A 144179-nucleotide genomic window follows, 5' to 3' on the forward strand; every position below is an offset into this window, starting at 1 on the left:
TTGAATTGATCCTCGCAAATAAAACAGAGTGTGGCGAGATAAAAGATTTGATAGAAGATTAATTAGTGTCGGAGCTTAACGCATCTAAATGTTTTGGCGACTGGGAACACAGGAGCCAAAACAGAAATGGCTTTCAGAGCCCATCCCTAGATGTGACCAAGGTCCAAAGTTGAATTAAACACTGAGGTTACATGATATAAATCTGCCATTGCTGCTCCAACAGGACACATCTGTCACATCTGCTTTCAGTTAGGTCAAAGTTGCATAATTTTACTGTAATGCAGATGCGAGTTCAAACTGATGTGGAAATGGCACTTTATTACCATGTAAAACATTCAAGTTGCTTATAGTAAATGTTGACATAATGTCTATTTCAGGGATTTTCCAATACAAGCAAGTGTCAAGTCTTCCAAAGTGTTTTATGGTGCAAAAGAAAAATGAATAAAAACAATTGTAACCTAAATCAAAACATTTTTAAAAATTATGCAAATTTTGTAATAAATGAGCTAAAACATGCAAAGACACTGGTTAGTCCTTAAATCCTTTGGGCTGCACAAGCAGAGTATTTTTCACTTGGTGTGATTCCGGACTGAATCGTTGCTTTGGCCAAAACCATGGACTACCACACACAGAAGTCCTTTCCATTGCCCTAGCCAGGACCAGTTGTTTGGTCCTTTAATCTTGCACCCAGAAGCAAAGGATGACATCTGTGGGGATAAAGATATAACCAGATAATAATAATAATAATAATCAGACGGGACAGGACCAAAAGAGCGAGGCCTCATATTCAAATTAAAGGGCCATGAAGCACAGACAGGCTCTCACCCTGCAAGCAGTTAGCTAGCCTGCAAGACTGGACCCCGGCACAGTTTCACATGCTTGAGTAATTGTTGCATACCAGACTTATGCAGAGGCACATATCGGATCTGTGGCTGGGAGAGGCCAGGCCCGAGCCAAATCCTGCCCAGTTTCCATGGAGCTGCTGCATAATATTATGCAGACATATGTTGTGGAGGCCTTGTATTGTTATGTTGTCCTTGTAAAAAAGAACTGCAAGCGAGTGGCCACAATATTTATTTTCAGCTTTGCCTGGCGGTGAGTGTGCGCTGTACAGGAGAGGAGGTACAACAATCACTGAAAAAGTGTATGTGTGTGTGTGTTCAAACACCAAATATTTAACAAGCCAGTATACTGCAAAAACACGGTGTTACATTTAAGTACAAACATCCTACAGCATATACATGTGCAGTTTTATACACAAGTTGATGCAACTAGACAAGAGTCGATAATCCAAACTGAAAAACTTTTTATATTACTTCAATTAGATGAATGTCATTCTTCTTTCTGCAGAGCTACATTAGCTGCCTGTAGAAAAATAAGGACCCATGACATTCTCCGACAGCAAGTTTCATGTACAAAGGCTCATGTAAAAACAGAGGTCTTTTGGAACACTTGCAGTGTATCTGCTAACGAGTGGGCTGTTTTGTGGTTCACTGTTTTCTCTTGTACCAAATGATGGTGACTTCGTAATGATTGTACTTTTTGAGCAATAACATAAACAGGTTTGGATCAATTCATGATGTTCTTGAGTTTCCACTAGATGTCAGTGCTGGATTTTGGCAAATACTGCACTTTTGAATGCCGTTTGAGCTCTAGAGTTCTAGATTTTTGAAAAAGGAGATTCCAATATCAGATTTATGTCTTTCCACGCCCGAATCATGCAACCAACCTTTGTTCAAGACATTCTGAAAGATAGCAAGTATGTCAGGCTGAATTTAGGGAAAATGGGTTCAAAATGAAGCACAATAATATTTCCAGCCATAAAAAAACGCCGTCTTGCTGTTTCACTCAGTCTAAGCTTCAACAATTCTCATTATTTAGTATGAGATACAGTGACATAGCGTCACTGTCAATTTTAAATTAATTTAAGGGGAAACAAAAGGGAAAGATTCATAATACATCGTTAAAATATGTAAAATGATGTGATTTATTTCAAATCACTTTTTGTAGAATTGTCCTAATTTTGATACAAGTGCTTTATTGTGTTGTGTTTCAGGGTACTGATGATTCCAAGAAAAATCTTGAAATAAGCACCGGGAAAGTTATGAGTTATGCCTTGTGGATAAACAATTTTTTGCAGTGTAAACAGAGTGCTCACCCTGCACAAAATAGTAAACACCTCTCCTCAGCGTGTCTGGCTCCTGAGTGATCCGCATTCACAAACTCTGGTGTCCCGTGCGTTTTGTTAAGACACACTTGAGGTGGAATTTCCCCAAAACCAGCTTCAGGTTACCACTGTACTTTTTTGCCAGCAGAAATCTTTCTCTGCAATCGTTAAACATTTTGGTCTCCTAAGTACGTAGCAATCTCATTTTTCATGAATCCACAGAGGATGTGTTTTTCCCGCAGTTGGGTCCTGTTGTCTTATCTTACTGTTCAGCTGCCAAAGAATTTGCAGATGCATCTCTGAATAAAAGCGCATGTCTTTGATTCTTGCAGAAATTAGAATGGTGCATAGTTACGCCACTTAGGAGTGGTTTTGAGCAGCAAGTGGGGCTCCTTGCTGTTGTGGTTCAGTTAGCCATCTGAGTCTGTGCTTCATTAAACTGAGGTCATGCTCAAAGGCAAGAAGGAGGAGGAGAAGGAAGTTCACTGTAAGAAGTGAGGCAGGGGGCAAAGTGAGGCCCAAATGAATCACAGAAGTAGGAAGAGGAGAGGAGGATATGGGGAAATCGTTCTTCAGTAAAGGGGTCTGGTGAGAATAACACAGCACTGAGCCAGTGAGGGACGGAACCAACTGGAAGTGAGTTAGTGGGCTCCTGGTCTTAGCTGGGCAGAAATGATCTGATGCTGCTTAATGGGCCCAGATCAAGAGAGTTGCTTGGGATCGATGCAGCCCCGCAGATACTTGTAGTGCCCCTTCACACCGGAGGTCCGCCTCAGCCACACACACACACAAGCAACTGCAGAAATGTACCTTCTCATGTCTGATTGGCTGATCGTGGATCAGAAAATACAGAGTCAACTGCTCTGTGGGTCGTTCTACTGCCCTCAGATTGGCTGATCTGATAGAACAAAACTGTATACAAAACTGATACAAGAGACTATGGCTCCTGTATCATTTGCAGCAGCTGTCACATGGCATAATGTCAAGCAGTCTCAATAGAAAAGGAGACCAGGCTTATTTAGGTGTGCTAGACATATTCTACATCGGGTTCCACTCCAGTTCTTTTGTAAAGTTGGTTTTCCCATTTGGGTTCAGCATGACCGTGGATCTAATTCTACCTCAGGTTTGTTCCATTAAGTTATGCGTGAAGCAGATTATGTCTTCCGCCTACCATCCTCAGTCTCAAGGTGCCACAGAGTATTACCATCAGACTCAAGAACATTATTAAAGCCTACACTTTGAATTGTCCAGGAGACTGGAATGTAGCCATGCCATTCCTGTTAATTACCAATACTGTTCCTGTGTGTTCAGTGGCTTTAGCAGAGTTTGAGGTTGAGGAAGACAGTGAAGGTGACGATGGAGTCCCTTGCGTAGACCTAGTTACAGCAAGACTTAGAAGCTCCATAGCTATGACAGGTCTCTGAGTACTTTCTCATCTTAATTTACTTTTTGATAAAGGGGGGCAGTGAGTGAAAACACAAGCAGCCAATTACTGTTCTTGTTGTCCCCACATGATATTTCCATCAATGCTGTAGCCCTGATGGGTGGTTACAGTTTTGAGGAGATATACGTCAGTTATGCCATAGCTTACGGCACAATGTCGGACTGCTACACATGGACCCTTAATGCAGAAGTATAAAACCAGCTCGACTCACGATGTAGATGCAGGGAATGCACATCCCATTAAACAGCACCCTTACAGGATTAATCCCAGTAAGTGGATTTAGGTTAAAAAAGGGTTGGCATATATGGAAGAGATAGGAGCCATTTTTGAGTGAGTGGACTTCACTGTTACTATTCAGACTCCTTCACTTTTTATGCACTTTATTGTGTTTTAGATTTAGTTGCAAATGGATAATATTGCCATTTTTGTCCATCAATTTACACTCAATAGCCTATAATGACAAAGGGAAAACATGTTTTTACAAATATTTGCAAGTTTAAAAATCAAAAACTAAAATCTCTCATTTACAAAAGTATTCAGACCCTTAATTCAGTACTTTGTAGAAGCCACTTTGGCAGCAATTACAGATTTGAGTTTTCTTTGGTATGTTTTTTCATGCTTTGCACACCTGCATTTGGACACTTTATCCCATTCTTCTCGGCAGATCATCGCAATTTCCATCCGATTGGATGGGAATTGTCTTTGAACTGCATTCATCAGGTGTTTCCACAGATGGCCTAGGGGCTTAAGTCTGGGCTTTGGCTGGGCCACTCATGGGAAGTCAGAGACTTGTTCCAATGCCACTCCAGCGTTGACTTGGCTGTATGCTTCAGGTCATTGTTGTGCTGAAAGGTGAACCATCGCCCCAGTCTAAGGTCACATCAACTCTGGAGCAGGTTTTCTTCAAGGGCCTCTCTGTATTTGGTTGCATTCATCCTCCCTTCAGTTCTGACCAGACTCCCTGTCCCTGCCCCCATAGCATGACACTGCCACCACCATGCCTTATCATAGGTATGGTATTAGCCAAGAGATGAGCAGTGCCTGGTATTTGCCAGACATTGTGCTATGCCAAACTCCAAGTGGGTTGTCATATGCCCTTTACTTATAGTGGCTTTTCATCTACTGACTCTACCATAAAGGCCTGACTGGTGGACTGCTGATGAAATGGTCATCCTTGGGCAGGTTCTCCAACTGAAGCTGTGTTAGAGTAACTGTTCTAGGTCACATCCCTGACCAAGGCCCCGTCTTGTCTGGTCACTCCGGATGGTTGTCAAATTTGAATGGTCAGCAAAGTGACAGAGCGCTTTAGACATGGTGAAAGCCATCTTATCCATTGAACCAGTGTTAGTTATGCCTCATTTCTCAGCCCCATTTAAGTCTGCACCAGATGCATATGACCTTGGAGTAGGAGGGATTTTGATGCAGACAGATGCTACTGGAATAGATAAGCCAGTGGCTTACTTCTCCAAGAAGTTGAATCTACATAAAGGTAGTACCCCACCATAGGGAAGAAAGGCCTAGATCTGGTCCTTGCAGTTCAGCACTTTGAGATCTACCGTATATGTGTAGTGCTGGAGGCAATTTGGAGGTTTATACGGACCACAGTCCCCTTACCCTTTTGTCCAAGTTGTGATTATCCAACCACAGAGTGTTCAGATGGAGTTTGACTCAAATCAGTGTTTTTTTAATATTTTTGTAAGTCTACATGATGTATAAACATGCATCAATCAGCCACAACATTAGAACCAGTCACCGGTTTTAATGTTTTGGCTGAATGGTATACACACACAGACACACACACACACACACATATATATATATATACATACATATATGTAGGGCATAAAATTAAAGATGACACATTTCTTTAATATTTTAAGCAAGATTTTTTTTTTATTTCCATCTTTTACAATTTCCAAATAAAAAAAAAGAAAAAGGGCCCAAAACAAACGTTTGACCCCCTGCATGGTCAGTACTTAGTAACACCCCATTTGGCAAGTATCACAGCCTGTAAACGCTTTTTGTAGCAGGTAAGAGTCTTTCAGTTCTTGTTGGGGAGATTTCTCCCGTTCTTCCTTGCATAAGGCTTCTAGTTCTGTGAGATTCTTGGGCCGTCTTGCGTGCACTGCTGTTTTGAAGTCTATCCACAGATTTTCAATGATGTTTAAGTCGAGGGACTTTGAGGGCAATGGCAAAATCTTCAGCTTGCTCCTCTTGAGATATTCCATTGTGAATTTGAGGAGTGTTTAGGACCCTTATCCTGTTGTAGAAGCCATCCTCTTTTCATCCTCAGCTCTTTTACAGACGGTTTGATGTTCGCTCCCAGAATTTGCTGATACTTAATTGAATCAATTCTTCCCTCCACCAGTGAAATGTTTCTTGTGCCATCGGCTGCAACACGAGCCCAAACATGATCGATCCACCCCTGTGCTAAACAATTGGAGAGGTGTTCTTGTCATGAAACTCTATACCATTTTCTCTCCAAACATATCTTTATTCATTGTGGCCACAAAGTTCTATTTTAACTTCATCAGTCTACTGGACTTGTTTCCAAAATGCATCAGACTTCTTTAAATGTTCCTTTGCAAACTCCTGAAGCTGAATTTTGTGGTGAGGACACAGGAAAGGTTTCCTTCCAATGATTCTTCCATGAAGGTCATATTTGTGCGGGTGTCGCTGCCCAGTAGAACAATGCACCACCACTCCAGAGTCTGATAGATCTACCTGAAGGTCTTTTGCAGTCAGACAGGTTCTGATTTGCCTTTCTAGCAATCCTACGAGCAGTTCTCTCGCAAAGTTTTCCAGACCTCAACTTGACCCTCATCATTCCTGTTTACTGCCATTTCTTAATTACAAACCAAGGAAGTTTGTTAACCGATGAAACAGCTATCTGAAAACACTTTGCTGTCTTCTTATAGCCTCTCCTGCTATGTGGACATCGATTACTATAATTTTTAGAGCGCTAGGCAGCTGCTTAGAGGAGCCAATGGCTGCTGATTGTTTGGTTTGAGGAGTCAGAGTATTTAAGCTTTGAAATTTGCATCACTTGGCCTTTCCTAATGATGATAGTGAACAAGCCATAGCCCTAACTAGCAATTTAAGGTCTGACACCTTAGTAAAAGTTGTAAGGTTCTTCGGTAACAGTGTAGTCCACAGTGGAATTTTTCACTAAGGAAGTGTTGGACTGAGATTAAGCCTAGACCTGTGTAACCCTTCATCTTTTTTTCTGAGAAATGTTAAGCCAACTATCTCCAGCATGGTTTCCCTTTTTGATAATCACCAACAACAAAACCTGAACAAGAATCTATTCTACAAAAACCCTTTGGGCTGGCTGCTAGTGGGGGGATACCTCGGCTTTAGTAAGCCGTTGCTGCTGACTTGAGGTGAACCCCCATAACCCCCACCAGCCAGCTTTCGGTTCCTTATATCAATACTTTTCTTACATGCACATGCACATTTTATGTCAAAGAGTGAGTGTATCCTTGACACTAAAAAAAGCCACCTGGCAGTCATGCTCATAACAGGGGCCACCGATGATAAAGATATTATGGCTACAAAATGAGGTTATACCATTTGGAAAAGTGCAGTTGAGAAGGACAGGGGATTCAGGTAGCAAGCATGTAACTACTCCATGAGAAAGGCAACAGGTGAAACTTAAACCACCTGCTAGGACCAAACCATATTGAGAAGAACTCATGAGGGGATCAAAAAAGCTTATGGTTGGGGGCAAAAAATCTATACAAAGTACATTTGAGGAATAGTTCATTAATAAAGTTAATCTAAAATTGGAGTTGTTAAGTGACTAAGATTTTACCATTCACTGTAAAAAGTCCTATCTAGAGTAGTTGTGAGGAAATAAAATAAAAATGACATTTAATTAAAGCATACAGCATGTAGGGTAGTGTTTTTTAAGAATGTACAGGTTCTTGTCACTGCATTGAGATAAATCTACAGATACACATTGAAATACACAAAGGCCCCATTGCACTTGTGTCTCTTATGGTCAGATCATTTGCATACTGATGCAGTTACACTATGTAAAGATGTGAGTAAAGATTACGCATGCGTCTTAGAGAGAAGGATGCATTTACACCTTTTCAACATCTGGCTAGAATGTGTCTCAAACCACATGTGTCTTGAATGCTTCTTGAATACCTTTAGCTGTAGCTTTTTTGAGATCTGACAGCTATCCAACCCAACCGAGAAGCATGAAGCGATGAAAAAGTAAATGGGCTCACACATTGACATAGTGTTCTTGTCCCAGTACCTGACGCACAAAGAGGAAGTTAAGAATTGAAATAAGTTAAAAGCAGCAAAAACAAAAGGTGGGCCTTTCTCAAACCAGACCCTCCCCACACCCACTTCATCACGGAGTGTAAGTCTGTTAGTAGTCGCACTCACAGCTGAATGAATCGCCCTTCAGTAAGGTGTAGGGTATAAATACAGCTACAAGCTTCGGTACAAACTTCCCTCTCTCCAGCGGAAACAGGAACAGTCGTAACTTTTCATAACCACGGTTTCGTGTCAGCGTATTATACACAGCACTAATAATAGGCTACATAAGTGACAGTGTGGGCAATGAGGTGGCAGCCTCATTACATCCACTCCACGGTAGGCCTAAGTCTAGTGAGACGAATAAAACGTACTCCCGAGCTTTTGTAAACATCTTCTTCTTTTATAACTTTGATGTTTATAAGCTGCTTAGTTTTCGCAACAGTAAGGCGTAAGGTGTTGTAAATATACAACACCTTACAATGAGATGAACAGGTCTGCTGTTTTCTAGACCACTGAAAGGTTTCTTTGATCCTAAATACAATGTAACATTTAAGTTGGTAACATCTGTATAATTAAATGTCTGTCTTAGTTTGAGCAGTTTATTGGTAAATGTTTGTACAGGTAGAAGCAGAGAGCTTACGCTTGTGCGGAGCGTCTTTCGTGACTAACACAACGCAGGCATTGCACGTGGTCAGTAATTCAGCATCGATTTTGACTGGCTTTTGGAGGGTTTTATAAACCACTTCCACTCCCCACTAATTGGTTTGGGATAGCACTCAATGTGGCGGACTCCCCATGTCAACGCGCAAACGGAGTGGAAGTGGGTAGGCAGAAGGTATACGGGGGTTGTTTGGGAAAGGGTCAATGATATCCTGTTGGTAAAGGTGGTGTATGAGTTCAATGATGTTGATTACCTAAACTGGTCACCTGCAAGATGCCCGTATATGACCATTAAGAGAACTATAAGTAAGCTATTATTAGCGGGATTTTGTGCGTTTCGCTCTGGCTCTCTGTTTACTCTAACACAAAGATCTCTGGAAAGACATTTTAAACTCAAACCAGCGCATACCTCAGATTCCACAAATCGTCCCACTAGTGTAGCCTCACTACTTTCACACACACACACACACACACACACACACACACACACACACACGCACACATGTTGCTGCCGCCCATATTGAGCAGAGACAGGTTACTATGGTCAGTTCTGACTGTGGAAACCAGAGATGAGAACATACACCCAGTTACAGGTTGTGTAGGAAGGAAACAGGGAGGAGACTCTTTCATGACACCTGAATCATAGCTTTAAACAGCTACTCCCAGTAATCACGCCGGATCCAGTTACTGCAGTGAAAAAAGATATTCTGACAGAAGGCACAGTATCGTATTCATTCATATTTATGTTCTACCAAGGAAACATCTGTCATGTTTCTGTCACAGTCCACGTTGTAGAAAGTAGTTCATATTAATCCTACTGACGGTGAGGTACCAATTGAAAGCTCTGAAGGCCTGTTAGAAGCTGTGAAATTATTTTATTCTAATTTCGGGATTTGTGCAGTTGGGGTATTCCAATTATTCGGCATAAATTTGGGAATTTTATTTAATATTTAACATTATAAAAATAAGTGGAAAATCTAGTAGAATTATTAGCATTTAAATTTAGTTTTAATGATATTACAAGGTAATTGGAGTACTTTGTTGGTTTTGGACAATATTAAAGCAAGAACAACAATCATGACTGTTTATTAAAATATAAATAGGGTCTATTACACACTAAAAGCATAAACCATACAGCCAATACTATTTGAGTATAACAAACACAAGAGTTACAATGGTAACTCTCAGATATGTGTGTGAGTGTGTGTGTGTGTGTGTGTGTGTGTGTGTGTGTGTGTGTGTGTGTGTGTGTGTGTGTGTGTGTGTGTGTGTGTGTGTGTGTGCGTGAGACAGAGAGATGAAGAGAGAAGCAGCGGGTGCCTATCCACATGAGGGAATGAGAGTGAGAGTGTGTGTATGAGAGCAAGACAAAGGGTTCTGAGCATGAAGTGGGAGATTTCTACGCAAATCTTTCTATGCGAACTTGCTACTAACACCAAGATCACAGTGTTGAAGTGTGGATTTATAACTTTGCCCAGATGTCAGCCTTACGTGGGGATCGCATTTGCAAGCAACCAGCTGTGTGTTTGACGGTCTTCTCCATCAAATAGCGTTGAGCAGATTCTGTGGCTGGTGGAGGTTTGCACTTCCATTTAGCTCGTCAGCGGGGTTGGGCCTTTGGCCTCTGGCTGGGTGAAATGTGCGTGTAACGATGGATGGATTCTACTGAGTCATCAATTTTCAGAAATAAAAGGAAATCAATTCGCTGCCATTTTTTTTGGAGCTGCATGGCTTACAGTAAAAATTAACTGGTTACCACAGCTAATTAGCAGAAGAACAAGACTTGGTTATCTCACAATAAAACCAGGGTCAGTGGTAATGTAAGAAAATGTGGTCTTTTGTTCTTTGTCCTTTGTTCTGCAGAAAAGGGGTATCTCTTTACCACTGATGTGAGGCACAGCAGGGAGAGAAGGAATTTTGTGTGACCGCAAGTGGAGGATTGTGGGAAACTGAGTCCATGTGGAAGCATGTAGAGCCCCTACAATTTTCTTTTTGCTTTTTAAGTGTTTATTGACTTTTTTTCAAGAGAAATGAAAACAAATGTAAAGTCTCTTTCTATGGGGTTAATCAGTCTCCATATATCCACCAAGCCAAGATCTTCCACTAGCTTGTGTATTGCCTGTTGATCCTTTGGAATTATGCTATAGGTTGATTTATCTAGCATGCCATCTTGAGCCTGATTAAAATCTAACCCCAGCACCATTTTCTCATCAGCAATATCACCTAGAAGTTTATTAAATTTGTAGAAGAACCCAGGATCCTCTATATTTGGGGCATTGATGTCACACAGGTTTACCTTGTTTCCATTGTTATCGTTGGTTTACCAATACAAAGTTTAGTTTCTTATGGATTAAAATCACAACTCAACATTTCTGACTAGTAAAAGAGCTGTAAACACCTGACCTACACAATGTCAGCAACCTTATCTATCAAATGTACTTCTTGAAGAAATGCTACTCTGAATTGGAGTGGTGTTAGGCACTAGCGCGTGCTCATGTTGTGAGAAATAAATGCTACTCCTAACTGTTGGAGACACTGCTGTTGTGGGTCCAAGCCCCTTTGGATTCGGGACTGCTCAAAGGGTTTGATTTGGTTTGAGTGATCCCATTTGTAAGCTCGTGTGTGGTTTGGTTTTGAGACCATAATGAGGTAAGCTACCGGTGAGTTTTCCCACTAGCTCAAAAGGGCCAGACTAACTTGGTAGGATCTTCCTGGATATTCCCACTCGTTTGAAAACTTGAAGTAAAGAACTTACTTTGTACTCATGTTCACGTTCCGATCTTTGCCACTGCTGCTGACATACTTCTTGAATATGCTGACAATGGTGCAATTGGTCCATTCAACATGGCCCGATGACTGAGCATGGTATGTAATGTGGAACGTGGCTTCCAGATCCAACAATTCCCACATTGCCTTCATCACAGCAGTAGTGAAATGAGTGCCTCTGTCTGAGTCAGTGGGTAGAGGTAGCACCTAGCAGCAGTTCGTCAGCAAGAGGGATGTTCTTTCTGCAATGCAATTGTTTGCCTGAAGGCACTCAACCCACTTTGTGAAGGCACACGTTTCAATGAGGCGGTATCTGTTACCTCATAAAGACTTGAGGACTGGTCTGTTCCAATCCACCTGAAGACTGGACCAAAGGAAAGTGAATCCCTTGAACTGCAATGGAACTCAATTGCAGTGGGCTGGGAAGGATGGAAATGACAGCAGACCAGACACCTTTTTACATATGTTGTGGTGTTCTTGATCATAAATGACCAGGATGCAACCTGTTGGAGGGTTTTATAGGTGGCTGTGGCACTCCTAAGACCTCCAGTGGGGACATCATGGGCATGTAACAACATCAACCCCCTATGATAAGTGGGAACGACGTAGCGAGATGTGCCCAGACCATAAGGGACACAGACCGACAGGCCTTGCAAGAGGGGCAGTACCTGATAGGGAGCTCTTAGGTCTTTCATTTTGAAGCGAGGGTGGTGAGATAGAATGTTTTTGAGGATCCATTACCACCTACCAGATTGTCTGGATTGCTGGTTTCACTCCTGCATGATGATTTGATCTGCATTACCAGGCTGTCAACCCATATTCAAGGTCTGTGGTAATGTTTGATGATTTTCTTGGTTCTCTCTTGCCTGCTGACGGGTAATGGCAATCATCACATGGGTTGTGATTTTTAGAGCCATTTGTCCTTGAGCTCCCACGGTAATCCATCTGCAGCACCTAGCTTAGCTAGCCAAGCAGCTTCATCATTGCCCTCTTTGTCAAGACCAAGAGTTTGCAAGTGACCTTTGACCTTCAGTCGCGAGTTTGTCATAAGCTTAGAAAGAGCTCTGAATACTTGACTTCTTTGCTCATCGCATTTCTCATGCCATATGCTTTCCACGCAGGGAAATCGGAGATGAAGCTGTGTCGGGCATAGCTGGAATCAGAGCAGACCATCAGTTGCATAATAGCCAACACTGAGGCTTGTTGCAGCACAATGAGTAGCCCTAACAATCCTACGAGCAGTTCTCTCGGAAAGTAGCCCTTTCGTCATACTGGCTAGTCTTTGTGCCAAATTGGTATTTGTTTGGGTCATCGGTGGTAGAGTTCACCCAAACAATGCCCACTCCTAGAATGGCTCTCTCGCAGTCAGAGAACTTTAGTTCTTCGCTGCTCAAGGGTCAGCTAGCATCCATCCAGCTTTTTTATGTGCATATTCAATTTGTGAATAAAAAGGTCAATGTAACTAAGTGCAACTGAAACAGATTCAGCGAATAAATTATAAAATACAAAAATCACATGACTTCATATCATGGCACACAGCTGGTTAACCATGTCTCTTGACATCCTGAAATGTTTTACCAAAAGTTGGTGGGTGAAATGCCTGTACACAACAACTTCCCAAAGTTGCTAAGTTCACCCCCGTTCCCAGATGTACAGAGGACGATTCGGTGGTTGGGGCCATTGCCATTTGTGCCATCACTGTATAGGCCACTGCAAGATCTCTTCGTTTTAACATGCTTATGTATGCACAAAGGGCTGTTACCAGAACTCTTCCACAAGCACATAGCTGTAATATTAGTTGTTCAAACTCATTCAGTGTGCTGTCCATCACCAAGGTTTCAAGCATGTTAATACATTCATGATTTTCCTTCATCTAAGGTTTGACTGATGCTCTTTTAATAATGTCATATCATTGCGCCCTCTTTTTCGACTTGACTGGAGAATTAGCGCCACCTACTGTTTATCTCAAAGAACCAAACCCTAATATTCACATAACAGACATGTCTAAATTTCCATTTTCTTTTGCCAACCAAACTCTTCCCACAGACAAGACCAATACTACACTATTACTGCATCCACTACATGGACAGTAATGATTGTACTTGTCACTTTAGCTCTACGTGCCTTACAATCCACCGCACTTTACGGAAAAAGCTACCAGTTATTTGTTTACAGTAATGGTTGCAGCTGCGAGTGAGCCAATCTGCTGCTGCTAATGTTAGTCACCACTCTAATACTTATGACTGGTTGGAGTTTGTCCATGTTAATTTAGTAATAAGTTCACAGTATTTAGTTTTAGTATACAGTTATTTAATTTTGGACCGATTTATTGTTCCGCATTCATCCTCTATATGTGTTTTGTGTTGCGCTTTGGTCCATGAGTAATGGCATTTCATTTTCCCGTATGTATGTCATGCAAAAGACTGGACTTGAACTTGAGTCTAATTGATGAGTATTTTTGTCATCTATTTGTGATGTGCAAAGAAACAAAGCTATTGAAGCAAACCCATGTAACCCAATTACAACTCAAAAACCTCATGTATAAAAGTCAAGAGAGCCAGGAAATATATGTGACTGGTTTTCATCTTAATAAATTTATCAGAAGTCCGAAGGGATTCATGGAACAAATCTTCAACACAAAACCAGTATTATATGAAGGAAAAAATAAAAATGGACTATAAATTTAGCCTAGTATCAAACAATACTAGGGTAAAAAACAATAATAATATAAAATATCCACAGCCTTACCCACTTGCATGAAGAAGACTCTTCAATTCAGTGATGTGTCCCTGTCTAGCCCACCAGCACAGTGCATTCAGTTAGAGCAATCAGAATCAATGTTTTCAAATCAAATTTGCATGTAATGGCTCAATAATACCACTACAATAAAGTATCCCATGGGAAGATTACTGTTGACAGCAACAGACCCATGGCAACGCCCCTGTCTCACAAGCTAACCAACAAAAAAAGAGAAAAGAACAGCAGGCCAAGTCCCTGTCATGCGAGCTGACCCTGCTCCCTTAGTCAAAACATACCACACCCTGGTCATGCAAGCTGACCATGCCATGCTGACGGCAACAAACCTTAATCTGACCAAAACCAACAGAAAAAAGAAAACAACACCAGACCATGTTCCCGTCAAAAGTTGTAAAAGTACAGTTACTAATGAAAGACGAAAAGAAAGACTGAAAGAAAGAAAGAAGCCTATCATTAGATTGCTGGGCTCTCTCTGTAGCCTCATCCAGACTTGACTAGTTCTCTCTTTTATTTATTCCTCATCCTTTCTTTTGACATTTACTGTAAAAAAAAATCAAATTTTGAAAGGACTGATTTTTCTGCGCGCCACATAACGATGTGTCACAGAAACAGAATTGGCTGCGTCTTTTTATTATCGCTCAACAGTGCACGTTTCACTCACCTACAGTTGCAGCTTTTATTTTGCATCTTAACAGAGAGCAGTACTAGAGTAAAATGTAAAATGTCATATGCAGTTAGTCTTTGATATAGTCAAGTTCAGCATTACGTGTTTCCTATTTTTTCTACTAATATGAGAATTTAAATGAAACATGCTGACTAAGGCTATTTACCTTTTAAGATGTTAAAATGATCCGTTTAATAATTCATTGGGCGATCTTCAGACCATGACTAATCTGAACTGTTTGTTTATACACAAACCTGTGCGAGTAAAACCAAATCATCTGCCTGCAAAACCAGAGTTTACCATGAGTGTGCGTGGGAAAGTGCATGAGAGTGCAGCACACAGCTGTCTCCCTCCCTTTAACCATTTACCAACAGTAATTAAAGTGTGTTTTTGATGTTCAACGGTGCACTGTTTGGGACAACTGCATGGAAAGAGCCCGCTCACAGTCTCCAATACGTTTCATTAGACAAATATAAAATGGAGTTTGGAGAAGCACACAAGGTCAGTATCCATGTGTCTGTCAAAAGATTTAAATATTTAACAAAGATATTCATGCTGCCAGCTGTGCGTAAAGTGCACGCCATTTCGGAGAGTTCTGAGGTCTGTCACCTTCTGCCAACGACTTGGTTTGAGAGGGAAACAGGTGAAAATAATTCATTGGAAACACTGTGGCCGCTTTTGCCTGCAGAAGAGGACGTCCCTCTGTCATCTCTGATTTATCGGTGCTCACTCATTTCAAATGTCAATGAAGCTGACTGCACAGCTATATTTGCATTTGAAAGGCCATAAATACAATAACATGTATTAATGCGGATTTTGTCAGAAGACTCGGGATTATAAATAATGATTTACAGCAGCATAGCAACAAGCAGTAAACTGTGGAAGTGATTCTGATAAATCTGTTCCTGATTAATTCTGTCTGGGCAGGAGTTTCCATTTTTACTTTTATTTATTTATACTTTGCTTCACCGCTTGTGCAGGCTAAGTAATCTACTGCAGTGCATTGAAATGTTTTAAACAAACGGCATTCTTTCTTCTATTTCCGATTGTTAAACATAAAGTGCTTAAAAATTTGCTGTGTATCATCTGTCAGCAGTTTAGCTTTTAAGTGTGGGTGCCTTAATTAATCACAGATTTAATGCACTACTCAGCAATTACACTATGTGACACTGGAGTCTGAGTGGACTGGTTATAGTTTGCATTGAGAGTGAACAAACAAAGAACTTGAACCTAGAGCAGATTGTGAAGGAATTTATGGTGCAAGTTCAGAGAAAAGATGCTCAGACGGGTGAATACAATTACTATTGTAATTCTCTGTCCAGAAAACCACTATACTGCCTAGCAACATAATGTGTGTGTGTGCACTACACTATGTGAAAAAAAAATGCTTTTTTTACATGTGTTTGTGGGCTGCAGCTGCTGTGGAGTATATATTTTTTACTCATCTCCATAGCTGCCTTAAGTGATGCTTTATTCTATTGTTAAATCTATAAAAACTTGTATTTGATTTGATTTATGTAGCGTAATTTGGCTAGATAAAGTCTATATACACCTGCTGCGTTGTTCATACTTGTTATGTATGCAGTGTATTTTTTTATGTACGTAGATTTGTGCTGGTGCATTAATTAAAACATGGTATGTTTGACTTGATCTCTTCAGTTTTTCTCTCTTTAGTTCATCTTTGTAACACTCTTCCTAGAGTCCAAAAAGAGAGGCCTTGAGTCTAGAGTACCTGAACCCTGAACAGGACAGGTAAGCCACACCAAGACATATGCCCACGTTAGTGTGTCCATTACCCAGTGGAACTACCAAGAAAGAGCCTTCCGAAATGACTGGATTTGAAATAGATAAACAGCTAATCAGTCTTCCTTGTGTTGTGTGCACTGGAAGTACACCATCAAGGTCCTAACTGGGCACAGAATAGACTTGAGCTCCTGGACCTCCTGCAATCTCTAGGGACAAGAGAGTGGCTGTAACTCAACTGACTGGGTCAGACAGAACCTCAGGCAGAAATGCCGGGTTTGGGTGAGGACTGCTGCAGTCACTGTGGACCCACAGTATTTGGAGCTCCCATATCCTTCTGGCGGAGGTTATGACCAACAGGAAGGCTGTTATAAGGCCACACCCTTTCATGTACCTAACCTGCCTTGTGTCAACAGTCCAGGCTGGTGGTGGTGGTGGGGAATGGTGTGGGGAATGTTTTCTTGGCTCACTTTGTGCCCCTTAATACCAACCAATCATGGTTTAAATGCCACAGCCTGTCTGAGCATTGTTGCTGACCATGTGCTTCCCTTTATGGCCACAGTTTACCATCTTCTAATGGCTACTTCCAGCAGGATAATGCTCCATGCCACAAAGCAAAAATCGTCTCAAACTGGTTTCATGAACATGAGAGTATGTTCAGTGGACTTCAGTGGCCTTCCTAGTCACCAGATGTGAATCCAGTAGGACACATTCAGGATGTGGTAGAACACGTGAAGGAAAAGTTGGTTTATCAGTTATTCACTTTGGGTGAAGCTCCTATATAAGTTTCAAGATCTCTCCAAGGGGCCTTAGACAAATGTTTTATGAGTTCATGGGGGCCTACCTATTGCAACAGCCTGTAGCCTTACCATATTGTAACTTACAATATATTTCAATTTAACCCTATAAGTGGTTTGTCTGCTTAATTGGGTTAAGAGTCCACAATTAACAGGAGATTGGCAGCATGAATGTGCAGCTGACAAATGATGTGATGCAGTCATGTCACCATGGACCAGAATCTCAGTGGAAAGTTTCCAACATCGTGGCATCTAGGAGAACTGAGGCTGTTTTGAGAGCAATGGGTGGCACTACTCAGTATTTGTATGGTGTTCCTAATAAAGTGCTCAGTGAGCATATATTAACTGATATTGGCCTGATTGCCACCATCATCATCCCTCACAGGGTAACTGCAGACTTCCCTGCCTCCATGTGGGTTTGAAGAAATGAAAGGATGTCATGGGCTGTAGCTTAGTAGGGCAACTGCCTGATGAGTAAACACTTTCCAACGGTATAAGAAGGCAGTCCTAGTAGATGGTGCCTGAAAATCTTTCATGTGGAGTGGTGTTTTGCTCAACGAAATATAAAAGCAGCACAAGAACATGTAACATATAAAACAAGTAACATATTGAACAAATGTGGCTACAAAATACCACTGAGATGAAAAAATGAAATAAAAACACTGAAGTATAGTTTCCACTACACAAGTAAAAAAAATAATAATACAGATAAAATACCAACAATTTAGCATAAAAAATTAAAACATAAAATAAAATTCTGCAGTGCAAGATTTTTGGCTCAGTTTTTTTAGTTTAAAATTCTGATTCCACTTGGAATAAAAGACTTCTTTGCAATATTTTTTGGTTGCAAAAGGCAACCCATGGTGCCTCCCAGACTGGGCTTCATCTAGGCCTGTAGTTCTTGTGACCAAACCAGGATATTCCATACTACAGGCTCTGGCAAGCCTAAAGCCAGCCCAACAGCCTGAGCCCCATCAGGATGGGATGGAACAAGATCATCCTTGTCTGAGACAGCAGGTCCCTCTGAAGCTGGAACTCCCATGATGCTTTGTCCAGAAGGGGCAAAACTGCTGAAAACCAGAGAGAAGACAGGAGGGAAGGCATAGAGCAGATCCTGAGGCTATGGGTGTGCCGGAGCATCCACCCCAGAGACAGAATGTCATTTTTCAGAGAGAAGAGCCAACGATTTGTTTTAATAACTTGCATGGGTTGGGTGAGCCTATATCCCCATCTGTTGATGTAGGTCCAGGATAGGACAAACACCCTGCTTGGAGACCAGGAAGTAGCAGGAGATAAATCCAGCCTGCTGATTCCCTTACTTGAAAACGGTGGCCCGCAGCACCTCTGCATGTTGTGACCGTGTTACAGGAGGCCTGAGAAAAAACAGTAGCCATGGGTCATGGTGAACCAAGCCATGCTGTTTTGTAGTGTACCATGCATATTTTGTGAGCTAACAGGGGTTGCTAGCTGGCCAGGTTTCGGAAATTGACAGGAGAGTGGAGGTTGCTTTGAGGACTTCAGAGCCTGGGTAGCTGGTATCCTCCTTTTTTTTCTCTTCCTGCTGGTAGTTTTGCATACGAAAAGCTTCCAGCTGGGGCCTAAGGTAATCTGGTCCCCATGCTCTGTTATTGGCTTATGTACAGATTTTTGGGAGAACAGAAAGTGCCCCACCCCTTCCAAGAGCCCCCTGTCAGGGGCTAACAACGCAGGTAAGAGAAAGGCTGACGGAGGTAGAGGGACATGATGTCCCCTGTATTAATCAGATGGGTCTATGTAGCCATATCTCTGTGCAGCTTAACAAGCCAGTCATCCTTAATACTGCAGGTCCTGCTATGGCAGATGGCCTTGCCAGGAATGGAACTGGAGAGAGAAACAAGCAAGGGGGCTTGACCAGCTAGAGGGATGACTACCAGCTAAGATGCAGACCACCTATGAATAAAATTGTTTGCACACCAGGTCTTTAAAACCAAGCAGGGTAGCCATCTGCTTTGGTGTCAGGCCCATCCTCGTCAAACCTAGAGGGCCCGGGTGTTGGCCTGGTTTTCCCGGCAGGTCAACATCCAGAGCCCTGACTGGCCTACTAATAACTTCTTCAAAATGGTGGGCTAATGAGTTACTACCTGCCATTTGGTGCCCGCAGGATATTTCATTGTCCTCAAAGGACAACACAGATTCCACATCCACATCCTCTCAATCTTCCTCCTCCTCCAACACTGATGTGGAAGGAGGAGGGGGACTAATATAAGGCTGGTCTGCTGCAGACATAAAAATAGGGGAAGACCTGTCAGGGCTTTTAACATTCCTCTTTTTCCTTTCTGGCTTCAGCAATTTTCCCAAGTTTTTTTCTTGGGCACTACAGGAAGAGAGGACTCCACTTTACTCCAAAAAAGCGGCAATGGGCCTCTCTGGTACGGGCAGGCATTATAAAACAATCCATGTCGGTCTGTGCGTTCTCCCTCGACAGTGTGGCACGTTAATGCCCCAAACACACTTATCATGGCCAAATTCTAAAGGCACTGAAACACCACAACCACCTAAAGTGTCCCTACTCTCTTGTCATACTTAGCTGCTCAGACCTATTGTACTAGAGCTTTTTAGAACTGTGAGGATTGACAGCACTCTCACTTCCATGTCTACTACCAGCAATGTGGGAATTAGCTGGGCCTGCTCGTACAACTAGCAGACAACTTAAGAAAGTTTTTCCAGGTTTCTACTGGCACTCTGCAAGCTGCACGTCTTTAATGGGAAAGACAGAAGGGACGTCCACTCTTAAGTCTGTCTGTGCTCCGCACACAGTACCGCTGAGCACATTTGTTGGTGACCACAAGAAATATGCTTCTAACAACCAGACAGAAGCCCACACTATTACTAGTAAGTGGTTTCAATCTTGTAACTGGCACACACATACATTTTCTCTCTCTGTCAATATCAACACACGGATTGTCACTCTGCATCCTGGTGGAGATCAAACAAAGGTCGTTTTTTTAGTACAATGCTTGCACAGGTGTTTTATAGGTAGACTGTAGGGCACGGCCAGGCAAGTCAGTGTGTGTCAAAGAAGTATTCACATACCTTGACCACAGGCAAATGATTCCCCGTTCCTATGTAATGGATTGCAGATTTCTGTTTTTCCAGACAACGCAGCTTCAGGATTCGTCTACATGGTATAAAATTAAAACTCACACCTCTGTGTTATGGATACCATACATTTTATTGTGCTGGATAAAACACAGTGAATACCTATAAAGACTTTGTTTAGCAAGCAAGCAAAATTTGTAGTGAATTCAAAGACAGTAATATTAGGTGGATAGGGAAAGCAATAAAAGTTAGACACTGTAGAAGACATTTGAAATGATACAAAAGGAGCAAGGCATAGGGAGAGCTGGGAAATCTCTCCAGATACCTCACAGCTAACTACGTAACATTGCATAATGTAAGAAAATTCCTTTTCAAAGGGTAAATGTCCAGTCTTACCTAATGGTGACTGAGAGGCAGAGAAAAACTGTCTTACAAAATGTATCCCCCACAAAAATAAACTATATATATATAAAATTTAAGATGTTCTCCATAAGCTCTCAGACACCTGAATTTTAAACAGTATTTAAGTTTGAAAATGAGGTAAAAGTAGGCCTTTCTGGAGGTAGTAATGTGTATTTGATTGTACTAGAACATGATATCATGAAGAGAAAAGATCAACTTCATTAAGACTCCTGGAGCTGAAAGCTCATCACCAGTGGCTTCTATGATCATCCTGCCCAACACTGAGGTAATGTCACCTCCAGAGAACATTGGCTTGTGTTTCATACTCGACTGAAATCAAGTCCACATCTCTGAAGGAAATGACAAACTTCAAAAGCTCAAAACTTACAGTTTGTTGAGCTCAGTGGTGTCAGTTAGAAGCCATTTACATCTGTTATCATCATGTGATCTGTATCTGGATACATTATCTGGGTCCGATTGCGTTCTGCGTGCATTAAAGAGGAACTACACACTAAATTATATTTTTTGTGCTGTACACATAATCACAAAAAGCCTGGTTGACATATGATGTTGATATAGGTGCTTTTTCCAACAAAGCACATCCTGTGTGTAAAAACTGATTTTTCTGCTCAAAATTAGCTTGTTTGTCTGCTCGGATTGAAAATAGAGTTCAGCTGAATTCTCTGGCCCCTTCCTAACCGTGACATAATAGGCAGGACTCTGAGGACGATGTCGTGCATTGACCCCACGCCAAGTATGAACAACGGTACCCTAGCCTCAGTTTGTGCCTCACACACCTACTGCAGCTGCAGGTAGTGTCATGACAAATGCAGGTGGAATGTACGGTGTATAAACAAGATTTTTTTTCCTCCTACAGTGGCAGTAAACGCCCACCGGTACCTTGGCAATATTCAGGGCTCTCAAAGGGCGATAACGTACCTCTAGAGCGTGTCAAAAAACCACCAGAGTCCCGCTTTTTCCGGCAGAGATGGAGAGTCTGGCAGTAGGTTCTCGTGGCCGGTTAGCTCTGACTACCAGCTCTACGTCACTGTCCATGCTACACTGAGTGGTGGTCAGTCAGTCTCCCCCGTGTCCCGTGACCCTCAGTGTCACCCACTACACATTCACGAGGTCAAGCTTCCGACGGTCATTGCTCCCTCGCTTCTCTGATGCATTTTTAAATTATGCATCAATAGAGGCTTCTAGCGGAATTTGAGGTGTGTTAGCCTTTAAAATGCTTTTTTTCCTTACCCAGATAGATACAGATCACATGATAAAACCATGTACTGAGGTCTGTCCGGCTGATGGATGGTGTGGTGTTTAATGATTCCTAAAACAATGAAGCCTGTCTGTTTCAAAGCCATTTGTTCAAAGCTATTGATCAGCCTGCTTCAACAGGTGCACACAGTAAATACGGTATTTCTTAGCTAGTTGATTTATGAGCAGCTTGTTTAGATTGGTTGGATTATTAGAAATAGCATCACCTGCACAGTGTTTGGATATGTTACTTATTGAAGGCAACACAAATCTCTCTTGTTATTGTCATTACTGTCGAAGATGTACTCCCTCCAGACTTTTTTACTCAAATTCAGTTTTTCAAGCCATATTTAGACTTAAATGATGACAAAACTGTCATTGCAAATCATACTGTTCAAAGTGGGTAACCGGCTGGTAAAATGACCAGTAGAGCATTTTACATTTAAATACACTTGTCTGATGTTTGTAAGATGAAATATGTTTCATCTCTGTTTGTCCAGTACAGAGATAGGTCCGAGTGTTTAGCCAGGCTTAAGCCTTGCAAGAAGACTGGTAGCAAATAGCCCTGCTTTGTCAAAGTGTGTGGGGGGGGGGGCCTTCTGACAACTCCAGTGTTGTTGCTGTATCTTCATTTCTAACGTATTGCATAATAGGAGCGCATATAACAGGCTTTTTCAGGGAATACTTTTTAACTTGTCATAGTAGAAAAAGCACACGTGTTACTAATAAAGTTAACAATGACTCAGTTCTGATCACATGTCCGAGTAAACCGCGACACCATACACACCCTACACTATACACAGTCACCATACACAATACCAGGACCGTGAAGCTATAGCTGATAAATGGAATTTATTATTCATTTTATATATAATTAACAGCTGTGCTTTTCCTAGGTCTTACATGGAAAAGGCCTGTTGTTATAGAAGCAGTAAGTTGGTGGTGCTACTGAGGTGTGTTCAGGCTGAATGTGCAGCGAGTGTGCAAGATTTATGAGTCAGCACGAACAAAACGGGATCAAATCACCCCGGGCGGTGTGACTTGAGGAAAAGACACGCCTGCACAAGTTAAAAATCAGTACAGGGCTAGAACAGTTATTCACGAAAGGGGTGAAGAATGAAAGAACTGGGGTTAGGTTGGAGGCTGATCTGTCAAACAAACACAGGCACACTCTGTACTTCCAGAGCTGCTGTATATGTTGCTAGCTAGGTACCAGTTCGCCTAAGATCCATACAGTTTTTATGCTGGATGTTTGTGATGAATAAACACAGACTGCACAAGCAGGGGTCAAAGTACAGGGGTCAAATTTTTGAATAAAGCAAGGACGAAAATTTGCTTTGCATTCAGATTGAAGGCACCTTTACGGTCCAAAACACTGTGCAGGTTGTTGGTTAGTGAGGGTTTACCGCAACCTCTGTTAAATTGGTAGCCGCCACTGTGCAGTACTGGTGTCGCTGGTGAAGGCAGGTTGACAGGATCAGTGTAGCTCCTCTGAGGTTCTACCCCTGGCCAAGTTCAAAATACCATGTTAACTTTTCAAAGGTTGCCATGATGACAGGTGAAAAATATAATCTATCACTAAGTGAAAAGCAATTCCATATACATCTGGTTTAACCATATAACAAGACAAGAAAATCACAGCTAATCAAGTATACTGATATCTACTAATTAAAAACAAGAAAAAACATATTCATGAATGCAATATACAAAATCCAAACATATCTGTTTCAAAACCTGAAAGTCACTTTGAAGATGAGAATCCAAATGTACTGAGATTGGAAGCTTGAATGATCTGATACAATACTTTGAGTAAGGAGCTCCTGTAGTCCTGATATAGGTCATATCATACGTCACTGTAACTCATACTGAAAGTAAACCGGCAAAATCATTCCTTTTCAAGACCGGAGGTAGGTATTTGTCAATTGATTAGTCCATTTTTATCAGCCTGTTTGAGGTACTGTACATATATAGGTAGCACATAATTCAGGAAAAACAACTATTCAAAGCCAAAAAACAAACAAAAAAAATCCATTTGTAGTTATATCAAATAGTGTCATACAAACACCTGATCCGTATTAAACCACTGTGTAAATCAGTACAAAATAAATTCAAGTTAACAGTTTGTCAAACAGAAGTCCCAGTTTGCAGATAATGAAAAATATGTTTCATTACAATGTTTAGATACAAATTAACATTGAGGTGAACAAGAAAACAGTACTTAATAGGTTAGCTGCTGTTGTGTTTTAAGTATAAAATAAACAGACTACTGGATCTAGCTTTTTTCCAAGAATATCTGAAGAAGGAAACGTCAGGTAAGTCAGCACCAGGTGCGCAGGTGTGGCTGGAGACAAACTCTAAAGACTGCATCTTAACTATAACTTCACTTGTGAATGTTGACTGGACTCATATTTAGGTATTACATTTATAATGTATTAAAAATATATTTGAGGATATGCCTCTGCTCAGCAACAGTAACATATATCACAGGTATTCTAATGAAATCAGCTCATTCATATTTACTAGGATTTTTTTGTATGGAAACAACCTATACTGAATCTGAAACTACAAAAAGTTCGAAAGTGAGTGTGACTGTAATACTTGAAGTATGGTCTTAAAACATGGACATATGGATATGGAAACTGAAAATATTGGACTGAGTGACTGCAGGCACTGGAGTCTGTCTCTTATTACAGGAAAATTCAAGGTTTTTTGTTTTTTTTCCAATCTGTGTCTTATTTTCACAGTTTTGACCATCGTGCCTGAAGGTTATGATGACATGATGACACAGCTTCAAAAAAGAGAGTTCTGGAGTCACCAGACAGGCAAGTAAACACATCCTCAGATTAACTGTTGGATCTAGAAAACACAGACAGACATTACAACATCTACAGGGTGGAGAACCAATGTCCTCGCATCAATATGTTTACCAGTGAAAATAAATCCCCAGTGTAAAGTTTTTCTACCCAAAGTGGCTGTTGTGATCCTTGTACGGCCAATTCTTGGCTCTGCTGCTCTGCTCAGCGCGTTGTTTAAAAATGCAATGGGCAGTTACAAAAGATATTTTGGGGTGTATTCACATTTTGTTTTCAATTTATAAAACGTCATTATGATAATGTGGTTAAAGCTGAAAGCCACAACTTATTTTTGTTTAAAATATTGTAATGTTATGTCTGTGCACTCCTTGTTACCTTGGAAAAGCACTTGTCTGACCCATCATGACTAACAGGAAAGATGGTCACAAGCGAAACACTATAAGGGCACTGTAGTAAAGAAAAAAACCTGAATTTGTTTTACTTTAACGTCGATGCACATGACTCTGTCTTATTTGACTTTTTCCTTCTTTGTGGATGATGTAGGGTTTACCTGACTGAATCAAACAAAACAGTTGCAGACAAATTGCCGTTCCCCCATGACAAGAACAAGCGGCATGACCTCGTTTTAATGTACAGTATAAAGTTACAACACATTATCAAATATCTGAACGCACTCTGCCATCCGGTGCATTGGTTTGTGTGTACTGAGCACCAGAGTTTATGAGCTGGTTGTGCTGAGTCAGAGGTAGTTTGAAATCATGAGAAGATATTGCATATCAGTGACCAGAAAGCGCTGGCATACTATCAGGTTTCCTTAAACGTAAGGCTCCCTGGAGTTACAGTGCGAGATGAGTCGTCCAATGTCACACTGCTACTAAATCCAGGTATCAAGTGTGTCAAGAGGTAATGTGTGGTTTGTTCTTGTGGTTTTTGTTCTTGAGGTTTTTTTGCAAGGCAGAGCAAGTCTGTGGATTTCTTTGCAGTGTGACATCAATGATGGAATCAAGGTTTTAAAGCTACTTTGCACAAAGAACAAACTGAATGATGCTGTGTACATAAGCTTGTTAATGTAAATCTGAACAAATGGTAGACAGTAGTCTGATGCAATGTCAAACAGCTTAGTTGTGGAGTACCAACAGGATGTAAAGAGGTTCTATCATTTTCTAGAGCAATAAAAGAGGTGTGTAAGTCCACCGAAGACAGGGAGAGCAAAGCAGAGCTCATGTAGTGCTCTGATGTTCCAGTCTATCAAGCTAAACTGAAACCATTCTGGGACAACTCGTGACCTCAGGCGTATCAAAATTAAGGCTTTGAATACATATTTGAGGAACTGCTGGACTAGATTATTTAATCTCTCAAACCATGGACACATCCCGGGCATCAAAGTTCGAGTCTAATTTTCAAAGCAATGCTTATCTTTCAAATAAGCAGTTTTGGGGGACATAACATGATTATCTGATGAAGGATGTGGAGGAATTCTGATGATCTAATTTCACGCTCATACAGTTTGGGCCAAGGATATGAGCAATTAACTTTGATTAATAATTTTTACTTCACTTTCAGGTCGATCAAGGTTAACCATCGCAATGATCGATTCTGTTTATGGGGCATTCAAAGTTGTGTCGCTTTTTTACAGGTACTGATTTAGATTGCTCACCGGACTGATTTCTCTCCTCGACTGCGACGGGTCAAGCAGGTGTAACAGCTGCAGTTCTACTGTGATTGGGATTTGACAGCCCTTTATTGAATTTGGACCCATTTATCGGATCTGGCTCCGTTCATACCCCTTATTATATCTATTTAGGTTCATCTTTTGAAATAACTAAAACTCAAAGAGTCAGTTCATATCTGTTATCAGGTTTTGTTATCTGAGATGCATCAATCACCCGATCATTTCATTAGAGGGGACGCGCCACCCTGCCGGTCGAGGAAAACTGCAAAAACATACCGTGGTGTCTCGAACAAATAATCTCTGGCTAAGTGCAGACACTGGTCTGCAGAGAGCATCCTTAACCAGACAAAAGCCAAATTTCATTTTAGGAAAGTTACTTACAGAGTGAATATAAATTAGCCACAGTTCATATAATCTCCCACCGGTAATGTTTGTCATTTTTGGTGGCTAATGTGACTGGTGGTAAGTGCCGGCTAAAAATGAGAAGCTGCTATCTAAATGATTCATATATAACTTTGTGCTGATTAAAAGGAGAGAAATAAAATACTTGATAAGATTGTAAAGATAAAAATAAAAATCATTTGCTGGCCTCAGAGTTTAGCAAATATGGGTATTTTTTTCAACTTTGAGCTTGATCCTAAAAAGAGGTGGCTATCACAACCCGACCCTAGATGTAATACATTAGTTAAAGCTGCACTATGTGGAATTTTAAAGTTGTCGTGTTTTTCAAAGAGCCAAAAAGGGAGAGAGTTAAAAATGGATTGATTGAAAAGTTACAAAGATTACTAGTTGACTGAACCATGTTATCATTTAAATTTAACAACTATCCTTTGAAATACTGCCCAGTGCTCTGACACGGTGGTAGACATTTTGGTCTAATGCCTATGAAATGTTACAGCCTGGACACAGCATAGCCTGTTGCATCAATATATCCATTCCTGTACATTAGTAGAATTTACCAGACAGAATTAGGATTTTTGGCCGTGGCTCCATGAGATTCATTTGCACTGTTAATTAAAATTTGCAGTTATTTCACAAAATGTCAAGAGACCAGACAGGTTCACCCAGTGATGAACTTTTGTATTAGGTGCTGGTTGGTCCCTGCATGTTCAGCAGAGAAAGAAGATACAGGAAGATGGCTTTCTTGTAAATGTAAAGATGATGTATGGGGAATCTATGAGGGATTCTAAAGCTAAATCTGAGCCAACAACTTCAGCAAACTTTTTTTTCTAAATGGCTTTAAGCAAACAGGATGGAAAAGCCACTGCCCTGAGGAAAGATCTCTGTGTCTCCCTGTCTTTGGTGATCTAGCACCAGTTTGGGATGGTCGGGGCGGTTCATTTGTTCCAGGGACAACACTGATATATTGGAACAGCAGACATTTGTTCTACATTTCTGTATGACAAAACCAGACTGTTCCAGTCTTTTCTACTGTCAACATCTGGAGAATCGGTCAGCACTGATGGGGTCTGTGTCTGTCTATGACAGAAGTCTAGAGTACTGCAGTTGTACTATGAGGGCATTCGATTTGCACGTCAGTACAAAGGTGCAGTCCTCAGAATGATGCACCTGCCGCTAATGCTCTCACTCATTTGAAGATGATGGTGTTCTGAGGTTCCTGAACTACAAATCCCAACAGCTGGGGTGTGGCCACATTAACTCATTATGGCTGTCAGTTTCTGTTTGTTTTTAGTTGGTTCTCATTGAGGAGTGTAGGTTTGTTGTGCAGGGCTGATGATACGTTTTTCTGTGCCTGATATGTGTCTGTTTTGAACTTTCTGCTAAACTCTGTTTTTGTGTTCAGCCAATAGGAGCTAGCAGCAGTACAATTACTAGAGGTTTCCTTTTGATGTTCCCCATGCTGCTGCATTCCAAATGGTCTTTGTAAAAAATGTAGAACGGAACATTTTTGCCTGTTCAGTGACAGATCAGTGAGGATGCACTCAAAGCCTGCAAACTGAAAGAAAAACTGGACATGGAAATTCTCTAACTGAAATTAAACCTGTAAGATAATGTTGGAAAAAGTCAAAAATAAGTGGTCAAGGCAGTCTTTTCCCTTTGAAAGACCTGACAGCTGAATGAGGTAGAGGTTTGACGGTTGGAAGCTTAGTCCTTCTCTGGGGACTCTCCAGCCTCTTCTTCTTGTTCTTCCTGTAAATAAAAACAAGATGATCTATGTCATTTTAAACTCTTTACATTCTGTTATAAAATGCCTATTTCACACCAGAGTGGCTCACGGTCTCACTGGAAGATGAGGATGAAAACAACCAGATCTGCTCACTCACTTGTTCACAGGGTTAATCAAGCAGCTAAATGCTACATGGTCCCAGAACGAATGGTTAATCTCTAACAGGAAATGGTCATGTGCATGACAAGACAGAGCCATCCCTGATGAAGAACCACCATACTACAAGGGTACTGATTCACAATTTAGGTCAAGGCCACATCTCAGTCAGTTAATGCTAAAACGGCTCGTAGTGGGATGAAAACACAAACTTCCTTTGTCCTCTGTTCTTTCTTCATCTTTGTATTCCCTTTACTTATAGACTTATTGCACATCAACTAAGTGTACTAGTTTGGGATGCCATAGATTCATATTTTCAGGAAAAGACAGGCTACTCAGAAATGCAGCAGTGTTAAAGATGGCTCCCTAATTTTCCCGCTTTTCCCAGAACAAATGCCACTGGGGTTTTTTTAAGTGCGCAATGACCAGTATAACACCTAGCAGAGATGTTCCTCCTTCCTCCACAGATGAAATGGACTTCATTTTCCACATCACTTCATTTTATTAGGGGAAGCTAACTGATACAATTTATAATCCACTTCCTTTCCCAGACCGTGGCGGTGCACCCATTCAGCAGAGGTCCACTGCCAAAGCCTGTCTGCATTCTGCAGCTCCCGCTCCATTCAGTAGTGCTCACACACTTCAGCCTTGAATGGGTCGCTAAATGCTATCATGTGTGACAAGAGCAAATGAGAGCAGGAGAGAAAAAGGTGGTGGTGATGGCGGTGTGATGGGGGGACAAATAAAAATCTAATCGTATCGACCCCCACCCATATCATTTCACACCATCATCCTACAAGGAAGAAGATATCCATTGATGAGGCACCAATTTATTCAACCTAGTGAAGGTGTTTACTACCAAAAGGGTCCATCAAAACATCATCAAGCTGTTATAAACTTTTAATCCATCTTTGGAACTGTCCTTTGAACCCATAGAGTACAGCAGTGACTTCTAATCTGACACCTCTGATAGCAGGACTGCATTGTTTGTCAGTGCACTTCCAAACCATTACCGATCACTGTTACAAAAAGATCCATATTAGCGTTTCCTGCCGCTTCACGGTCAAGGTCTGGTTAGGATTAAGGCCGTATGATGCTTGCATCAGTTCATTCATGTTTCATCTGACCACATCAGAGGACAACGGTGCTTGTACCTATTGCAAGCAGCCACACTCAAAGGTGAGAAGGGTGAAGAGCTACAATCATCGAGAGAGGCAAGTGGTGCACACTTTCAGCCAATCACTTCTCCAAGGCATTCATAGTGTTGCCATTTGTACATGTGAAAATAATGCAGCACATTTTGCATACTTTGTCACCTTACTATACCTATTAAATGCTTAAGAATAGGGACATGGTGATGTAACCAACTTTGAGTCTTGGTAGAACACATGAAATGAGCGACACACTTCTGTGGTTAATCAAACTTTCTTGCCCCATCCATCCCAACCTCCTCCAAACAAAATTTTGACGGCTGTTTCTGTTTTTTTCCTCCAGGTCCTCTCTTGTCTGTCTCCCTTCTCCTGTCTCTGTACACTCATTAAGTAGACTCACATAGACTCAACTTGCATCGCCTAGAGCCAATTGGCATCTGTTTGCCTCTATTTGCATCTTTCCATTGACTTTGTACCCATTCACAGCTGTAACTTTTACTTTAGCATTGAATAGGAATAACCTCCTCAATCATTCCCTGGCTGTCGACTGATTCATGGGCGATGACTTTGACCCCTTACTTATGACTCCATTGATACAGTCTTCCCTACAACTGTCACACATGATAGCTGTCTTAAGGTGCCATCATCCTAAGGAGTCGACTGGTTTGTGGTGGATGCTGACTCCTTGAGACTTGAAGACTTTTAACTTGTGTTTTAACTTGTTCCCGCCCTGACTTGTAGGTATACTCCAGGACTTGGTGACATCACTGTTGGCTGTAGTTACAGGTGCGAGAGAGCACATTTGAAACAGGTTTGAAATTTTCTACCAGAGAAGGCAGCAAAACTCTGCTTTTCAAGTTACTCCTGAAGTTGCGGTGCGTGAAACCATTAGAGCCGTTCCTACCTTCGCCTGTCAATGGACAGCTAGAGAAAGGAGACCGTCTTTTAATATAGAAAGGGTCATTGTCAGTTAGCAGATAGAATTCTTGACCCTTCAAACAATCTCTACTTTATACTCAACTGTTTATGTGAAAACAGGATGAGAAAGACACTGAGATGCCAAGTGATGTAAATGCAGAGAGTGATCATTAAACTTCATCCTGAAAACCACAGCAATAGCCGTGTCTCAACTGCATATTATATATATACTCATTCCGTTATGAGAATGTAGCGAGTTCACACAAGAAATTGACAGAATGAAGTACAGTGAAAATTAGCAGCCTTCCACAATCCCTCGCTCAACGTTATTGTTCAACAATGCAAGGGGCTGTACATATTTTAGGGAAAAATATTATATGTTCTTTGAAATTGGTTTTAGATTGGATTGCTGTCTGTCAGGAGTGCCTTGTATTATTTCTAATTAGGCAGGGCTAAAGTGGGGCTGCAACTGAATCAGAATTTTCCAACTCAGGTCTGAGTCGCCACTTTGGGCTAATTCTTCAAATATTCTTATGTGCTTGCTGCTTTTTCTGATCTAAATCTATTTTTTTCAGCTAAAAAAAAAACTCTCAACATTATTACCGTTGCTTTTTCTTAAATATGCTTTGCCTAGAATTATGAGAAGGACTGTGTTATTCATGTCCTCCGCCCAGTTATACTACGGTCTAGCGCACCTGTGCAGCTAACCCAGACTAAACTCCTGTAACAGCCTACATGTCGAGGCTCGTGGTTTAATTGTTGGATTCAAATTTTAGTGTTATTACTGTCATCTAACACGATCATCATTTATTATGTGAAAACGTAAGATTTGCACACAAAGAAACAGTGCGCATCATAGTTCAGTATAAAATTCTAATGCACTTCGGGGCATATTCCCCAGAACCAAGTCAGGAAAAAAGGCGACATTCCATGTTACAAGACGGCAAAAAGAATCACCTCATGTATTGATCTTCAGGATCAGTCCTCTCCTTTATAAAGGAAAAGCTCTCTGCTGTCATATATGCTCTGACGAAAGCTTTATGCCGAAAAGCATCAGCGAATTTGCCAGATTTGATTGGAAAAAGTTCACCTAAAAGATCAATACATGAGGTGATTCTTTTTGCTGTTCTTTTACTATTTTTTACACCTTTTTCCTGACTTGGTTCTGGAAAAGCTTTTTTTAAAGACAGAACACCCAGCTGAACTTCAGTGCAGGAGAAGCGCACCTGTTTCCTCTTGTGAGCACTTTGGAGCATCTCTACTGAGTGGATCCTGTGTTGGTCACTCTGGCACTCTGAGATCACCGGAGGAGCGAGCAGAAATGAAGAAGGGAGTGCTTTGTGCTGCTCTGCCCTCCGTCTCATCATCCCTCTCTCTTTCCATTTTATGAAAACATTTAGCCTGCAACGGTGTTTTTAAAAACTGCTTTGTGTAAAATGATACACACCCAAACATGTTGATTAGACTGACAACATTAGATTCATATCCAGGGCTTGGCGACTGATTCTGACAATCAACCTTTAGGGAGTAGCCATACTACGTAATGCTTAATTTTTTGGTTTATATTTCGAACTGGGACACCATCTCTCCAGGCACATGAAAGTGATACTATAATATACCATTGAAGATAATTAAGCGTTTTTCTATTGTGATGCATCTCAGTGTTGATAGTGAGCTTTTAAAAAAAATGTGAAAATATTCTCCAAGCGCCCATCTCTGCCACTCTCACTGTTCATTGTCCTTAGTTGGGCGTAGCCATTAATGAGGAGCGATACTGACATGGTTAAATGAAAATAGTATTTTAAAGCAAAAAAGATCAAGGCTTGGAAAAATAGGAGATCTGTTAGCTAGCAGTAGCTGAAACTTCATCAGGAGATCTGCTCTGTGCATGTGGAAGGTTGCAGCTTCCGGCTGGGTCATGCAACCACCCCACCCAACCCCGAGCACTGGAATGAAAGGGCTTTGAGGTTTTTGTACAGGGTGGTGGTGGTGGGGCTGAGATAAAGCAGCCTATCAAAGTGGGAGAGCTAAATGACATTTTTATGGCTTGCAGCTCCCAGGGCCTCACAGCACCTCCCAACTACCTCAGCACTGTTCCCACACAGCCACAAATCAGAGCCGAGTTATGCATTCACACCAAGAAGTGGCCCACACCAGGGAAAGGAGGGAGGCTGGTGGATTCCTGGAGTGTGAGAGAATGCTGGGGGTGGGGGTCCTGTGTCATGTTTCACTCACTTATTACCATTCTGCTTTCGTTGGCCCTCTGATGTGGGTGCTCACACCAGCAACACAAAACGACATCTAATTATCTGCTAAATGTGAACAGGGAGACATGGAAGAACTGCAGTTTACTTTGGAATTCTTCACAAAGAGCACCAGAAATAACTCATGTCTTGTTTCACCTCTTTTCTTGCAAAAGCCACTCCTGTATTTACAGATGTGACTTTTGCCACAGTTCTCATCTGGTGCAACATTTCATAAGTAATAACAGCATCTCTAGTGTGAGCTTTAGCCTCAAGCAAAGTTACTGTTGCGGCAGCTATACGAATGTCCCAAGTCTCTAAGGAGTTTGACAGGAACCATCAGTCCATCACCTACACTTACAAAAAAAACCTAAACAAGCCAGTATGTGAACACACCAGAGACCCAAAATGAGACCGTGGGAAAAAAAAAAAAAAAAACAGGAATAACATAAGGACCTTTGGTAGTTGAGTAAATTATGAGTCATCTGTCAGAAGCAACGCTGGATGTAGCATGATGTGGTTATTAGCAGTGTAAAACTTCTAATCGAGGAGCTTGGGATGGATGGACGGTCAACTAAGCATGGAACTCTGTCCCAGGAGACTGCTGGGGTTTTTCTGTTTCTGTTACCCACTGTTAGTTGTTCTCTAACCTCAACCAAGTAGTTTTCTAATCCCAACAATGATCTTACCTCAAGGCTGACCTAGTCGGTTTCAAGTCTAAACTTAACCAAACCTTAACCATAGCTTTGTAGATCAGAAACCACTAATTTTTGCAACAGTCCTTTGTAATGGTTCTGGAAGGTGCTGACAAACAATGTTAGTGTCATTCTGCCGAAGGCGGCTTAAGACCACAAAATCTAGTGTGTGTGATTTTGGGAGATGATGTGTTTTGTGCAGCAGTTCCCAGCCTAGCAAAAAATACACAGCGTCACAACAAGCTGCTCAGCTAAGGGGATCAAATGATACTTTTTGCTATGGAAACCATTCAGCATTATATCCACAGCAAGCTATGTTTGCATTTAATTAAAAACTCAATTTACCTTGGCTTAAAAACTATGCGCAAGCGAAGTGTAATAATGCTCATGTATGTAGCCTAAATTTAGCAAACACTATCACTAAAACGTAACAAGATTAGAGCAATGTATTGAAATACAGAATAACGTATAGTGTGATAAGTAATTTGCCCTGCAAGTGTGTGTTGCTTTGTGTGAATGTGTACATGCACGATCCTTAGGATCTCTTACCTGAGCAGGCTTTTTCTGGACGACTTGTTGTGGCTGCAAGAGAGCAGATGGCAGAGGTTAGTGATGTTTCTCCACTTGCCATTGTGAGCAAGAAGTTCTAGCATCTTATCTGTTGTTCACCAAAAATGTCACATGGTGGCTAGGCAGAACTCAGTACGATTCAAAAGAATTTAGGCCCGGCTGGTTATGATTCAACTGGAAAGGAAAGCAAGCCACAAAACAGAATTACACAGGGGTAATGTGGACTGCACAGCGTCTCTAGGCGCAGTCCAAAACAATTTATGGTCACTACATCTGCAACGATACGCTATTTGATAGTCATAATAGCGATTGATGAACACCTGAAATCTGACAGCAGCACAGTTATGTACAGTGAATGCACCCTTGCATAGGCCTTTTCGAACCGGGCCCATACCCTAGCCTTTAAGAGCTACCCCAACTGAACCCAACCAGTACTGCCAAATTTTAGAACCGGACCTGTTTTACCTGCTTTATTTCATCCATTACTGACTGTTAGCTCGCCAAGTTAATGCAATGTAATGGCTTCGCTTGTCCTCTCCCCACTGGACATCGTGCATGTACTTGCAATACATGACACATGGCGCAATCAAGCCAGGTTTTAAAACTGTCCTTCTCTGTAGCTTTGTTCATTTCTGTGACTCAAACTGTTAAATGCTCCCATCTGAAATGTAGCATAAGTTAGTTGGAGTTAAGAACGGCTCAAGCCTTCAGCTATTTTCCAGGTATTTGTTAGCTACAGCTAATGTAGCTACAGTTAACTGTAACATTGTGGATAATGAATTTGGGTCATTAGTTACAACTAAAGTAACTAAACCTAACTGTAACTAACACTGTGGGTAATCATTTCGAGTTGTTTCATTAGCGTCCGTGAAACGGAAACCATCCATCTTTTTGTTGGACAGTGAACATCTAAGAGGAGGATTAAGAAGACTACAATAACAGTGGCTTTAATTGACCGCCAGCGGCACTGGTTCCCCTACAGTTTTAAAAGTAATGTAAATAACCACGTAGATGCAAAAGAGCTGCTAAATAAAGAGCTATCATGTCGGTCATGTGGGCACACTTTGTCTTCAGTCAACGCGATACAGATCAAAACTAAGCTAAATGTAAATACTGTGGGGGAATAGTGGAGTGGTGCAGCTCCTCTGGGGAGCGTACAGTGTGGCCTGAGCGTGTGTGGTGATGAGTGAGAGAGAGACTGTGTCTGTGCAGACCATCGGAGGGGAGTCAGCGAATATTCAGTCGGACCAGTATGGTCAGAAAACACATGCTACAGCTCCTCGAGAGCCAAGCACGGCTCCCGAGCTTTCTTTACCAGAAGCCTAGTATAGTGAACGGGTTAGCTCCTGAGCTAGCTACAACTTCACCCCGGGAATTGAAAACAGTCTCGCCTGTGCTCCCCAACCACTGTCTGGAGGATGAAGCAAGGCATTTCAGACGCAGCAGCCTGCTGTTATTCAAGTGTCTAGAATAACGTCACCGTAATGTTCGAATACTCTCACTCCATAAAACATAGGGCAGGCGAAATGCAATAACAGAAGCTATAAAAGTGTAATTCAAATTTAAATAGAGCTCATTTTACTTTGTTTTTATAGTTTTAGCAAACAAATATTTACAAGTGTTCGTAACTACTGAATATGTAAAATAAAAGTTACTCAGAGCCCCACAAGAGCAGCACTGTGAGGACAGCGAATCTTGTGCACAGGTGTATAGATATGATTTCATTTCATGTATAGTTTCTGAGGTAAATGTGACAATTAATCATGATATCGATCTCAGGTGATATCAACCAGCCCTTTATACAAAAAACAATGTGACCTAATAATCCATGTAAAAGTAACTATACAAAGTATTTAGTCAGGTGCTAATTCATGCTCTGTGTTTTCCAGGTGATAGTCAGAGACCTGGAGACCAGCCAAAGCTTCAGCTGGTCTGAATTTGAAAAAGCCATGCCGATGGGAGTCAGGCTGTCAGGAATAAAAAAAGGTGTGTTGAAATGATACGACGCCTTGAGTGATACATTTTTTTCACTCCACAAAGAGTGAAGTCAGCGAAATATTTGTACAGTTCAGCTGGGATAAGCTTTACTTTGTACAAATCTTAACAGGAATTTTTGATGTAGCTAATAATTTAGATGACTGCTCATTTAGGTATAATGTTATACCTACTGTGTGACCTACTGACCTACAGGGTCAGTAGGAGTGCTTGCAATATTACTGTAGCGGTGCAATAGACACAGTTCAATTTGGTGCTCTAGAGTGTTGAGGTCACATACCCAGTCAAATTTGAGGTGCATTCAGCCTAGTCAGTAACAGTCACTAAACAGTGTAATCCTTTTAGGCAAAAAGCCAAACAGAAGCAGCAGCACACCACAGGGGCATTTAACTACAAGAGAGTCATGATGGATGACGTTTCATTGCAAATAAGGCTGCCTCTCACACTTCAAAATCACTGCACATCGTGACCGTATGGATGTCTTATTTGGATGACAATCATTCTCACCAAAGCCACATGTAAAAAATTATATAATAAGGTTGAATTAGCTGCGATATTATCCAACAAAATGTGGGACTGGACCAGTTTGCGCTGACATCTCTTGACATAAAAATATCGCAGACCACTGCTTGGATGCACTTCTGACTTGATCTAAGCAAGCAGGCAGAGCAAGCATACAAGATAAACCTTCTACTACAGCTCCCCTCCCACTTTGTCATAGTGGTGACTCACCAAATTACAAATGGAAACAGGTGAAAAAACACCAGCATGAAATAAGCAGCCCCGCTTGATGTTTCAGGGGCTTCTCCGCCACATTTGTGTGTGTGCGTGTGGGTTAAGGGAAAATTCTCGGTGTCAAAAAAAATGAGACAGGAAGAGACTGACAGATGCACAAATTAAGACCCATGTATGCGCAAATGAAGATTTGAGCTGACGATTCCAGTTTTGCATTTCAGTGTGAATTTGTGCACAGAAATGTGCAAGTGTGAATTTAGTTTGTTGTCCACAATTAATCAATTACGATTCCATTTTTTTTCACTACACAAAACCTTATTTGCATTTGTAAATGTTATAACACATGTGTAACCCATATTTGCATTATTTCCACTCCATACCTTCGCAGTAAAATCTTGTAACACCCTCTAAAGGTGCAGAACAACATGTAGATACAACCTGGATTTGCATTTGACTGAGGTCTTTTTTCATTTTGGCCTTTGACAGCACACACACAGGAAGTAGCCGTGGACCGGAGCTGAACAGCTGAGCACTCCGACAGCTCGGAGAATGTAAAAAGAAAATGTAGAGTCCCTGGTGCTTGTAAGCCCAGCCAGCTGCTGGCCTTAAGAAGAGAGTTCCATGTCCCTAACCCCACACACCCACCAGATCAGTTCAAACAGCTGGTGTTTTCTTTGCCAGCTCTGGCTGGAATGTCAGTAGGCTCAAACACAGTAATGGAGTCCATGTCAACACCGGATGGGCCCTGTATGAGGAATGCAAGAAGCAGTGAAGGAAAAATTTGGAAACTAGTGAGCACAGGCAGGAGGATGCTGACCCTCTGAACACTGTCGGGCTCCTTCTCTTCTAAAAAATACTATAAAAACTCTCCCCTCCTTTGTTGTTAGGATATTGGGCAGGTGGAGGCCTGATCACTTCTCCTTAGAACTCCCCATGTCCCCTGAATTTAATATTAATTTAATTTAATTTAATGTCAGTTGATAACAAGTTGAAGGTTGATCCACTAATAACATACATACATAATTTTTACTTAGGGTGTCATAATTATGAGATACTAACTAATAACTTTGTCACAATTACGATAATACTTCATCAAAGTAATCCTTGATCATCAAAGTTATGACTTTGACTTGCTTGTCACAGTTATCTGATAATCAGTTATTTCAAGCCTTCCCAACTTGACATTAATTTGTAATTTTCCAGCATCCTTGCATGTTTTAAGCAGCGGGGGAAACCATTGTGAAATCACTTTGTGAAAGCTAGTCTAGCTAAGGTAGACTAGCTCTAGGCTGCATTAAGTATGTTTACACCAAAGCCCACAATGGAAAGAAGGTTCAGGCTTATTAAGTTATCCTTGATATTTTTGTCAGTTGCTTGCAATTTAATGTCTTCTTTCCTTTAATTTCAAATATACTAATCTAAAAACCAAATTTTGTCTTTATCATTAATATCATGCTCACCTATGTACCACTAGATTGTAAAACAGAACAATCCCTGTTTGAAGCATTATGTAACATAACAAAACAAACATGAGATAGCAGTCTGACAGCAGCCCAGAGAGCGCTGGCTACAAAATAAGTAAGAAAGGGTTTAGATCAATACTTCCAAAGTAAGAACAGGTATACAATATGCTTTTAAGTGTCGAACGGAATTACCCCATTTCAGCTGAAAAACAATCTCTCCGTGGCTCCCAAAATGCAGCATTGCAGGCTCTCAGCTCTACAACTACCTAGCAGCCTCTTTCCAGAAGTCTTCCTCTGATCAGAGAGAAATGCCTCCACTCTGCCGAGCACCTTGTACAGGCCACCATTCACAAAAGCCCCACCTATCACGAGAGGTGGGTCCCTCACCCTGCTCCCTCGCCATCACCACAGTAGCTGTCCTTGATGCTTTCCACTCTGTCTGAAAGTGACTGATTTTACTCAAACTGGTCACAGTAATTCTGCAGTTATGTCATCACAGCTTCTCACAGAGCCAGGATCCGTTCACTTCAAAATTTGAAAGTATGGCTTCCACTTCACAAAGAACTGTGTGAGGGTCTTCCTCATCAAGGATTGGCACATTCAAAGTTCTCACTATGAAGCGTCTGAGTGCATTTATGAAGGAGTATGTATCCAGTGAAAGTACCACTTCAAGGTATATTGCTCAAATGGCCAGGCAGATAAAAATGACTCCCTGGTTTATCTGAAGTAACTCTTTCAGAAGGTAAGTCTGCCATCTGCTGGGACACTGGCTGAGCATTCAGTCTTCAAAAGCAGATCAAACACTTAGATAGAACTTTCCTCATAACTGCATAAGAGCCAGTGATCTAGCATCTCTACTCCAGTTTGGATAACATGTGGTTATGACCACCATGTCCCACTTCTTGATGGATGTGCCTCAGAAGAACGTCTGAGATAGCCTCCACATGCATAAATGACCTGCTGAGCTGACCACTGATTCTCAGAACACCATTTACTATCAGTGGGCAGAGTTTACAAATGTGGCTATACCCTTTCACACTTTTGCACTTTTTCTGCCCTTTTGTAGCCTAGAGAGTTCCTCTGGCAACCTCTTCCATAGGCAGAACCCGATAATCTCCAGTTCAGCATTCTTAAACTCCTCCACTGATAAACAACTTGGAACCATCTCCGTCTTGAAAGTGTCCATATCCACATCTAAGTCTGTCTTTGATCACAATCTTGAACTTAAAGGTATCAGACTGATTTCACCATTTCACATCAATTACTTCACCTGCAGGAAGCAGATCCTGGTCCATGTCCAAGCTTTTCATGTCCTTAGCTCTATGGCTTTTAGGTATAGCGGTCAGAACATCACTTCTGTTGCTTCTCCTCCTCGTAAGCAGGAATCCATCTTTAGCACAGATGTAAACAAGGTCATGATAAAGAGACACTGCTTCCTCCTCCGAAGCCACTGACACAAGACAGTCATCAATTTAGAAAAATGTTTCACTTTACCTGGTGAAACATGGATTCAACATCTGCCACTGGTTCTTTCCTGAATCTGGTCATCACTCTAATCAAGGAACTGGTAAGATCCAGTCCCTTTAGTAGCTGAAAATTAAAAGATGTTCCCTGGAAATTCGCTCCATAGTCAAAGACAACTCTGATCTTCTCTTTTGTAGGATGGTAAACGCCATGGCAAGGGATATACCAGACCTTGCCATCACTATGTTCCAATTCCCCCTCTGTCACCCTTTCTTCGTAACCTTTGCCAATAAGGCCATTCATTTAGGCAGTCTGCAAGAAATGAGTATTCCTTCTGAAGCCTTTTCTTAAGGTGTTCTTTCTTGTTATATGGCATGCTAACCTCCCTTTTCCTCAGCGGTAAGATGATCTGGTAATGGCCATTCTCTTACTTTTCTGAGTTTGTGGCTCATTCATTAACACTGCAAATCACCTGCAATGGTCTGTCCCTATCAACAGCTCAATCCCTGCATCGATCTGATGCAAATGGACAAATTAATCCATCCCCGAAGATCCCTTTGTCTTGGAATGTTTCCCCCTGTGAATAGGCATGCACTCCTGTGTATAAGCCTTGGGCACTTCTTTTTTTCTGCAGGTTCAACATTTTCAAACATCAAACCTTCTATACAGAATGCTGCTGTGCTTCCTTGGTCCAAGAAAGCATAGGCGATAACAACCTTGCTGCCCTTCTTGGACTCAACTTGCACTGGAACTATGTGAAGTTTACAGTCGTGAACACCAGCCACTAAGACCACTTGACACCAGAGTGCTATCCACTGATACCTCTGATTTCCTCTAGGCCTGGTCAGAGTCTTTTCCTTTTTCTTTTGGAGAAAAGTGTATGGTTGGATGATTGAGACCACACTTTTCACAGGAAATCCATTTTCTGCAGTCTTTGCTGATGTGTCCAATACACAGCCAAACAGACACCAATTTCCCCTCAAGAGGCCTATCTTCTCTTTGTGAGCTCTTTTCCACAAGTGTGTCATCCTCCACAGCAGAGCCAAATCTTCATTGCTTTTTGAATATGTTCTCCCCCTTTGATTCCATGCGTTTCGTTTTCCACAGGGAATACAGTGGTGGCAAAGCTAGTTCCTGTTATTCTAGAACAAGGCTATGGTTTGTGTTTGCTTACACCTTTATTTGTCATCAGTGATGGATCATCATGTATGTTTCAAAACATTGGGCCAGTTTAGATTTTCCCTTGTCTCACAATGAAATTGGTGATGTCAATTAATATAGCTCTCTGGCTGCACCTTTCCTGTATCTCGCAGGCTACAGTTCTCCAGTTGTCCCTGAGTTTGTAAGGCAATTACCTTACAATGGTGAGCATGCTGGCAGGCATGTCTACCTCATGCAGGTATTGCATCTCTTCCATGGCATTACAGCAGCCTCTGAGGAAAAGGTTGTCGTCTTGAAGGGCTTTTACATCTTCAGTTTTAATGGAAGACCATAAAAGAGCCCTTTCCATATATACAGATGTAACCTTCTGCTCACTTCCAAAGTGCTCCCTTAATCAAGCCTTAGCCTTGACATAACCCCTCTTCGGAGCAATGTGCTGGCAGTTTCTAACAAGTTCCTTTACATAGTGTGCTGTTCCAGGGAATAGATTCGATCACTGAGGCTCTCAGTGTTCCTTTCAACACCATTTTCAAAAGCCTTCACAAGTTTTTTTAATGGATCCATATCAAAGATTGGTACCTCTCTCTTTGGCAAAGACAAGAGGCATTTCTGTTGTATCAAGAGGGCAGTTATTTCATTCTGCTTTCTCATCATGCCAGTCATTTTGATCTTCATTTTCTGGCCCAAGATCTGCATTCAAGGCATCGCCATATTGCATTTGTGTGTTCTCTTGAAATACGCTGAATGCTGCTTGGGTTCATGGCATCTAAAGGACATACAGTGCATTTAGAAAGTATGCAGACCCCTTCACTTTTTTCACATTTTCATATTTTGCAGCCTTATGATAAAATCATTTAAATTCATTCTCTCTGCATAGGGCTTTTAATTTGAAATGACGGAAACAGGATGTGGAGACATGTGGCAACAGCCAGCCGAGGCGAGAGGGAGAGAGAGAAAGAAGAGAAAAACAAAGCGAAGAGAGAGAAAGGTAGATTTAACAAGCTAACTTTAAGTTAGATAGATTTTTATTACCTATTGATATTCACTCTGACTGCCTGCCTACTAAAGAAGAGCATCACCCAAGTACAAAACCCTTCATAGTCGGAGGTGCCATTGATCATACCAGGACAAATACTGGTGGACTGCTGCATCGGCGGGCTGGTGGGCCGTCAAAAAGTCCACACACTTTTTACCGGCCCTGTCAGTCTCTTCACGGACCATCCCTGTGTGTGCTGTCATTTGGGGTGCACATGAGAGCCTGAAGTGTTCCCGGACTGGGCTCACTTGAACTCTAGTACGAGCCAAACAACTGGCCCAGGACTGCTTGGGTCTCAGTAAGACATGCTGACAATCACCAGTATTTGATTTCCCCATGAGGATTCTGTATGCATGTAAACGGAACCCAAAGTCTATTTTCACACTTCAAGTCTATTTTCATTCCCTCTCATCCTCATAACTACAGTGATTGTATGCTGGATTCTGAGCGTTGCCAAAATGAGGATTTATGGTCCATTCTTGTTATTTGTGCTATCAGCTTATCTAAGCAATATGCGGTTATAGTAGTAGCTTCAAGACACATGATGTGATATCAATATAATTTTGGCTGGCAGCTACATGAAGCTGCTGCAACCACTTTCAACCTTAATTGCAGGGGATCAGACACAGTGCAACGCTGATGAAATGCAGTTGCATACCCACATGATGTAGACAATGTTGAATGTTTGATTGCAGCCTCAGATATCCAAAACTGTTATATTCATTCAAGTACTATACATTACAAAAATAAATGACAACACCTTTAGATTTACTACAGCTGTGCATTCTATTTTGCAAATGTTCATGTTATTGTGCCTACTCCTATGTCTTAATGTGATATGCATGTATAGTGTTGCACATATAGCATTAAGTGTACCTGACTGTACTGTATAGACATCATGTAGGTGTTCCTGCTCTGCTGTCCTTGCAGTCTGAGTATTAATTATCCCATAAAATAGGTGCTGCTGCTGTTTGCTCTGGTTAACCGTTACTGGGTCTGCCAACCTTTGGACCTCCTTTGAAGCCAAATCGATAATTTGACCTACTAAGTTCAACCTTCCATCCACAAACACAAGTAAGCAGGGATGAAGGGTCTGGCATGAGATATTCATCCGATGAAATGCTGTGTAGAGTATGAGGCCGTTAAAACTGTAAAATTGCTATTTACATTGTTAAAATGTTACAACTTTTCCCTTATAGAGCACTTAGGTAGGTAAACATTTGACTTATCTGGCAGGTTTGTAAAACACTTGGGAATTCACAGTCTGCTGAAGTGAAGTGTCTGTCTAAGAAACTTTTAGGGATATGAGTCAATTTGTTATTTAGAAGTTACAGTGTGCCAAAAGAATAATTGTAGACCACCTTAAAGGGTTAATTATAATCCATTACTTAACTGATACATGTATAAAACCAAACCATGAAGTGATTAAATTCATCAAAAGTGATGAAATTTACATTTAAATTATTTAGACCTAATTACTTGTAAGGACACCAAAGTATTACATGCTCTCTCTCTCTCCCTCTCTCTCTCTCTCTCTCTATATATATATATCTTTTTTATAAAGGGGGTGTTATGTAACCATCCTTCCAGCTGTCTACCCTCAGTCCAATGATCCAGACTGAAATATAACATAAATAGTAATATAACAGTTACTGGACTGATCGGAGGTGCTGGGCAGTAATGACTTACTGTAGCTGTTAGAGATCTGGCTAAATAGGTTGTGCGTCCTTTTTTCAGGGGGTGTCAGCAATATAACAAGTAAAGTTCCTCATCCTAAGTAATAATTAAGAAGTGATGAGTAAAGAGCAACTGATTACTGATTAAAGTAATGTAATGTGATCAATGTGTGCATTTTAGGGAGCGACACTAACTAATGACACCGACTGAATACATACAATACTCCTTCAATTGTAAGGAGGATTCAACCTAAGGAGAAACTAAAAGCTTTTTACACATAATATCTAAATTCTAAAGGGCCACGACATTCACTGAGCAAATTTATCCTCCCGAAAGAAAGAACCTTGGCCTTGGGCCAAACATTTTGCACTGTTTTTGCACCACTAGTCATAAGGATCTAAAGTTGTCTCCTTCTTTCTGTCCATACACACACTCCTCCGAACTCTCTCACCCACATATGTGCATGCTTTTTATTTTTCTCTCCCTCTTATTCTCTCTCTTGTTCTTTGTTTCTTTTCTTTCTATGTCTCGCTCTTAAAAGGGAGTCATTGGTGCCATTAAAGTCTTTCTCTAACCCTGGCTGAAACAGCAGTTCACCAAACATTGGCAGACCCGCATCCAACCCTGGTGAAGAGGAGGGTCGGATAACGTACGTTGACCCATTCAGAAAGATTGCTTCCCACTGCCTCCCCAATCTCTCTCCAAGAACGCTGTGTCTTTTATGTGTCTTTGTAGCCTGGCGCAATTAATCACACACATGGGGATAACAGCACACACTTTCACACAAAGGCATTCATAGTGGTTCACTCGGTGGTACGCACAAAAGGCGATGGAAATAGCAGTGTGAAGAATGAAAGTGGAGAGCTTGAGAGAGAGGTTCAAACTCTGCCTACTTTTACACCTCAGCACACCTGACCAATCACGGCCTAAAGTGGGCATGATTGTCTGTTTCACAGACTTACTAAAACTGTCAGATGCAGCCCCTCCTTAATTCCACTGTTGAAAAAGTTTAGGGGGAGGGGGTTTTAGATCTTGTTAGACGGTTCAACGAGAACTTTGCTTTTGATGTAAACCTGTGAAACTTCCATACGTGAGCAGTCAACATGATTCATGGCTTGGGGCTCCAGAAAGAGGCAAAACTAGCAAAACCTTGGTAGTCCCTGACAGTCACATGTCATCAATGGAAGAGTCTCATTACAGCTTGTTGTTGTCTGGGTGTCTACAGATCAGGCACTCCAACTTGTCCATACACGTCGGTCTTCCTCTAAACATTAAAGTATTGTATTCAAAGGGTTACGTAGAGGTTTTGCGTTAATTTGGGGGATTTCTGTTGACTCAATCACTGCTTAATCCCAGAGAGCACACAGAAGAAAACAATCCGAGAGAGAAGAACAAACATTCAATGCAGTGCAAGTTACACCTAAACACCACTACTATGAAGAAAAACTGAGGGATCTCAAAACTACAGGCGAATAGCATTGGCCTCATGGTCTTCCTGAAATAATTTTACTATTTCCTCAATGGAAGTTGCCCTTCTCCCACCTTGTCCACTGTGCAACATCCCTAACCTTCTCCATTCTCAGACCTCCACACCCCAAACCCCCAGCCAATGCCCCACCAGAGTTATGAATTGCACCTATCAGGGTCCAACTAAATCCTGTGATTGGGGGGAATTTGCCGAAGGGAAAAATGTCTGTCGTTGCAAAGAATGTGGAAAATTCCTAGCAGACAAGCAGGCTTTTGTTGGGAGGGTTTTTGGGGAGTGCTCTGAAAAGAAAGAAAGGCGCAGACAAATTGGATCGGCTCCATTTAGGAGCCTCTGCTGTTTGAAGTGAAGTCTGTTCTCAAATATCTCAAAGGAGAAGCGGAAGAAAAGTAGAAGAAAAGGAAATGCAATATGTCTTATACTCAGACTTTACAAATCTTTCTTTGCTTCTGGTTTTTTGAATTTTGCATGTACAGAATAACAAAAAACACTAACATGTTTTTGTTTTCTTCAGTGTACATTATGTTTGTGAGCTCAGCAGTCTTTAGTGTCTTGGAACCATTTCATCCAAATGCATGTGCGTGTTTCCCAGTGTGCATGTGTGGCTGCTTTGAATCAGGATGTACTCTATGCATGGCACTCAGCTCTGCCTTGTTTTAACAGAGCATTGCAGATGTTATGAATTAACCTGTAGTGTCTGGAACAGCTCACTTCCTGCCTCATAATAGTGGTAGCAGGAATACTCTAATGCCATAAATGTCCATATCTATTTAAGGAATTTGAAAGAACTGCATTGTGAAAGGAAGAGAAAAAAAATCCAAGCCATCGCTGCACAAGCGGCCAGGACAACACAGGACAGCCATGGAACTTCCTGTGGAAAACAAACAGTGAATGTGGGGTGCTTTAGGTAAGTGCTCTCCTACTTTAAGCCTGCTCATTTCATTACAATGTACCTGTGATAACTCGGACTTTAATTTGTTGTGTTTTCTGCTTTTACTGGCATTTTCCCATTTTGGACTGAAATCAATTAATCTGATGCTTCCCAAATTTCTTCCAACACTAACTGTGACAAACTGGCAACCCATATTTGATTGTGTCGCACATATGAGAGTGAATACTCTCATATGTACTCTCAAAAGAAGAATACTGTATGTGTGCATGTAAATCCTCTCCCTAGCAATTCAAACTATTTGCCAGGTTTGCAATAGTGGTTTTTGTTGCTAACTACCCAGAGTGAGCAACTGTTTATTCCAAACATCATGTTGTTGTTGCTGCATCATGTCTCCTGGAAACATGATGCATCACTTTGTCTCGGAGGATTTTTGTCGGGAAAGTTTTCATATTGAATCAATATTTTGTTGAAGCAATGGAATGAGAAAAGTAAAGGAAAACTGTGCTAAAACATTAAATTATTACAATATGGTGTTGTATAATATGACAATTAAGTAATCCCATGTTGAACAGGATGCTATTTCTGTAGCAGCCTTAAACTCCACTGCTTTTTACATCCTCATCTCTGTAGAAGCTCACTGCCATGTTGTTGTAGATGAAGAGTCAGAGTGAAATGATTCAACTCTTCCAGAGCCTTCAGCAGGAAAAAAAAGGGGTGGGAGCCGGGGGAGGGAGCCATAGGTGACCTGTGGACATCCGGTAAGGTCCCAGAGAACTCCTCGTGTGTGTCGATGTTGAGTCCCCGTCTGAACAAAGGCCTCTAGTGGCTGGAATTCAGCCTTTCACCCTGGCAGCAGCCATGGCTGGAGGAAGGTGGGGGGTTGAGAATGTAGGGAATGAGGCAAAGCTGCTGCCCACCCCCAATTCCTTTCAGTGTTTCTCTGTGGTCTTTAACGTCTCCCTTTCTCTCACTCTTACAAATAGCCTGGGGAAGGAGTACGACACGGCAGCACCGACTTAAAAATCGCTGAATGTACCTCATCTAGTAGAACACGGACAAAAACAGCAAGCTTCACAATAAGACAAATCCAAACCACATAAAAAAACAACAAATAAATTAAGTTTTAAAACAAAAAATCAATAAAAAGCTATTTTAAAAAGGTGGGTTTTTCAAAAAGGATTTTCAAGATAGTTTGGGATCTTGTCAGGGGAGTCATTCAGAGTCTAGAAGCCTTGACAGCAAAGGCTCTGTCACCTTTGACAACGTGAGGGGAAGCATCTGAGGGTGTCAGGGAGCAAGTGGGAACATAAAGCACTAAAAGGTCAGCCACATGACTTGGGACGAGGCCCCACGGGCCTTTTAAAAGTAATCAGATTTGTAATCAATTGGAAAAACAGTTATTCAATGGTAGGGATGCCAAGAATCAATGATCAAGGATCAGTTGTTTCTTTGTTCCAATTAAAACCCTAGGCTGAGTTCTAAATGAGCTGAAAACAGATGCCAGAGAGCGGGGAGTTAAAATAGTCCAGGTGATGAAGGTGATGAAGGCATAACAATCTCCAGGTTTTTAACGGCGAGAAACCTTCAAATCTTTTAAATGTCTCTCAGATGCAGAAAAAAGGATTGCACCATAGATTGAATGTGTTGATCTACGAAGAAGATGACACCAAGGTTCCTACAAAGCGGGGTCACAGAATGAGACGGTGGACCAATTTGGGAATCAATTATTTTCACCGTCTAGAGCTTCGATCTCTGTCTCATCACTGCTGGAGGACATTCGGAGACATCCACTTTTGAGTGTCGTGAAGGCACTTTTCTCGGATTACTCAATTATAATCTCTTATCCACAACTAAAATAAAATCAGTTTAATAAACACTGCGAATGCGCACATTTTAAGTTGTTGAGGAGGTTCTTCTCACATCAGGCCATTAAATGACAGTCCCAACTTAGTGTCTAGTCAATCTATGCTTGTGTACTGTCAGACTTTAACAGGCAGCAGCGTTATTCTCTCATACATGGTGAAATTGTTGAGATGCTGTATCAGCGCATTCAACGTGAGAAGTGGCAAAAGGGGCCCTCATGCTCACAATGGTCTCCCATTCAGGCTTCAATGGCAAAATAAGTTTAAAAACCCATCCGTGATGCAGAGAGAACAGGAAACACTCTTCCTCCTCCATATAAGTTCTGTCTAACTCACCACTGTTCTCAGCAGTGACACTGCTCGATCTCATGCATCAGGTGACAAATATCACAGAGCACTGCTGCTCTATCCATAATGATCCTGTCCTGTAGGAACATGGTAAGGGCAGGCGATTTATTTATATAGGCCTATTCATTTAAATTTCACACAAAGTGGCAGCTCAAAGTTCTTTACAAACATGCGCAGCAAAATGAATAAGACAGGATAACAACAACAACAATATTAACAATTTAAAACCCCTTGGAAAATTAAAAGACATTTTCAGTAAATAAAACTGTAAATCCAGAGCAGGTACAAAAAGTCGGATTTAAGTCACACACAGACACACACACAGACACACACACCCTATTCAGAAGTTTCTAAATGAATGGACACGTTGTATTCCACTTAGTCTCTTATTTTTGTCCAAAAATGTCAGATGTTAAAAAAATAAGCACAACCTTGCTTTTGTCTGTCAGATCAATCAGAGAAAATCCCTGATGAAAATCTAGATCTGTGTAAACAGAAGTGAATTCTTTATACATGAAAGAACTTCAAAAACATACTTATGTCTCTTGTCTCAACAGACAGTCTCACAGCTTTAAGACTTTTCCCCAAGGTGTGTGTGTGTGTGTGTGTGGTAGCGACTACTGTATTGCTCAAGCGGCTTTCATCATTTTTGTCATAGATCACACTGAGCGCCTGACATGCTAAAGCAGATCTGGAAGCTTGAAGCTCAGTTTTTACAATTCGCTCTGTTCTGACACTTTCTCTCCTCCTCAGAAATGAGAAAACCATCACTGCTTGAGGGCTGTTTTTTTTCTAAGTAATCAAAAAAGTGCTCTTATCGGACTCAGTGTACTTTAGAATTCATACAAATGTTAAATATCCGCTATCGCACAGTTCTGCCGCTGAAACCCTGGAATCTGGCCAGTTATGTCAGAGTAGACAGCTGAGCCTCTGTATCTAGGTCAGCAAGACATAAAAACCTGGATGGCAGCAAAGTTTCTCCAGCTCAGTGACAATAAAACATAAGTCAGATTACTTGGAACTCAGCATCCAAGCTTGAAAAACAAATCAATCAGAGTGTAAAATCAGGTTTTAATCACCGCCACATTGTGTCGAAACTCAAATCAGTTCACTGTAGCAGGTTATTCAGGCCTTCGTATCCTCCCACTTCAATTACTGTAACTCTTTATGCTTTGGTTTCACTCAGTCTTCTTGATCCCGCTTCCAACTAGTTCAAAATGTTGTATTAACATGGTGAAAAAAAGGGACCACATCCCTCCCATCGTCACTTCCCTGCACTTGCTCCCTGTTAGCTGTAGAGCTGATTTCAAAGTCCTGCTGTTTGTGTTGTTAAATGCTCTCGCCCCTTCTTATATTGCAGAACTCCCGTCCCCATATCACACTGTCGGAAACCTGAGATCTTCTGATCAGAGACCTGTGTCGGTCCTGAGGTGCAGAACTAAATGTTATGGGGACAGGGCTTTCTCAAGAGCTGCTCCAAAAAAGTGCAACTCTCTCCCTCCCAGCATACTGTTCTCCCACTCTACTGAGGTTTTCAAGAGACAACTTAGGACACACTTTTACTTGTTAGACGCTCAGGTATTACTACTGCAATCTGTGTTGTCTCTATGTGTAAGACCATGTGCCCTAATTATTATTATCATCATCATCATCTTTACTCTGTTGTCTTTCTTACCTTTCTTACTTTCTTTTCCGTTTTAACTCTTTTCTTTTCTTGTGTTGTCTTCCGTGTGTTGTAAAGCACTTTGGATAAACAGAGCTGAGTTGTGTCGAGCTCGGGCAGCACCAGCAAGTAGCGAAAACGATATACAAGCAGCTTCTCTATTTAACAGATGGGTCTGGTTATCTGCAAAGTTAGCCCGCTAAGTTATCAAGCTAGCCAGCTGACAGTCACATGCGACACTTGGCTGTATGGATGGTTGCTTTTCAAGTCGTCCTTGTGTAAAAGGTTACGGCACGTTTTGTATGAATTTCTTGTGAATGGTTAGAACTGGAAAACTATATAATTCTGTGGGGAAACCATAGGCTAGTAATGTTTCCTAGCGTTAGCAGCTAGGTAGCAGTTTAGCAACACATGTCAGGTGTAATACTAATAAGAAACAAAATCCCAGTCCAAAGTTTTATGTTTTATCTAAGGGTAGAGACTCTCAACGAGTCAATTTGCCTTGAAAGTAACGTTAGAGCCAAGACGGTGTCTGATAGGAATTTTTAGTGCTGGCTGATACATGCATCGCTCAGCTGTCTTTGGGAGGAAAACGCGTTAAAATGAATCTGTAAAGTGACTCATGATCATGTCGATGGAAATATACGGTGGAGACCGTTTCTGTGGATCAAAAGCTTGGGACAGAATCATTCCTGTACAAATGATGTTTAAATAATTCTCTTATAGTGATCAAGTGGTCCCCTTACAGTGTTCATTTTGGGTCTTTTGATACATGAAAACATTTGGAAAGAGACATTAAACTGTTGTAGCCTGTAACAACCGTCCCTGTCTGCTCACGTTTTGGGACGCTTGGTAGCGGGAGGTGGGGGTGGCTTATATATTTTCCTGCTTTTTTGTCTTTTGCCAATCATATCCCTAGTTTTTGTTAAACATTTTACAGGACGGTGCAAATTGTTGCAATGCGCAGTTTAATAAGCGCCATTAATCAGGTGGCGTTCTGAAGGAGACTGGGCTTTGACTCGTGTGAAATCAAAAGTTGATATTGACTTATTTTTAGACTTACTTGACTTATTATCTTAATTTTTTTATTATTATTATATTCAGTGGTCATTAGCAGTTTGCTTTGGTTTAGGTACCAAAACTACTTGGTTAGGTTTAGGAAAAGATCATGGTTTGGGTTAAAATAGACCCTTTCATAATGTTATCATGTGTTAGAAGGCCTTTCTGCCAGAATTTCTCCCATGTGACTCATTAAAGTGGTCCAGGAGAGCCTAAAACCAGTGTGTTAATAGCTACATTGGCCCTCTACCCCGGGTGCAAATAGCATGCAGCCAGGGTGGAGTGCAAAATAGCCAAATAGCATGGTTGGCTATTTACACCCTGGTGTAAATAACCACTTTGGCTATCCACCCTGGTATGCAAGTAGAATCTGCCAAATAATATTCAATGCATTTTTCAGTCTTAACACCAATACTGTTGGGAACAAAATGATATTAAACTAAAGTCCACTTACTAGTCTTTTTTCTTTCAACTCTTTCAACTGCATGTCACGGTCAAATGGAGCTTGCTCAGTTGCCAGGGAGTTAGGAATGAGAATGAGAATCCCTCCTGACTTTAGACCAGAACAGACACTGCTAAATTGACAAAGGCCACCAAAAGCATCCCAGTGGGACATCTAACAAATCACAAGAAGTCAGCACTGACCACAAATCAGTCTACACTGTTGTCAGTGGACAGCTGGTGAAAGATCAAGATGGATCAAGATTTAAATTTAAATAGAGGCAGGAGTCACGTTGTTACATGATGTAAATATGCACGTCGGACAACTGAACCGTATCCATTACAGAGCAAACTCCATTTGCCGATGAATATTATGAGTTTCAGATGAAAGCAAGTAGGTGTACCTTGTGTTAAGGTAAGATTGTCAATCTTATATTTCAAAAGGTCAACAATGACCTTTCATTGTCTAGAATATATTGTACTAACAATTCAGACTCAGTTTTAGTTTTGTTTGTGCACCACAGCCCTGATTCAACACCTGACTCACTCTGGACACCAACTCTGGATCCGTTGCCCAGAAACCCTTGAGGTCAAGTTCTATATTTTCTCTGTGAGGCAATCCAAGGCCTTTAAAAGCATCTTAATGTCTGACACCGATCACAATATCACAATTACGCCTGCCTTACGCATGCACACGTTCAAAGGGAAGACTATTTTAACATGCTGCTGGTTTCCAAGAGATTTGCAGGCCTCCTCATCACTTTTTCAAAGCTGCTGGACAAACTCATAATTAAGGTGCTCATCAACTCTGCCAGACTTTCCTACTTTTCTTCTCCCCTGAGCTGTGATTCCATTGCTTGGTACCTGCCTTCACTCTGACCCGAAGCCAAGAGCAGCAAAGCCTTAAGTGAGATGGGAGTATACCTCTCCCTTTCACACTACATCAACTCCCCTAACACATACTCATGCTACAGCACTCGTGGTTCCTTGCCCATTCACGTAGTCATTTCCGCACATTTAATTTAGAGGGCATTAGTCTCACAGTAGACTCCATTTAACACGAGGGTTTGCATTGACACAGAAAGGGGAGATGGGTATGAGTGTGTCCTGGGTGTGAGCTACTTCGGATGTGACTGCAGAGAATCAAACACAAAGAGGTAGCTGTGTGGAAGGCAGAGGGACAGCCGGAGGGCAGCGAAACAGTTTGGCTTCCAAACCCTGGCACAGTGGAACTGGCTGACCAGTGGAAAGGGCAAGGCACAAATAGAGAAGGGTGATGCAGAAAAATATATTCTCCTCTTTCCTGTCTCGTCCTGTCTATGCAGCTACAAATGGTGCAATTCCTGCTGGGCATTTGCTGGATTATTGCTAGAATAATCAATCATGATCAAGCTACAGTGGCATGAAAAAGTTTGAATAGTTAAAGAAAGTAAAAGATCACCTGATTTCCAAAAGGCTTGAAGCTGAAGATGACACATTTCTTTCATATTTAATGCAAATTACTTTTTTATTTCCATCTTCTACAGATTCAATACAATGAAAAAGGAAAAGGGCCCGAAACAAAAGTTTGGGCCCCCTGCATGGTCAGTACTTAGTAACACCCCGTTTGGCAAGTATCACGGCTTGTAAACGCTTTTGTAGCAGGTAAAAGTCTTTCAGGTCTTGTTTGGAGGATTTTCGCCCATTCTTCCTCCAAAAGGCTTCTAGTTCTGAGAGATTCTTTGGCCGTCTTGCGTGCACTGCTCTTCTGAGGTCTCTCCACAGATTTTCAATTACGTTTAGGTCGGGGGGACTGTGAGGGCCAGGGCAAAACCTTCAGGCTTTGGAGTTAGTCCATTGTGTATTTTGAGGTGTGTTTAGAATCCTTATCCTGTCGAAGTCATTCTCTTATGATGTTTGCCCCCAGAATTTGCTGATACTTAATTGAATCCATTCTTCCCTCCACCAGTGAAATGTTCCTTGTGCCACTGGCTGCAACACGAGCCTAAAGCCTGATCGATCCACCCCCGTGCTAAACAATTGGAGAAGTGTTCTTGTCATGAAAGTCTGCCCCTCCCTTTTTCCTCCAAACATCCCTTTGCTCATTGCAGCCAACGAGATGTATTTTAACTTCATCAGTCCACTGGACTTGTTTCCAAAATGCGTCAGGCTTGTTCAGATCTTCCTTTTACAAACTTCTGACGCTGAATTTTGTGGTGAGGATGCAGGAAAGATTTTGTTCTAATTACTCTTCCATGAAGGTCATATTTGTGCAGGTGTCACTGCACAGTAGAGCATCACTCCAGAGTCTGCTAGATCTACCTGAAGGTCTTTTGCAGCCAAACGGGGTGTTTGATTTGCCTTTCTACTAATCCTACCAGCAGCTCTCTCAGAAAGTTTGCTTTGCTGTCTTCTTATAGCCTTCTCCTGGTTTGTGGGCATCGATTATTATCATTTCCAGAGTGCTAGGCAGCAGCCCATGGCTGCTGATTGTCAGGACAAGGTTTTAGCCCTAACAAGCTAACTGAGGTCTGAGACCTTGGTAAAAGTTATCTGAGAGCTCAAATCTCTCGGGGTGCCCAAACTTTTGTACGGTGCTCCTTTCCTTTTTTTCACTCTATAGTTTTTGCTTAAAATGTTGAAGAGAATGTTCCACCTTTAACTTTATTCCTTTTGGAGAAATGTTCATCCTCCACTCAATCACTTATTCACAGTAACAGAAATTTTGACCAGAGCTGCCCAAACCTTTGCATGTCACTGTATATATCACTAGACTACTGAGTCCAGTGTTAATGTGGTGCACATTCCAGAAGCATACAGCAATATTACTCAATGCAATATTAAGACATAAATATTATGAATTTCTAAAACACCGAGTGCAGTATAATTTCTTATGCAATGGTCAACTATGGACAAAGACGTGTGTCTGTCTGTCTGTCAGCTTAATTGTACAGGAATTTTACCCTCTGGGTGGCAAACCTCTCAATGACCCTATTATTGAAATGGGGAATGTCCCTGATAAGTTTCTTCTCCACAGAGATCCTGTGTCATGATCTTCCTCAGGAAGGTCTTGACCCTCTTTCAAGTAAAGAAGCACCTCTCTGACTCTGCTGTTGTCATGGGTGTGGTGATGAGAATCTTGGGAAGATGGACAGTTTCAGTGAACGAGCCCTGAGGGTTGTTCTCCATGAAAAACTGACACAGAGTCAGCGCACCACTGCATGCCTTGAACTCGTCAGTTCCATAGATCAGGCATAGTTCTGTTTTGAGCTTGGCCTTGTGCAACGTGGCGTAGGCCTGCAATGTGGTTTCAAGTGCTGAATCCGGGAACTTTGCACTGTGTTGTGGGAACAAATCTCCCTGCAGCAGCGTCGCACTGATGAGGTGCTGGGTGTAAGAGAACTGCTTCTTGGTATGACTCAAAATGATATCACATACCTCTGAAATGATACATAATTTGAAAAAAACAGTGCAGTACACAGTAAATAGTCGTAATAGTAAACAACAAAATTACAATTTTACATCTTTCAGTCTGAATGTTGTAATCAGTATCTTCTTAAAAGGTGAGCACGTTATTTTGTGACCAGCAAGGACAGCTTACTGCTCAATATCGGGAATTAACATTAGAGTGAAACAACCACATGTAAACACTTCAGTATCTGCCTTCCTCAGAAGCTGTGTGGTAAATGGAACCCATCAAATGGCAGAAGAATTCATGATAAAAACGTAATAATAATAAAGAGGTATTGAAGAAGGCAGACAGTGAAACATAGCAGTGGGTAACTGTACACATCTTCATACATTAATAAAGAATCAAATAAATTAAAAAAACCTAATTGAGTGTGGCTTTTCAACACAACTTCCTCACAGCTGCTGTTCTTTTAGTCCTAGTGTCCTCCGTTTCTCTGTGGGCTGCCGCTGAAAAAAAGGAGGACTGGGAACCACGATTACTCTTTCAGACACTAACCTACTGGAGATAAAAAATTTATCAGTTATTCTGAACTTTGCTTAATAACTACTCTATCTACATTATCATCCTATTTGGAATGAAACTAATATTTTTGAGTTGCTCTAGGGTCTTCAGCTAGAAAAAGGCACATTTATGTTTTTACAGACTGTTTAATATGGAAAGCAATTTTCTCATAATAAGCCTTTTCTCAGCCAATGGTAAATAATTATTTACCTGATCGTTTGCATTCTATCTGTGAACCTCTGGATAACTCCTTTGATATAGAAAGTCAATGTTCCTCTTCTGCAGCCAGTTAAATAGCCTGTTCATGTGGGGGATAATCTTGTAAAACAATGCCAGGAAAAAACAAAAATCCTCATCTTCCAGCATTCTCACAAAGCCCCCGGCCTCTCTGACAGTTGGGGGATCAAAGTTACCGGAGCCTCTGATGGTCTGGAAACACCATAGGAGGTCATGCTTGTGCTCATGCAACATTTAACAGCACACAATTAAAAGCACGACTGTGGAAGTCCCACCTTGTTGTCAAAGTTCCTGGAATTCTATATGCTGCCACTTGATCAAGCACGGTGGTTCGCTTGGATGACCGAGAGAAGAATGCAGAAAGTCCAGCCAAGCTCTGAAAAAAAAAAAGACCCATCCTGGGGATGTGTGCTGCTGCCTGCTGCATGACGAGGTTCAATTGATGCACATAGCAGTGGGCGTAGAGCGCTCTCTGTAGATATCCTTTACCTCACGCTGCACACCACATGTGGCTGTCCTCATCACGGTAGCCCCCGTCATGGGCCTGGGTAATGAGTCGGGTCTCTCGTCCCTCTGGGAGGATACTGCTTAGCCTCTCCTAAAGTGCTGTAGCGATTGTGTCAGCGTTTGCATTCTGAATATGGATGAACTTGAAAAAAAGTTCTTGGACACTGTTATGGATGAGAATATACCGTTTCCCACCAAAATGTGGAAGGTCACTTGCAGAAGAACTTGTATTTTAAAGCTGATGCACATTACAGCAACTTGGCACAGTATTCTAATAAAAAATAAATAAAATAAAATGGGCAGGATCCTTGTGCAGGGAGCTCCACAGCTGAGCACTGAGCAGTGTGGTGAGCCAAGTGATGAGGAGGAACTTGAGCCTGACCGATAAACCAGCCAGGCAGATCTTGCTTATCACCGAGATATTGGTATTGGCATATGTATATGTCTGCTGATAAGTAATAGGAAATGCTAGTAGAGAAATGTTTGAGGTCATTTAGAAACACTGGCTCCATTGTATGAAGTTTATATTTACACTAGGAAACCATACATATCTTGTTCACAACTCTTAATTTAAGGGATCCTTACCGGTAGTGTTTGTCAGCCTCAAAAATTAATTATGGCTCAGGCTGTAGCGGGAACTGCTGAAAGGGCCGTGCCAGAGGCAAGCGGACAAGCAGTCCTCTGGCTCATTGAGAGTTAACAACCAGTAGTCTGCTTCACACCAGTGAAATCTACTCGGAAAATCACAGGACATCTAGCGAAGGGCAGCAGGGAGACGTAAGGATACAGTTCTGTATAATATAATATAGTGTCTTTCAGTGTGTTATACTTTTTTACAACTCTTCCCACAGTCAGCGCAACCAAGGTCGATGTGGACTACACCGTGGATCAGTTTTCATTGCTTGCTAGAAAATTCATACATTCACCACATCTTTCAAAGTTCCTCAACAGTTTTCTCACTCAGAAAACTCAACCACCAGAACTCTTCTGCTACATCGAATTCTAAAAAGACAAAAAAAACAAACATAAAACTCCTAATTTGGACTGAGCGCCTATTTCCATTCCTTGATGAGTTGTATCCCATGATGACATGAGCCAGGTGGTAAAAGTGGGCAAGTGATGCTGACTCCAGAAGGCTTTTAAATTGCACAGGATGATTTGGCATTTAATCTCTTCCAGTCACAGGTTGGTTTACAGTCCATCCTAGGATGTCGTCACTGTTCCTTCCACCTTCCACTCCGTTCCTCAGCCCCACAGAGGATTTCTTTTCCTTTTAAAGGTGGGAAGCTACGTCTGATCGGCCACAGGTGATCAGACGTCCCCCTTGGACACGATGAATGCTCCAAGATTGCCAGGGATGGATCGGACAGATTCTTTCCCAGGTGTATGCAATAGAGGACATAGGGTGTGATGTGGATGAGAACTTGTGGCCAAATGCAGAAGACAGGGTTGGACTAGCACTGTTTTATTTCTATCTATATGTAGCTGGAGTTAGTTTAGTTTCATTTTGTGCACTTGGAATTACTCTATGAAAAAATGTCAACGAATGAATAACCTGTTGAAGCATACTGTACCATTTCTGATTCTCCTATGTGACCTATACTCTAAGGTAGCTCAACCCATGCAGTAAAGAAGTGCCTTCATTTTTTCGGAATGGAATCTTGGTTTATGCTAAAGAAAAAAATCCAGTAAGTAAATAAATAAAAAAAATAGTGGTACATATTGTAATGCTACCTGTCGTTAGTGTCAGTGGGTTTTTTTAGATCAGTGTGCTGTGAGTGACAAAGTTTTCTTGTTTGGAGACAAATACTGTCAGTGTTCTGGTATAAGAGCTGATCCTGGACGCGACATTAACTGCTGAGCTGAGCTGCATGTCGGGAGAAGGATCTTTGTGAAGAGGTTTGAAAATGGGAAGTCAGTGTGGAAAAATGTGAGTTAGGAAGAAGCCCCCTCTCTGAAAGGGTTTTTCCAGTGTGGGGGGCGTAGTCGCACCCAGTCAAGATGTGAGCCAGCAGCGAGAGGTCGAGTGTTATTCCACCGCACCGCACAGCTAAAGTTGTTTACCTGAACCGCCGATGAAGTGACACTAACTCGGTGATCAACCCATTGCATTTCCTTTAACTGCTTCACAGTAAAAACATTCCACCAGTCTGCCAGTGGAAAGCTTTTAAAGAAGACTGCAAGGGGGGAGGAGACCATAGCAGGTTGACCGTGGTCAGCCCTCCTACCTAGCAGGACCACAGTGCGGCTTGATGTGGCTTTCCCCTGCTGTGAGGCTGTAGTGGGAATGACTTGGCTCAGCATGGTGTGGTAAAAGCGGACCAGCCTGGGCAAGTGGAAATATTCTGCAAGTCTGTAGATGAAAGAACAGTCTTAATCTTAGCGCAAGAACATGACTGCACCACTTTCGTTACCTGAGTGTCAAAATGACAGGTCTGAATCTCACCGAGGGTCAGCCCACCAAAATCATCTCTAATGCATGGATCTGACAGATCACTCAAAACCTCAGCAGCTAAATCTGAAAGTACCCGCATGGTTAGATACGACAAAGGGAGTAAATAAGAAAGTATTTCTTTAATAATATGTGTGAACTGACGTTTTGCCATTGGCTAGTAGGTTGCTCTGATTCAAAGGAAGATTGTTCAGAGTGCTAGAGCTAGAATGAAAACGATAAGACCTGGATTCGTGTAACTGGAAGAAATGCTTATCCTTCATTCATACAAACACTGAAGTGTCACGTTGTGCAGCGCAAGGCCATTATTTTCAATGGGGAGAGCTCTCCTGGGCCTGATTTTGTTCCAGGTTTTGCAGCCACAGTTCAACTACATTGAGTTTATACACTGACCTCCATAACACGTATCCTATGTTATTCCAGCACTGACAGGACGCAGAAGTTGGGACGGCCACAATTTCAATGAAGGTGATGTTTACTTTGTTCGTTTCTAAACATGCAATAAGAAAACTCAACAGCACACCTTTAACCAGAGCAGGCTCAGTACAGTTAAGGGACTAAAAGCCAATTGACCTCAATTATTACAAAACAAAGAGGCCTCCAGGTACTACTCCAGTATTTCCTTGCCAGTAAATGAATTAAGACATTGCACTATAAAAGCAATTTCTGTCATGGCAGCAATAAGTTTTCACTGTTGTTGTTGCCATGTCAACAAGAAGGCCTTTCTTGTAGGCAGCCAAATGTTGAGGATGCCAAAGCTCTACTGTAACAGGGCTGCAAACAGGGACAAAGAGTTTAGCTTGCCTGTAAAGGAACCAACACATAAAATCCAATGGAAGACAGCCATTTGGCAGCAGAAAAGGGGAACTGTTGTGCACAACTGATGAATGCAATCTATTGGAGTGTAGAGTTCCCCTTCAAGCTTTTACTAGCAGAGGAAGCCGGTCAGCTGGTCAGCATCTCAGCACCTGCACAGAGAGGACAGGACCTGCAGCTAAACAATGGAGGAGCAAGAAGACATGCCAATGAGGTGCTGATCCTGGATCAGCCACGTCTGACTGACCCCAGCAGTTCCTGCCAGCTGCGTGGTGGTGGTGCAGAGGGATATACAGTGCATGACTTTTAATAATTCAGATACAAACCCGTCAGAGAGACATGCCACCCGCTGACCGAAAAGTCACAACTTAACTCACCTTTGATTCACTCGCATTTAACAGGTGGATTTAGAGAGGTGCTTGTGAGGGATGTAACTATACTAATATAAGTAGAAGTAGTTACACTAGGTTACCTGTCCAGGATCAACCCTGCCTCTCACTCAATGTGTCCTGAGAAAGCCTCACGTCACCCCTGTTTGCCTGCATTAGATCACCTATGCTGTCACTACTATGGGTGGACTGTTCCTTTGATTGGTTTGTATTGTATCTATTCTTTTACCTGATTCGACACTGCAAATCAGTTTCTCTTTGGGATAGTGAAGTTAATCAACTCAACCATGCTTGAACTATACCAACCACATCCACTACACCTGTGACCACAGTTTGCCTCATAATGCCTATAGTCGCCTAAAGTAGCATGGCACTCACAGCGCCAACCAGGCACTTACATCCTTCTGATAATAATTCCCTAAACTGATCTGACTGCTAATCACAGAAAAATATTTAGAAATGTTTAAAATGCATCTTGACCTTCAAGAAAATGCACATAGTGAACGCTGACATTATTTAATGGCAAATTCAGGACCACTGGGTTATGGCCACACAAATGTATCGTGTTGCTGTAGTGCTTCATTTCAAATACAATATACTGTATGAACACATAAGACACACAGTGGGGTGAACCTGAGGGAAAATGGGGTAATGTTGGAGTTCACAAGCACTTTCTTGAATCCAAATCCAGTATCAAATACACTTTTTTAATTTGAATCCGTTTGACTGGACTGGGTGCACGCCATGGATGTTGAAACACAACTACCTGAGGACCAGTAAGGTGTCAAGAGCAGCTGTCAAATACGTAGAATGGTTAAACTAGGACACCGTTGATCAACTAAGGCCACATGTCCACACTGATCCTGTCCTTGTCCTCTAAAAGCTCACCATTCACACTGCAATGACAAAACAAAACCAATATTTTCTCGTCCTTTTTGGTTCGATTACTCGGGTAAGAATATACACTCAGTTGTCAGTTTATTAGGAACACCTATCTTAAAATAATCCAGTCTAATCCAACGGTCCTGCGAAAAACCCTCCTTCATCAAGGTTGTAATCTTCAGCTTGTATTGAAACTGTGTTAAAGAGGTGCTGAATCAACTGACAACTGCATGATCCGTTTGGAGGATGTAGTTTGTGGTGTTGTTGAACTGTGTTGGATTATACAGAGAGGCGTGTTGTTATTTAGCTTACCCTCATTGATATGAATGGGGTGGACAAACTAATAGAAACACCTGCTCTATAAGGCAATATAGTTCAACAGCACCACTAACTACCTCTAAACTGATCATAAAGTTGAATCGACACCTGTCTAAAAAGATTTTAATAAAAATTAGTGTATAACCTTCATTAAAATAGGAATTATTGCAGGACTGCTGTATTAGACTGCATTAGTTTTAGCTAGGTGTTCCTAATAAACGGCCAAGTGAATGTATGCCACAATGCTTTTTGTGTCATTACTCTAAAAAAAAAAAAAAAAAAGGTCCAATAGTGAAAACTTAAAATGTGCAACTGTTACAGCAGAGACCACCAAAGGCAGTATAAACCCCCAGTCATCAAGTTAGTTGATCTGCTAGACACTGCATGGCAGGGAGTTGCAGTGACGGCTACCTTCCGTACACAACCTCATTAACTCATTAACAGTCACAACAGAACTTATGTGGGATACCTGCTGTCTGTCTGAGTGTCTGCCTGGCCGGAATTTGAGAAATGAGACACCGTATTGATGGGGTATGGCATGCACGCCGTACCTCTGCAATACGAAGTCTGTAAACATATCCTACATACAACATACAATACATACAATATACATGAAAGCTCTCTAAACCCTTCAAACCCTCGGCTGCTTTTACTCAGGTTTCTCTCTCTTTATTTACAGGCTGTCAACAGGTTTCCTACACATGGCAAATATTTGTACATGAATGGATAGAGCTGGAAGCCAGTGTTTCAGGTATATAAGAGCCATGTCAACAGAACATTATGAACCTAATATACTTACTCACAATTTTAAAATGTAATCTAATCTAAATTCACGCTCATTGTTGACTTGTTCTGTTTTCCAAGTTTTGAGATTTTGAATAGGGTTCCCATCATGCTTTGGGTGGTACAAACAAAAGGTGTAATGTTGCCATAGAGACAGAAGGAGGTATAGGTTAAAGGTCTGTTTGTCATTTTCTGACGTAAAGCTGAATTAAGCGCAACCAAAAGCATTGCTCTTTGACATTTGCATTGAATTTCTACTTAATGTAACTGTCACTGGGGCATTGCTGATCAGTGCTTTAATGATGAGTTGTAGTTAAACTAATCAATACAAAAAAGCAGCTGAAGAGACTAAAGCCAGTGCTAGTTAAACATTTTCTTGTCCACAACCTTCAGATATAGCAGCTGTAAGGCAGCAGCTTTGATTGTCGCATAGGTATCAGCATAAGCCCTGTAGCAGTCAGAAAGGTACAAAATCTACAACGCATATCTCATCAGTTTATAGTGTGGCCTGTTTGTAGTTCTGCCAGATGAGTTGACATAAAGCAATGGAGGCAGCTGTGTTGGTATGTAGGTTGGAGTGCAGGTGTGGGACATGCAGGCACTGGAAGGCAGCACTACAAAGGAAACGCTGCAGTAAACCTCAACTGTTTTATCAGTTCAGTCCAAGGGTTCAGTGACTGCCTGCGGCTGAGTTGAAAAATTGATTTGTTAGGGTTGCTGCTCACCGAGCATTTTATTAGGAACACCTGTACACTGGATTATTAATGCAATTGTTCAATCAGCCAATCATATGGCAGCAGTGCAGTTCATAAAGTCCTGCAGATCCAGGTCAGGAGCTTCAGTTAATGTTCACATCAAACATCAGGACGGGGACAAAATGTGATCTCAGTGACTCTGACTGAGCCATAATTGCTGGTTCCAGACAGGCTGGTTTGAGTGTTTCTGAACCCACTGATCTCCTGGGATTTTCACACACACAACAGTCTCTAGAGTTTTTACTCAGGATGGAGCCAAAATGAACAACACATCCAACCTTGAGGTGGATGAGCTACAACAGCAGAAGACCACGTCAGGTTCCTGTCAGCCAAGAACAGAAATCTGGAGCTGCAGTGGACACAGGCTCAACAACACTGGACAGTTGGAGACTGGAAAAACGGAGCCTGGTCTGATGAATCGGGATTTCTGCTGAGACATTCACACGGTCAAAATTTGGTGTCGAAAGCATGAATCCATGGGCCCTAACATCCCTTGTGTCAAAAGTCCAGTCTGGTGGTGGTGGTGTAACGTTGTGGGGAATGATTTCTTGGCTCCACTTTGGGCCCCTTAATACCAACCAATCTTGGTTTGAACGCCACAGCCTGTCTGACTTTTGTTGCTGACCATGTGATTCCCTTCATGGCCGCAGTTTACCATCTTCTAACGGCTACATCCAGCAGGATGATGCTCCACAAAGCAAAAATCATCTCAAACTGGTTTCAGGAACATGACAATGAGTTTAGTGGACTTCAGTGGCCTCCCCAGTCTCCAGATCTGGATCCAGTAGAACACCTCTGGGATGTGGTAGATCAGGAGACTGGCAGCATGAATGTGCAGCAGACAAATCTGCAGATATGATGTGATGCAGTCGTGTCAACATGGACCAGAATCCATGACAAGAAAACCTGAACCTCTGTATGAGAGCAAAGCGCGGCCCTTCCCAGTATTGGTACCACGTTCCTAATAAAGTGCTCCGTGAATGTATAAAAGTAATAACAGGTGCATGCTGGGACTGGGTCTCAGTGCGTAGTGCATTCTCAGCGCTCAAAAAATATATTTGAGGACAGGCCAGACTTTTGATGGAGAATGACAAAACAAAGACATTGCTCTAATTTTACGTTCACGTCATATTGAATAGACATTAGACGAGGGAAAGATTCTCATTTTCACAACTTCCTTATTGCTTAGGGCCAAGTCCGACATGTCAGAGCTTTCAAAAACTGCCACTTGCAAACTTACCTACAGTAACTTCAGTCTGACATGGAGCAGCTTTAGGGCGGAGTGTGGAAAACTTCACAGAACAAAGAGATCACAGATGATGTTGACAAAAAGAGTAGTGGGCTACAGCCGCACACACTGACAGTCTTCAGTCAGTGACGAGTTGCAACCCTCCAGAACAGAACATTGACAAAACTGCGTTGAGTAGCAACATAGCGTTTCCTTGTGTGCACAATGTAGTGTGTAAAAAATGCGCAGGGTCTCTCTTTGCTCTCCAGTGTGAGTTTTTTGGCCCGCAGTCACTGCGGAGTTTATTATTGCTTATACACGAATCTCTACAAAGAGGTGGTGAGTGCAAATGTAGCATGACCAATAGATAGGAAATACGTCAGGAGTTAATATCTTTTCCATTTCCAAATAATATAATACAGATGCAATTTTCCTTTAAATCTGGTAAAGCTGTACTGAGGAAATTGCTTTTATATTAAGCAGTTTGTTGTATGCACAGGTTGCAAAGCATAAAGAAACGAATATGTGGTTTGGCAGTGCGGTTTACCTGATTTACCTGGTCTTGTACCTCTCCTAGATGCCCACTGCATGCTACTGTGACCTACTGGGAGTTACTCCAAAGACACAAAGCCTGAATTGTCATCCTGGCAGCTGTTGGCCTGTTGTAGCAGAAGGCCACGGCGGCTGAGGATTCAATGCCCTGCATGTGAACCAAGCAGTTAATTCGCTTAATGTAGATTTCAAAGCCACTAGTCTCAGCGGGAACTCGCACCAGTAACCCATCAGAGTGTTGAGAGTGGAGAATATACTAAATATGCACAGCTGATTCTTGGAACACACCATTCCTTCCAGGAAAATAAATATACAAAACACACACTTCATGACTCCACCTCTGTTCTTGTAGGCTTTTTTTCCCCCCTTTGACACATAAAAATGCAGACGTGATATATGCAGGAGAAAGCTTGTGTTCCCTGCATCTCTCCTCGCCCTTCCTGGTGGCACTTCTAAATGCCAGCTGCTTTCCCCTGCATTATCAATCAGGTCTGTTACTTTGGAGCTGATAAACACTGAGGCCTTCAAGCTGTCAGTGGAATTATTTAAGTATTCCTGCGGTCAGCGTGGAGAGTAAACATTTTCTTTGACTGATAACACAAATATTTTGGAGATCTCCCTGAACACACACATGCCAACAATAACCAGAGAGGAAACTCTGAATGTATTCAGGCCACATAATGAAAAGTAATAACAAGAAATGACTACAAAATGTTCAGACAGTGAAACAGGTCATTTCATGTTCAGTTCATGAAAACCAGGCGATGCACTAAACCTACTGGGAGAATTCCTCATGTAACAAAATGCTCTTAAGCGATAAGAAACAAGTGTGTAGTAATAAAATCCCTTGCTCAAGTGTTCCTTTTCTCTGACAGGCTTTCCCATGCACATTTGCCTCCGGCCACAAATAGACTTTTTATCAACTGACACAACTCCTTACTCACAGCCCCTCTTGCGTTGTGTGTTGTGTACGACATGTGTTCCCGTATCCAGCCTGCCAGCAGCAGACACGAGCTCAGACCTTAAGAGAACCACGGACTCACCCATTTCCTCGGTCGTCCCCTGGGTCTTTTCACCCCAGTTGCCTCGGCTTTCTGCGAAGACATAGATTCGGAGCAATATGGTCAGTCTCTATCCTATGACTTCATGACATATATGGTATAAACATTTTGTATAAAACACCTGATCAGCCGAGACAAAAACAAAGTGACATGGAGTCATTTACGGTGTTAGAGGGGCGCACCAGTATTTAAGATTGTTTGAATGGGTTTTTCCCATGAATGTGTTACAAGTTGGCAGCCTACTCATTCCTATGAAAGTGCATTTGCTGGGGGATTCTCATTTTGGGTACATTAGAACATGATAACGTGAATGGAACAAAAATAATTTACGCACACAGCTTCAAGACGTTTTATTCTACATTGGAACTAATGGATCAAATTCTGATTATGCAAATAATCACTTGAAGTTCTTTGTGACGCTCAGAAAAAAATGTATTCATCATTTTGCAGCCACTCCTTTTGGGATGAATGTCTAATGATAAAAAGTCAAAAAGCCTTCCTGGGGCCATTATGTCAAAATCCCGGCACAGCACTCTTTCCGGGAGCTTCATTTTTCATGCCTTCTAGGCAGCCATTGTGTTCCGTTAACAGATAATTGCGGTTCACGGCAACTTGGGTCTTATTTCCATAGCTCTGGCTATTGTTTCTATCAGTTAGAATAACAGTGTTCTCACCAAATTAACTGCTGAGATCCGGGAAGACGGTGAGATCACTACAACAAGGTCTCACAGACCAAGAAACATGAGCAGTCACGCGATCGGAGAGGTTGGAAAACAGTTTATCCACAGGAAAATTGTACAAACTACAAGATAGTGAGCCCTGCAAAAGCTGGATCTGTAAACTGTGACGACAACAGGCACTTTACATGGCAAATATACACATCCCTTTTGTTTCTCCTCCAAGTAAGTTTGACTAACCCGGGGGTTTGTTCTCAACCTGTCCGATCATCTGACTCCTCGTGTTTCTTGACTTGTCTGACTCCTTTTTAGTAATATCACCTGTGTTCCCAGATCTCAGGTAATAGCTTGAGTACAGTGTTATCATGACTGACAGAAATTAGGTCCAAAACATAAAAAAATAAGACCCACATTTCAATAAATCAGAATTATCCTTTAGGTATAAAAATAAATTGAGTCAAGTATTTATGTAAGTAAATGCCCCCAGAGCACCAAATGTGTATTAATCCGCCCTTGAAAATAGTTCCCAACAAATGCGCTACTTCCTCCTGTGTGAGTAATGTTTGCTAAAAACTAAAGTGGCCACGTGTTTTAGGAAATTATTGAGCATTTTTTTAAATGAAACAACATGATTGTGACCTTTTTTTTAAGGATTTACATCTTCGGTAGGAACCAACATGTATCCAAAGCCTGGTGTGTTTTATTCCTCTGTGCCATAGAGGTCGTCTGTTGCACTGGGTGACATGTTCCTTCATTAGCATGAATACTCACAAGAGCATTAAATGTGGATTAATCTGCAGCTGAAAATAGTCCCCAACAAATGTGCTACTTCCTCCTGTTTGAGTAATGTTTGCCTAAAACTACAGTGGCCAGGTGTTTCAGGAAACTACTGAGCATCTTGTTAAAAATGCCATTTTGAAAGATTTCCGTCCTCCATAGGAACCAATGGGCTTGTGGCTGAGTGTCACAGACAGGGCAGGAAAGTCCACGGATTATGACAACAGAATAAACAGGATTAAAGTAAAATGAGAACACAAAGTTCCCCTGAAAGGATGGAAATTTTAATATGTAATTATTCAACCATCTGTTTTTTCCAATAGCAGTGACCGAATTGTTTTCCTGCTGCTCATGCAACCTGAAAATGCACTCAGATGACAGCTTCTGTAGTCCGCCGACGAGCAGCAGGATGGGAAGGAGGCGAGCATGCACGCAGCTGAACGTGCAGCATGTGGCTCCGTGACTGTCATTCAAGCGTCTTCTCTATTAGGTTACTCCATCGATGTTCATCCACTCATTTCCTCTTGAATGGAATCAAATCCTACTCGTGAAATACTACTCTGCTAAGGAAGCTAACTAACTAACTTCCTGCTAAGGAAGCTAACTAACTAACTGTCGGGAGAGGCAGCGTGAGACAGTGGGGACGTCCCATACATGCTACTGATACAGCGCACCATAAAATCTTAAATAAAAGCATTTGCATCACATGCTTCACATTACGGCTAGCCATCTTGGAAAGCACAACATAGTGTTGATTGTTGTATGAGACTTGAAACATACGTCCGTTGGAAAATCCACCACAGTGACACACAGTAGTTGTTGTATGGTAATGAAGCACGAACATTTCAAAACAATCTTAACTGACAACAATGGCAACCAGTCCCCTCTATTTCATTTGACTCATCTAGATTTTGTCAGAATATGTTTTTGTCGCTCTGCTGTCTGTGCATTTGCATTTTCCTGTTCTCCTTATATGATATTACGTTCCGTTATAGAAACGTGGAATTCTGTGGAATTCTGTAACTAATGTCATTTTGTTTTGTGTCATTTCTAGGGACCGTTTAAAGGATGCGTCTGGCATTATTCTATTTTTTTTTTTTTTTTTATTGCCAACAAATCCTTTGAAAAGACCAACACAACAACAATGTGTTCATCTCTAAATACTTTCCTACCCTGTCTGTGACACTCAGCCACAAGCCCATTGGCTTCCTTCTGAAGACAGAAATCTTTAAAAATTGCATTTTTGACAAAAGGCTCAGGAACTTCCTGAAACAATGGGCACTGTAGTTTTAGCAAACATTACTCAAACAGGAGGAAACAGAACATTTGCTGGGGACTATTTTCAGCTGCAGATTAATCCACATTAAATCTCTAAAAAAAAATGAATGGTTCAATTAAGTTCTGTTCTGTCATCGCCATCAGGTTTGACATTGATGTGCCAGCATTAAAGAAAAGCTCCATGACACAATATGACCACGGCATTTTTATATGTATATACTCTAGAGTGATTTTGAAAAGTTTTCTTTGGTCCGGTAAAGAAAAGTTTATCGTTGGTGGAGGGCTGAAAAAGATTTTCAAACGTGTCCACTGTATGGAAATGGCCTAAGTTGGCAAAGCACCAAGTGTGTATGTTTACAGGGCACTCCCTTACTGTGAAATGGATACCTCCAGCTGGAATGTCCCTGTGTGTCTGGCTCAAGGGGACCGAATTACCTTTCTTATTAAGATCATAGAATGATTTGACATTTGTGGGAATCGGGAGAGATTGGACCCTGCAGATTGTCCAGCACAGCCAGAAAGCAAAGCCCTGCAGTCATCCACAATTAACAAGACCAGACCAGTGTCAATAATTCATCGGATATATCCAGGCTCCATGGCTCTTGGCTGGGAGTCAGCTGAAATCTTAGTCAAATTGCCAAGCCGCAATGAATTTTGCAGACAATGACCAGCAAAAGGCCCATATCAGTGCTATGGTGGCGTTGGGGCAAGTGTGTAGCTACGGTTCAGCAAACGACACCAGCTCCTTTGTCTGTCTGACACTGAGTACAAGCCACCCAGAGCCTGGTCACATGGCAGCAGGTGGAGTTTGTCAATATCTCACCAGCAGTATCTCATATGGGTTTATTCACAGTGAAAAAACATTCAGCTGAAGGTTTGAAGAGGTCCCTGAATCTCTGAAAGTCTTTCTTCCTTTCTTCCAGACTCCTCCTGCAAAAAGCAACCCTATAGGTCATCTATGCAAGGAGCATATACGGCCCATAGTTATGATTTATTGCTAGTTGACCTACAGCGGCCGTAGTAATTATGATGGGAAGTCAGGTGACGTAGTATGTAGGGCGACAAAGTCCTCGGTAAGATGTGGTTGGGGTCGATGGATGGGTCGACCACTGTTTAGCGTTAGTCAACTTTGTTTCTTTTATCCGTGACCAAACCACAACCATAACTGCGTGTTTATCATTGTAACCATGACAACCACCGTTCTCAAACCTGAAGGAGGTTTTGTTTTTTTTGTTTTTTTTAACCCAAACCATGATCTTTTCCTAAACCTCACCAAGTACTTTCTGTGCCTTAACCTAACCAAACCACGACAGTTCCAGAAACTTAACCACGGGTTTATTACTGGTACCATGACGAAGAAGGTCCGCTACGCCTGCCTGTGGGTCGTATCCGAGGGTAGGGACAAGCGACCTATAGAAATTGGAGGACTTGTTGGCGTGCACTCATGAAATACAGTTGCCTTGGCCACGTTGTAAAGCACATGCATTGTAGGCAAACAATGCACATTTATTTTTATCGTGTGTTACCTTCTCTCTAAATGAACATAATCAGTTTCAAAATCTACTTAAATACCTAACACTACAGAACACCATCTTACCAAAGTATCTATAACGGGCTGTAACCTTATGTGCCAAATCTAAAAAGTTGTGCCTCGAAAGAGACGCAATCTGTTTGAAACGTCAGCAGTGAAATCATTGGAGCTTAGTGTGCAGTCATCTTCTTCAATATATGTCATTGCCTTGACCAGCACCTAGTCTTTGGTGCGCCTTGCTTGCTGATCCTTTAAAAGAGCTTCTTGATCAGAAAAACCTCCTACCTCTGTCATCAAATAAAAGGAATAACTACTAGGTTGTGTCAAGCGGGAGCAGGAAATGGTTAGGACCCTCCAGTTTAAAAGAAGCATAAGTATATTAAGGTACAACAAAATGATGATGTTTTGTCATGTGATGTTCATTAGCATGTCTTTATCATGACGCATCACATTGCTGGCTAACCAGTCTGTGTGCTGTAATACCAGTTCTCTGTTTGGGACGCTACATTTTTAATGTGGAGATTTAATGGTCTGAAAGATAACACCCTGTTCAATTAATCATCAGTGTTTTTTATATGTCTGAGCAAAGAGATGCAGCATGTCTGGAGCAGCCCTGGATACCCAGTGATCTAAAGAAGGAACATGCCATAAATTCCCATTTTCAAGAAACTACAACGACAAGAGTCAAAGTGAAACTAAACTGTACCAGGATAATCATTCTCTTTTTCCATGGAGTGTTAGTTTCACCAAACTACTCTCAGGTCACATTCTCAAAAGCCATTAAAAATGTGTTCTTACTTATTTATTGTTGTTTTGGAGGAAACTACTACAGCTGAAAACTCGATCCAGTTATGTTATACTTAAAATGGCATTTTACAACAAGTCCTGCAAAGAAAAGGTCAAAACAGAAATTTGTAACTACTTTTCTAAATGACCCATATGAGCCTTTTCTCATCTGATGCCCCTGTCAGCAGGATCGCCTTTCAAACCCATTCCAAATGAGCACTACGGGAAGACTAATGTGACCATTTTCTGATCTGCCACTGCTGTGGTTAAGGTTTGGTTTACTCGTTCATGGTGAGGGAGGGTTTGTGGTTTGGGTTTGAAAAAATACTTTGTTAAGTTTGTTTGCAACGGAACCTTTTTCGTCATGGTCAAAAGAAGAACTACACGGTTAAGGGAAGGTTCGTGGTCGTGGTTAAAGAAACCAAACATTGACTCTTGGTAGGTAATCAGAAGCAAACACTTGCTGACTGATCCATCCGCCCCAACCGGCTCCCAACAAAGTTTTGGGCTATATAACACCAAACAAAAGTTATAATTCACACTGCCACTAAAGGTCTTTGTCAGTCAAACATAGGTCATATTTAGGCCTGTAAACAAACATCTGATGCTGCTGATTTTTTGGTGGGGAGGACACTGTCGGGAGGTTTCAAGGTCGGACTTTAGCATTTAGCTATGACACGTCCATTGGTAATCCGGAGGTTTGGAGAAGGCATCTTTGTTTCCGTAAAGTTCAGTTCCTCAGTTCAAGACCACAAAGGCACATACATGCTCAGGGATTAAAGCAAAAAAAAAAAAAAAATCTTCAAACTGAAAGGGGGGCACATTAACTAACTTGGTTGTGATTGGCCAGTGAGCCCAGTCCCGGGAACACGCACCCAGCAAGCTCTCATGAGCACCCGAATGACAGGCACATAGAGAGGGCCGAGAAAAAAGCAACAGTGTGTACGCGCCCTCAGCCTACATGAATATTTGCATTTGGGTCATTAACTGTCTGTTTACCTTTCAAATTGCCTACGTTCTACATCTCATGGTTTCATACAGCCTCAGGGCTCACGGCGTCACACCCCCTTCCCCTCGCTTTTTTTCCCCCTCAGATCTACACTAATCTCATACATCGCCTCTCTGGAATCCAACTGACGGAGGCAAGTCGACGTACAGCCGATCCTTCCAAGTTTGTAAAATACAGTGGAAAAGCAAGGTAGAACTGATCACCTTTGTCCTACGAGTTCTCATAAGGTCCAGGTTATGGGACGTTACGGGTCATTAAGTTCCCGCAGTGGAAAAGAGCTAAATGTGGACCGACCAACTCAAAGGCTGACACAGCCGTCCCTTGTCTTTTTGTTTTGTTTTGGTTTTTTTTTACATTTTTCACCCAACTACTTCTGCCACTTTTTGTGCGCTTGATCAAGTGCAACACCACGAATGCCTTCAAGGTGAGACTGTCTGAAAGTGTAAGCCATTATTCCCATTTGGACGATTCATCATGTTGAGACTGCGCGCTTTTTGTCCTGCCTTTGAGTGTGGCCATTCAGAACAGGTCAGGCCTCACTTTGTGGGGCCATGTTTGCTTTAAGGCATACTGAAGCCGTCACGCACTTTGTTCATCAATCCATCCAGCTCGGCACCCTAATGGAAGTAATGACAACTGTCGTTATTAACAAAGACTTGTCAGGAGGTTGTTAATCAAACGACCAATCCTGCTGATTTTCTGGTGAGGACGGTCTCAGATTTTGGCGAGAAATCCAGGATCTCATTTTCTTTATTCAGCCCTAAACCTGACTTTTTCTATAATTAACACCTTTTTTTTTTTTGGAGTAAAAATTAGTCATCCATGTTTTGCGGTTGGATAAGTAATAGTCCAGTGAAGGCGTGCAGTACGATTGTTTCTTTGCACAAGCTGCCAGGATATTTGTCCGAGATTGCAGAAGTGACTGATATGGGAAGAGGATATGAACTTTTAAAGAGCGTATGTTACAGGTGTGGGCTGACCCTGGACGCCTTTCATCTTAAAAGACTGATATCTTCACTGTTTATTATAACAATGTCAGGTGAGATTGGACTGGATTATGGCGAGAGCAGAGTGGTTCACTTTTCAAAGAAGTGCTGAGAATGTTTACAGTGGTTCATGGTGGCAAGGGAGCACTAAGGGTGCTGTCATCGTGAGCCTATCGCAGCTTCATCTAACTAATGAATGAAGACACCGGCACTTGTAACGCAACACAAAAGTTAGGTGGGATATTGCTGTAAAATTTCAAAGCTCTCCCTGGATCAGTTTTCCTTTGCCACTTTAACCTTTCTTTCGTTCATCAACTCTCTCTCTCATGCACACTGTCTCCCTCTCTCTGTGGAAACGTGTACACTAGTGTGTGAAAGTGCTGGCGAGTTATGGCTGCGTGTTTCTACCGACCCGGACGCACCGGTGCGTCGGTCTGTCCCTGTTTTCTTATGTCTTTGGGTCGGCTGTTGCGTTTTACAGCCCAGGCGGGTTCCTACCGCTGGAAGATCTTGTTTATTGAGATTTGTTGCTGCTAAAGACTGGAACCTGCTTCTGCTGGCTGCACATAAGCAAACATGCACGGGCGTCTATTGGAGAAATTCCTGTGGCTATTTTTTTTTTTTTTTTTATACTCGTGCTGAACGTGAACATATTTTTTCTGTTACCCATAACACCCTTCTCTGCGTACATGCACAAAGACGTGTCTTCGCAGAAGTATACCTCCAGCCTTGTACTCTATCTAATCAGTCAGTGACAGTCTATAGGTCAGGGTTAGGGCTCAGTACTGTTTGAAAATGTCCAATAGCAGGGCCAATAAGATACCTGAGCTTCAGTACTGTTGAAAAACAAACCAACAGCACTTTGGGGTTTCTTTGAGGAATCTAAACACGTTTTTTCATTTAACAAAGGAAGCCACAAATTGTAAATGTTGTTTAAACACGAGCAGCAGTTACAAGAACTTTGCCCAAATGAAATGAAATAAGTAAACACGATTACAAATGACCAGACATTCCACACCATGTTGCAGTGCTTGACAGTTTTCACCACTCTTTGCTGCAGGCACATTTCAGTCGGCACCAAAAAATACTGAGGTTGGATACCCCGACCCAGTCAGGGCATCCAGCCGTCAGCCCCTTTCACTGATCCTCCTTTTTGGAGTTTTTTTCGTTTTTTTTGACTTGGAAACCTTTGATCTCCCTTTCGTTTTAAACGTTTTGCACAACCTTTACAATATTTCCGTTGGTTCAAAAACGCTGATCGAGGCTCTGTATGGTCTATATGGTCGTGCTCTGTATGACAACTGTCACTCATGTCAGAATTACTCTGAGCCACAAATTTATGACCACGACTTGTAGAATCAAATGTAATCCAATACAAAGCTCCTGCAAAAAAAACAACCTAGGGTTGGTATTTTTGTGGCTGTGGTTGGTAGTGGAGCTGTATTGAACTCCACCACAGTGCTACGGAATACACGCCCGCCCGCCACTAACCTAACTAGGACATAAAACTATGACTGAGACCCGTCATCTTGGACACGAGTCAGCACTGTACTGTAAACTTCGCTAAACCGGATTTGCATCAGGGCTGCAGAACTGAAGAACCTATTAGATTGCACAGGTGAGCATAAGATTGGAAGACGTGAGGTTTTTGATTAAGTGTGTGTGTGTGTTTTGTGTTGTAATTGAGGTTATACTGCGGCTGACCTGGGGTTTGCCCTCGCTCACCAAAAAGTGACAGCTCCAAAAGTTAATGACTTTCATTCAAGTAACCAATAAGCTGCTGCAGTGACTTCTTCCAAATTTAAACTAACCTCACTGACACCAGAGAACACAGGCTGGGGAGACCTGGGCCTCTGCTGAAACCTGAATGATCTGGATTTCAAAATACGCGGGCGCACCGGGACCTTTTTTCTCACCGTTTGGGACAGTTTTTCAGCTTTTCCCCTCTTTCTCTGTTCTCTCCCTCCTGCACACGCGATGTGGATGGTCCCAACTGAAGATTGAAACGTTATCAAGAACAATGGGCAGCGACCCGACCAGAAAACTTGACCTTTTAAAAGCTGGTGTAACAGTCACTAGTCCCACACGCCTCCACTCATGTGTCGCTTACGAAATGTAGGTCAGTGAACGTCCTCTAAAGGGACACTAGCAAAGGCGTCTGTGTCGTTCGTGTTCTGAGGCTCCTCACCTTCTGTGCTGCCTTGGAGGGGCCCTTGTTCTTACTTCCTTTGGGGCGGCCCCTCGGTCGCTTGGGGACAGGCTCTCCACTTGGCTCCTGGAAGGGAGGGAGGACATGCCGTGGGTGTCAAGGACAGGAAACAAAGCTTTTGCGGGGGTCAGGGGTCTGTTTACACAGACACACGGTGGGGACCGTAATGTAAATCATCACATTCTAGAGGAAGGACTTTAAGGTCGGAGGTTGCGGTGAGGCTGAGGGTTATGCACACGTGTGGGCGCGCATCATGCAGAGAGTGAATGAGACCGATTTATTATTCAGTCTGGGACTTCACACAATTTGAGGTCAACATTTCTACCACCCTCACCCCGTGTGAGCATGTGTCCTCATGGCATTTGATTGTCTTGATAGGGAAAACGGCCGCGTGCAGCCACGGTGTCCGGTTTCTGACACCTACGGGTTCCGCCGTGAAATTCTGGTGGGACCGGGACTCGATCTCACGCCGACACTCGGAGAAGCTCATCCCCGTAACTTCCCTCCCTGCGCCCGTTGTCAGCTGAAAAGAAAGCGGGAGCTTCCCCTCACGGTTCGCGGAGAAACACGTCCAGCTCACACGCTATATCACCAGAGCGGTGGCCCCTATCTGGGGGGGACGGTGTGCGGTTGGGAGCCGCGCTCCTGTGCAGGCAGAAAAAAAAACTGTAGCCGCCAGGAGCGTCGGGGACGTAATGGTGGACCGCGCACCCCGCTTTAATGTAAACACGGAACGATCGATCTCGAAATCGCGGTTTTGATCAGGCACGCGAAACCAGGGCTGCGCGGAGAGCCCCACCGGGTCCGGACCTAGTCCCTGCTAAAAGTTCAACCTCGGCTCCCCGAGCACGGCGACGTGTCTCGCCTATGTCAGAGAAATAAAGAAAACGAGAGAAGTCTTAAAACGCACCACACCATGGGCTCAGGACGTGCAGACGCAGCCTGCACTGAATTCCTGGCCGCAGACTGAAGCGGGAACTGCTCGCTCCGTCCGCTCCCGGGACAGAGCGTTCAGTCCACGGCAGCGAGACGCCAGCTCGGGCTTACTTTTTGGGGCTTCCTCGGTCTCCCCGGCCTCCTCTTCTGGGGCTCCGCGGGCCCCCCCGCGGGCTCCTGGGAGCCGGAGCTCTCCCCGGCCTCGTCCCCGCGTCCGCTCATGGCTCCCGCTGCTGCAGCTGCCCCGCTCCCCCCGGCGAACAGCGAAGACTTGAAGAAAGAAGGACGAGACCGACGATAGTTTCAGTGGCGCTTGTACAGGTCCGCTGTCCACTTGCACGTCTGCCACAGGCGGGACGACTGGCGGCTTGGGAGCTGATAAAAGAAGCCAGGGAGCAGCTCAGTGAGCATAAGACAGGACACCGGGGACATCGGACTCCGAGACGCCGAGCGGCTCCGACCGAAACTCGGCTACAGCACAGCGCGGCACCGGACAGGACCATGCAGCGGCGAGGCGTGACAGCTCGGCAGGCCTACGGATCGTCCGAGGAGTGCGGGCATAATAACCACAGCCACACTCCAGAACCAGGCTCCGCTCAATGAGGACGGGGTTTTAAAAAGGAGAAAAAAGAAAGAAATCACCTCTCCCGTGGGTGGATAATACAGGAGGGGGGAGGGGGGTCTGGACGGGGGCCAGAAAAAACAGAGAGGAGACGGAGTCCTGGCTGCAGGCCAGACGTGACAGGCCGCAGTTGTGAATTCAGTTCACATTTCCACGCGTTTCAAAGGGAATCCGCGCATTCACTGCGATTCGGAGCCGGTACCGGCTCGGCAGAGGGATGCGAGCGCTGTCACCGGGGGCTGTGGTCGGCCCACGGCCTCGCGACCTGCACGGTTCGCTCAGGGCTAATTGCGCATCTGCCCGGGCTGCCCCACAGGTGCGACAGCAGGTACCCGCGGGCTCGGTGCAAAACGTGCGGCCGCAGACTAACACCGGTCATGTCAGTGCACAGTGATTTCCAAACACGTGGGGAAACGACCAAAGGACAACTATCGGCGCATTTGCACCTTCTGCGTAAAAAGCAAAGAATTCCGGCCTCTCCAGGTGAAAAGTCCGCGCTCACATGCAGCCGGACTTTTCAGGTGAGAGTGTTTTGTTTATCACATTCCTGCAGCCTTCTCCTCGGCTCCCCGTCTGTTAATATTTCTTTAACCTTCACACGTTATTTGCCGAGTGCCTATGCGCGCCTCTCCCCGTCGGGCTACGGGGGAGACTGGCCCTGCGGACAGAGGGCCGTCCTCGTCTCGCACTCTACTTCCCCCCGAGTCTCCGGAGGTACCGGCTGTGTCGGACTGAATTTTGGGAAACTCCGCTTGATGTAATGGTGCGGGCCTAGAACGTGTGGGGCTTTGAGGAACTCGGCCGTGGACGTGGGGCGAGATCCATTACACAAGAACAACAAACACAAAGCATAAAGTGCCCAGCGTGCGGGACCTTTCCCACGGTCCCGCAGGCTGCTCTCCACGCTGGCCGCCGACAGCCAGCGGAGCGGAGCGCTCCCGGGACACCGGCCCGGCGGCGTCCCGGTGTGCAAAACCTTCATTTTCATAACTGCATAACTTCCTCCCACAGAGGCAGTCCGTCTAATTAGCGTGTGGTTCGTTGGTGGCTGCCATTCGCTTCATTCATAAGCCCCATTCACGGCTCCCAGACCCCCAAAGAAGGGGTTTCTGTGCAGACCCCTCCCTTTCAGACAGAGCGGCGTCAGCATCGAACCAATACAATCAATGGCCGCACAGATCCATTACCGCAGGGTGGTTTCATGCCTACATCTCTGCCGGGCATGCAGCTCCGTTTGAGCCGGCTGAGGCACAATGAAACAGGAAATAAATGTGTTATTCCACCAAAATGGAGAGCTCGTGTGTGTGTGTGAATAGTCGGTTCAGCAGCAGAGACACACACACACACACACACACACACACAGAGACACCGTGGTTATGCTGCTCCAGCCAGTGACCTTTCACCTTCTTTGGCTGAAGTGCCCTGCTGGAGCAGGCAGACACACCAGGTCATAATAAGCAGCATTTCTATGGCTGTTGCCAGTATTCTCACAATTATTCCCATTATTATTGTGACAAATCTTATCAAGTCCCTCTTCTGGAGGAGGGGGTCCTGTTCAGTGCTGACACTGGGTTCGGGCCAAATTTGCACCCGTCTGCAGACTTGCTCGAAAACTCCCTTGGGAAAAAAATTGGTAGTTTGAAAATTCTTAACTCAAGGTCCACTTATTAGATTTCTCCCCGAGCTTCTAATTATATTGCGTGGCCTTCATCAACAGGTGGTTTTTGCTCAGTTGTCGTGGAGAAGGAAAAAGAAAAAAAAATAAACACATTTGATTAACACATGTCATTAATGAAATATTTTATATCATTACAACAGTGTTATATATTAGATTGTCAATCATTCGGTATTTGCTCACACACCAGTTAACAACTACATTAATAGACTCTTAAAATCCCATTTTTTTCTTCTTATGAATGGTAAAGGCGAAGGTTAAAATAAAGCGTTGCCCCAGTGGCTAACCATAGTAGAGTGGACGTGTTTCGATCGTGTTTTCATAAACTGTGGCGCTGACTCGAGGCTTCAAGACCTAATGTTTTTCATGGCTGCAGCATTACATCAAACGATAGTATTCTAGACACGCCGAGCATCGATTTATACAAACTTCCCCCAAACGCCGATTGAAAACACATGGAGGCACATCTGTCATCCTCACAGACTCGCAGAAGTTAATGCCGTGGATGGACGTTTCTTTAAAGTGATCAGACTGAATATGAAAGAATAAGTCGGATAATATCTAACAATGTCTTTATGATATTCCTAACAAAGCTCCTGAAAAGACTCCTTAAACCTAATTTTCTTTTAGAAATGAAACAATATATTCGTGAGCTGTTTTGAAAGATTTATGTCTCCGGGAGAAACTAATGGGTTTGGGGCTGAGAGCCACAGTCGGAGGAGGGAGGTCACAAAGTGTTAACAGACGGGCCGACGCATTGAAGGTTTTCATCGTTTCACGGACTTTGTTGACTGTAAGAGAAATATAGAATAACGCCGGTCTTAGCCTCTAATTTTTGAATAACCTCCAGATATGTTCCTCCCAGCCGCCGTCAAAGCAGCAGCACATATGTGATGCATTTATGGCGCACGGTTCTGAGAGGCCATCTGCCAAACACTTCAGACTGTTTAAGGATTTCTATTTCTATCTACTCTCAGATTACACTATTTTCCAAAATAATTTCAGGGCATCGCACCACAATGGTGTCCGTAAGCCAATTAAATATAGCAGATACGGTTTCTCTCTCCTGGATGACATTTAGCTCCCGCAACCTTCTCACAGCTCAGGTCCTGTGTGAGGTTACTGCAGTGAGAGCCGAGCTGTCTCTGTCTCTCATCCCCGCTCTCAGAGAGGAAATGAACAAATTAAATATAGAAGCTGGTGGGAGATCCACATGTCAGGCTGTCTGACACCAAGTGTGTGTGTGTGTGTGTGTGTGTGTGTGTGCGCTTGGGGGTATGTATGTCAGAGGTCCAGACAAATGAGGATCCGTGCCTGATGGCTTCCTCCTTTCTTCCTGGTGGACAGTTAGAACACAAACACGCACAAAGGGTGAGTATAGTGGTCTTCTGAACCTCAGGGCGCTCTCGTCCGTTACAGTTTTTCACTGCATTGATGCAAAATTCATCCAATCGCCACATCGCTCGAAATTCCTGAACCGTTTTCTCACTCAAACTCAACCGCCACCAAAACTCTGAGTGTTGTTGCCGACCATGTGGATCACTGCATGGCCACAGTTTACCGTCTCCTAACGGCTACGTCCTGCAAGATAATGCTCCATGTCACAAAGCAAGAGTCGTCTCAAACTGGTTCAGTGGACTTCAGTGGCCTCCCCAGTCTCCAGATCTGGATCCAGTAGAACACCTCTGGAATGTGGTAGAACAGGAGACTGGCAGCAGGCATGTGCAGCAGACTTTGTTGATTTTGTTGTTTTTCAAAATTAGCATAACCAGAAAAAAACATTTTATCAGATCCAACTTCTTTTTTGTACACAATAAAATTGAATCAACTTCCAGATGCTTAGAAAAGATGTTTAAAATCTGACATATCCGTGGATGAAATATTACAAACTCTTCAAACATTTGCACCTCGAATATCCTCTCGGGCTCCATTCAGCGCTTTGGACAAACGGTGCACCTTCATTTATTCAAGGGACAAGATATATGTCAGTCAATTCGATTTTTCCTACATCTACGTGTCAAACTATAATATCTCTTATAGTAAATCGGGATTCATAAAAAATAGACGCTTACAAAGCAATACAAAGACATGCTTTACTGTTATACAACAGGCAAAAAAGCATAATATAGATTTATCAGTGATGGTTGTTCTACTGTTCCGATCACGCTACCAAAACCTGTACTTTCTCCTGTCACCTGTTCTAGTATTACAGATGTGATATGGGAAGACCAAAGGAATTCTTTACGTCTTTCCAAGTCGGACGGAGGATTTAATGTATTTAGAATTAAACCACCTTTCCACTCAAGCCTCATATAGTTAGATATACACCACAAGAGCAATGGATTCATCTCGTAGATGCAGGAGTCTATCCTAAAAGCCTCTTTTCATCTATATTTTCAAAGGACAAAAATATGAATCCTATAAACTTTAAAATAAAAAAAAACTTTCTTCCTATTCGGGGAACTGTGACTTTATGGAACAATCCTTGCCACTAAGTTGGACGGCAAGAGAGTTAAAAAAAACAACTGGTAAATATGATCAACTGTGTGAGAATGGAACAAAAGAATGGGGCCGAATCGGCAGCTGCAGCGGAGAAGAAGCTGCTGGTGAGTCTGCAGCCGCTGGGGGGCAGAGCTCCGCAGAGCTCCATGTCCAGAGGTGACCCTGCACTCAGCCGACACCCCGCCGCAGACACATGTTCACCGGGGTCAGGGGGAGGCAGCGGTGTGGCCACACCTGAGCCACTTTGTGATTAGTGCAGAAAATACACATCGAGTCACTAAAATGAACGATGACCTCGTGATGGGTTTGGGTGTTTAAGGTCAGCATCCTCCACAGTCGGTCTGGTTCACTTTCCGTTGCTTGGATAGAAAACTCATACAATCAGCACAGCTGTCAAAATTCATCGAACTCAACCGCCACCAAAACTCGGTGTATTTACTCGCAGTTTCTGCTCGTTTACATACTGTTGTAAGTTCACGTTCGGAACCCAACATAGCACTACGTTAAGCCATTGTTTCATATTTACAGGCACCGGTTGAGATATTAATCAAACCCCAAATCGCCTACTAAAAGGGATTCCTCTATTTTCACGTTCCACCAGGATGTGCCGTCACAGAAGCCATCGGGGGAGAACGGTGCAGAAGTCCATCAGATCAGGGTAATTTTCTGAGAAGAGCAGAAGAAGTCTAAGCCCCTTGCAAATGTATATGTACAGGAAACCAGGATTTGAGCTGTTAAATGTTTATATCCTCAGAAACACGCTTGTGGTAATATGATCCGTTGAGACCTGGTTAAATCTACATTTGCGTTACAATGTCGTTTTTGCACGAACCTCCAGACAGAACTTTTCCTCAGAGGGCAGTCGCTTCGTCCTTGCCATCACGAATGGTGTCTGAATGTGTTCAGCACATCAAACGTTGGTGAGACTCTTCCTAAAAATGCCCAGTCTTCAGCTGTCCCCTTAAAAAAGAAGAGGCCCCAGCAATATTAACATCGTTCACGTATCTTTCCAGGGTCTGAGGCTGCACCTGACTGACGGGACCGCAGGAAGTACACGCACACTGTCCCAAGGGAGCAATGAGGAGAAAGAGGCGAAAGGCAGGAAAGCGACGCGTTGGTCCTGGGGAATTTGTGATGATAGATGGAAGCAACTTCTGCCACAAACAGAAGGTTTTGTTCTCTCATCATATTGTCGGATTTACCACCACTACTTTTATATTCTTAGGACTTTTGCAAGTTTGGTTTGCAATTGCCAAACTTTTAAAACAAGACATTTTCATGACATTGCCATAAGTTGTTTTTAAAGGAGCCAACCTCTCACTGACTGGTCAGGGGCTAGTCCCCCATGTGACCTGGAAACTGTGTTTGCTTTCAGCGATGGTGTCTCTGGTGAATGTGTACTTGTTCCTAGTTTTTTATCCTGACATTCGTTTGATTCCTTCCAGTGTTTGGAAATGATCTTTTAACAGCATGGTCAAAAGCGGCGCGGCCAGACATGGAGGAGACGGGGGGGGGGGGGCGAGAAAGGAGACGGCCAGTCCTCAGACTTGTTAAGAAACGCCCTCAACGCCATCTGCTCCCAGTCATCAGAAGACATGTTTGTCAGGAGTCTACAATTACAAGTGACCGGTGGTGGTTGAACAGTTTTACAAAAAGAGAATTTAGTCTAGGGAAACGTGCGGTACCAGTTGTATAAACTGTGGAAGGAGCCTTAGCAAGGTTATTCTTCAGAAGCCTTATTTGGCCCAAACACATGCTCCTCAGGCATGGTGCAAAAGCAGCAGTTTGGAGATCAGTGCTGATAAGACCAAAGAAAGGATCGTTTACAAAGGGCAGGTAGTGCTTGCTTTCTATACTGTGTCTTTGCCATGTGACCACCAAGCCTCCTCATCCACTTTGCTAAATTCACAGGGACTGTGACGGAGTGATTGAAGTTATATCATAGCTCACTGTGAACAACAGTAAGAAAACAGTAGGGAGAATATTGACCGTCTAAAAGAACAGAGGCATCACATCTCAGTGTTGCAGTCCGGTGGGTCAAATGTTGAGGAACTCCTCATTCTCAAGTATTTGATTGGAAATGCTATTGTTTATTTTGCCTGTCGGACCTTAGGGTCAGAGTAGACCCTCTTAAGGGTTTTGGATAGACTTCAAGAGGGTCCGTCCGGAGAAGGTCACACTGTGTGACCTCAGTCCTGTGGACGCACTGAACACAACCCTGTCTCCCGGAGATTGCCTTCCGATACGGCAACACCGCGCCAGCAAATACATTTAGTAGGAAACACCAGTGCAAGCGGATTATGTTTTCTATAAGCGCAATGAGGATATGTTGTTAACTCACGTGTTTGGAACGTTCGAGAAGTCGCAGACACGTTGACACTGAACGTATCACAGACAACATGTTTGTTTCCTGCCAACATTTCCCGTCTTGCAGCACAACGTCCGCTTGTGGGGAAACTTTTTCTGCAGTTTTTTAATGATCTGTTCTTAATTTTAAGCGAAGTGCTTTTGTTGCCTAAAGCGAACCCTGGTCTCTGGTGCGACAGTTCTGCGGTTTGTACCCCCACCACCCCCTAGTGACTCCGATGCTTTTAACAAATGTAGCTCCATTCATTCATTCATTCAAAAAACAAAAACAAAACCTTGCCTCTGAACATAATTCAGCCGGCGATGACATTTCCTGCAAAACATATTTGCTGTTGCAGTGTAGTTGTATGGAAAGGTGGTTTCACGGAGACAGGGCTGCTGAACATGCTTTTTGTCCTATTTATATGTCTCCTCTGTTTAGAATTCATTACTTGGTCTGTCTTGCGCTCAAGTTCCTTCGCTGCTTCCACGTTATTCAAATTTAGCCTCATATAAAAAGGCCGCTGTCTGGCGGCAGAGCTCGCTGCACGGTGACCTTTGACCAGAGCTGTTGGCTTCCTGACCTATTTTGGGTCACGTATGAAGTCCGTGCTTTGGCCGCAGCTTCATATTACTTCTCTCTCCACTGAAGCAGCCAACTCAGTTTGACAAAAAAAACCTGTCTTGTGGGGGAAGTTACGTTTTTTTTTGTAACTGGTAACACACATTTCTCTATACTCACTCACTTTTTCAAAACTGTCCACACATACCTCTCTACTGACATGCAGCTTGACACTTGACACTACTCTCTCTCTCTCTCTCTCTCTCTGTCTCTCCCCATGGATTTATATCACTCTACTGTATGTCATTAACTTAATGTCTTCTCTCTCCCGTAAGTTTGTTCTTTTCCTCCCTGTCCTCATTCTGCAGGTATCTCTGACTCTGGAACTGCAGGATCTGGATCTGCCACTACTAGTCAACACTCATCATCCTCATTATTCATTTTATTATTTTTATTATTATTATTACCATTAATCGGTGCTGCTATAATTGCTGCTGTTATTATTAATAAAACTATTACAACAATGTGTATAACTGTTATTATTACCATTATAACAACCAGTCTGACAGCATTTGAATACAACAGTATATACAGTTGTTCCTGGTCTCTCTCTCCTCTCTCCCCCATTTCTCTCCCCAACCCAACCCAAGTCAAGGCAGACGGTCCCACCACCCCGAGTCCTGTTCTGCGGAGGTTTCTTCCCGTTAAAGGGAGTTTTTCCTCTCCGCTGTTGCCAAGTGCTCCCTCACGGTTTCTCTCCATAATATTGTAAGGTCTTGACAGTTAGAGTCACATCCAGAATGCATTCATGCAATCAAAACACTCCATACACATCTCACAATGAATCGGAATCCCATTATGCTAGCACACAGTATCAGAAATGCTGCAATACGCTTCAATAATGTCTGCATAAAAGTAATTCAAGGCGCACAAAATGAAACCAAAGCAATTCCAGTAATACAGTATCGAACTATACACATTCACTGTACATACTGTATGGTACATGTATAGAACAGCTACAGATATACAACAGAGCTAGTCAACCCTGTCTTCTGCATTTTGGCAAATCTTCCATCCACATCTCACCCTATGTGCTGATCCACCCCTGGGGTCAGGACATAGGGGTGTCCTGATCCCAGGGGGTCCAGCATTCATCGTGTCCAAGAGGGACGTCTGATCCTCTGTGGCTGGAGGTAGAAAGCTTTCCACCTGGGGCTGAGGAACGGAGTGGAAGGACTGCGATCGACTCTGTGACTGGGAGAAAGTGGTGAAACCCTACATCGTCCTATTCAATCACAAAACATTCTGCCCCCTTTCCTCACCTGGCGCAAGTCTTTCATAGAGGAATCGTCAAGGAATGAAAATAGGCCTCAATGTTGTACAGTATGTTGCAATTAGGAGTTTTTGTCATTTTATTTTGGTATTTCTTTTAGATGCAGGCAGCAGAAAGTAGCAAATTTCAGTCTCATTTACAGTCATTGTGTTTGGTGTTTTTTTCTTTCGAATGCAAATTTAACAGTTTTTACAACAGTATGTAAACGTGCAAGAATGGACAGTAAGTACAGAGAGTTTTGTCTTTAAGTGAGAAAAAAGTTGTGGTCACTGAATACATTTTGTGTCAAAGCAATGAAAACCGATCCACAGCTTAGACCACATTGACTGCTGCTGTGCTGACTGTGTGGAGAGTTTTGAAAAAGTGAACTCAGTGTTGAGAAATGTGGGTTAGCAACTGTAAAAACCTGAAATACCCAGGAGAAGACGACAAGAATTCATGCAGAAAACCTCTGCGCAGAAACATGGTTATCCGACTCCATCCGGCAGCGCAGACAGAGAGTGTGTTTTCTGTCACAAAGTGGTGTGTTTACTTCCTGTGGAAGATACAGAGAACACTGATAAAAAACAAAATAAAAAAAAAACTGTGGCTTTTAAAGGACTGCATTTGAACTCCACTGGATTTGCAGTGGAATCCAGCCACCACACCCACAGACGTCAGAGGTCACATTGCAACATAGAAGCACTTTGTCAGCATCCTAAAGAGATTTCTGCTAAAAGGTAAAACTTTGGACCAACCTCATCAGATTTCAAAATGGCCTCTGACATTGTTTATATTATAGCCAGAGACTTTCTAAGACATTTTTGTTGTGGGATTGATTCAGGAACCTCGGTAATGTTGCTGAGATGTTGCACTGCTGATGTACAAACATGGCTGTCGCCTCTTATTTTACTCTCACTGGCAAACATAACTTTTTAAACAGGCACGGAGCAGGACTTGTTTTCGCTTTTTCTTCTTCTGTTTACAGTAATGGCCCATCTCTCCCACAGCACTCTGCACAGCAGTGTCGGTGCCGGCAGGGAGAAGGCTCCATCTGCTGGTCCACAGGCTTCCAGAGCGTCCCGAGTCCCCGCTCACCTTGAATCTGCATGCAAAGGATTAAACGGCAAATCATGTGTTACTATTACTTTTCCTGCCTTTGGTGTTGTTGTATTTTCTTGTATTTTCATTTTTCTATTCCTCTATACATTTTACTGGGTATTGCAAGCACACTGAGTCTACTTGTATTGAAATACACCATAGAAATATGATTGCCTCGCCTTAAATACTACAAACAGTGTATAGTATTAGTGTATAGTTTGAAACCGGGACATGGCATCGCTAAGTGTAGCCATGGCAACCCCCCGGAGTTGTAAGATCCTGTCTGAATAGTAAAACAAAGTGTCCCAGCAGCTAAACCATGGATGTCCAGTTTCTCTGGTTGTTTCTTTGTTTTTGGAAAGCCTGTTCAAAACTACAGTCTGTCTGTGTTTGGGTTGCAACGGACCGGAGAGCCGTCCACGGTGTCTGCAGCATGCCGGGGTAGACTCCAGCCGCAGGCGCCTAGACAAAGCAACGACACAAAGAAACAGCGAAGGTGTAGGAAATAAAAGTTTACATCTCAGACCCAAGCAGACACGGCAGCCTATCAGTGTATCATCTTAAATCCGGCATCTTTCACTGTGAAGTAAATATGTGCATATTCAGTATTGTAAGTGACTGGATTGTAACAGCTCTAATCTGTTTTGTTCCAGTCTAGAGCCGGAAAGCTCTCTCAGTGAAACTCTCAAAAGCACCTTCTGCCTGGAAGTAGCCCCAGTGTTCCCAGCGTTCCCTGTAACATTTCGTCTTCACGGGGGAACGCTACGGAAAGCGGGCCAGCGCTGTGACTCGTTGTGACAGCAGCAGCTTCAAAGCCGACATGCTAAGTGTCTTTCTTTTTACATGCTCCAGGCCTGCCTCGGCCAGAGGATGTTTAAATTTTCACTAATCCACATTAAGAGTGTTCGGGTCATTTGTATCACTTTGGAACAACTTCCTACACACACACACACACACACACACACATCCATGTTGTACTAGATTTGTGCATTCCTTAGCCCCCTACCCTAACCTCAACCATCACAACCCCGACCTTAACCTAAACCTAATTCTAGTCTGAACCCCTCACACAGCCCTTGAAAGGAGTGAGGACCGGACAAAATGTCCTCACTTTACCAAAATGTCCTCACTCCAATGGTCCTCACAATGTATAGCCATACACACACACACACATCTCTACTACTATACTCGTAAGAACCCTAACAGACTACATTCATTCCCTGAACCATAACATTAAGTTCTGCATTGCTAACCTCAAGGCCGATAACCAAACCCTTTTACACAGAGAGGATATAGTTACTTCTCCAACACTACACAACACACTGTATGTTTCACACATAAGCCATACGTGATTATGTTTGAGCACAGCTATAGTTATCCACTGATAGCTTTAGGTCAAGCCTTAGGGCACAAAATACGAAAAAGTGCTAGTAAGACACATGGTTTTCATACAGTACGTCAACCTGAAAACGTAAAGAATGAAGGAAAGTCTTTTAAGGTCAAAACAGGCCATTGGCCGTTGCCTTCCACTCTGACCTGCCGTCCATACAGTCGCTTCTCAAAGTATTCAGACCCCTTCACTTTTTGCACATTTCATTGTGTTGTACATTTAAGTTGAAAGGAATAAAATTACCATTTTCCATCACCACCAAGTTGCATTCAATAACCCATAATGGCAACGTGAAAACTTTTTTTTTTTTAGAAAGGTATGCAAATGTATTAAAAATCAAAAACTGAAATCTCTTATTTACAAAAGTATTCCATGTTTGTGCAAAAAGGTCAATTCAATCCAAGTTCAAACCATAACCTTAAACCCTTATCTTTTAATGGCCTTCTAAAAACAAGGATTTCCCAAAATGTTGTCCCTCGGAACCGGGTCTTCAGGATGATACAACATCTAGAGGGGAGCAACCAGGAGCCTTCTGCCAGCTGAGTTACATTTTACTTATTTATATATCAGGGTTTTGCTCTTGTAAAATGCTCTGCCATGAAGACCAAATGAGTCGGTCGTATATGGGGAAAGTGAAAATTGTCAAGACGGTCAGACAGAGCATGTAGGATTTCAAAGGGGTTTTAGTTTCCATGCATTATCACCTCAGTTGGCAAGAGGAAACCAGTTTGTTTTCCTACAGTTGTTGCGAAGAACTTCTCCAATCGGGCAGCAACAGCAAGTCCATCTATTTCCTGTGTAACTCTTTGCCAAACACATAAAGCCAGTGAATGAACTGAGGTACGGAGAGTACAGAATTACTGGTCTTATTTTGGCAAGGTCCACAGTAGCAGCAATAAACCACAGGCTTGCGAGTGTTTTTCCTCCGAGTGTTTTTCCAAGAGAGGAAATATTTCCAGAAAGGCTGAGATGTTCCCACCATGCTCACACACAAGTGTTCTCTCTCTGTCTGTGTCGCAGACAAGCTCTCATAGTTTATCATACACCAGCAACCTCCGTGTCAGACAGAGGCTTTGGTTAGCCTGCAGAGAGGTTTGCTCTCTTTGAAGAAAAAAAAACCTTATTTTTACAGATAGTTACTCTCTCTTTATGTAAAATGACTATAATGATCTGTAGTGAAATATTTAGGCCATCATATAAAGGTTTATGTCCATACTAACAGTTTAACGTTTTTCGTTGCAATTTGAAGGTAAATCTTATTAGTTTTATATCTATGTGTACTTTTACATTCTAGCTGTGAATCTGGATGCAAATGTAGGAAACTTTTTCCATCACATCACACATAATGCATAGTCTTTTTTTAAAGGGTACAAAGCTGCACCGCCCTCGACGTTGAAACTCTCCCGCAGGGCGGTGCCTCTGGCCACGCCCACCCACCCCTGAGCAGAATTCCGCTAAGGGGCCCTCCCACCTGACCCTTGAGCCGTGTAAACCATTTTCAAATATGAAATGCTATTTTTACTGTGGCTTGTCTGAAAACTTGATGGTTATTATTTACCATATTGCCAGGTATGCAGAGCTAATCAAATGTCATGAATAGTTGTATTTCACTCTCACTTTTGTCAGACACAGCGTCACAGAAAACAGCCCTGGAAATGGCTGGTGAGCAGGACGCAGACAGACCAAGAGACGCACTGTCCGGCGAGGTTAGCGAGGCAGACGCATGCGGCTCCCTTGCGTAATTTGCTCACTACGCAACTTGCGCCCACCAGGCTCTGTTTCAAGCTCTTTTATGGGACATTTCGAGCACTCTTGGGGGCCCTCTGGTGGCCGCAAGCCCTACGGGTCATTAAGCAGGTGCTTTTGCATCATGCTCTGTATGGAAAATTTAGAGTCTTTAATCATCAGACGTGCAAGTCTTTATACTATGGAATCAGAGTCCCTGGAGGAAACACGAGGAGAACATGCAAGGAACACCCGGAAAAGGACCAGAGCTGAAAATGAACCCAGGTCCTTCTTGCTGTGAGGTGACAGTGCTAACCACTGAGCCGTCATGCCGCTGCAAACACTATGTGCCGTGCGGGTACCACATTACCACAGTGTTGAAATGAATGACAATGCATGCACTATCAAACTGCACCGTTGCTGCTGAATTGACCTTGCTAGTCAGAAAGCAGGGCCGGTCCATACAAACACTGTATTAGCTTTCATCAATAACTAAAATACATTAAAGACAGTCAGTTTAACAATTTCAATTACATTGTCCCATATCCGGGATGGAGCCCTAACGGCCTAACCACTGCAGTCAACACCTTGGACCTGGACTGCCCAGAGCTACGCACACCGATAAAGACAAGAAGAGGGAAATGGCTTTGCAATGCACTGATTCACTCCATGCAGTTAAATAAAAGTCTGAAGACAAATTTTGTAACTTGTATTTAATTACGGCAATGTTGGCAAATGAGTGTTGCAGTGGGCAGAGGCTTAACCCTAAACTTAAAGATCGTGTAACACTGCATCACAGTAGAGGGGAAACTGTCATTGGCCCTGCTCAGACCTGGCATTAACATGCGTCTCGGGTGATCCGATCAAAGTGGACAGCTCTAAGTACGTCACTTCACACCTGGCATTAGAAGGTGCCTCCACATGCATCTCGAGTGACCGCTCGTGATCTCACCTCCCCGCTCTCTGTGCAAATAAACACGCACATCAATTCCGTTTGCAAAGACCAAATGTGTTGTTTTTAACCGGCGGGAGGCAGCAATGAACTTCCTGTGCCTGTTACGCCAGAAGGTAAAAGAAGAAGAAGAAATCTAAACAACAGACACTGGGTCTCTTCCTTAGCATGTTCCAGACAAACCAAATCACCCAAGATGTTTGACACACTTGTGATATCTCTCTATGGGCTTTTGGAGATTTTTAGACGCAATAAACAAAGCCAGTTTACGTGATTCGTGCGACTTTTATCTGTTTGCGAGTGAGTCCGTACATCTGCTTACGCAGAAGACGTCAGCTGACTAGGCGGTCCTTCAACGTGGCCCAGACCACCTCCGAATGTGGTCTGCGCAATTGGATCTCAATGTGTCTGAGGTGCATTCACACCTGTACTTAGAGACAGGTGAGGGAGGCATCGGCAGCTCAGTCCAGGGCCAGGTCCAAGCCCTGGGATTAGTAAGGCAAGGAGGATGACTACAAGGAGGAGGACCTGGTGAACCACCAGCCTACCTTACCTCCTCGATGACATCCCCGGCCTCTTCACTTTGGCTGGATGGGAGTGACAGCCACAGTGAATAGGCGCCACTCTACAACCACCATGACTTAGAGGATGCAGCCAGGGTCTGCCTCCTCCCCTCGACACTCTTTCTGGCATGGGGGTCGGTGGTTGAACAATGCGACCATCACTCCCATCCAAGAGAGGCAGAGTGACAGCTGTTCAACCGTGGTGACGCCTATGCCACCCAGGTGGCAGTTGGCTTTCCTGTATGGCTCTCTGGATAAGCTCCAACACCAATGCACCGAGCTGAGGAGGTTCTGGAGATCCAGACAAGGGCGGCAATGGTCCTCCATATGTCCCAGGTCTTCGCCTTAAGCGGCGGCTGCTCATTGTGTGCCACTCAAGCTGGTCAGAGGGACTTCTGGCTGGGTCCCTGAAGGAGAACTAACGCCACCAGCTTCTGATTCTGCCTCTCTTGACTGGCTGAAGATGGCAAGGAAGGCGCTGGAGCAGCTGAGCACCCACCTTCACCCCCAACTGCCTCCCCTCAACAGCGACAGCAGCAGCAGCAACATCCCAGAGCCCGAGCTTTGGCAGCTGCTGACTGCCCCGTTACATCTCCACTCCCACCCCCTCTGCGTGCTGAGAGCCGGGGGGCGCTGCTCTCGTCCACACCGTCTTGGGCAAGTGTGATGCCAAGTGTTTTACGGTCAATAAAGGGTGTCGCCCCAAACCTTACATCTCCCCCCAAGAGCTATGTTCCCATAACGTTTGGTCGCTTCACACACATTGACACATTAGATAATCACTTCACGGTGGAGGAGAGGCACCATGTCAGAGAGGGGACGCTGCGTTAAGCCTGCTCCTCATCAGCTGCCCCACACAACAGCGATGCCGACATAAGTTAGACAGGTAGGGTGGAAACGGTGCATGTAGTATGTTCCCCCTCACTGGCCTCACACAGCGATTATGCTAACTCCGGCACTTCCATACAGGCTGTGTATGGAGCCAGCATAAAAGCAGAGAAACCACACACCTTCACTAGTTCTCCCTCCAGCTTTGGCTCCTGCATAAGGTGTATTATGACTCTCAGCTAACGCCCTGTTTATGTACCATTTGCGGAGCAGGCAGCGTCACGGACAGCCGAGCTGGGCGCCTGGGTTTTGCTGAGGGAATATATGATTTTTTTTGCGATGAGGCAGGATAACGCACCCATGCCTGCACTGGGGCATTGCATCCAAGTTCTGGTCATGCTCTCGGTCAATCCTACGAGGGACCAGCCAGGAAGTCAGATATTTTTCTCCTTTAAACTCAAGGACAGTCACCACACTGACTGCGTGGCTGCTTCCATGTTTCATATCAAGCAGCTGGGCTTTGTTGTCAATTTTGGAAAGAGCGCTCTGCAACCGAGTCAGCAGGTGCAGTATCTGGGACTGCACCTGGATGCTTGGTACATGAGTGTGCGCCTGTCGGAGGAACGCATTACAGCTCTGTTACAGCTGGCTCCCCGGGTGGAAGGGTAATGGCGGGGAAGGCTCATGTTGCTGCTGGAGATGACGTCAGATGCGCGCTCAATTGTGCGCTTAGGATCGCTGCACATGAGAAACCTGCAATGGTGGTTTGCCCGTCTCAAACTACACTCGGGACAAGACAAGCTCCGCAGGCTTAGCATGCGGCAGGAAGCCCACACAGGGCACAAAGTGTGAAGGTGCCTCTCCTCCTCGCTACTGTAAGGTGGAGGATAAACCACTTCAGTTAAATGACTCTTGACCTGAAGGAGGAAGTGATGCCCTTCGGCTGAAGGGATGAGTTAGGTCGCAGTTCTGCCGTACCCCCTTCCTCACCGACAGACATGCAGGAGGGATGGACCGACAGAGCACAGAGGTCTCCAGCCCTCTTAGCAGAGGTTCTTTTTTTCACTTTCCTCTTGCTCTGATGCCGTAGCGCAGCGGGCGCTCACCAAGTGGGTTGCTGATACACAACGGGGGGATCAGGGGGTCAACGCTAATTAAGAGGACAAGCAACAGCAAAGACACGACACACCCTGGGCATCATTTATGGCGTTTCAAATCACCGAGGCAGGGAACAGCTTTTCTCGCTGGCATTGAGCAAATGCTGGGAATAACTGCAAATGGTCAACAGGTTTAAGATATGTAAAAAAAAAAAAATTGCAGTGTGTTTGCTCCAACCTAACCTACTCAGTCAACCTTAAACCTTACAGCTGCTGTTTCTGTTTTCATAGCCGCTGCAGTGGAGAATTATCTTGGCTGAAATTAAAAAAGGTTTTAAAAAGTCTTCATATGAGGCTGATGAAAGCTGCTGACTGATCCCTGTCTGTATTGTACTGTGGTCACTTTTATTGTGTCCGTGTTACTTCTTCATTGAGCAGCAGTGTGTTAATGGTGAGTATTTCCCCTTCGCTGATGAATCTCTCTCTCTCTCTCTGTTCTTCAGGCTAGGTGTGTGGGTGCTGACCTCAGCGTGTAACAGGAGCGCTGATGAGGTCAACTTCCTGGTCTACAGATACCTACAGGAGCCAGATGTCCTCTCAAGTCCTTAGATTCATCGTGTCTGCATTTTGCTGCTCTGCTCTAGGAATGCACTGTCAGATGGTAATTAACAACTTGGTAATTCACTTTTATTAGTGGTTTGCTTTCCTGCCAACCCGCTTTTTGTTTTTCTTTTTTTTTTTAATGTCAAGAATGTGGTCAGACGTCCGACTCTGGATATCAGTCGGCAGAATCATGTTGAAAGTGCAACAAGTATGCTATTAATTAAGTAAGTGATGTTTCGGTTTGAACATTTGGAAGATCCAAATTATAAGACAATTTTTTTTTCTTTTTCTTAAATAAAAAATAAAAGTAAAAAGATAGATGTGAGAGGGAACATGATTTTGATATTTTTATGAAGCAAACAAAATAAACGCTACCTTACTAGTCATTCTGTGTAAAAATCCTCCTCCATGAAGGTTCTAATGTTCAGTCTTAGTCGAAACTGTGTTAAAGAGGAGCTGGTTCAACTGTGTGATCACTCTGAAGGCTGCAGTTTGTGCTGCTGTTGAACTGTGTTGTGTTGTACAGAGGGGTGTTGCTGTTTTTTAGCCAACCCTCAATGATATAAATAGGGTGGATATAAATGGACCCAAAACTAAATCCTCTAAAATGATCCTACAGGTGAATCATCCATCCCTCCATCAGCTATACCGCTTATCCTTTGAGCCAATCCCAGCTCACTTTGGGCAAGAGGCGGGTACACCTGGGACAGGCTGCCAGTCTACCACACGGCCACAGCTGAACCAACCAACCTCTTTAACACAGTTCCAAAAAAAAAAGGAATGTCATGAAGTATATCTCCAGGTAGTTGGTTTGAATTAAAGTTGTTACTGACTAAAGGGCTGCTGAGAGAAATGACCATCTCCGTTGTTGCTTGCAATGTGAGAATATCCCACAAACACCTGAGAGAGTCACATCAGCCAGTCCATCATCAATGGTGCTCTGGTTCCCCCTGCTGCCCTCATCAGCATCATCCAGAAGGGCCTACAGTACGTTGAGGCTGAAGTCAGCATCAATGAGGTGGGACACAAACAAGATCATAGAAACTCTTTCCTTCTTTTTGCACCCGTTGTCATGCCACTGCTCAGTCGGAGGTGTGGTTGGTTTCAATGGTTCGTATCATCCTTTTTCTGGTGATCTCCAGTGTTCAGAAATATACTTTAACTTTGGTTGAACACTTGAAATATATGCGTGCATATATGCGCCATTCTGTTTGCGGCCCCTCACTAGTTCAAAGTCAATACCGGTCCCCGCACCTGGCCCTAACACACCTGGAAAACAAGGACACTCACGTTAGAATGCTGTTCAAAGACTTCAGCTCAGCATTCAACGCTATCACAGCACAACGGCTGATAGGGAAGCTGAGCACACGTCTATGCAAACTGGGTCCTGGACTATCTCGCCGGAAGAACGCAGTCGGTGAGGATAGGCAACAGAACCTCTAGCACCACTTCACTGAGCTCCGGCTCTCCCCAGGGCTGTGTGCTCAGGCCAAAGTGAGCACCCCCCCGCTGACCATCAATGGACTTGCCGTCGAGAGAGCCAGTAGCACCGAGTTTCCCGGGAGTGCACATTGTGGACTACCGGACGTGGACCACCAACGCCTCCGCTCTCACCAACAAGGCCCAGCAAGGCCTCCGCTTTCTGCGGAGACCGAGGAAGGCAAACGGAGAGCCGATTCCATCTTGTCTATAGACCTTATTGATTGGAAAAACCACAAAAATGTACGCTACAGTATGAAAGTAAGGGTTACTTACGTCACTAAATGTCGCAGTCAACACGACTACAACTTTTAGTGATGTCCTGTCTGTAATATATGTTGCACTGTGGAGAAGATATTTTGCTCCCGTGTGTGTCAAGTGTGTACTACGGAAGTAGGAAGGAACGTCAAGAACATGATCTTGAACTTGAAGATATTGAACTGGGGGCATCGACCATGCCAGCTACTGGCCCGTAGCTGCTAATCTCCTGCCTAGCAGCGAAGGTGACTCCCAAGCAACGTTTCTGAGGATTTCATACAAACCTTTCATTTCACTCTGCATTGTTGTCATTTTTCACAACAGCACACAGTATTTGAAATCTTATACTCAACAACCAGTCCCTTTAACAGTGTAGCAAGGCTAGATAACATTTTTACAGTTTCAGCTAGGCTTCATAATGTGAACTCTCACACTTTTTCACAGAGTAATTGAGCCAAAAAAAAATTTTTTTCATACCACCCATCAAGATTTGACTGAGCCAGTAAGATGATGTGTGTGTCCAGAGCAGCTCTGCCCCTGAGAGAGAGGGGGCTGTGGGGAATGTGAGGAATGTGAGAGCAGACTTCTTGGAGTCAACAAGGTCACTACCCAAACAGTAGCAACACTCACCAGTCCAGACGGACCTTATCAATATACTGCTCAGAGCGTGAGGGAGAACAGCCTCTGTTGTCGAGACAAGGACACGTTATCAGTGTTTTCAATTTCTCCTTCTGTCAGTAGTGGTAGGAAAGAGGAGGAGGAAGAGGACGCCGAACTAACACACAGTGGTAATAAAAATAGCAGCAGCAGTGGTATGGAGGTAGCATTAACTGGAGTGTCGGGCAGAACAGAAGATACCTCCTGACTGATGAAGTAGCCGTTTTAATCCAACCCGGTCTCCTAGAAATTACGCTTATATGCAGCAAATATGCAACAGCATTTGAACTTCTATATCCACTTGTAGTGACTCCAGCATTATTAAAATGTTTATGGTTCTGTTTAGACATCCTTGAGGTTAGGGGGAAAGTCCACAATGAATAGAAACGCAACGCGCTGATAACATTGAACCGAAAAACCACCGTCTTTCCCCGAACCTTGACCAAAGCGCTTTTGTTGAATAAACCACAGTCGGGAATCGGGACGTGAACCCTGGACTCTGATGTCGCATTCTTGCACTTGTTCACCCACCATCCACCCCGACCACCTCCCTGTGATGGTGGCGGTTTCTTCTTGGCGTAAGGCAGCCAGCCATTACAGTTGTCACCACAACATCATTGGGAAAACAATTTAGTGATATGTAAACATTCAATCTTTATAGGAGATGGGGTTGAATTAACCTTTTAAAGAAACTGATGTTCTGCAATATGATGTTCATTTGCTACGACCTTCACAGTCACCACATCTCTACCCAACTTTGCACCTATAAGCGGTTTGGGAGTGATGTGTAATACAGCGAATAACTCTTGCTGCTTGCCGTACTTTCAAACCGATGCGGCCCGTTTTTGCACGGAACAAGAAGTGTCGATTTTGTCCCCAGTCTCACATTCAAGTTGCACAAGGACAAATGTGAACTCAAGCCTTAAGCTTATACTGCTAACTTATTAATGTTAACATGACATTAAAGAGTTAGTGTTAGCTAGCAATGTGACAGAAGTTATGTGATCCTTAAATGTTACATTTTGCTTTAAATTTAAACTTTATACTTTAAGAACTTTGTTATATTATATTATGAAACCTCCTCAGTTTCTCACGACTGAGAGCAGAGCTCAGTGGTGTGATGACTTGCTGCTATACTGCCATTTCTATAAATAACTCTTGGGTGGCCTCATATCTCCTGTCTCAAGCTGTCATTCGGTCCCAGATTCTCAGAAGTCAGCAATGGGTACAAAGATTAGGCTCCCCAGCCCCCCAGGCTCATAATTGATCCCTGCCTCTTCCACTAAGTGCCCCCCCAATGCCCACCCTACCCCACTGCCCTTCCACCACTCTAAGCCTCTAAATTAATCGAGTAACATGAGTAGGTAACGGATTCCAAACATCCTCAGCTTTAAGAGTAACTTGCCTTTCACATCTCCTTCCCTAAATCTGTTTCCACTCTCGCCCCTCGTCCCTAATTGTCATGAGTGCTACAGTTTCCTCAGACAGACAAACCCCTCCTTTGTGTCTCCTGTTTCTGCTTCCAGATTGAGAGGAACCAGAGCTGTGGGTGTTGGCCAGCCCCTGTACTGTATACAACAAGCACTAAGGCCATCAAACACCATCCTTGCCCCTGGGGTCCTTCAATAGTCCATACTTCTATGAGTGCTGCAGAGTGCCCCAGCCGCATCGACGGCATTTGTTATTTTGCCGTGGGGCAGAAATGTGCACACTAAAAGCCATTTTGTGAGCAACCAAGATTAAATCTCGTAATGCAAACGGAGCGAATGGGACGGGGCATTTTGGAGGTTTGCCGGTCTGCGTTCCCCGGTCAGCGTGTACACGATTAGAAATGAATCGCAAGTTACGCTCTTGGTGTAACAGTTATAAACAGTTGGTGGCATTCAAACCTGCTGATCCTCCGGGCAGACAGAACAGCCAGTAGAGCTGCTGCGTCCAGTGAAGGCACTGTAGGTACTTTATATGTCCAAGCCATACTGTAGCTTCCTGACTGATTTTCCCTTCAGTTGTAAAGGGGATCACCATTAGATGTACGTCTTTGTCTTAACAAAGACTCTAACTACATGGTGTTTTGCTATGCTTGCAGTTCACACAAGCTTCCTGTACCATGGATATTATCTGCTACTTTGCTGATACAACATCTGCTGGATATCACGGGCTTTCTTGACACGTTTCCCGTTACTTATCTTCTAAGGACAGTTTTCTGCCCCTCGGGCTGTTGCTGCAATTGACAAATTGTGATCAACCAGAATTCAAAGAATGGCAGTTATGCCTCTCGTTACAAGCTTTCAGTACTTTACTGCCTGTTAGCCTGGAATTTATTTTTATTTTAACAATTTAAGTAAAAATTCCTTAACAATATAATGTTTGATTGCATTACACTTTGCTGAAGTAGGCTAAACTCTGTAATGATTAAGGAATCAACAGAGATAATCTCAGGAAGCGTCAGCTCTGTTTAAAAAAACGTACACGACCTATTGAGTTTTTCTTTGTATGTAGCCTGTGTGATGTCTGTATGGAAAGTAGTGAAATTTAATGATGATCTGGCAATAAGACGCCAGCCCTAAAATAATCCCCATACAGACACAACTATTACTTTGTGTAATTTAGACAGTCCCCTCCCGTGATACTGCCTATTTGATCCCCTCCATCACTATGGGGAGGATGAGGATGGCCGATACCGGGGTCCTTTTGGTGATGTGACGAGGTTGTCAGGGCGTCACAAATAGAAAACCTATTGATTGAGGTTGCATTTTGGGAAGACATCCAGGGTTGGTCACTCAGCTCTCTTACATAGGTCATGCAGTAGTGATCCTATGGGTGTTAAGTTACTAATGAAGCTGCTCTGATGATCAAGGCTACATGGAGATACATAGCTTTTGCTCCTTGGTTGTTCTGTCTTACACTCATTGGAAGCTACTTATAGTCATGATCCTCAAGGACTGGCAGAAAAGCAACAGGTTCAGAGAGAGCGGCACAAGGGGGATTCCTATGTCTTTCTCCACATCGCTGATCAGCACAGAAACAGACAGGGACTGGGAGGAAGATCTACACCGTGCTTACTGTTAGCTTCTAGAGAGATGTGTCAAGAGAGTACTGAATTTTTTGGTCACAGAAAAACTGATAAATCGTTTAAATGGTTTTCAACACAGGCTTTATATGGCTGGTCAACTGGCCAAACAAAAACGGGTCAGGCCAAAATGAAGTATTTGTACGGCCGCTGCTCTGAGACATGTCAGCTTAGTCAGGGTGACAAAGTTCTTACTTTGGTGCCAAAGTTTGTTGGGCCATATACTGTGTACTGCATCTAATTGCTACACCTGACCACAGGAAAAGAAACCAACTTTGTCACATAAATTTGTTAAAACCGCATTATGTGCACACACCGCCTCAGGTGGTGTGTGCCTGATGACTCTACTGCGCGGTCGCTCGAAAAACTCGAGTCACTTCAAAAATGTAGATGTTTTGTTGGCTTACAGAGTTGGCCCGACTAACGAAAGGTTACCCGTCCTCACTAGGAGAAAAATAAATCTGATTGGACAAGACATTAATGTGAAGGCGGCGCAAAACCAACCCCTCCAAGATTCTAACGTGTTTCTGAAGAGAAGCGAAAAATTATTGATGCAAAAGTCAAGTACATGCTTGATAACAACACTGCTGTACCTTCTTCTAGTTGGGCTTATCCAGGTTTGCTACTTGAAGAATCTTATAAATCACACAGATGCCCCACAGACTTTCGCAATATAAATGCTGTGACAAAGCCTGACTCTTACCCCATTGCCCCGTGTTGAAGACTGTTTTGATCAAGTTGGTGGAGCAAAATACGGAAACATAACACCATCTGGCCTGTTCGTCTACAGTCATGAGTTTTGGCCTCCATAATGCACCAGCTACGTTTCAGCGACGTACCAATATGGTTGCTGATGGTCTTGAGGGTTGCACTGTATATTTGGACGATGCGGTGATATATAGTAACACCTGGAAGGATTATATGAGTTGTATTGGTGCCTTGTTCGAACGACCAGCAGACGGGAACTCGCCAGTCATTTGAGTTTGAAACATGCAACTGTGACATACACTGTGTCACATATACTGGCTCTATATACAGTATATATGTATATATATACACACACAGTATATATGAATATACTGTGAGTATATACAGCTGATACGGTATATGTCTACTTACAATTTCGAAAGTAGAACAAGAAAGTCACATGGTTTCTAGATATTTTATTTTTATTAACTGTTTTAATGCAAACTGTGAACAATAACTGAAAATATTTCCTAATGCAAAGGACTAAAAACGGAACAAATACAGGAAGTGACCTAAAGGCCACAGGACAGTGTTTGTCCACAACAAGGCGCCATCTATCACAGCTCCGTTACTGCCTGTGTCACTGGTGACAGGGGCACTTGCATAGTTGATATCGTCATCTCAGTATCAAAGATAACTTCAATATAGAATACAGTTATATATTTTATGTGTGTGTGTGTGTGTCTACAACATAGCACTTCATCCATGATTAAATAGGCAGACCAAATGCTACTACCCCAGACCTAGGAAATCAAAGGGAGAAAAGTCCAGTATTTGTCAACATGGATGTTACATGATTTACATGTTTACAACTCCTGTTGTAGACAGATGGTAAATGCAGATACCAGCAAGACCAACGTCAAATGGGGCAAAAAGCGCGAGCCTCCGCTAGCCTTCTAAAAGCATCAATCTAACAGAAATCACCTCAAGCGCTTTTCTTTGAATCATATCGAATGTAAACACAGAGTCGTCCCTCTGAGCTCCTGCGGCACACTGCAGAGCAAACCAAGGCCTCTTCCTGCTCCCCTGGTCCCAAATCTCTACAATGTTATCACGGCCAATATTCATAACGGAGGAAAATCTGAGAACAACACGCAGGTTGACAAATACTGAAAGTTCCCCTTAAGGCAATAAATGTATGCAGTGAGTCTTGCAGCTTTTGCTGACTACAAAATAGCTGTTTTGGAAAACATGCACTTTTCCTTGTGACAGATTATACATCAGAGTAAGTGGTCTGTGTCTGACGCCCGAGCACCCACCTTCATCTCACAATATAATCACCTCTCTCTCTCTTTACTTTGTCAATCCGAAACACAGATCTCCTAACTATTTTATGTATTTGAACCCTTGGACTCCCCCTACACAGGCACAGCCATCAATCAGCTGTGGTTCCCAAGTCGGTCTTTCAGAGCTCTGTCTTGCCCTCGCTCACTGAGCTGCTTGCAGCTCCACCCTCGGCCGCGGAGCTGGAGGCGGAGGGGGCCGTGTCTTTGGGCTGGAAAGCCAGTGAGGCCGAGTTAATGCAGTAGCGTTTCCCTGTGGGTCTTGGTCCATCGTCAAACAGGTGTCCCAGATGAGCTCCACACTGAAACACAGTAGGAAAGATTGATACGCAGCTTTTTGACAGTCAATGAAACAGAGCTCATGAGCCACATGAGCTGCGACATTGTTTGTGTTCTGCAGTAACAGGGTTGTGCACTACTCCTGCATAACCCTGCTGCTCCTCGTGTCCCCCAAACCACTGGTGCTCTTGGAGGGCATAGGGGGCATAGAGGCCATGGGTCTGGACATCAGAGGTGGTCACGGTCAACACCTCAAGCAACATGTGGCCTACTGGATCTACCACCTCAAAACCACACGTCTCCCAGGCCTACATGAAGAACTTCTTACTGTTGATATTATGTCAAAGGTGTGGTTCATTAATTACTGTTACAAGGAATATATTGTCAACTACTGAGTTATTTTTATGTAGTCATTCGGATAAATTTGCATTTTTTCCTCTTAAGTCTGGTTCATGTTGTTTGACATTGGCCTTGGTGGAGGTCTGTGCTCTGCTGTGCATATTTTGTAGTTATTTCTGTTTCTATTTAAGTTTCAAGTTTTGACTGGTCGTATTTTTCATTTGTCTTTGAAAAGCTGCAGACAAGCTGCTGCATTTGACTTTAGTCTCACAGTGACTCTGTGGTAAAGGAGTAAACAAGAGATACTGTTAGGGTGTAATGCAGTGTTTCTACTTGTACCTGGCTGCAGGTAGTCTCCACTCTGTGCATCCCATAGGAGAAATCATCTGACAGAGTTATGGACTCCTCCTTCACAAGGTCAAAGAAGGATGGCCAACCTGAACACATGACGATACCATGTTATGAGCGTGTCGTGCAGAGGAGAGTGATAATTAGTCATACTTTTCATCTGATGTGGGCTGGTGTTAGATTTGGAGAAAAAAAATGAAGCCTGTTTACACATGTGAAATGACTAGGGCATGTTTATATCCAGGTACATGGACAGAGCTGGAGACGATATGTCAGTGAACCAGTACAATGTAAAGCAACCTGATACAACATCCCTGAGGTAAATATGCACAGCTCAAATTGTTCATTTTTTGGTGAGACTGGATCAGAGGAGGCTTGATTTACCTCTTTTTAGTTTGTGGTGATGTATTAATGGATTAAATGTTTTTCCCCTTCTCCTTTGTTGACAGGAAACACAAAAAACATCCTTTGACGCTACACTGAAGAACGTGTTTTTAACCATGCTACCTGCATGGCTCTAGGGTTGGTCCACCACTGTGGTCCAAACTGAAATATTTCAAAAAATGGATGAATGGATAGTCTTTTCATCTGTGCGTTTGTCATGTCTCCGATTGGATACTCAGCTTTACTTTAACTTCTATAGGAGAACCTAACCTCATCGCTGAGGAGTGACGAGAAGCACAGACACCGTTGAAGCTAAATCAGGCAGTCTCTGGAAACAGGGCTGGTATGCTTGTGTTCAGCTGGAGAGGCAGCGCCCCCTGCTGACTGACTGTGTTTTCTTATCTAGTATATGTAACTGGACCGTGATCACCATAAAACACTGAAAACTGACAGCTCAGAAAGTGTATAGCGCAAACTGGTCCACAGTCTAACAACAAACTGGCTGCTAGCTCTACATAACACACTGTTTTCAGCCAAACAAACAAGGTAAGTGTTCTGACCCCCCAGCAGAAGCGCACTCTAATTTACACTGCAGACGACTGTGAAACCACTCGGCCCAGCAGGGCCCCGATCTGATGGAGCCGTCTGCTGCCCTTCACTGGTTCAGGACGTACTGGATCCATAGACGTTGGAACTAAGTCACACTGCAGACGTCTGTTCACACTGACTGGTTATTGTGCTGATGAACCAGTTACTGATTGAGTTGTTGGTTGTAGACCAGTCAATTAAAGTGACGGAGAGTTTAACCTGTCGTGTCCACTGGATGCGGCTGCACTAAGGCTTCGTCTTGTCTCCGTTGCGTTTCAAATGTCCTCTGGACACGTTTCGGAAGCCAAGCATCTTCCAGCACTCTATTCTTTACCTACAAATACTCTGTGGCTGTACTTTACTAGTTTTTAAATACTGTACAAAGCATGCCGCCTTGTCTTCAGTTTGTATTTCCTGAGCAGTGTACATTATCAGAAGAAAAAAACCTAGAATTCTCCTGCTTCACAGACTGTGGAAATGTGACACGTACCTACAAGAAAAAGTAGTTTTTCTGTATGTACATTAAGTCAATAATTAACAAATAACAGCTTTTATGTACTGTACATTCAAAGAACTGCTTCAGGAGCGTGACCTATTCCAGCAAAAATAGACCCAGCTTGTAAAAATGGAAGCGTGAGAAAGTGGACAACAGGGATTCAACTTACCTGATCCTGAGTCAAATTTAGTGTTTGAGCTATAAAAGAAACAAAAATGTCAGTTGTAAAAATTGTTTATTTCATGCTTTAGAAAAAAATACTGTCATCTTTCTAACATTATTCTTTTACACTTTAGTGGAGTTTTATGACTCCCAGCATCTGACTAACAATAAAGTTTTTAAAATTTAAGAGCTAGCTAGAATTTACAGTCTTCCGGTTTTCATCCAGCTGATTATTTTAGCTGCCGATTCTCTAGATGGGTAAGACGTGCCTACAGGCAACATTTCTTTCTGTAAGCTTAGGTCAGACCTACACCTACACACCAACACTGGAGTTAAGCACTTGTTCACGCAAAGAAACGGTGAAGTCCTTACCTGAACAGCTGGGCCCCGCAGACAACACAAGTGTAGGTCCCCTCATCTTTATGATGTGTGAACTCACCAGTGAACGCACTGTGGAAAAAGGCTCTATCAGTAAAACTGAATGCTGAAAAATGATGAATATTGCCAACATGTGTCCAACATGAAATATATATTTGCAATATATGCGGCATATATACAGACAGGTGACAAATTAAAGGAAAAACCTGAAAAATTAGTGGAGAATCAGGATGACGGTGCCCCCATACATAGGGCATGAGGGGTCACTGAATGGTTTGATGAGTATGAAATATCTATATCTCTATATATATACACACTTTCATTCTTTACATATATACACACACCAAGTATATATACTGTATGTATAGACTGAAAGTTGAGAATTCAGGATGGGTATTTATGATATTCCACAGCTTGATTTTTGATCACAAGAAAAACATATTTTTTGAAACTGAGAAAAACCATTGGCACAGCAATTAGAGGCATAGCAGAAAATGTAATTGATGTACAAGTGCTTATGGTAAGCAGGTGGTTACAGTGGTTGATCCTACCTCTCAGTTCCTCTTTCTTGGGTAATGTGGAACTGCATCGGTGTAAGGCGCTTCTTCAACTCCTCCTGAGAGAAGCTCACTGGCCATGTCTTTTTGGTCCTACATGCTCCTGAGGGGGGAGGCAGTGAGGACAAAACATGGTAACTATGCAGGTCCCCTGACGGCACCAGGAAGAAAAAAGAACTGCATGTCACAATAGCACTATCCCTTATATCCAGCTATTTTTCTACAAAGAAAAATGTAAAATCATCCTCTGTCTTCACATCATTTTGAGACACAAAAAATAATTAAAAGCAGGTGGGGCAGAAACTCTTGGCGCTGACATTTTGTTTCTTCTCAGATGTGGGTGAATCTTCACTGCTTCAAATTGCAGACATTTCTTGTGCAAGGATAACTGACATAAAAAAAAAAAACTAAAAAAAAAAACCAAAGGCATAACTTGTTTTCATCCAAAAAAACTAAACAAAAAAATAACTGATGAGCAATAAAACCTTTTAAGTGTAAATTTTTTTTTAACAAAATCACAAACCGAAGCCAAGCAGTGAATCATTTGAATATTGTGTTAGCATTTGAAATATCAGCTGTGTGACAGGAGCATGTGAGTAGAGCTACAAACCCAACAGATGCTGAAACCAAAGGCAACAAGGACCATTTTAAAAAGGAACAGTGTGGACATTTTCAACACTAGCGGCACTACTGTTTGTATCTGATACCAGCAGGTCAAGAGTGCGTGGGTGATGTGTGCATGTTCCAGTCGAATGAAGGGGAATGTATGCTAATGTAAACACAGCAGTTTCATAAAGTTTATCACAAAAAATTTAAGGACTATTTATTCATTTAATAACACACATCCACACACAAATGTCAGCTTTGATTACAAACAGTGGTCCCAGTCATTTTTGTGCCCAGATTTTGAGCTTGGTGTGGTTTTAAATTGGCAGTCCCAGTTTTTTACCTGAGTTTTGGTACAGATTTTTTTTTTTTTTTTAAATATACCAGGCACGTGTTCCAAGAGGCAGGTTTACTGATTTATCTGGATAAATTTTGCTGGAAACCCAGAAAAAGCTCTTTTTGTATGACTCCATGTTCCAGAACTCGGAGCGATGTGCTGGACTCAATTGGCCACAAAAAATGACTACAAATGGTAAGATTACTACATTAAAATCAAATCACAAGACAGAAAACGAATTGGTGCATTGCATTTCAGTGTCCTTTAGCAGAGGGTAGCATAAACCTGCCATTACTAAACACAAAGCGCTGTCATTAGTTTTCATGCAGAGGTGCAAGGGCGCTTTTTCTTTTTTTGAGATGGAGAAGCACCTTCCATGCCAGAATGAATATATCTAAGATTTTCAGTATAAAATAAAGTTAACTAAATTAGACTTTAAAATCACATAATATCTGATCAAAGAATGACTAAACAGGATTAAGAATCTCACCAAGCATTCAGTTGTATAATTGCAGTACCTGGACTAGTTCAATACTCACTGCTACGAATACAAATCACTTGCTACTTAAAAACAGTATTGAGGTCCAATAACCAGCCCTGTTCAGATTTGGTCCAATTTAGAAAAAAATTTATCGCTGTTCCAAATCAAATGTAAGAAAAGAACTGAAAGCAGCTCGCATCATTCTGATTATACACAGACTGGAACAGTAAAGACATGCTGACACACCAGCCAAGTGTTAAGGCTTTAGAGAGGCAGAGCACAGCAGGCACACAGCACCCAGTCAGTGGACCTGAGGGAAGACTGCAGGACCTCAGTGTTACAGGCTGACTCTTGGTTATTAGATGCAGCAGATTGAAGCCCGACATGGCTGCTGGACAGAAGTACTCCACCCACCACTAGAAACAAACAGCCCTCAGCAGGGCTACACCAAGGACTGGGCTGGATGAAGGGGGGCAGACAGAGGGAGAAATAACATGACAACACAGCTTTATAATGAACAGCATTAGAGACAAAATGTGGAATAAGAGCGCTGGTCATCAGGATCTGTTTGGGATTCCCACTGGTCATGCAGAGGTGAAGGACATTGGTTAACAGGCATGACGAACACTGACACACACCTAGAAAAACAAAACACATTAATACCTTATCCTGCATGGGTGAATAATTCCTTCACTGCAATCCACATACCCAGTATAGTTTGACTTTCAGCTGGTGATGTCTAAAAATAAAGTCACCATGAAATTTTAAATAATGTTAAATTAATTTCTCAAAATTTAAAGAAAACTTGTTCTCAGAAAGCAAAGTCCAACTCATCTCCCTGACTAGAAAACATACAGAAAATCTCAACCAACCGATATTACCATCGCAGATTTTTCAACGTTGAAAGCATGTGCACTCTGTTGAATGGATTTCCCATTATTACACTATGGAATAACCTGTCTATATCGTACTTTGATCCAAAGTTCAGGTTATACCAAAATAAACCAAATTGTTCAAATAAGAGGCTCTGAAAATGTCATTGTGGCTTTAAACATTGGAGGTCTATGCCGATACTTTATTAAAATTATGACAAAGGACTCTAAGATACTGGAATCAAAGCTCTCCGATACAGGGACCACTGACAAGGAGCATTTCTGATTTTCTCCAGAATACCTTTTTTCTTTAGTATGTCTTAGTAAAAAATAAAATAAAAAAAACACATTTTTATACATATTGTTACTATTATTATTATTATTATTATTATTAACTGAAAAGTTTATGTGTTTATCCATATATGAGTTTAAGATGTGGACATAGGAGCAGGATTGGACTAGGATTTAAAGTTTTGTTAAGTAGGTAATCAACCTTGTTTTTGTGGAAAAAGCACATAAGACACAAATTATTTTTCCAAGCAGAGCACTTTTATATATGTCTTAGAACATGTCTGGAAGGGATATTTAAACATGTGATTCCTCAGCCAAGGGGAGGAGGGAATGGAAATTTACACAAATACCCTCAGCAACTGATTTGTCACCGCAGACCAACTCCTGCAGCACACAAAACTGCTACTGAAAATTGAACAAGTGAAAAAGTGTAAAATCTGCAGCATTCTTTTAGCAGACAAACACAGAGGGAAAGACTCTGTAGCCAAGAGGAACAGTGTGTATGAGAGAGAGAGAGAAACTCAAAGACACATTATAAAGTTTCTTTAACCAGCACCACAACACAAGACAAAAGAAGAGCAATCTGTTATTTTTAAGAAAAATTTACCTTTCAGCAGCAGCAAATTAGATGAATTTTGGCCGGGCTCATTTACATATCTTCATAAATAACCCAACTAAACTGAAAAAACTGAGGCGACAAGATTTTGTGCCCCCGGCGGTAATTTTGTGACAGACCTAGTAAACAAAGTTGGATGATGTCGTCTGAAATATCACCGTCGCTGCGGGCATGAAATAAAATATCATTGTATGCTGGAGCATTACGACTTCCCTTGTGCTGGTTTCTGCCGAGCTTAAACCACACACCAGCACAAACCAGATCCAGTCCACTACTCCTCTGTCACCATATATGCATTCCAGCAGGTAGCACTCTCCGGACATCCGCCAAAAACAGACTTGTCCATTAGACTGCCAGAAAAGTGATTCACCATGATTCATCAAACAACACATTTCCACCGTTTCAGAGTCAAATTGCAGTGTGCTTGGTATTGTGCATAGAGATCTTAGGCTTGTATATCACTGTCTGGACATGAAAACATGTGCCACGAAGCTCCTGACAAGCAGTTACTCTGCTGATGTTGCTTCCAGAGGCATATACAGAAGACATCGACACATTAAAAGTCACTGAGCTCAATACCACTCATTCGACTGGAAACGTTTATCATTGTAGCTTTCATGGCTGCATGCTCGATTTTGTGCATCCGATAGCTCTAATTAGAGGGGGCTGGACATGTTAACTCTAAGGCTAACAGGTTACTCTACCTAGAAGAGCAGCACGCAGCGCAGGCTTGTAGACTGAGCTGCTGACCGCAAGATGCCGGGCCACGAAGAGCCCACGTCTGAGGAGGACATCCATGAGACGCACAGTCATACTGAAGAAAAAGAGAGAGAGAGAGAGAGAGAGAGCTGCCCATTTCTGTAAAAAAAATATTTAATAACCTCATTGAACATTACCTCAGCCCAGTGACGGTTGGATTGTATGTGATCTCTCTGGATCAACATGGTACAGTTCACCAGGGAAATATTCACATTATAGCAACTCATATTCAAAGCCAGTAAACCAAACTCCAAGAGGAAAAGCTCTACAAAGGCGCCTTATATGGCAGCGTTTCCAGCAGCGTACAGTATTCTACCCGGGGACATACACTGGCTTCAGAAAGTAGTCAGACCGTTCACTTTCTGCAGTCTTCATTGTGTTGCAGATTTAATTTTAAATGGATCAAACTGTCATTTTTGCCCGTCAGTACTTTTGTAAACGAGAGTTTTCGGCGTTTGATTTTTAATGAATTTGTATATCATTCTAAAAACACATTTTCACTTTGTCATTATAGGTTACTGAGTGTAGATTGGAGAAACATAGCAAATTTGATCCATTTAAAATTAAATCTTTAACACAATAAAGTGTTGCCTGATGTTACTGCAAACGAACACACCTCAGACTACAGCCAACAGCCGGCTAACAATAAAAACGCAGCTTCGATGCCTGCGTGAGAGGAAATAACTGGTCTGTAGTCTGAAACATAACGAAAACACAAAACTGCAGTTGTCACACCACTGCGAGTCTGTTAAAATGGCCAGTCGGCCTCTGATGTGGGCCCGCTACTGCCAGTGACACCTGATACCTCAGAAAACAACAGGCAACGGTCAGCCACTCACAGACAGGCAGGCAGTGACAGGTGGAGACGTTGGGACAAAACCTTCACTCCTCACCATGAAGTACCTCTAAAAAACACAGAGCCACCTGAATAGGATAATGAGCAAGCCACTCACTAGCCTGCGAGCGCCAACGCACCCGAAGGCGATTCGTTTGCTTCCAGTGGGTCGTCGTCGCCGTTACGCCCAGGCAAAGTGCTGAGTCAGTCAGGATTAGTTAAGCAGCAGTTTACCTGCTGATCGCTGTGACTGGTTTCGAGGGAGCTTTATATCATGATCACATGCGGCGCCTCATTCACAAACCTTTTCTCTATGTAAGCTTTCAATACAACACAGTGTGGATGCTGATTTCCTGAAGATGTTCGACTGAACTCCTTGTTATCATCATTCTGATTATTATTATATTTTAGTCAAGTGAGGAAGGCATGAACAGATTTGCAGAGGGTGAATGGTGGGACAAGCGTTGTTACATCTCCTGTCCATTAAAAATGTAATAGGTGCCAAGACCCCTTACTTTTCCCCCACTTGATTTTAGTTCTGAAAATGATTTTAAGTTACGCTCCTGTCGTTTGTGCTCTCGTCAACAACATGTCAAAGGTGTTCTGTGCAGAGTTTTCTTCGTAGAAACCGCATATCTGCACAAGCTTAATATGCTGATCGCACTTGCTGCCTCACAAAACCCGTGTTTACGTCAGTTTCCCAGCCTCCTGTCCTGTCTTGCCTTAGACACACGGGTTCTGACACTGTATGTGCCGTAACGAGCTACAACCCACTATAAGGGAGAAATCCAAACCCCCAGGGTAAAACCTCCTGCCACAGCTTCCTCGGGTGCTGGCAGGAGCGACCGGGGCCGAGGGAGGAGGGGGTAACTCAGCTGCGACAGGCACCGTGTTTAACGGCCTAAGAACCCGCGACGTCTTCAGCTCAAGTGAGACGCCACACGACACCGGGTGGACACTGGTAAGACACACGCAACACATAAGCCGCGGAGCAGCGCCCCGGTCCAGCCGTCAGCCGGGTGGTGACCTGTGGCTGCCACGACGGCCTCCGCCGCTGGAGGGCGGTTAGGTGTAGCAGACCGGGGAGCCTGGCTCCGGGCGCCACCACCGGGCCGGTTTCTGAGCTGAACGTGGCGGAACGAACCCCAAACGTTCGCCCTCTGACGCCATCACAGACCACCGCGAAAAAGGGCCGCGGGCTCGGACCCCGCGGCGGCTTCCTCCCTGGAACCCGGAGTGGCAGGGCGCCATGTTTTAGGGGGGGGGACGGAATGTGATCCCAGACAGCTGACGGTGCTTAACGCCCTGAAATGTCAAAGTAATTAGCACATTGTACAACACTGCGTTCCGTGGCGTCGTAGCGCGCTGCCGCCATGTCTAATTTGTGCCTGCCAACACAAGCGCCTAAAAATAACAAAAGCGGAGTCTTAGTGCTCCGTCTCCATTTCTGACAGGCTGACGGTGTCCTTTCTTAAACGAATGCCCTTATCCCAAATTCGCTTACTTATATTGTTTGTTTTCTCCCCCCCATTGCTGTATTCCCCGCCCGAGAGAAAACTCCGAAAACAAGTCCCTGTCGCCGCTAAAATTCTCCCCACGTCCCCCTTGATGCTAACCGTGAATACGGGGCCCTTCGTGGCCGAAACACCAAACACACGAGACAGAAATACGGACGACGCTGACATACCGGGGGAAAGCAGCGGCAGCAGGAGGGCGACGGTGACGGTGAGGTGCCGTGCGGCTAGCGGTAGTCTGGCGGCGGGTCCTCGGCACATGAGCTTAGCACGGGCTAGGACGCTGATCAACAGGCTGCACGCTGACGGGAGGCCCGCGCATCTCCAATTATGGCCAGGACCCCGCTCAGCGTCCGCTCTGCTCGCGGAGAGCGGCCCCGCCGCATCACAATGCCACCGGACGGCAGGACCCGACAGCCGCGCTCACTTCATTCCGGACTCGTGAACAGCATCCTCAACACGGGCACGGCGGCCGAGCGGGACACAAAACGGCGTTAACCGACGAAGCTACCGAAGCACAGGTGTACGCGGCTGTTTGGTCAGAGTCAAGGTGGATGGCGAACGCGCTCGGCGAAAAGTGCTGGAATGAAATAAAAAATAAAAAATAAAATAGCAGCAAAAAAAAAAGGAAGCAGCAGGATTAAACACTTCATGATAAGCCGAGCTGAGTTTTTTAAAAAAAGATCATAAATACACCAAAAACTATTGGGTTACTTCCCAATTCAGTAGTTCTATATTTTGCCTGTATTTTTTTCTGTTACAACGCAGGGAATACTGCCTCGGATCAATAAAGCAGTTCCCACAACTGACACCGCTGATGATGGTGGTGATGATGATGATGATGATGGTGATGATGGACAGCCATCATCACAGTGCAAACCGGGCTTTTTGCAGATTTCGACTTAAAGGACCTCTCATCTGTTGTTGGGAGCGTGAATGTTTCCGGGAGAACTAACAGCGTATGAACAGGGGGGAGAGTTTGCCTGACTCCAATACAAGAAAAAGATCCAAGAGAACCAGTTGCAGGTGCGGTGGGGGGACCTGGCAGGGCCCGACCGACAGAGAAGCACAAGAAACTATAATGTAAAAACTCCTAATAAATCTTGAATTTGAGCTGTTTAAATGTTTGAAATTTCGTTAAAACATCTGCCCTCTTTTAAATGTCCAGTGTTTTACACCTCCCCGGTCTGGCTCGCAGGTTAGGGATTCCGGTGAATCCAAACGTACAATGCAATGGAAACCAAGCCGCGCGTATTGGCTCAGACCACAGTTGTATCAAGGTACGGTGTTTACATCCAACACATCAGAGGTGAGGCACAAGCCCGGAGAGGGGCCCTCACATCAGACCCACGGCGGCGCGCCGTCCCTGCTGGAGAACAAAAACGGGATTACAGTGATGCACCGACCGCTGGCTTCATTCTGAAAGTGTTCACTTTATTTTTCTTGGTTTACACATCCCGACAATTGTTTGGAAGTGGATGTAAGGTTGATTCTTGATGAAATAAAGTTATGACACACATGTAACAGGTATAGTGACATTAAAATAGTACATCACCATGGCTGTTTAAAAAAAAAAAATAAGGAAATAAATAGAGAGAAGCGTTTGGTTTAATATCAAAGGAAACTGCTACAAAATACCAAATCTGAAGATGGGAAACTAACAAAACTACATCTATGGCAGGCCTTACTCACCCTTTGAACGGTTTCTATTTCTCAAGTCCAGTACATTGTCCAGTAGTGCAGTGCCAGTTTTAAAAAAAGCACAAATTTAAGGCACTGTTGGGTTGTCTGCTACCTACTGCAGCAGATTTTGAACATTTGACATGTGCATCATTTTGTACAATTTCACACTGCAAATACTGAATCCAACTTTCAATTTCACTGCATTAAAAAATGTAATTGTGTCTAGCGTCTCCTGGGTTTTTTTTAGCATTTTCTGGATACACGGATGCTGTAAAAAACAAACAAACAAACAAAAACAAACACAAGCAATCAGGAATCCCTAAGTTTGGTAAAGTCTCCTTACAGGGGCTGGGACATTTAGAATTGAGTGTTACAAACTGTCAACGTTCCCACAGCGCTCCTCCTGACACAAAGCGCGGCAGCATCGTTACCAGAGGCTGATACGAACAGAGACCGGCAGCGACGGAATCGGGTTCCAATCGCGGCAGGAGACGCCCGTCTGTCTCGCCAAAATGAGATGAGACGAGACGTGAAACGTTCTGGCTTCAGCGTCCTCCCTCTGGTCTGTCGGCCACGGACACACCGCTCGTTCAGAACAGGTGTGGGAGTACAATTCCATGAGGGGGGGGGGTTGCACCAACGGTAAAAAAAAAAAATACCCAACTTGAAAGAGGTAAATAATAAATATAATAAGTGATAATGATAATAACTTGGGGATATATTGGATTATATCTGCAGTAGAAAGTTTCAGGTGACTGTTAAAAAGGTACGCTCCCTGACCTTGGTATGCCCCTCCACAGTTGAGAGTCTGGGACCACTGCTGGACGCTCGGACCAAATCAAGGACAAAGGGAAAGAAAAGCCCGTACATGGATACGCGGAGCCAACAACACACACACACAGTGGCTCACTGCCGCTGGCTTCTACCACCCGAGCGGTTGCGTGTGTATCTGTGCTACCTCAGCCTCTCAGGGAGCGTTTGCCTCCGCATACAGCCGTACTCCGCTGTGGTAAGTGAGCAGCAAGAAAAACGGTGAGCTTATGGTTTGCTTTTAATACAGGAGATGTAATAACGATTGTGCCACCATTCATATGTATTTACAGGACACCCTCTGCAAATCTGTTCATGCCTTCCTCACTTGACTAAATAATAATAATCAGAATAATAATAACAAGGAGTACAATCGAACATCTTCAGGAAATCAACATCCACACTGTGTTGGTTTTGAAAGCTTACATAGAGGCATACTCTGAAACATGCAGCCATTTTCATACAGTGCCCAAATGAATTCCATCATGGGATCAGTTAGTTACACTGTGGAAGAGAAGGAGGGAGGGTTGGAGTATCTGCACACATCTTAAATATTCCAGAAGAGCTTTGCTTCCTTGTTAAATCCATGACATTTCTAATACAAAGATTATAGAAAAACACTGCAACGCAGAACAGCTTTTCTTGCAAAGATCCTGTGTTGGAAAAAAAAACAAAAAACGAAACAAACAAACGAAAAAAGCTCTCCCGTGGCACAGACTGAAGTCTTCCCCGTTATAAAGCAGTGAAGGAGCAGCAGCAGACTGGTGCTGTGATGCTGGGAGGGCACAGAGGAGAATGCTAAATCTAATGCTAATGGCCATCTCACGAGAAGCCCGACGAGTTGGCCGAGCCATGGTGCTGCAGGCAGGGCGTAGTGTCCATGGCGCATGTGGTGTTCAGGTGCAGGCTGGAGGCCTTCAGGGGCGTGCTGCAGCCCTGGGCCTGTGGGAAGCGCTGGTGGTATCGGTCCAAACGCAGGTACTTTACCGTCACCAGCTTACCTGTCAAACCGAAAGCAGGACACCGTCACTGACCACTCACTACAGCGCTCTTCAATGGGTGCTGGGCGCCAACTGTGCTTTGGGAAGCTCGTACGGCCGTTTCAACTCTCGTACAATCCTCCCACACACTGGTGCCGTTATCTGCTCAGATGATCGACGACTACTGACAGGTTGTATTTTAGATTTTGTTTTACCATCAAACTAAAAATAGTGGGTCTGATTAATAAAAGAACCATAAACAAATTTTAATCATTAGAATTTTTTTTTCCCTGCACCATCTATTATTTTCCCTTTGTGTCTGTATCTTGGATAATACACCGTGAGAGAGGAGGAGGGTCTGATGTCTCTTGGAAATAAATCACATTTTACCTGTCGATCATCATTTCCTAGAAAACTACATGCAGTAGTTTGGTGTGAGATATATTCACTTCGTTGCCACTGTCCCTAAATATTTTCTACAAATGATACAACACTCTAAATGCAACCCAGGTTGTTAAATACTGAATTTAAAAACCAAATATCTAGCGGCATCTGAAAGCTCCTCCGCCCAATTTTCCAGCATTGAAATAGGGGGCTACATCCTGTAACGTTCCGAAACAATCTGCCAATCGCGGCCGCTTCACACAGTGATTGGTCAGGTGTGTGGAACTGTACATACATTTATACAGGAGGGTTCATGCAAGTGCTTCTGTCATTTATTGTATGAACAACCAAGGGCGACATCGTGAACAGCTTCAAGGAGAGACTGCCCGAGAGTGCTCGCTGTTGTCCCCGTTTGTATGATTCATGCATCTCGCTCCTCTCTCTGACGGCAGGCTTTTCGCGCCGCCGTTTAGACCGGACAGAAACACTTTGGGCTTTAGAGCTGTGGGGAACCACACCCCCGCCTCTATGCTGCCCTGTGACCACTGCGTTGGGCTCCCCGAAGGGCTCAAAACGCAGGGTTGTCCAGCGGCTTCGTCTAGCCCACGTAATGCGCCATCGTCTGGCAGCACACCTCACTGACCCATCCAACGTGCAAGCGGACCTTCGTGTCTTGCGGTTGGGAAGACAGAGGTGAAAACCACAGAACCAGACTGAGCAGACTCGTCTGTATGGGCAGGGCCCAGGGGGACTCAAATGAAAGTGACATGGCTTTTGGGGCTATAAAGCTTTTCAAAGAAGCTATGCTGATGGAGTCTCAGCGGCTGGACTGTGAGGGCGGTGTATCTGTGCCCTCTTGTGAGTTGCCACTTTAGCAGCTACATCAGGTCTGTGTGTGCAGTGAGCTGTGCCAGTGTTTCTGGAGCCAGCGAACCTCCAGTTGAGTTTCCACATAAACACTATGAACAGGCAGCATGGAGGAGAGAATTAATCTACCGGCCTGTCAGCTACTCTCATTTTTCTCATCCAGCGAGTTTTTAAAATACTAACTGACACTGTCTCAGGTCTTTCATTTAGGAAATTTAATAACCTTTATGAGTCTTGCATAAGGAAACACTCCAACAGTGTAAGAAATTAATCCATTTATGGCTGAATTCTGCGCTACGATGTTGTTAAAATACAAGAAATATCATTTGTAACGCGGGCAAAAGGCCCCTGCAGTTAGTTTCCTCTGGCGACAGGTCTGCGCTGAGATGTAACCCTCTGTCTCATAGTATTACAAACTGCTGTTCAGTGTTTTGTGACTGATCAGCCTTCAAAACTCATGGATGATTATCCAAACTGGACCTCCTGGATGGTAAATCAACCTCTCACTTGTACCTGTGGCAACACACCCATCAACACTCCTCCTTGTTGTTCTCTTTGTGAATGTAAGTGTTCTTAAAGTGTGTGATTTACCGTCAAACCATGAGCCATGAAGTGCCTTGAAGGCTTTCCCTGAGTGCTCTGCAGAGAGACACTTCACATAGACGCAGCCCTGTGGAGAGAGCAGGAGGCACAGTGTCACACCCTGGCAGCTAACGGCGTAGAGGACAGAGACATGAAGCGTTGCTCATCAATCATAGGACAATAGAGCAAACCTCTCGTGAGTTCTTGTCGACAGTGATGTGGACGATGCCGTCGTTGTCACTGCACTTCTCCAGTATAGCCTCATGTATGGCTAGATCCCAGTTCTCCCCGACCTCCCTGAAATAGCAGATACAAAGACGTCAAAATCAGGAAGTCAAATCTGGGAGAAGACCAAGCCCGGTAGCTACCGACAGTACTCACATGACTGGGTCAAACATGTTTCTGATCTTCAGGCACGGAGTCAGGCTGTTGGGAGGTGAATTCCTCCGGTCCAGAGGGAAAGCTGAAGGCGAGAGAGAACAATCTCGATGAGCCGAAGATCACGTCGGAACGCACAGCTGGTTCACTACAGTGCAGTGAACGTGTGTTGGCGGTAACCGGGAAGGGAATCGCAGTCAAAGTATGTTGTCTTGGGTCGGAGCAATGCCGAACAAGGTTCCTTTACAGTTTACAGGCCCCGGGTTAAGCAAAGTGTAGGGATCCGAGCCGGCCGCACGCTTCCTGCGGCGGGCCGCACAAACACGCACGGACCCGACACGTCCCTCCCGAAATCCGAGAGTGGTTTTGCCCGCATTTTTTGTGTTTTACAGTTCACTGAATACATGTTTACAGCTCGTTTGGATGCTTTGTGGCTGACACTTCCTGTCATCACTCATTTTAAATGTCAATATGGCAGAGCTCACAGCACAGCTGCCGTCATTAACCTGTACTTAAGTTCATTTTGTCAGATGCTGAAGTGATAATAAAATGGTTTTATCTGCAGCACACCACCTTAGTAATGGATGCTGGTTAAAATATGAGACTATTTATGAGCCATGAACATATTTCACACTAGTTTTGACATCCAACAACATAAAAAAAACAAAAAAACATAAACACAGTATAGGTAATCAGAGAGATCAGGACGGACCAGAGCAATACCACCCCCAATTTTTTTTCCCCCCTTTCTTCCTGTGTCTCCCGGGATAAATTCTGAGAAGCGGATTGGTAAATAACACCCACTACAGTGTCAGGGATCAGTGGCAACTCCCACATGGACCAGAACTCGGCTCAGGCCAGAATGTACACACAAACTGTTTCAGACAGTGCAAACACCCCCACAGAGGAGACTGGACGCAGGGCGCCGCACAGAGCCTGCTGGGGCTCTCAGAAGCAGCTTGTTTACCAGACATCCACTGCCAGGGGCAATCTGGAGGGGGCAGTGATGTTGTGCTGCCAGCGCTAAATATGTTTACCCACGGTACCTTGCATTTTCAGGTTTCTGAAGGACTCATTAGTTTGAGTGAATTGCTCTCTTGAGCAAGAAAATATTTAGTGTGCGTTACCTTTCCCCTGCCAGACTTTAGAGGGCATCGTGGAGGACTTGTCACAACCGAGAGAAGGCTGGATCCACCTCCAGACCAGGAAGTCCGATCCACCAATCGTCTGATTCTCTGTTCGAATCCTGGACTCGTTGGCCGACAGGAAGCTGACGGCCCGCTCCCAAATCTTCGTCATTTTCTTCCTGTAAAATATCACAACTTCTGACACATCTTCCTCACATCCTCCTGATAGATCGATAGGCAGACGGTTCATCGAAATTGACCTTTGAGGAACACAATGCACTGAAGACTACAACATTCGGCAGTAAACACACAAACTATCATTACTGCACACCACGTCCAGGTCTCTTTCAGACACACACTTCTATCGAAGTGCTGGCAATTTTAAAAGTCAGGTTCATGGTTGGATAAACTCCCAAGTCACTTTTCCTAAAAAAGTAACATTTCTGCAACTCTTGCACATTAACAGGACGGCTACACCGCACGCGCATCAAATGCATCTCTAGTTCCCCCTCCTTAGAATAGCACGGTAATAAAGCTCCCATTTAATAAACATTTATTAAGCACAGGGAAATAAAATCAGGGGGCGAGCTCAAATACATTCTTTGGTTTTGACTTCCATTTGCTGTATGGCAGGTGCTGGTTTCAGGCCTTAATATACTGTTCTTAACACTTGTCAAGTTTTCTATCTGGATGCAGATCGAGCTGTGGCGGTGTTGGTACTGACCGGTCCTGGGGCTGAACCAGGGAGTCTCTGACGTGGGGGATGGGCAGGTAGGGCTGCAGGTCCTGGTTCTCTTGGCAAGCCTCGCTGTGGCTCCTCAACACGTCTGAACAACGCAAGGTGGTTGAAAAAAAATTAGGAGGAATAAAGGATTAAAGCAGGATGACAAAATGCCGTGTTCAGAGAAAAAGCTTCTGGTTTCAATCGTCACAAATCACTAGGACATCATCTACATATACAGTGGCTTCGCCAGGTATTCGGGCCCCTTCACTATTTACAACTTTATGGTGCTCTACATTTATTTTTAAATGGAAAAAATTGCCTTTTTGTCCATCGAGTTACACTCAATAACCCATAATGACAACGTGAAACTATGTTTGCAGAATTTTTTTGCAAATTTATTAAAAATCAGAAACAGAAATCTCTCATTTACGAACTTATTCAGACCGTTACTTCAGACCTTGTAGAAGCCCCTCTGGCAGCAGTTACAGCTTCCAGTCTTCTTGGGTGAGTCTCTACAAGCTTTGCACACCTGGATTTGGACTGTTCTTCTCGTTCTTCCCGGCAGATCCACTCAGGCTCCGTCAGACTGGATGGAAAGTGTCTGTGAACTGACATCTTCAGGCCTCTCCACAGATGGCCTGTGGGGTTTAAGTCTTGGCTTTGGCTGGGCCACTCGAGGAAAGACAGGAGACATGTCCTGATCCCACCCCAGTGTCTCCCATCTCTGCAGAGGACTTCTGAAGCTGTGTTAGCGGGACCGTTGGGTTCCTGGTCACCTCCCTGACCAAGGTTCTTCTTGCCCGGTTACTCAGTTTGACCAAACGGCCAACTCTAGGAAGAGTCCTGGTGGTTCCAAACTTCTCCCATTTCACAGTTATTGATTCACTGTGCTCCTTGGAAAACTCAAAGCTTTAGAAATGGTGTTTTACCCTTGCCGTGATCTGTGCCTCGCCACAGTTTTATCTCAGAGGTCTACAGAGACTTCCTTGGATTTTGTCCTGACAGAGAGCAAGGGGTCTGAATACTTTTGTCAATGAGAGATTTCAGTTTCTGATTTTTCATAAATTTGCAAAAAAAATTCTGCAAACATAGTTTCACTTTGTCATTATGAGTTATCATGTGTAGATTGATGGGCCAAAGGCAATCTTCTCAATTTAAAAATAAATGTACAACACATTAAAGTGTGCAAAAAGGGAAGGAGTCTGACTACTTTCCGAAGCCCCTGTAAAGATACTGGATATGTGATTCAATGTCTCTGTATATTCGTACCTCATGTTATTAATTTATCACGGGTAGTTTTTGTTTTATCACTTCTGACAAAGCTAAGGGTTTTCTCAGTTTGCCACTGCTTCAAGCCCTTCGAAGTGAAACGTGCTGGAGACCATCTTGGTACTGGATAAAAAGATGAATGTGATAACTACTTCCTCGTGTCCGTGTAAGGCAGCGAGCAGCAGTGACAGCAGACGCTTTCTGTAAGCGCACTCATTCCCCTGTTTGACAGTCAGGTGTATGTGCGGTGTTCCTTACCGATGATCCTCTCCACCATGTCGTACATCTGCCTGGTCTCCTCCTCCTCTCTCCTCCAGCGATACTTCACGTAGCAGACCACACTCCACACACAGCCCACCGCTGCACAGAGACACACACAGGATTCACGGGTTCAAACACAGCTACTTGGGGCATCTGGTGGCAAATGGTTGAAGCGCATACCAACATAACCGCAACGTCCACGGTTCGATTCTCGTCTGTGTGGACGATCGTCTCTCACATCATACCCCTCTCTCTCTCTACCTTTGTTTCCCGTCTCTCTCTAGAGACTCAGCTGTCAGATAAAGGCAAAATGCCCAAAAAATCTTTAAAGAAAAACTCTTTCCACTGCTGTGGAGAGCAAAACTCTGTTGAAATAATAATTACCACTACTGCTTCTACTGTTACGGCTGATCCGTCAGCAGTTAACTATGAAAAAAATAAGTGTAAGGTTACTTATTTCAGCAAGTCTTTTTTTCAGCTACTGTGTTATCGATTAATGATGTTCTAACCCTGTATCAACCAACAAAACACATTTTGTTTTTCCTAAAAGACTGTGTGTAGGATTTTAGCATTTCTAGCTGCGGTGACTCCTAGTGGTATTATCAAAAAAAGACAATTTCTTTGTTACTTAATTAATGATATGTAGTACACTTTATTTTATAGTTTCTATATTAACATACTGTGTGTAGTGCAACTCATTGTACCTGCTGTTTGATATATGTTTTACATCATGCCTACACAAGCTGCTCATGGAAAAGAGCACTTTAGGAGAGCAGCAGCAGCTTCTGTGCTCCATCTGTATACGCAGGATGCGTTCAGGCACACAATTGAGTGTAGGTCACTCGTGTTTTGGCAGCGCTCAGAGCCCCACACACGCCACAGCCGTTCCGCGGCCTGTGTGGACAGCTGGACTGATTAAAACAAGCCTGGGAACGCCTCCTGTGCAGATGTGCCGTTAGCCGTACAACGGCAGGCTTTAGGAGTGGCAGCGTGGGTTGGTCTACCACTTTGGTTCACACTACAAAACTCTTGACAAATACTGGATAGACCGAGGCAAATATTTGAGGTCCGCTGCTGACTCTATTGATTCCTTGACTTTTCATCTAATACCAACCAGCAACAGTGTGCACAAATAAAATTCCACTGCTTATTTGAGTACCTGTCTGATACTGTGATGATTTACATTTCCTTTTTGTATTCCTGCACATGAGCTTACATTACTTTGGAGAATAACAAGTATTTTTCTTATCTTTTTCCAGGTCTTTATCCTTACTTGCATCTTTATCTTCTTTAGCAGTATTTTCGCTCAACAAAAAAAACAACTTTAGGCAGGAAAACATGCTATATATTGCTGCCGTCTCATCTCTGTCACGATATTTTAACTGTCTATTGGTGTCAGTTACATTTAGTCGTCATTAATGACCCTGGCAGTACAGCTGTGACAAGTGTAGGTACACTCATCAATCACTGCGCTTTGGGAACACATTAATTAGCTGCGATGTACACGCCACATGTTTCAGGCCTGCTGTGGTTCATCTCACCAACTGCGATGAGGAAGACTCTGCTGACGACAGTGAGGAGGGCCCGGCGGAAGCGGCATGTGAAGGGCATCTTGGGATGTGTGGACTCCAGCCGAGAGATCTCAGACACATCAGTCACTGGATCATCAGCTACCTGCCCAGTCAGCCTTGTCACACACACACACACACACACACACACAGAGTGAGTACAGATATCACATGCACACACAATCAGGAGCTCTGCAAAGCTTGCGATCAGCATGAAAACGTATATCGTGAGCTACCTTATCCCAACATCCTGGCCCGCCCGGATGATCCACTCCAGAGAAGTATGAATGAAGCCTTCAAACTCCTGATTCTGGGCCTAAACAAAAGACACATGTTACTGATGAGAGGAACGGCACAAATCAGTTTCCACTGTGGCGCTTACGCAAGCTTCCACGAGTTTCCACTCTCAAGGCCGCTGCTTTATTAATACTGCTCGTCAGTAACCTTCCATACTCTCTGGCTTTTCTTTTAAGCTCTGCTCTCACGGAGAGAAAACACACTGCAGTGTTTGCTCGATAGTAAATGTAAGTGATTGTGATGAATGGTGCCTTTCATCGCACACATGGACACCACGTCCAAGACAAAAGTCATTCCGGGTCGGATAAAGACTCATCTTGGAGTGAGAGAGAAAGCCAATACTGCAACTTTAAAATTGCTCCTCCACCCTCTAGATGAAACAAACACACTGGTTCTGTAATGCTCTCTACTCTCATTCAGCATCACTCTTGTATCCTGCCTTCAGACTAGGCTCAACACATCTGAACCAGAGGAAACATGTTGGAAAATACACTCTGCTGTATTCTTGCAAAGTGACCCTTGTGCAATATTCACAGACTTCGCTAAAAAGACGTCTCAAGCTCCCAGGGTGCCCTGTCTGATATGCAAATTCCAAAAATTTGGAATTGGCCATTGTGACCCCCAAAACATTGCTGTGTAGTGTGAAATCTCTGCTTGTTCGAATAACACAGTGGTGATGGTGACAGCAAGTGTTTCAGGTTGAACGGGCTGGGACGTACCAGTAAATACGCGGAGGCCTCGTCCATGGACAGACTCCTGTTTGGACACTTCTGGTCTCCGCAGTCATGCTGGCCTGTAAAAACAGTATCAAACCGTCAGTGACGAAAAAGAGCACACTTCTGCTAACCTCTCCTGAACGGCTGGTCAACTGGTCGGTCGATATGCTTTCGCCCCACCCAATTCTCATGGGCAGGTGCACGTTGGTCGGCTCTGAGCCTGTTCTTATCATTTCAGTATAAAATAATTAGGTTAAAATGATTTAATATGCTTCAAATACTGGCTTTTTATGTTTATTTCTAATTGATTTGGGCTAATAAGGCAACCAGGTAGGTGGCCGATTTATTTCATCTAGAGATAACGTACAGATTTTTCTTCCCTGCGACCAATCGATTGGTTGAATAGTCGGTTCGATTTCAGTTGACCATAATTTTCTTTGGTTGACTACTAGACAATGTATCATCTTCTTTGAGTCACTGTCACTGTAGTTGCAAAGAACTAGAAGACCGGCAACATACAGTTACTGACATAAGTATTTGGACAGTGATACAATTTTCGTAATTTTGCCTTTAATACTTGGATGAAAATCCTTTGCAGTCAATGGCTGCCTGAAGTCTGGAACCCATGGACATCACCAAGAACTGGGTTTCCTCCCTTGAGATGCTTTGCCAGGCCTTTACTGCAGCTGCCTTCAGTTGCTGCTTGTTTGTGGGTCTTTCTGCCCTCAGTTTTGTCTTCAGTCATTGAATAACATGCTCAGTTGGGTTGAGGTCAGGTGACTAACTTGGCCATTGAAGAATTTTCCATTTCTTTGCCTTGAGAAGCTCTTGTGTTGCTTCTGCAGTGTGTTTTGGTTCATTATCCATCTCTACTGTGAAGCACCATCAGTTTTGCAGCATTTGGCTGAATCTGAGCAGATAGTTTAGAACTATACACTTCAGAATTCATCCTGCTGCTTCTATCAGCAGTCATATCATCAATAAACACCGGTGACGCAGTTCCATTGGCAGCCATACATGTCCATGCCATAACACTACCTCCACCATGTTTGACAGATGATGTGGCTGCTTTGGATCATGAGCTGTTCCTTTCCTTATCCATGCTCTTCTCTTCCCATCATTCTGGTACGAGTTAGTCTTGGTTTCATCTGTCCTAAGAATCTGGTCCCAGAACTAGGGAGGGTTTTTTTAATGTTTTCTGTGTCTAATCTGGACTTTCTGTTCTTTCTGTTCTTTACATTCATGACGGCATCTCTTGATGTAGACTTTAACAATGATACACCTGCCTCCTCCAGGGCGATCTTGACCTGACTAGATGTTGTGAAAGGTTTTTCTTTCCGAGGAAAGAATCCTGTGATCAACCACTTTAGTCTTTAGTCGTGTCTTTCGGGCCTTTTGGTGTTGCTGAGTTTGCCAGTGCATTCCTTCTTTTTAAGAATGTACCGAATTGTTGATTTGGCCTCTCAAAGTTTCTTCTATCTGTCTGATAGGTTTGTTTGGTTTTTTCAGCCTAATGAAGCCCTCCTTCATTTGCATCAACACCCCTTTGGACTGCATATTGAGAGTTGCCATGAACAGCAACCAAATGCAAATTCAACACTTGGAATCAACTCCAGACCTATTATCTGCTAAATAGGTCATGAAATACAGAGGGAACCAGCAACACCTGGACGTGAAACTGTCCAGTCAATTGTCCAATTTCTTTTGAGCCTCTGAGAATGAGGGACTATGTATAAAAATGTCTGTAGTTCCTAAACGGTTAATAAAAATTATTTCTTTTGTTAAACAACTTGAATTAAAGCTGAAAGTCTGCACTTCAATCACATCTTGATGGCTTCGTTTCGGATCCATTGTGGTGGTGAACAGAGGCAAAATTATGAAAATTGTGTCACTGTCCAAGTACTTACATACCTAACTGTATGGTCTGGGAATACATTCTATACATTTCAACTTATATTCACTGCATTACAGCAAATCGCACTTGGCCCTGCAGTGGGCAGGGATAGTTACAGGCTGTGTCTTCATGAATCTACTAATTAATTGGTTCTACTGGCTTGATAGGCAGTTTCATCTGAATGCCTATTAACATGAATCAATGTTTACTGATACCGCGACCAAAAGTTGGAGTAGCTAAACAAAGCATTTATGAGGTGAAAGAACTGAGATCAAACATGGTTAATGAAGAAAAAGACTCAATGCTCACACTGACATCAGAGTGAGAAACTGGACTAACAGAAAAGTCTATACTTTGCACAGCTGTTCAGTCAGTCAGTCAGTCAGAGTGCAGTGCAGAGACTTTATAGCTACCAGCAATGTGGGCCAGGTGGTCGTGTAGATTGAGCAGCAGCTTTAGGATCAGGTCCTTCTCTGCCTTGTCCTGCAAACAATAAATACTTAGTGGACACACAAACCCAACTGCATTAATTTGTTCATTTATTTGTAGACCTTTCTGATGGCACTTTGATAGCTGAAAGAAAAAAAAAGGGGGGAGGATGCAAAATATTACAATCTAGTAGCAATGTCCAGATCAGGTTGTTTGGCCCCAGCACCGATCCGAGTCCTTTTACATTGTGTATATGCCAAGTCCGATCCAATCTTTTACTTACTTAAATGTTTATTAAATTACTAACTGACACACTGAGAAAACAACTGTCGCTACTATATATGGCACACTTTATTCTTCACGAACTACTTGATCCAAACACTGAACGTCCAGCTTTAAAATTATTATGTTCATTATCTTAAATTATAGATTTAATTAAATATCAAAGTTAAACGGGGAAATGGACTTGACACGATTAGCTAGAGAGAAGACGTATCTGTCTGTCGGATTTGTTGGAACTACAGAAACGCTCGGTCAATTTGCTGTTATACAGTGGTGTAATACAACAGAGCTTCCATCACAAACGATGTTTGGCTCAGCACAGACACAGGCTGCAGAACCAGTTTAACCAGACAAGAGGCACGTCTATAGCAGGTCCTCGAGTTACTCACAGAATCAACATTAGTTCATAGCCGCCGATATGATCTGCTGCCTGCGACATTTGTCATTGTAACTGGTCAAAGTGATGGTCACTGTCAGCTAAAAATGAGAAGCTGCTATCCGGATGTTCTGTACACTGCTCTTTGCTAATTATGATTAATGTTGGAATTTAGCAAATGCAGATGTCTCAGTGTTTGAACTCAGAGTCACTCAAATTATTGCCCAAATAATTTTCCGCCTTTGCAAACTCTAATTTTCACTCACATATGCAGCAGAATGCTGCACTCTAGAGGCCGGCTGTCATAGGAGCGCAGCACTGCAGCCCTAGCAGGCCGAGGTGGAAACAACACAACAGAGTAGAGTGAAGAAAGGATCGGATTTTGGTCGGCTTTATTTCAGCAGATACCAATGGATTAAAATATGCCCGGTTCGGCTCTGGACATCTTCACAATATAGAACCTGAGATTTAGTGAAGTCTAAAAATGAATTTGGAAGCTCATGTGAGTTATTGGTAGCATTCAGTATCGGGTTAGGTGAACTGTTTTTACAGTTCGGATCTCTGAGCTACCCTCGTTGATATAAATGGAGTGGACAAAACAAAAGACAATAAGCACTCTCTAGCTTTCGAGCCAATGTGCACATCCCAAAAACTATCAGGAGCTTGAAAGGTGGCGCTGCCTCTGGGACTGTTCACAGCATGGCCAGGTGAGCAAGGTAAATTCTTTACCATGGCACATCCATTATGCCTCCAATCTAATTCCACATTAAGTATAAACAAGTACATTGCATTTCCTGTGCTCTGAATATTTGAACAAAAACTTTGCTACACAACTTTGTTGTACACAGAAGTAGAAGAGGGGGGTCAGAGGAAAATATCTACTTACATAAGAAGAGTCAAACTCGCCGCCAAAAGGGTGGCTCTTTACTGCAACAAGAGAGAAAGTCGTAGAGTCAAGGAACAGAAACAACAGCGTGCTCGTTAAAACTGCACTGTAAACCTAACACACCAAACATGCAATAGGCACAAGCTGGATTAGTGGAAGGAAAAACCTGGTCTTTTACAATAAGGCGGCATGTTTGGAGACATGAAATGTGAGTGTAGCTCAGACATCACTTAACAAGTGAGTCAGTGTCTGCACATGAAGCTCAACCCTTGAAACCTCACCACATCAACCAGGCACTTCCAGCCTTAATTATTTCATGACAGAATTATACACGTAATATTCACAAATTTGACATCTGGCTGTTTATTCCTCGAGCAAATTTAGGAGCCTGGAAACTTCAACTCTGAAGCCACTTCACAAAACCATTTGGTAATACTATACTCACAAGCTCATTACAGAATGAATACTACTATTGGTTAAGCACCATGTGAGCACAAAAGTAAAGATCCATGTGCAATGTCAAGCAACCTGACTCATGTACATACCTTCGTCAAATGCACAATGTTAAGTGCTGAAACCGTGTCTAATTGGTGCTGAGATCCAGGGAAATATTTGAGGTGGTAAACTGTGGTGTTTTTAGGATTTTTGCTGCTCCGTATTTAAATGAGGTGGACAAAAATACTGGAAACAATTTTTGACACCTTTGGTTTCAAACTTTTAAGAAAAAATGGCTTATCAAATTTGTTTCAAATGGAAGGAAATGCATTCACACCACGTTTGCTTGGATGCGGGGTTGGCGTTCGGTGGCGTTTTGACGAATCTGAATCCTGTTCCAAATCTGGATTAGATTGACTAAATTTATGTGAAAGTTTTTGGCCTTGACCTCTATTTTAATTATTTGAGCATCATTATTATGGAGTAATATTATTATTCCTTTTTTTCCACTCTCAAGTTGATGCTGGTTTCCATTATGGGTAATCTTCTGAGCAAAGGCTGCACACCAAATGGACTCTTTGGAAGTCTGGAGAAAGTGTGTTCAAGAGTCCCCGTGCACTTGATGAACTTTGAATTTGGACAACTCTTGGCACTTGTTCGCTTCCTGGGAACGCACCCTTTAAGTCTGCAAGTGCAAGGAAGTCTGGACATTTGTATTCATCCATACATCAAGGAGGAAGGGGTGAACGTCCGGGGCCAGCTCTGAGCCACTGCCTGGAGACGGCTGAAAAGCATGCATTTGCTTGATAACAAACACATCAGAAACACCATCTTCGACATGTTTGGGTCAGGATTGGACCCACATTTGTGCCAACACTTCTTAAGAGAGGGCAGGATTATGTTCCTGTCAGATGGCTAGCTGGCTCTGGCTATTACGAAGCAGATCCAGTGATTGCACCTGCAGGAGGGATAGATGGAAAACAGGACTGTGCACGCTGATCTGTGGTCCCGGTTTGCATTTGTTGACAAGATATCGTATGAGCTCTGCTTAGATGGAGTAGCGATAGCTCATGGCTGGATGGGGTAGTCTGTCCCTTTTTTAATATGCACAATAATAGCAGGCGTGAAAGCAGCCTTTTGGTTTTTTTTTTCCTCATTTGACATTTGTGCAGAAAAAAAAATTGGATTGTTGCTGTGAATCTCCTGAAGCTTAAAAAAAAAGGATGAGAAAGTCTTATTTTTTGCCATGTTGGGAAGTCTTAGTCGATATTCCACAGCAGGTGGGTTCAGCAGCTCTGTTAACATGAAGCGCATCCCTCTTTCAAACAATCACTGCAGAGGCTAAAAGCCAAAATGCCTGAAAGAATAACAAACATACAAACACAAGCCCCTCAACCATGCCAGAAACACCTGGCTCTAACTCGCCAGCGGACATCTTTTACGCACTCAGGGGATAAACAGTGGAAAAGCATCGACTGACCATCCGATGGGATACTTACTGACTCCATCCACCTCCGAGGATCCAGAGCCCCTCATCCTAAGGTACATGAGGCCTAGCAGCAGGAAGAAGAGGCAGGCTGCCGTGAGCAGGAACATGGACAGGTAGTGAGCGCTGAAGCTCCCAGAGGAGGCCACCTCTTCCCTTTTGAATTGCTGAAGCAGCTCATCCTCCGGGACAGACAGTTTCTGCTTCAGCGCCGCCTGGCTATACGAGTGGTTTGGAGCGGTGTGATTGGAGTGGTTGCCCCGGTACGGCTGGGACAGGCTGCTGTAGCTGGAGAAACGCGGTCTCAGCCCAATGCTGAACCTATGAGGGCTGCTGCTCCTGGAGGAGCCGTCCTCGCTGTCGACGTGGTTGTTTTTGCCGGCCTCTCTTCCATGGTTCTCGGCGAGGGACACGTAGATGGACTTCCTGGGAAAGTTGTGGCTCGGCAAGCCTCCCGACGGGTCCGAGTCCCTTCTCTTTGCCTCGTCTTCCTCTCCCTCCTCCCTCCGGCTTCCCACCATGTTTCGACTCCCGGGCGGGTTAACCTCTCTGGCTGCCCCTCCCGTCTGAGACCCTCGGCCGACTCCGTGGGAAGGGAACGCCGCTTTCGGCTGGCTCCGTCTGGGCTCCGACCTATCCCGATGTCGGTCTCCGGCGCCAAGGGCCCCAACCTCCTCCTCGTCCGAGTCTGAGTAATCCCCGGCTAACTTGCTAGTGATCAAGTGAGACGCCCCGCAACCATTTAAAGAGCGAGAGTTCTTCTCCGTTTCCCCCTCATAGTCGTCCTCGTCTCCCGATTCGTCGTAATCCCTCCCTTCCGCCTCAGGGCTGGATCTGGCACGAACTCCCCAGCCCAGCGAAACACCTCTCTGTCCGTCCGGACCCGGGGAAGAACTGCTGCTATTCAGCGTACTCCCAGCGCCATACTGACTCTGAGCAGCCACGATCCGCGTTGTAACGGGCCTTATCTTCGGCTGCTGCTGAAACCCGGAGCTTCGGTCTGCCCTGGCGCTGTGATTGAGGCCCTTTCTTTTCAGTGGCGTTTCAGCGTCAGACTCGTCGGAGCTGAAGCCGAGGACGGAGGACTTCCGGCCCGGTCTCCTGTTAGAGCTCAGGTGCGTGACGTCATGGCTGGCTGGCCTGGATCCCGCCGTGTTGCCGCCGCCAGTGGTGCTGTTGATGGCCCCGCCGCTACGGGTTTTACCGGACCTGGAGCCCCGCTGCTGTTGCTCTTCGCGAAGCTTCTTCAGTTTCTTCAAATACACCGGGCGGGTGTTTTCGGTAACCGGGCCTGGGGTGAAACCAAAGAGCTTTAATTCGGAGAAAAGCTCCTCATCCGTTAACTGCATTGACGCCATCTTAGACAAAACTCTCGGAGAAGGTTGTGTGGCGGAAATGACGCAGGGGGTGGAAGTGGCGGTGGACCAAGTGGGCTGCGTTCAAGAGCAACCGTCAGCTGTCCGTAAACGATCGTGCTCGGCTTGTCAGTGAGGAGCGATTGCTCAGATCGAAAACCTGCCCTTTTTGTCCGTGTCAAGGATAGCGAGGGGCTTTAGCTGCTCTTCCTGGCGGGAGTGGGACAGAGGGGGACCGCCTTAAACGCATCAACGGCACACGGGGGCTCATTTTTACAGAAGAAAAACGACTCCGCGTGGAAACGCTCTCCGAGGATCTCCCGTTTTGTCTAAGCCCCCGTGGCCGAAAACATGGCTCCCGCCACAAGTCTGTCGTTCCTCTCAGCTTAGCAACGGGGTCCTTGTCAAGCCCGAAGAAGACACGTTAACACGCAGCAGTCCTCTGGATGATGATTTGTACTAAAATGACAGGCAGACCATACGGCGGAGTTGGGAGCCAAGTTTAGCCCATGACTCTACTCTGCCCCATCTGTTGGGTTATTCATCACCAGATTACGTTGAGTCTGTTCAAGTTCTCAATAATGAGAAATGCTTCACTTACTGTTTGTTGTTATTAGCAGCGTGTATCACTTCTCTTTCTTTCAGTCTGTCTTTTATGTTTCATCCTAGCTCTTCTTTCCTGAAGTTTCGTGTCTTCGTTTACCTCAGTGTTGTCCTGTCTGACTCACATTCTGGGGACGGGGGTCATTTGGGGCCTAACCTTGAAGCACTAACATCTATGAATGAGATGCTCGTCCAGCACAGTCAGATGAGAACTTCCTTTGTTTTTCTCCCCCACGGATTCTCCCGCTTTAACAGACTTTCCACTCAGTGGGTGGGCAGCATGAAACTCATACAGCCCCCGAAAACGTAACCATCATTTCTGCTTTATTTCACAGTGGAAGAAAATGTCTTACACGGTCTCAGTGACACCAGTTACATTTCGTTGTTAGGGAAGATTTGAAAGCTCACGTCTTTGGCTTCAGGCGGATCTGAATCGAATAAAAACATTTGCTTATTTTTCTCCCCTCTTCATCTTTGTTGTCTTGTGGATTATTCATTGAATAGAGAACACGGAGGCAAATAATGGCCATAAAGATTTGAAACAAATAAAAATTGTGAAATTTAGCCACTGCTGAATACTTAATGTTTGAATTTGATTAGTCAATTTCAAGTTGTGAAGTTTCAAAAACTTTATTCCCACTGTCAATATATTCTAGGGTTCACAAAAAATTCAAGCGTCCAAAATCTACATTCAAACGGCTCAAATTCAGTAAAAACTATTGTAAAGCGTCCAAGTCAAGACCAAAATCTGTTTGTTGAAACAGGCTTGGTCAAATTCATTGAAATTCAAGGTGTGAAATTCAGACCCAAACGTCCACGGCTGGCACCTGGACCTGGACGGGCTCTTAAAATGGGAAAGCTTGGATTTCTGCAGGTGCGGAAGCAGCGTAAATGGAGATTCCATTCGGGATTAACTGCTCATCCCTAGGGTATAGATCGAAATTTCACATCTTGAATTCTAATGCGCGAATGTGACCAAACCACATTTTTTTCTGACTCGACTTGATTTTTTTAGATCTAAATTTAAGCTTATTGAAACTGAGCAATTTGAGCTGAACCCACCCTGGACTGATCAATTCCAAGACCTCTGGCAAGGCGTCGATTTATATATTTCCCTCACAGGAGGCCAGGTTTATTTTCAGCGTCGTGAACTGGGTATACGTACGCTACATTCAGTTTTCCATACCGAGACTGTTAGGCTACGGTTGAGAGACCAGTTGAGGACAGGTGTTTTGATTGTTGCTGTGGGTCTTCACTGATGACATACCTGATGAGCACAGCATCCGTCTTTTCCTGGAGTCCACCAGGTCAGATTCAGTGGATGGTGAAGACCCCGTTTTGTTTTGATGCAAGCAACATTACAGTAACATTGCAATAATGTTGAGGCGCCACCAGCTGCAACATTAACACGCTAGGTACATGTTGACGCATCAGTAATGTTACTGATAATAATACATGAAAATGATTGATGGAATGATTGATTATACTGCTCATCCAAAGAGCATGAGGACACAGAGCGGAAGAAACCTACGGAACAAGACGGGGTGCTGGAAATGAGTGTAAAACGTGCCTTTATGGCAGGAAATGAAGGAAGAAATGTCATCTCACCGAAAGAGGTCCGATGTTCTAGCAGCAAGGTGTATGTCTGTCCCCAGAGGCACTTCATAGAAGACCTGGGTTTGTGGGGAAATGCGAAGAGCTAGAGAGAGCTGCAAATTCCTGAATGTGCGCTTTTAGACGTGTACGACGCTCGAGCACGGAAGGACTGTGAGCACCTGAATGAAGAGCCATTTTTAGCAGAGCCAAACTATTTTGTCTTAACGCTCAGTGGTTCCAGACATTCAAAAATACTTCATATTCAGTTGGTGTAACGTGCTCGGTCACTTGAAATCGACCCTGTGAGGAATATTCCACCACATTTCAAACATTATTTTAATACGTGGTCCAAAGGAGGTTTTGCTCAGTACCAATGTCTCCTTGAACCCCTTGACAGATGAGCGCCCAGAGCTTTGGCAAGGTGTGGATTTAGAAAATAGCCCGTTATTATTATTGCCAACGTTAATATAGAGTATATTTTTGGTGCTAACAAGATGCCACAAGGGTCTGAAAACCTTCAGACCACATCCACTTCACTGGGCTGTGCAAACAGGGAATGACCAAAGCTGACCAGAGAAGACTTTGGACCAAATATGGAGTCAGATGGTCTGAATGTTTCCACCTACGCTGCTATAATGTCATCAGAGCTGTTGTTACAGACTAGATGCACTCTCCTCGGTACAGCAGGACATGTATGCTGACTGTGGACTGACCTCGGAAGATTATGCAGTAACAGCCTGGATGAAGTCGAGAGCAGAATAAACATCAGTCTGCCGAAAGAGATGGGAAGAATTCCGAGAGGAATTTTATCTGGATTTGCATCATTTCCTGCAGACCAGTGGGACCAGGGGGCAACCATTCACTCCCTGCTCTCTCTGAAGGGGCTTATTGATGATAGACACTACAGTGTGTGGTCTGAGTTTGTGCAGGCCTGTGTTGTTCTGCGCTGCGGAGTAGTGTCCCTTGGAAGACTCCAAGCTGCAAATAAATTCCTGCAGACATTTCCCTTCCAACTGATATGATGTCTGCCACGCACAGTCCTGTCGTGTCATGACAACACGCCAACCGTCGATAACCCTGGTTTTCGAGCATGGAAACGGCGGCGTCAGCTGAGTTTTGTAAAGACATGTATTCCACCGACAGGCTTTATTAGCATTAAAAGGCATACGTCGATAACCAGCTGTATTACGTCGCCAAGGCAACTTTTGTTCTCACAGTTCTTATGAAAAGTATCTCCCCCTTCACCCTCAGATGTAATCAACAGAAAGACTGTAAAAGTGAGAACAGTCTATACTAATTCATCTGAATTAAGTACAACATAAAAAACTAAATATCCAATTAAAGTATTCATCCCCTTTAAGTCAGTAGTTGATGTCTTTAGGTCTGTTGGTAAAAACTCCACATTTATTTAGAGAATCAGATGAAATAAATCTGCAAGGTTTGCAAAAAATCTTTGCGAGAGCACAAGTTGGGATTCTGATACTGAATCGTTGGTTTTTGCTGTTAGTGCGGCTCAAAACGTGCACGGTCATGCAGGTGTAGCTTGAAAATGAAAACATCGCATGTGGTTTTCTTTTATTAAATCACGCATGATGATATAATCTACAGTCGAAGCAAATGCTATCATGACATTTAGCTCTATCCTGGTGCTGGAGAACAATCAGAGGATAGAATCACATAGTGTTTATTAAAAGCCTTCAGAATCAACTCTTTAATAATTACAGCACTTAACATTTACATTTACATTTACACCATAAAAATGTGTAGAATCACAGATATTAATTAACCCAGGCATGCACTTCAAAGCCCTAAACCCCTCTGAGCTGCTGCTGTTCTGAAAAATCTACTTTGAAAAGGGAAAGGTTTTCCTTGCACCCAAGCAACAATGTGAGCAGCCGTTTGGCCAATGGGGGGTGCTGGTGGGCTCTACATCAAATCAGCGGTCGATTAAGTCACTGAGCTGTCTCGTGACACGAGGAGTACATCCTGGTTTCAGAACAAACAGCCTCACCGACCTACGGCAGATCTCCTCGACCTAATGCACAAGCACAATCAGCTACAGGAAGTCGTTGGGTGAATGACGAAGAAGCATGTGACGCAACTAGCTGGAACGAGTTCACCAAGCACAGAGAGGATTTTTTCATTTTAGTTACGAAGACTGGTCTCTAAAATCTCGCTTTTGATGACTGACATGAACACAGTGTGATCACAGAACAGGTATTTCTGTGGGTTTCCAGAGGGGCTGCTAGGATCGACAATAAGCCGCCGGGGCCGAGTGAAGCAGTTTGATGTGGCGCGGCAGCTTTCAGTGCTTCTTCATAGAGTCCAGGAGACGCAGGATGTGCAGGAAGAGGTTGACGATGTCCAGGTAGAGGTTGATGGAGGCCAGGATGTGCTCCTCAGGGGAGAGCTGCTTCATCAGCAGGTGGGTGTCATAGATGATGAAGCCACAGAAGACCAGAGCCCCGGCTCCAGCCAGGACCAGCTCTGTGCTGTCGCTGTTGAAGAAGAACTGCAGAGAGAGACGGAGTCAGCATGGGTGTGTCCTACAGATGCTACCATACTATGGCGACACCAATATTAGACCTAATCTAAGACGGACAAACAGGGACAGCCTCACTCGTGCGGGCCGTTGACTGACCAGTCGGCCAGTCACTCATGAGCACCGTCGCTCTATTGGTTTCAGGGCGCACTCTTCTGTGCACTTGTGTTAGATGGAGGCAGGATCAGGAGGAAGCTTGTGTTGAATTAATATATACACATTACGGCTGGGATGGCAACCATTAGGACAGAGAATACAAAATACACCATGTTTTGATGTTAATTTGGAAGCAAAAACAAATTCATTATTTAATAACAACTGGTCGAGCTTGCTGACCCTGAGTTAAGTTTCGCTGGTGTGGCACCACACGTGCAGCAGCCACTGACACTGTCACTATAGTGTACAACACTCAATATGCACATTGATATATCATTGACAAACTGACAGCCTGTTTACGGCTAAATATCCAAGAGACTAGAATTTATTAGACGTAAAGAGGGTATTACTAGGTATCACTATGAAAAAAAAAAAAAAGGTTGCTACTTAAATGTTATTTATTAATATTGTCTCATGGCTGCCACAGGACCACAAATCAGACTCGGAGCAACTTTTGGTTGCCCAGGGGCCTTGAAGAGACTGTGCAGAGGTACGACTGCTCTGTTAATGTAGCGATAGCCTTTTAAGCTTCCCTTTGCTTTGGGTTTATCAGCAGAATCCCAACGTACATGATCAGGCAAGGAGATGAGCTGCAGCCAAAATCCAGAAAACACAGGAGAGCGGGCAGGTACTGTATGATCCCAAGCTTCCCTTCAACATTTTAGCAACAGCTGGCTCACACACACGCACACACACAGAGGCCCTGCTCAGACCTGGCATTAACATGCGTCTCGGGTGATCCGATCAAAGTGGACCTCCCCGCTCTCTGTGCAAATAAACACACACATCAATTCCGTTTGCAAAGACCAAATGTGTTGTTTTTAACCGGCGGGAGGCAGCAATGAACTTCCTGTGCCTGTTACGCCAGAAGGTAAAAGAAGAAGAAGAAATCTAAACAACAGACACTGGGTCTCTTCCTTAGCATGTTCCAGACAAACCAAATCACCCAAGATGTTTGACACACTTTTAATATCTCTCTATGGGCTTTTGGAGATTTTTAGACGCAATAAACAAAGCCAGTTTACGTGATTCGTGCGACTTTTATCTGTTTGCGAGTGAGTACGTACATCCGCTTATGCAGAGGACGTCAGCTGAGTAGGCGGTCCTTCGACACATTCGCGTACGCGCTGCTAAAAGAATGCTGCCATATTCAAACGGATGTCAATGTGTCTTGGGAGCATTCACACCTGTACTTAGAGCTGTCCGCTTGTGATCAGACCACCCAAGACACATGTTAATGCCAGGTATGAACAGGGCCAGAGACATTCTGCCGATGGAATAGCGAGATAACAGAAGTCATAAAATATCTACTTCTAACACTGCTCATTGTTATAGTGACAGGCTTTAGAACACCCGATAGTGACAGAGTGTGGTGTGTCTGTTTTTGTGTGCAAGGCTCCTTTCTGCCTCCACACATTCATGAAGAGTCTTCATCCAATTTAGGATCAACACAGATAAGAAACATGTTTCAACGTGAGCAGATGTCTTTGGCTCATTTTGCACTGCCAACAGCCAGTGTGCATCTCTGTATGCATTCGTGCTCTCTCTGAATCTGCTGCATACATGCTGCACAGCCCCCGAAGCGCTGTTTTCTGTCTGAACGCAGACTTTCTCTCTTGTTCTTTCGCTCCTACAGCCTTTTTCTATTTCTTTCATAGGAAATAAACACATTCATGTGTGGCCATTCCACTCACCCTCATGAAGCTCGCAATGATGAGGATCCACAGGCAGGCGAACAGACTGTAAGGTGAGAGCAAACCAGACACCGTAAGTCTCATGGTGGCTCCCTCTAGAGGAGGGACACAGCAGTGTTGATAAAACCACCACCTGCGACCGTATGTAACACCCACCCTACTCCCATCCTGCTGAAGTCTCTCTTGGACTGGAAGGTGTAGGCTGTCAGCCCAGCAAACACGGTGCAGGTCAGGAACAAGGCTTGCAGTACAGTGGAGTATTCATAGAAAGTCACTGCGGAGAGAAAAACCCCGCAGTCAGGACAGTCTGCCAACAGGCTCAAAGGATGGAAACTGACAGACTCCTTCAAAAAAATGACTCACAAGCTGTGGCCACAGAGACTGCCTCCAGCAGAGTCTGAAAAACAACACACAATTAGTGGCACTTACGCACTAACCAGCTAGCAGTTATTATTAGATAACCGGCTGCTGCAAAGGTCACTGAGCAGCTGATCCATCATCACAAAATGAAACTGGGAACTATGGAAATAAATGGAAGGGGTCAATATACACCGTAACCCACCTCTTACATGGCTGGACAGCGTTAAAATTGATTGTAGTCAGACTCCAGCTTTGGCAGATGTTACATTCATCATCCGGCTACATCTAAAAGTTACATTCTCTAACACTGAGTCTGTGAGATAAAACAGTTCACTGCTCAACGGACTGCAAACAAAGAAAAAGAAAAAAGAAAAAAGAAATGCTTACAAATACAAGCAGCAGGTAGAGGTTGACTGGATGCCGGTGCCTGTACACGGCCAGGGCCAGCAGAAGAACCAGAGAACCCAGTGCGGAAACCAAAACCACGGCAGGACTGAGGAAGAAACCATACCACAGTCAGACAACATCGCCGGCACTTTTGATTAACACTCAAAATAGGACTGTACAAACATACATACGCACAGTTAGTGACTAGCTTTGGAGACACACATTGTAGATCTAATCCCAGTGTTAGGCGGCGGTAGCACAGCTTTAGGGCATCTCCCAATCCAAATAAACCTGCCTTGTTTGATATCACTGGCCGTAAGGGAGGAAATATGGGGGGGGGGGCGATTTGGTGAAATGACCCTTTAACGCGCACATGTTTGCATTTTATCAGTGGCTGATCTGCAACTAATGTGTATTGCTGTCAGCTCTCATGGTCACCGCCACAAACCCACAGATAATAGAAAATGTCAGGGCAAATAGAGTGGTTTCCCTCCTTATCTGAATGAAAAGACCACTCGCTCTTTCTCAGGGGCTGTGATGGGAAAATTAAAATCTGTGCTTCTAAGCTCTGACTGTTAACTGGGCCGCGAAACTGTCACATATCATCTTGACATGGAGTCCCTCACATCTGGGTCGGACAAACCCTCCTCACCTGGCGTGGACAAAGTCCTTGATGGTCTGGGAGAACATGAAGAGCGCGGAGGTGGCTGTGGTCAGAAGGATCTGCAAGCTCAGGAGGCTGTACACCTTCCTTAGGAAGTCTGCTCAACGAAGACAGCGGTGGAGACAACATTACAGTCGCTGGACGCTCAGCCGGCCGTCGACACATACTTTTGAACCGGGGCTATACGGCGGATACCGCCGGCTTGCGTCCTTCAATTACCGGACCACAAATATCGACATGTTTCGGCAACGGCAGTGTGAGCAGCTCGTTTAACTTAACATGAACGTTAAGTTAAGGTGATACCTCGAGCTAACAACGTCAGGTAAAGCTTCTGAAGGCAACCTCTGTTATGTAACGATAACTAACCACACACAGTAAACAACACAGCAATGCTAACAATGTCGGAAATGCAATGGTTTAACTACTGTTCTCTAAGTTTCGACCAGCGCTTTCTAGCTGACGTTGTTCTGGCTTTATGGGAAACCGAGGTAACGTTAATAAGTGGTTGTTGACGACGGTCTGTATTAACAACAGTGCAGTGCATTTTCCTGTGTGTTTCTACGGTAGCTGACGTTAGCCTTAGCTAGCCTTAGCTAGCGTTAGCTAGCGTTAGCTAGCGTTAGCTGACGTAGCTCGGAGCTGTCCCCCCGCCACGACCCAGACATTGCTCTACTCACCCATCCGTATCTGGATACTGGCTGTGGCGACATTTGTGCCGTAGTTAAAGTCGTCTTCGATAGAAGACCTGGGGTATTTCTCGCTGCTCATCGTGTTCCCGTGGCGTCTTCTCAGCTAGACCGAAGTAGGAAGCTAGTTACTGCGGATTCTCCAGAGTACGGGGGGGACTGGCGTTTGGGAGGCTGAGCCATGGACGTGTAACGGGAAGCGCTCGCTGTCACCGCCAGGGCGCACCCGAGAGCTGAGTGAACGCCGAAGACCTTTTGTCAATAATCCTTATTGAATGCGTTCAATGTACAATGCCGAGGACGGAACACAACGACCAAGGCGACAGAAAACGATTCGGCTATATTTAGACATGAAACGCAATTCGCTCATTTACAGTCGTTACAGCTTTCCTATAATGAGCCAATGGAGAAACGGCCGAAAAAGGAGAAAAAAAGATTAGCCAAATAATTACGATCATGAGACTAATGCTGTTTGCTTGCTTTTCATGCCCCCTGGTCTGGACCGAAACTACAGGCTACTCAACTAAACCAACAGTTCAGCGTCTCGCAGTTTGTCAGTGGTAGAGACAAATTAGAGATGAAAAAAAAAACAGTTTCAGGTGGCACAGTGCAGGAAGAACGTGATACACCACCCTTGAGTATTGTACAGGATAGGATGTGTGTACAAGCAGCTAGTAGATATGTCTTTCTTTGAGGATCATTGAGACAAACAAACAGGCGTTGCACTCTGGATGTTTGGGATTTAAAGGCACCGTTTCGGTGTCCGCCACAGACTTTGCCTTCCTGAGTAGTCCACCAGGGCCCAGGGTTATAACCCTTAGGAACTCGGCCCCTGTTTTTTGGTGTGGTTCATGCCGGCCCTCAGCAGGCTAAAGCCAAATACAGCATCTCGTCCTCGGTAACCTTCTGGTCCCAACTCACGCGACCGCACGTGTAGGGGGTCGGCCCCATTTCCAGCACGCTGATGTTTGTAAGGCCTCGTCGATGCTGTCACTGTGGACGTTGACTTTCAGCATGTAACAGCACGTGAAGAGATCTGATGCTGAGAATTTTGTCTTCTTTTTTTAATTTAGCAAAGTAACCACAATGAAATACAGAGCAAACAAAGCTCGGTGTCAGTTTCTGTTTGTTTTTGTTTCAATGCTTGTCCTCACCTTCTCTCTCGCTCTCTCTTTCTCTCTGTCGCTTTCTAAACAAAACATAAATGACTGCATCTTGTAACGGGAGACTTTCTTTCCACTTAATGTACTGATGTCATTTTAAAGTCAGTCAGGGTTCAGTGAGTAGGACTCTGGGTAGACTGCCAACCGGGGCCCCCAGAGTAGGCTACTTGTGCTACATTTAGGATGCAGACCATAAGATTCAGTCTTTGATTGCTATTAGAATGCTGTTATTAAAAGTTGTTTTTGTGACAGAATATGGACATATAATTATAATTTCATTTTTGAATTTAAGATACAAATAAAATGGAAGGTGAAAAATTTTGTGTCCAGCAGCTCTGGCAGCCTTCTACTGCTCCGTGGACTCCAAAGAGAGTGAGTACTGTTTTTCGATCCGCCCGCTAAAACTTAAACCTCGACATTTTACCGAAGAAGACCAGAAACCCTGCCTGATGGTCGACACACAGAGCACAAGGCAGGGAAATAAGGAGCATGTCTGTAATAAGCTGCTCGTAATAGGTCATAAAGCCACAGAGGTTAATGTGAGAGCTGCTGGAAGAGTCAAAGGCAAAAGAGAAACTTTATAAAACAGGCCTGTCGTGGTTTTTTTCATTGGAATTCCCCTCAACAGTTTGGATTTAGTTTCGATTTACAGTAACACTGTCTCTGCCGTGACTGCGCCCTCCACTGGCGTCAGTATGGTACACGCAGATACGCAGGAGAGTTTCCTCTCAAAAGGTACAGATCAAAAACATTAGGTGTGTGTTGTTAGAAAGGACTGTGGAGCGTTTCTACCATTGCTGTGTTGTTCAGTCAGTCGGCGTTAAATCAAAAGGACCCTCGCCTTGGTCGTGGATTAGTTTCGTTTTTATTTTCCCATTTTATTTTGGGCGTTCCTCTAGTTTGTACTTGCTCGTGCGGTTGCGTGTAAAACGCAGGTGTTACCGCCCCGAGCCGCCAGAAAAGCTTCAGTGCTCCTTGGCATTGATTCTCCAAGTCTCCTGAACTCTACTGGAGGGTGTAACACCATCCTTCATAAAGACATTCCCTCATCTGGTGTTTTGATGGTGGTGGTGGCGAGCGCTGTCTAACACCTGGGTCCAAAACTTCCCATAGGTGTTCAACTGGGTTGAGATCTGGTGACTGTGACGGTCACAGCACATGATTCACATCATTTACATAATCATGGAATCATTCAGGGAGCGCTGTAAAATGGACCGTGAAACGTCAACCATACTGCAAATCGATGAAACAAACACAAACAAAACAGACAATAACAAATATAGAAAAATACTTTGAAAAAATATGTGCTGACATATTTGAATACTTGACCCACTGTTGGTTTCAAGAAAGCCACAACTTGACTTAACAACGGACAACACGCAAACACAGGAGGAAGACTAGGGGCAAGTTTTCCTTATGACGACTCAAAAGCATAAGTAAATACACAACACAGTCACTGCTTCAGGTGGGAGGTGGGGTGGGGGGGTCAAGAAAGACTGGAAGACATGAAGCGATCAGGGTGAATAGAGAATGGAAGAAAAATAGATAAGCAAACACGGGACAAAAGAACAGAGGGTAGGAAGAAGAAACATATAAGAAAAAGCAGGGGTGAGGCTGAGAGTGGTCTCTGAACTATGGGACTGAACCATGTCCTTCCTGTGCGGGGTCCGGATGTCACCTTGACTTGTTCTCGGCATCATAACAAACAAAACAAAACAAAAAGATACAAATAAAGCCCAGAGAAAAATGGTGCCTGGGGATCCTCAGGGAGTTTCCTCAACCTGTCCTGTCCGTGAGGAACCTGTGTGGTCATATTTTACCTAGTAACAATACGATGGAACTCAACGATTGGCTGGTGTCATGCAGTGGGCGGTCTTACAACAACTGTATATAAATGCTGCTTTACTTTCGTTTCTAATCAGTACTACGTGATAAGTAGGACTTTACGTGTTACACCGGCGGCTGTGACACGAACCACTGGTCGACCATGAAGTTTGTCTTGTGTCTAGCAGCTCTGGCAGCCTTCTACTGCTCCGTGGACTCCAAAGAGAGTGAGTACTGTGTGTTTCGATCCGCCCGCTAAAACTTAAACCTCGACATTTTACCGAAGAAGGCCGGAAACCCTGCCTGATGGTCGACACAGAGCACAAGGCAGGGAAATAAGGAGCATGTCTGTAATAAGCTGCTCGTAATAGGTCATAAAGCCACAGAGGTTAATGTGAGAGCTGCTGGAAGAGTCAAAGGCAAAAGAGAAACTTTATAAAACAGGCCTGTCGTGGTTTTTTTCATTGGAATTCCCCTCAACAGTTTGGATTTAGTTTCGATTTACAGTAACACTGTCTCTGCCGTGACTGCGCCCTCCACTGGCCTCAGTATGGTACACGCAGATACGCAGGAGAGTTTCGAGGAGTCATGCAGAAAGCCAAACTCCAGAGGAACCATTTTGTAAACCCTCAGCGCCAGTGAGTTCACATGGAAAAGGTACAGATCAAAAACATTAGGTGTGTGTTGTTAGAAAGGACTGTGGAGCGTTTCTACCATTGCTGCGTTGTTCAGTCAGTCGGCGTTAAATCAAAAGGACCCTCGCCTTGGTTGTGGATTAGTTTCCTTTTTATTTTCCCTTTTTTTTTTTTTGGCGTTCCTCTAGTTTGTACTTGCTCGTACGGTTGCGTGTAAAACGCAGGTGTTACCGCCCCGAGCCGCCAGAAAAGCTTCAGTGCTCCTTGGCATTGATTGTGAGAACAGTTGACGCTCAGACAAAAACTGAGCTTTTTCATCCAGGAAGCTGCATCAGGTAGAGTTCGCACACTGTGTGGTTCATGGTGGTTTGACATAATTTCCCTCTCCATGTTGCCTTCAGGTCCACCCAAGGTTCAGGTGTACAGCTTTAAGCCAGGGGAGTTTGGGAAGGAAAACCAACTGATCTGCCACGTTAGTGACTTTCACCCCCCTGACCTCAGCATCCAGCTGCTTAAGGACGGAGAGGAAATCCCCAATGCCAAGCAGAGCGACCTGGCCTTCAAAGACAACTGGCACTTCCATCTGACCAAGACTGTGCCCTTCACACCCAAAGACGGAGAGAATTACGGCTGCAGGGTCACTCATGGGATGACCGTTAAAAACTACGCCTGGGGTGAGTCAGGATCAGCCAAACTGTGTGTGGAACGTTGTCATAACCAAGGAATGGACAGAAAAATAAAACTGTATCAGCATGTCTTGCAAACACAGTAGGTGATTAAAAAGAGGCACTGGGAAGAAATAAACGATTTCACATAATGATAAGATCCTTACAAACATTCAGAGAGCACATGCATCAACCAGGGCTGAAATCTTCTCTTCAGTGTTATGTCAATGTTTCACCGATAGAGAATTTAAAAAAAAAAAGAGAAAAATGCTTAAAGACAATTACAGACATGGTGAGTCAAGTCATTAGCCTCGATAAACTAAATATCCAAAAACACATGAGACAGAATGTAACCAAATGCCGTGTGAAACATGCTAATGACCACGTTGGCTCACCAGCTTTTTTTTTTCTTTTTTTTTCCAGAGCCAAACATGTAACTGTCCGCAAAGGCCCAGCTTGGTGAGTTCACTCCCTGTATTTTACGGCGTTCGGTGAAGCCGCGCCAGGAATGTCCCATCAGATGTGGATTTGTTGTCGTCCGCTGTACGATGCCGTGTTGTCCTTTCCTCTTTTCAGAGCGATGCCAGGTGGTTTGCCCACAGCTTCAGCAGCATTACCCTCCACACCTTCAATCAACAGGATCACCGTTGCTCCAGACTTTCTTATTCTTCTTTTCTCAAAACTAAATATCAGTATCATGTTAAGGGGACTGTAAACATTCGGCTACTATTTTAATACGAGGGATGCGGTGGATGCAGGGCTTGAAGTCATTTGTAAATTAGTAGTACATTGCTTCTATTTACTTGAAACCATATTTTTCAGCCTTTGATACTAAAAATTGTGTGTATTGAGCATAAGTAATGAAATGCCTCTGTTGATTGAGCGTATAATTTGTTTCTACAAATAAAGTGTGTAACTTAAAAGACTTAAAACTGTTTTTTGTTTTTTTTTGCTGGACCGGACATAAGTGTGACCTGTAATTTTAATTCGTCACGTCAAGAGATTTGTAATTCCATCTACTAAATTAAAGAAAAATAAAATAAAAAAACTTGAAAATGTATGGATGTCGTCTTTTTTTTTTTTTTTTTTAAAAACACAAACTTTTAGAAGTTATACCCTTATTTTAGGAATGTTTATCAATTCTGTCATCCTGGTGGCTTTATGAAGTAGGAAACGGTGTCACTTCACACATCCATTGCAGGTGGACAAGGAAGTCAATAAATGTAATATGGAGACATTTAGATGAGTCGCCCTGAATTTTTTTTATTTTTTTTATTTTACCCTTCCAGTCCGGGGGCTACACCCGAGACAAATTTGACCTGCAGTTCAAATGAGGTCAGTCTAATGCTGAGTCCATAGAGCTGCGTGTGTGTGTGTGTGGGGGGGGGGGGGTAACAGACAACAGGCGTCAATTTGAGAAAAACAACGCCACAGAGACATGTCGGGGCGAACTCTACCTAGCAACAGTTGGTCTTGATTTTTTTCTACTGGTGGGATTAGCGGGTAGAGAACCTCTCGGGGACTCACGTGCTTTGTATTTCCACCAAACTGCGCCGAGGATCCTGGGGCGGGGGGGGCGGAGATAGCGGTCGATCCGCGCTTTGTGCACTGGGCGTAAGAGCCGCCCAACCGTTCCGCCGCTTACCGGAAATCGCTCCCGAACTAAAGACATCGGTTGTTTCACTTTCTTTTGCGGCGTTTTCTTTTTCTTTTTTAAGCGTGGAAATACACGACAGCTTCTCAAATCCAGTACCGTCTGGAGGTGGAAACATGAAGGCAGCTCTCTACGCATTCGTAATCGGCCTGTTTTGCCTTCCGGGCCCGTCGGCGACCAAGGAATGTAAGTATCTACCGTCCGTGTGTGTGTACCAGTGTGTCGACGGAGTGCCCTGAAACGGCAGGTAGGCCTGGGGGCCTTACGACAGATGCTCCCCCGCAGGTAGAGGGAAAACCTCGAGGACCGCGGTGTCTCAGACTGGTAAACGTTTGCTGAGGTTAAAGGCTGAGTTAATGTCGCCGAAGGCGCCGTTACCGCTGAACTG

General features: G+C 43.6%; 5 protein-coding genes and 3 long non-coding RNA genes across 15 annotated transcripts in view; 4 read left to right on the forward strand and 4 right to left on the reverse strand.

Moving 5' to 3' along the window:
- Positions 1 to 27537: 27537 nt before the first annotated feature.
- Positions 27538 to 74846, reverse strand: LOC120797248. The gene is made up of 4 exons (XR_005708482.1): positions 74803 to 74846; positions 65553 to 65603; positions 34336 to 34368; positions 27538 to 28646 (listed from the first exon to the last, which is right to left on the reverse strand). It is a non-coding gene; the product is annotated as an uncharacterized LOC120797248 (long non-coding RNA).
- LOC120797236 lies at positions 42118 to 83946 on the forward strand. Of its 5 annotated transcripts, XR_005708476.1 has the most exons (6): positions 42118 to 42162; positions 43169 to 43284; positions 44429 to 44536; positions 46149 to 46280; positions 81572 to 81728; positions 83835 to 83946. It is a non-coding gene; the product is annotated as an uncharacterized LOC120797236 (long non-coding RNA). The 5 variants fall into 5 exon arrangements; XR_005708481.1 differs by lacking the exon at positions 81572 to 81728; XR_005708475.1 differs by lacking the exon at positions 83835 to 83946 and having other exon boundaries at positions 81572 to 82046.
- A 15703-nt stretch (positions 83947 to 99649) lies between these two features.
- Positions 99650 to 110747, reverse strand: msrb3 (methionine sulfoxide reductase B3). 4 transcript variants are annotated; one of them, XM_040148280.1, is made up of 7 exons: positions 110547 to 110659; positions 105797 to 105945; positions 104057 to 104165; positions 103500 to 103577; positions 103135 to 103163; positions 101489 to 101586; positions 99650 to 100833 (listed from the first exon to the last, which is right to left on the reverse strand). In XM_040148280.1, exons 2-7 carry the CDS (start codon positions 105870 to 105872, stop codon positions 100654 to 100656), a joined length of 570 nt encoding a protein of 189 aa, XP_040004214.1. In that variant the 5' UTR covers positions 105873 to 105945; positions 110547 to 110659; the 3' UTR covers positions 99650 to 100653. The 4 variants fall into 4 exon arrangements, with proteins under 4 accessions (XP_040004214.1, XP_040004196.1, XP_040004225.1 ...); XM_040148262.1 differs by lacking the exon at positions 105797 to 105945 and adding an exon at positions 107970 to 108079 and having other exon boundaries at positions 110547 to 110653; XM_040148291.1 differs by lacking the exon at positions 110547 to 110659 and adding an exon at positions 107970 to 107992.
- A 235-nt stretch (positions 110748 to 110982) lies between these two features.
- Positions 110983 to 111951, forward strand: LOC120801378. Its single transcript, XR_005709094.1, has 2 exons — positions 110983 to 111456; positions 111572 to 111951. It is a non-coding gene; the product is annotated as an uncharacterized LOC120801378 (long non-coding RNA).
- A 1138-nt stretch (positions 111952 to 113089) lies between these two features.
- Positions 113090 to 129546, reverse strand: lemd3 (LEM domain containing 3). Its single transcript, XM_040148250.1, has 13 exons — positions 127821 to 129546; positions 125887 to 125927; positions 124327 to 124396; positions 122023 to 122096; positions 121243 to 121322; positions 120980 to 121125; positions 119436 to 119537; positions 117909 to 118011; positions 117185 to 117363; positions 116061 to 116142; positions 115871 to 115976; positions 115689 to 115767; positions 113090 to 113867 (listed from the first exon to the last, which is right to left on the reverse strand). Exons 1-13 carry the CDS (start codon positions 129163 to 129165, stop codon positions 113689 to 113691), a joined length of 2586 nt encoding a protein of 861 aa, XP_040004184.1. The 5' UTR covers positions 129166 to 129546; the 3' UTR covers positions 113090 to 113688.
- Positions 129547 to 133044: 3498 nt separating this feature from the next.
- Positions 133045 to 138095, reverse strand: tmbim4 (transmembrane BAX inhibitor motif containing 4). The gene is made up of 7 exons (XM_040145471.1): positions 137842 to 138095; positions 137153 to 137261; positions 136501 to 136606; positions 136117 to 136150; positions 135910 to 136027; positions 135754 to 135799; positions 133045 to 133873 (listed from the first exon to the last, which is right to left on the reverse strand). The coding sequence occupies exons 1-7, from the start codon at positions 137930 to 137932 to the stop codon at positions 133667 to 133669; spliced, it is 711 nt and encodes a 236-aa protein (XP_040001405.1). The 5' UTR covers positions 137933 to 138095; the 3' UTR covers positions 133045 to 133666.
- A 2826-nt stretch (positions 138096 to 140921) lies between these two features.
- On the forward strand, positions 140922 to 143062 carry LOC120799935 (beta-2-microglobulin-like). Its single transcript, XM_040145486.1, has 4 exons — positions 140922 to 141064; positions 141874 to 142146; positions 142561 to 142596; positions 142714 to 143062. The coding sequence occupies exons 1-3, from the start codon at positions 141001 to 141003 to the stop codon at positions 142572 to 142574; spliced, it is 351 nt and encodes a 116-aa protein (XP_040001420.1). The 5' UTR covers positions 140922 to 141000; the 3' UTR covers positions 142575 to 142596; positions 142714 to 143062.
- Positions 143063 to 143710: 648 nt separating this feature from the next.
- Positions 143711 to 144179, forward strand: part of LOC120803379 (beta-2-microglobulin-like) — a 2595-nt gene continuing 2126 nt past the window's right edge. The window contains exon 1 of the mRNA XM_040151785.1: positions 143711 to 143977. Within this exon, the coding sequence (XP_040007719.1) occupies positions 143908 to 143977 (70 nt within the window). The 5' untranslated portion in view covers positions 143711 to 143907. The remainder of the gene's footprint in view (positions 143978 to 144179) is intronic.

The sequence above is a fragment of the Xiphias gladius genome, chromosome 2, assembly GCF_016859285.1.
Source record: "Xiphias gladius isolate SHS-SW01 ecotype Sanya breed wild chromosome 2, ASM1685928v1, whole genome shotgun sequence".
Classification (NCBI taxonomy): Eukaryota; Metazoa; Chordata; class Actinopteri; order Istiophoriformes; family Xiphiidae; genus Xiphias; species Xiphias gladius.

Bases quoted from the DNA above. Each gene is read 5' to 3' on its own strand.
- msrb3 (XM_040148262.1), bottom strand. From the start codon at position 108,078: ATGACTGTGCGTCTCATGGATGTCCTCCTCAGACGTGGGCTCTTCGTG. The intron at 103,578-104,056 runs GTAGGATCAACC...CTTTTTCCACAG, and splicing joins CAAGAAAGAGGAACTGAGAG to TGCGTTCACTGGTGAGTTCA. The intron at 101,587-103,134 runs GTAAGTTGAATC...TCATGTGTTCAG, and splicing joins TAAATTTGACTCAGGATCAG to GTTGGCCATCCTTCTTTGAC.
- lemd3 (XM_040148250.1), bottom strand. From the start codon at position 129,165: ATGGCGTCAATGCAGTTAACGGATGAGGAGCTTTTCTCCGAATTAAAG. The intron at 121,126-121,242 runs GTAGCTCACGAT...GTGTGTGACAAG, and splicing joins GGCCAGGATGTTGGGATAAG to GCTGACTGGGCAGGTAGCTG. The intron at 113,868-115,688 runs GTAAATCACACA...TCGGTTTGACAG, and splicing joins TCATGGCTCATGGTTTGACG to GTAAGCTGGTGACGGTAAAG.
- tmbim4 (XM_040145471.1), bottom strand. From the start codon at position 137,932: ATGAGCAGCGAGAAATACCCCAGGTCTTCTATCGAAGACGACTTTAAC. The intron at 137,262-137,841 runs GTGAGTAGAGCA...TTCGTTGAGCAG, and splicing joins CAGTATCCAGATACGGATGG to ACTTCCTAAGGAAGGTGTAC. The intron at 136,028-136,116 runs GTGAGTCATTTT...TTCTCTCCGCAG, and splicing joins AGTCTCTGTGGCCACAGCTT to TGACTTTCTATGAATACTCC.
- LOC120799935 (XM_040145486.1), top strand. From the start codon at position 141,001: ATGAAGTTTGTCTTGTGTCTAGCAGCTCTGGCAGCCTTCTACTGCTCC. The intron at 141,065-141,873 runs GTGAGTACTGTG...TGTTGCCTTCAG, and splicing joins CTCCGTGGACTCCAAAGAGA to GTCCACCCAAGGTTCAGGTG.